Source organism: Manis javanica, chromosome 13, assembly GCF_040802235.1.
Source record: "Manis javanica isolate MJ-LG chromosome 13, MJ_LKY, whole genome shotgun sequence".
NCBI lineage: Eukaryota > Metazoa > Chordata > Mammalia > Pholidota > Manidae > Manis > Manis javanica.
Window position 1 is genome coordinate 93527731 of NC_133168.1, and position 115854 is coordinate 93643584.

Below are 115854 nucleotides of genomic sequence, written 5' to 3' on the forward strand. Positions count from 1 at the left end.
CAAGTCAAACCATCACTATTTGCGGATGACATGATATTGTATATAAAAAACCCTAAAGACTCCACTCCAAAACTACTAGAACTGATATGTGAATTCAGCGTAGTTGCAGGATACAAAATTAATACACAGAAATCTGTTGCTTTCCTAGACACTAATGATGAACTAGCAGAAAGAGAAATCAGGAAAATAATTCCATCACAATTGCATCAACAAGAATAAAATACCTAGGAATAAACCTAACCAAGGAAGTGAAAGACCTACTGTACCCTGAAAAGTACAAGACACTCTTAAGAGAAATTAAAGAGGGCACTGACAAATGGAAACTCATCATATGCTCTTGTCCAGGAAGAATTAATATTGTCAAAATGGCCATCCTGCCTGAAGCAATCTATAGATTCAATGCAATCCCTATCAAAATATAAACAGCGTTCTTTGGCGAACTGGAACAAATAGTTTAAAATTCATAATGGAACCACAAAAATCCCCAAATAGACAAAGTAATCCTGAGAAGGAAGAACAAACTCGCTCCCCAACTTCAAGCTCTACTACAAAGCCACAGTAATCAAGACAATTTGGTACTGGCAGAAAAACAGACCCACAGAACAGTGGAACACAATAGGTCCAGGTATTAACCCAAACATATGTGGTCAATTAATATACAATAAAGGAGCTATGGACACACAACGGGAAAATGACAGCCTCTTGAACAGCTAGTGTTGGCAAAAGTGAAGAGCTACATGTAGGAGAATGAAACTGGATGATTGTCTGAGCCCATGCACAAAAGTGAATTTGAAATGGATCAAACACCTGAATATAAGTCATGAAACCATAAAACTTTTAGGAAAAAATATAGGCAAAAATCTCTTGGACGTAAATATGAGTAACTTCTTCATGAACCTATCTTCCCGGGCAAGGGACACAAAAGCTAAAATGAACAAGTGGGACCATATCAAGGTGAAAAGGACAGCCAAGGACACCACCAATAGAACAAAAAGGCATCCTACAGTGTGGGAGAATATATTCATAAGTGACAGATCCTATAAAGGGTTGACATCCAAAATATATAAAGAGCTCATGCACCTCAACAAACAAAAAGCAAATAATCCAATTAAAAAATGGGAAGAGGAGCTGAACAGACACTTCTCCAAAGAAGAAATTCAGATGGCCAGCAGGCACATGAAAAGATGCTCCACATCGCTTGTCTTCAGAGATATGCAACTTAAAACCACAATGAGATATCACCTCACATTAGGTAAGGATCGCCACCATCCAAAAGACAAACAACAAATGTTGCCAGGTTGTGGAGAAAGGGAAACCCTCCTACACTGCTGGTGGGAATGTAAATTAGTTCAACCATTGTGGAAAGCAGTATGGAGGTTCCTCAAAATGCTTAAAATAGAAATATCATTTGACCCAGGAACTCCACTTCTAGGAATTTACCCTAAGAATACAGCAGCCCAGTTTGAAAAAGACAGATACACCCCTATGTTGATCGCAGCACTATTTACAATAGCCACGAAGTGGAAGCAACCTAAGTGTCCATCAGTACATGAATGGAAAAAGATGTGATACATATACACAATGGAATACTATTCAGCCATAAGAAGAAAACAAATCCTACCATTTGCAACAACATGGATGGAGCTAGAGGGTATTATGCTCAGTGAAATAAGCCAGGAGAAAGATAAGTACCAAATGATATCACTCATCTGTGGAGTTTAACAACAAAGCAAAAACTGAAGGAACAAAACAGCAGCCCAATCACAGAAGCCAAGAATGGACTAACAATTACCAAAGGGAAAGGGACTGGGTGATGTGTGGGAAGGGAGGGATAAGGGGAAAAGGGGGGCATTATTATTAGCAGACATGATGTAGGGGAGATATGGGGAGGGCTGTACAACACAGAGAAGACAAGTAGTTATTCGATAGCATCTTACCACGCTGATAGACACTGACTGTAATGGGGTATGGGGGGGACTTGTTGATGGGGGAAGTCTAGTAAACACAATTTGCTCATGTAATTGTAGATTAATCATACAAAAATAATAATAATATCCCAGAAATGGGCTGCTTTAATCTGTCTGATTTTTCTCAGACTGGTCAAGTACAGTTGGACAATATCCATCATATCATAGACAAATTATCACAAATGCCTAGGGTACCTAAATGGTTTTCTTGGCTTCACTGGAGATGGATGGTAATTATAGATTTGCTTTGTTTATGTCACCGTATTCCTATTATGTTAATATGTGTGTGCGCAAATTAGTAGTTTAAAACCTATACATACTTAAGGTACTCTACAAGAAGATATGTCAAAGAAATAATCAATCCTCCCATGTTTCCTTCCATATGCTACCTCTATAGCTTTTCTTCTTCCTTCCTAATTACAACCCTTAAATAGAATTCGTACCTCATATCGAATTTACCGAGTATCATAATTCCTCCAGGTGGTAAAGATACCTCGAGACAAGTGCTGGGCATAGAAGCCACAGGGCATAAATCTGCAAAGAAGTAAAAAGCTAACCTTTTCAAACAATATGGCCTCTCTCTCACTTACCAACTTTACAATTCCCTGTATGGCCCCGGAAGATGACTGGTTAGCCAGAGACGGGTAAGATTCCTCAAGGGAGGAACAACATAAGACAGGCACAGTCGCAGGGGGGCCATCAGGTGAGAATCTGGGGATCAACAGAGGTGAGGCTCAGATCCTCACCCCCCCTGCTTTGAGAGAAATCTTCTGCATCCGTGGATGTCTTGCTGCCCTTGTCTAGCCTGGATTAATACTTAGTCCATAGGCACACACCTGATCATCTGATCATCTACATTTGCCCTCTTACAGCACTAAACTATGTTTTCTACCTTTATCTTGCATCTACCTACCACTTCAGCATTTTATTAAAAATAAAAATAATAATAATAATAAAGGGAGAAATGTGGGATCAACATATAAATCAAGTACAAAAATCAAACGAATATTCATATTTGACCTGATTGTTTATAGGTCATAATGCGTGATCAAAACTGAAAGTTTCTGTGATGAATGCCCTTGTACTGTTCACCATGTAAGAATTTATTCACTATGTAAGAATTCGTTCACCATGTAAGAACTTGTTCGTTATGCTTCAGAAGATTGGAGACTGATGAGAATTAGGCTTGAGATGGATTAATGATTGTACATTGAGCATTGACCCCCCCTATACTGAATTTTATTGTTAACAACCATTTGATCAATAAATATGAGAGATGCCCTCTCAAAAAAAAAAAAAAGAGAGAGAAAAAAAAAAGAAGATGGAGAGAGACCCTATAAATTAGAGGAGGACTCAAGAGACATCAAGCAGTTGCAGAGCATGGGCTTTATTGGATCCGTTTTCAAGGAAACAACAAAATGAAGACACAAGTGGGCATATTTGAATGCTGATGAATGCCTACAGGATATTAGATGATTCTGAAACTGAGTATTGCATACACAGGTATTCATAATGCTATCTCTTTTTGTAAGAATTTGAAAAATTTCCATAATAAAATTGTAATGCAGCTGCAAAAAAAAAAATAATAATAAATTTTAAAAAAAGATTATCATTTAAATTTGAAGGAGGGATTACCCAATTTCCAGTTAAGCAAAAGCTGAGAGAATTTAGCTCCCACCAACCATCTCTACAGCATATTTTACAGGGAGTGCTATAGATGGAATGTTTCTAAGGTTAAATAGCTGTCACCAGAGGTAACAACAATGGATAGACAAAGAGTACAGAATATGATACCTAATATATAAATAATGAGGAGGAAAAAAAAACAACCTTTAGATTGTGCTCATAATAGCATACTTAAGTGAGGTAAGTTAGCTTCTTAGATAGTAAGGAAGGGACCCTTTAACCTTTGGTAACCATGAATCTAAAGCCTGCAATGGCAATAAGTACATACCTATAGATAATCACCCAAAATGTAAATGGTCTGAACGCACCAATCAAAAGACATAGACTCACTGAATGGATAAAAAAAAAACAAGACCCATCTAGATGTTGCCTACAAGAGACTCACTTCAAACCCAAACACATATGCAGAGTAAAAGTGAAGGGATGGAAAAAGATATTTCACGCAACTAACGGAAAAAAAGCAGGGGTTGCAGTACTTGTATTGGACAAAATAGACTTTAAAACAAAGAAAGTCACAGGCGACAAAGACGGACATTACATAATGATAAAGGGGTCAATCCAAAAAGAGGATATAACCATTATAAACATCTATGCACCCAACACAGGAGCACCTACATATGTGAAACAAATAGAAACAGAATTAAAAGGGGAAATAGAATGTAATGCGTTCCTTTAGGAGACCTCAACACTCCACTCACTCCAAAGAACAGATGCACCAGAGAGAAAATAAGGAGACAGAGGCAGTGAACAACACATTAGAAAAGATGGACCTTACAGACATCTACAGAACTCTCCACTCAAAAGCAGGAAGATACTCATTGTTCTCAAGTGCACACGGAACATTTTCAAAAATAGATCATATACTAGGGCACAAAAAGAGCCTCAGTAAATTCAAAAAGACTGAAATTATACCAACCAACATCTCAGATAACAAGGGTATGAAACTAGAAATAAATTACACAAAGATGACGAAAAAGCCTACAATCACATGGAGGCTTAACAACATGCTCCTAAATAACCAATGGATCAATGACCAAATAAAGAGAGATCAAGCAATCTATGGAAACAAATGACAACAATAATCCAACAACGCAAAATCTGTGGGACGCAGCAAAGGCGGTGTTAAGAGGGAAGTATATTGCAACACAGGTCTACCTAAGGAAAGAAAAATTCCGTATGAATAGTCTAAACTCACAATTAACTAAACTAGAAAAAGAAGAACAAATGAGGCCTAAAGTCAGTAGAAGGAGCGACATAATAAAGTTTAGAGCAAAAATAAAATTGAGGAAAATAAAACAACAGAATCAATGAAAACAGGAGCTGGTTCTTGGAGAAAAGAAACAAAATAGATAAACCCCTAGCCAGACTTATCAAGAAAAAAAGTCTACGCACATGAACAGAATCAGAAATGAGAAAGGAAAAATCACTACTGACACCACTGAAATATGAAGAATAGAGAATACTATGAAAAGTTATATAGTAACAAACAGGACAACCTAGAAGAAATGATCAACTTTTCAGGAAAATGCAACCTTCCAAGGGTGACCCAGGAAGAAACAGAAAATCTAAACAGACCAATGACCAGCAAGGAAACGGAACCGGTAATCCCAAATGACAAGGACGACAGGAGCCTCAGGAAACAGTTGTTAATCCCGGAGGGGCGGCCTCCGGCGGCCTCACCCGCCGCCCCGCCGCAGGTCCCACCCGACCATCGGCTTGCCCGGCCCTCGCCCCCGAGGCCGCCGACGGAAAACGGCGCACAGGGCAAGACGCCCGTCGGACTCCCCGTCTGCGCGGCCCGGCCCGGCCCCTCCGCCTGCGGACCCGGCCTGGGCGTCGGTGGCAGGTCGGCGGCGCGGCCTCAGGACGGACCCCGCGAGCCCCCCACCCGCGTCTGCCGTCCTACGGCCCAGCGGGCCACGCGCGTCTCGCCGAACCCCTCGCACGGCCACCCCCTCACCGGTCCGCCGCGCCCGCAGGCGGAGGCAGGGGTCCACGCGCCCCCTCCGGGCCCCGCGGTCACGTACCTTCCGGCCCGCAGAGCCGTCGCTGTCGCCTTCACCCCTGAAGCGGGGCCCGCTCTGGACGCTCCGCAGCAGGTACGACGGTGCAAGCCTGGAGGCGGCAGAGCTGGACGAGCGCAGGTCCGGCCGGGGCAGCGGCTCCAAGTACGGGCCGATCGCCGCCCTCCGCCCGGCGAGAGAGAGCCGCGAAGCCGAGTGCGGCGCCGGGGCCCAGCCGGCGCGAGGCGGCGATCCGAGGCGGGGGGCGAGGTCGGTGCCGCCGGGGCATTCGCGCCGGGAGGAAGGCGCAGCCGAGCACAGCGCGGGTCCACCATCTGGGCTCCTCCGGGCTTGCTGCGCGGACGGCACGGATGGCCGGCCGGAGGCGCCCGGTCACGGACGGCGGACCGGAGCACGTAATGAACCGCGGGAGCACCTCCTCACGGAGTTCGAGAACCTACTGACTCTTCAATGTGGAGGCTGCGGCGCCTGCAGCTACTACGCAGGCGCCGGAGCTGCGTTTTCTACGTGCACGCCCAATGGCTACCTGCTCCTCTGAACAGCTCCCTCATTGGTCTGGAGTGCCGTCTGTCGGGGGAGGGCCTGAGCCGGACGACCCACGCCCATTGGCCACTCCCACCTTCATAAGGGGGCGGGTTTACGAGGGACGCTGCACGCTCAGTGGCCGGGAGGGCTGTCAGGCGGAGACTTTCCTTTTGTTCAACGTACTTCCTAATTTTTCATGAGATGACCCACGTGTTATTTTTATTTATTTATTTACTTATTTTATTGTGGTGTCATTAATACATAGTCCCATGAGCAACAACGTGGTTACTAGATTCCCCCTATTATCAAGCCTCCGCACAAACCCCATTACAGTCACTGTCCGTCAGCGTAGTGAGACGCTGTAGAGTCACTACATGTCGTCCCCGAGTTGTATCCGCCCCCCCCCCCTACCCCCCTGCATTATGTGTGCTGATCCCGATGCCCCTCATTCCCCTTCTCCCTCCCCACCCACACTCCCCAGTCCCTTTCCCTTTGGTAACCGTCAGTCCATTCTTGGGTTCTGAGTCCGTTGTTGTTTTGTTCCTTCAGTTTTTGCTTTGATCTTATGCTCCACAGATGAGTGAAATCATTTTTTGGTACTTGTCTTTCTCCTCCTGGCTTATTTCCCTGAGCATAATACCCTCTAGCTCCGTCCATGTTGTTGCAAATTGTAGGATTCGTTTTCTTCCTATGGCTGAATAATATTCTTTGTGTATATGCACCATCTCTTCTTTATCCATTCATCTACTGATGGACACTTGGGTTGCTTCCATTTCTTGGCTATTGTAAATAACTCACGTGTTATTAAGTTACTTAATTTTCTAGTGACTGGAGATTTTCTAGATATCTTGCTAAAGGAACAAAACAGCAGTAGACTCAAAGAACCCAAGAATAGACTGACAGTTACCAAACGGAAAGGGACTGTGGAGGTGGGTGGGAAGGGAGGGATAAGGGGGAAAGGGGGCATTACGATTAGCACACATAATGTACCGGGAGAACACGAGAAAGGCAGTAAACACAGAGAAGACAAGGAATAACTCTAGCATCTCACTACGCTGATGGACAGTGAGTGTAATGGGGTGTGTGGGGAGACTCGATAATGGGGAGAATCTAGTAACCACATTGTAGCTCATGTGATTGTGTGTTGATGACACCACAATCAATAAATAAGTAAATAAAAATAACACGTGGGTCATCTCAAGAAAAATTATAAAGTACATTGAACAAAATGATAGTCCCCGCCTGACAGCCCTCGCGGCGAGTGAGCGTGCAGCGTCCCGCGCAGTCCCGCGTCCGTCAGAAGGCCTTCCCGCCCAATGAGCGTGGGACGACAGGCTCAGGCCCTCCCCCGACTTACGGAACTCGAGGTCAACGAGGGAGCGGCTCCGCGGAGCAGGTAGCCATTGGGCGCGCTCGTAGGAAACGTACCTCCAGCGGCTACGTACGCCGCAGCCTCCATATTGAAGAGTCAGTAGGTTCGCGAGCGCTGCCAGGAGGAGCTGCTCCCGCGGCTAATCCCGTGCTCCAGTCCGCTGTCCTTGTCCGGGCGCCTCCGGCCCTCCGTCCCGTCCGCGCAGCGAGCCCGGCGGCGCCTAGATTGTGGACCCGCGCTGTGCTCCGCTGCGCCTTCCTCCCGGAGAGGAGGCGCCGGCGGCACCGACCTCGCCCGCTGGGACCCCGGCGCCGCACTCGCCGCTTCGCGGCTCTCCCGCGGCGGACGGAGGGCGGCGATCGACCCTGACTTAGAGCCGTCGACCAGGCCGGACCTGCGCCCGTCCAGCCCTGCCGCCTTCAGCCTGGCGCCGTCTTGCGGGCGCGACCAAGAACTACGATGTGGCCGCGGGCCTGGCTTGGGTCTCAGCAGCCGCCGCGGGACAACCGCGCAGGAGCTGCTCATCGGCCGCAGCACGTGGGGCCGCCTGTCCCCCGCCGACGGCTTCGCCAGGGCCTCCGAGATCCCGGCCGGGAAGCGGCTCCCGCCGCCGCGGACGTGCGACGGAGCGTCCAGAGCGGGCCCCGCTTCAGGGGTGAAGGCGACAGCGACGGCACTGTGGGCCGGAAGGTACGTGGCCGCGGGGACCCCTGCCTCCGCCTGTGGGCGCGGTGGAGCCGGTGGGGGGGCGCTCGTGCGAGGGCTCGGCGGGCGGCGCGGGTCCCGCGGGGCCGCGGGGTCGTGGGGCGGCCGGCGCGGGTGCTGGGTCCTCCCTGAGCCCGGCTCGGGGTCGCTCCGCCGCCCTGCCGCCGCCGCCCGGGACGGGGCCGCAGGCGGAGGGTCCGGAGGCCGCGCAGGCGGGGAGGCCGGCGGGCGTCTTGCCGCGTGTGGAGGTTTTCGGCGGCGGCCTCGAGGGCGAGGGCCGGGCGAGCAGAGGGTCAGGCGGGACCCGCGACGTGGCGGCGGGGACAGGTCCCCGTACGCGCCGTCAGAATGAAAAGTGTTTTCCTGAGATGCCTGTCGTCCCTGTCATTTGGGATTACCGATTCAGTTTCCTTGCTGGTCGTTGGTCTGTTCAGATTTTGTTTCTTCCTGGGTCAGCCGTGGAAAGTTGCATTTTTCTGGAAAGCTGACCATCTTCTAGGTTCTCCACTTTGTTTACGTATAATTTTTCATAGTATTCTCTCATAATTCTTCATATTTCTGTGGTGTCAGTGATTTTTCCTTTGTGATTTCTGATTCTGTTCATGTCCGTAGACTCTTTTTCTTGTTAAGTCTGGCTGGGTTTTATCTATTTTGTTTCTTTTCTCGAAGAACCAGCTCCTGCTTTCATTGATTCTCTCTATTGTTTTATTCTTCTGTATTTTATTTATTTCTGCTCTAATCATTATTATGTCCCTCTTTCTCCTGACTTTGGGCCTCACTTTTTCTTCTTTGTCTAGTTTGGTTAATTGTGAGTTTAGACTGTTCATATGGGATTGTTGTTCTTTCCTGAGGTAGGCCTGTGGTGCGATATACTTCCTTCTTGCCACTGCCTTTTGAGTCCCACAGATTTTGCGTTGTTGAGTTATTGTTGTTATTTCTTTCCATATATTGCTTGATCTCTGTTTTTATTTGGTCATTGATCTACTGGTTATTTAGGAGCATGTTCTTAAGCCTCCGTGTGATTGTAGGCCATTTCGTCGTCTTTGTGTAATTTATTTCTAGTTTCATACTGTTGTGGTCTGAGAAGCTGGTTGGTACAATTTCAATCTTTTCGAATTTTCTGAGACTCTTTTTGTGGCCTAGTATATGATCTATTCTTGAAAATGTTCCGTGTGCACTTGAGAAGAATGTGTACCTGCTGCTTTTGAGTAGAGAGTTCTGTAGATGTCTAACGTCCATGTGTTCTACTGTGTTGTTCAATGCCTCTGTCTCCTTACTTATTTTCTGTCTGGTTGATCTGTTCTTTGGAGTGAGTGGAGTGTTGAAGTCTCCTAAAATGAATGCATTGCATTCTATTTCCCCTTTCAATTCTGTTAGTATTTGCTTCACATATGTAGGTGCTCCTGTGTTGGGTGCATAGATATTTATAATGGTTATATCCTCTTGTTGGATTGACCCCTATATCATTATGTAATGTCCGTCTTTGTCTCTTGTGACTTTGTTTGTTTTAAAGTCTATTTTGTTCAATACAAGTACTGCAACACCTACTTTTTTTCTCCCTATTAGTTGCATGAAGTATCTTTTTCCATCCCTTCCCTCTTAGTCTGTGTATGTCTTTGGGTTTCAAGCGTATCTCCTGTAAACAGTATATACATCGGTCTTGTTTTTTTATACATTCAGTGACTCTGTGTATTTTGATTGGTGCATTCAGACCATTTACATTTAGGGTGATTATTGATAGGTATGTTCTTACCGCCATTGCAGGCTTTAGGATCGTGGTTACCAAAAGGTAAAGGGTACCTTCCTTAGTACCTAAGAATCTAAGTTAACTCACTTAAGTATGCTATTACAAACACAATCTAAAGGTTTTTTTTTTCCCCTCCTCATTCTTCATATATTAGGTATGGTATTCTATACTCTTTGCCTGTCCCTTTTTATTACCTCTAATGACAGCTATTTAACCTTAGGAACACTTCCATCTATAGAACTACCTCCAAAATACACTGTAGAGACGGGTGGTGCAAGCTAAATTCTCTCAGCTTTTGCTTATCTGGAAATTGTTTAATCCCTCCTTCAAATTTAAAAGATGATCTTTTTTATTTTTATTTATTATTCAGTTGTTATAATTTTTTGTATGATTAATCTACAATTACATGAGTGACATTATGTTTACTACACCTCCCCCATCATCAAGTCTCCCCCACATACCCTTTACAGTCAGTGTCCATCAGCATAGTAAGATGCTATAGAATCACTAGTTGTCTTCTCTGTGTTGCACAACCCTCCCCAAGCCCCCCCCCCATTATACATGCTAATCGTAATGCCCCCTTTCTTTTTCCCCCTTATCCCTCCCTTCCCACCCATCCTCCCCAGTCCATTTTCCTTTGGTAACTATTAGTCCATTTTTGGGTTCTGTGATTCTGCTGCTTTCTTGTTCCTTCAGTATTTCTTTGTTCTTATACTGCATATATGAGTGAAATCATTTGGTACTTGTGTTTCTCTGCCTGGCTTATTTCACTGAGCATAATACCCTCTAGCTCCATCCATGTTGTTACAAATGGTAGGATTTGTTTTCTTCTTGTGGCTGAATAATATCCATTGTGTATATGTACCACATGTTCTTTATCCATTCATCTACTGATGGACACTTAGGTTGCTTCCATTTCTTGGCTATTTTAAATAGTGCTGCGATAGACATAGGGGTGCATCTGTCTTTTTCAAACTGGGCTGGTGCATTCTTAGGGTAAATTCCTAGAGGTGGATTGTTGAGTATTTATGCATGTATGTTTGTCAGCGATATTGTTCTGTAACTTTCTTTTTTTGTGGTGTCTTTGCCTGGTTTTGGTATTAAGGTGATGCTGGCCTCATAGAATGAGTTTGGAAGTATTGCTGGTTCTTCTACTTTTTGGAAAAGTTTAAGGACGATGACTATTAGATCTTCAGTACATGTTTGATTAAAGTCAGCAGTGCAGTCATCTGGTTCAGGTGTTTTCTTCTTAGGTAGTTTTTTGATTACCAGTTCAATTTTGTTCCTAGTCTTTGGTCTGTTCAGATTTTCTGTTCTTTCTGGGTTAGCCTTGGAGGGTTGCATTTTTCTAGAAAGTTGTCCATTTCTTGTAGGTTATCCAGTGTGTTGGCATATAATTTTTCATGGTATTCTCTCCTAATTCTTTGTGTTTCTGTAGTGATTTTTCCTTTCTCATTTCTGATTCTGTTTGTGTGTGCAGGCTCTCTTTTTTTCTTGATTAGTCTGGCTAGGGGTTTATCAATTTTGTATATTTTCTCGAAGAATCAGCTTCTGCTTTCATCGATTCTTTGTATTGTTTCATTCTCCTCAGTTTTATTTATTTCTGGTCCAATCTTTATTGTGTTCCTCCACCTGCTGACTATGGGCCCCATTTGCTCTTCTTTTTCTTGTTGTGATAGTTTTCAGTTTAGACTGTTCATATGGGATTGTTCTTCTCTCCTGAGGGAGACCTGTATTGCAATATACTTCCCTCTTAGCACCGCCTTGTCTGTGTCCCAGCAATTTTACGTAGTTCAATTTTTATTGTTGTCATTTGTCTCCATATATTGCTTGATCTCTGTTTTTATTCGGTCTTTGATCCATTGGTTGTTTAGGAGCATGTTGTGAATCCGCCATGCGGTGGTGGGCTTTTTCATTTTATTTGCGTGATTTATTTCTAGTTCCATACCCTTGTGGTGTGAGAAGCTGCATCGTTTTTGGGGGCTCGTCCGGGATAACTTCGGAGGTGAGTATAGGCATCCGAGCCTGCCTTTTCTTTCACTGTCCTTATAGAAGGAAGCCGTCTATGGACCACAACATCGGGCGCTCGTCAGCCACTTAAGTGGGACTAGCCCGGCTGCCGATCTCAAAGTCTCGAGCGCCAGGTTCCCCTGCGTCTCCCTCAGTGGATCCCCCGTCTCCCTTGGGAGCCGGGAAAGTCACCTGAGTGGAGGCCAGGATTCCCCTTCGGAGGCATCTCCCTGGATGCGAGGGACTGAGGAAGGCCGTGGGCACCTGCGAGAGTCTAGGCTGAGGATGCGCTTCAGCGGCTTCTCAAAGGCCCGCGTGTCTGGAATCAGACCCCGACAGCCCGACTGGGTATCCACAAGGAGTGTCTCTCTTTCTGTCTGCCTGACTTCCAGCCTGCTTCTCCGGGCCGCCCCAGCCTCTGGGTGAGGCAAGGGTGCTGTTTACTTCCTTTACTCGCTCGATGTGTGCCTCTAACTTCGTCAGTGCCACGGACCCCGATGCTCAGCACCGCAAGGTAGGAGATCCATGCTTCACTTTTATTCCTGACGAAATGCTGCACTTTCTTATCTCATAAACGGGTGTCCTGTTTGTTGAACAATGCTGGTGGTATTTTGATGGGGATTGCATTGAATCTATAGATTGGTTTAGGCAGGATGGCCATTTTGATAATATTAATTCCTCCTAGCCTGGAGCATGGGATGAGTTTCCATTTGCTAGAGTCCTCCTTAACTTCTGTTAAGAGTGTCTTGCAGTTTTCAGGGTATGGTAGGTCTTTCAGTTCCTTGGTTAGGTTTATTCCTAGGTATTTTATTCTTGTTGATGCAGTTGTGAATGGAATTGTTTTCCTGATTTCTGTTTCTGCTAGTTCATCATTAGTGTATAGGAAAGCAACAGGTTTCTGTGTATTAATTGTGTATCCTGCAACTCCTCTGAATTCAGATATCAGTTCCAGTAGTTTTGGAGTGGAGTCTTTAGGGTTTTTTTATGCACAATATTATGTCATCTGCAAATACTGACGGTTTGACTTGTTCTTTACCAATCTGGATGCCTTGGATTTCTTTGTTTTGTGTGATTGCCTGTGGCTAGGACCTCCAGTACTATGTTGAATAACAGTGGGGACAGTGGGCATCCCTGTCTTGTTCCCGATGTCAGAGGAATGCTTTCAGCTTCTCGCCGTTAAGTATGTTTTCTGTGGGCTTGTCATATATGGCCTTTATTATGTGGAGGTACTTGCCCTGTATACCCTTTTTGTTGAGAGTTTTTATCATGAATGGATGTTGAATTTTGTCAAATGTTTTTTCAGCATCTGTGGGCGTGATCTTGTGGTTTTTTTCCTCCTTTTTGCTGAGTTGGTGAATGATGTTCATGGATTTTCTAATACTGTACCATCCTTGCATCCCTGGAATAAATCCTACTTGATCATGATGGATGATCTTTTTGATGTATTTTTGTATTTGGTGTGCTAATATTTCGTTGATTATTTTTGCATGTATGTCAGTCAGCGATATTGGTCTGTAATTTTCTTTTTTTGTGGTGTCCTTGCCTCGTATTGGTATTGAGGTGATGCTGGCCTCGTAGAATGAGTTTGGAAGTTTTCCTTCCTCTTCTACTTTTTGGAAAAGTTTAAGGAGGATGAGTATTAGATCTTCACTAAATGTTTGATTAAAGTCAGCGGTGAATCCGTCTGGTTCAGGTGTTTTGTCCTGTGCAGTAGTCAGGCTGAAAGCTGAGTCCAACATGTAAATGGTTCTATGGTATTGACCTCCCTTCCTTAGAGGCAGCCATCCCGGGGCTGTGTCATTTCCCTACCTGTAGCCCCAGGGAAGCGAAACAGGCTTGTGACTCTGACCGAGGCTCTGGCAGCAAGAGGGCACACACTCCCCACACCTATCGGACAGGAAGGTCCGATATTCTCAAGGAATGATCCCGAGTGTACTATTGCTAAAGCTTGTGCAGAGACAACTAGGATCTAGATGAAACTCCCAAAAGGCATAAAGTAGAGGCACACTGGTAAGGTACCGCTGAATCCAGAGCTCTGAGGCGACTCTTGCTTAGTGGGAAGGCAAGAGGGAAATCAAGGCAAGGTGCAGGCCGTGGTGGTAAGGAGTGGTGAAATCCAGTATGCCTGGCAGAGGAGGTGATTGACCACTGTCACCCAGGAATAGAAGTGCCCATCTTCTGAGGCCCTCTCACTGACCACTGATGGAGACCTACCTGCACCCTTTACTGCACCCCCTTCTCAGCACGAAGCAGCCAGAGCCGTCATCGCCCCCCATCCCTTGCAGCAGTAGGGTCTCTATCTGTAGAGGTGGGGAATGAGACAGGGTCCACGGGTGTAGTCAGAGTAGAGTGAGGGCCTCTGGATAAAGCCCCCTACCAGAGCTCTGTATTAAACAATTAAGCAACGTCAGAGTCACATTAATTCTCTAAAATATCAAACTAGGAATATAAGCATTCTTCAGTGAAGATTAGTTAAAACTAAAAAGCAAGGAGTAACTTGGCCTGGAATGTTTGAATATCCCCCAGATAAGAAAATACCTCCACATAGCCCGTGTCTTCATTGTGTCAATTAAATGCGGCTGTTGTAAAGTTTACTTTAGCCTGCTACAAGGCCCGGCTTATCTTTAACTTTGCCCAGATGCTGCTTTTCCTCCTTCATCCCGTAATCAAGTAATGTATAACCTGGGCAACGAACATGGCAAGTAATCCCAGTCACAGAGAACATCGTAAAAGGCAGGAAGGATCCCATATTATAGATAAGATTGCGTTTTAACCCCCAGGAAGTTAAGAAGTAAGATTCTTAACTTACCCTTTAGCCAACAGACAATAACTCAGCCCACCTTGGGTTCTGGGCAGGCGGCCTTGTTTGTTATGCTCCCAGACCAAGATGCCAGTGTATCAGGGAGAAATCAGAGCAGTAAGTTTCTTTTGTGAAGTTAATTTCAAATATTCAGGGACCACTTAAGTCCACACCCCGAGGCGTGTATCCGGTTACCAAAAAACCCTCAATTGCCTATAAAACCCCTAGACAATGCACAACTCCGGGCTCCCTTGTCCCCTCCCGGCGTGAGCCAACAGCTCTGTCCTCTCACTGTATCTCTCAGTGAAAGCCTCTCCCTGGCTTTCCTACCTTGGGTGTTTGCTAAGTTCATTGTTCGACTCTGCCAACAAGAACCCCGCCATCAGTTCCACGGGAGGGTAGGGATCGTGTCTGCTCTCTTGTTGCACAGTCCTTTTTGATTTAAAGAATGTTAGCCTGACTTCTGGTTAGTTACTCAAGTTACCTTGAAACCTTTTTCATAGTTGAGTAAAAATTTCAGTGTCTGTGTTTGTGGGCGGTAGCATGAGAAAAGGGAATGATTTAAGATGGGTGAGGGGGTTATGCAGCCAAGGGTAGTATCTTATTTGCTAAAGGCTGAAAGGCGTGTGGGACTGATGTGACCCTGTCTTAGGAGATGTTTTGTTTGGAAATTACAACATAGATGCCTTAATTGGAACTCATAACATTATTTTACGTATGGTTTTGTGGCCAATGCTTTGTCAGCTGTAGCAGGACAGGTGGATGCTGTTTTTTGGATGATACTTATTTTTTTTGCAGCTGACATTTAAAGAACTAAACAATTGAACACTGGAAAGGAGACCTTTAAAATGTTTGTATTGACAAAGATTAAAGTTCAATTACTGAAAGGCTATCTCGTTGGCAGTAGACACAAATATCGCTAGCTATCATGCACTCTATGGGGCATCTTTCAGTAGGGATGAGGGGTAAAACACAGAGTGGTAAGTTAGAATCCCTAATAGGCCAGAAGCCGTCTTCCTGTCTTTGTGCTCTAACGTCTTCATCCAAGTTCTTCAAGTGCAATTCAGCATTGCTTTCTGACAGAACAAATGTCATATTTGCTTGGAATTTCTTTGGGGAGCCTGAATTATTTGCATTTTTCTGGGAACAGTCTGCCCTTGAAAACTACCAAGTGCCCTGGCATGATGGGAATTTACTCGGCCAGTTTTTTTTGCCTATGTGTGTGGTAATTTGGGGTCTTTGTGGAATCCTCTTGGAAAGGCAGTATGAACCTCGGGTGATTGGAGAGAGGCCAGGATTTTGTAGTTGTCCTCGGGACCACGGAGTGAACACAGAAGAGGTTTCAGCTCTCTGCAGCTGAAGAGTTCCTTGGCCTTTATGGTAACGGCTTGCAGAGACTTGCCCAACCCCCCCGGGACCTCCCTTGGGACAGATAACCACGTTTTTCTTGGTTCCTACAAAAATTCCAAAGTTGCTGTGGTTGTTCCTGGGCTGGGAAACAGTAGACCAGACGAACTTTAAAAAGTGTTTGTTTTGGTGTCTTAAGGGGCAAAGGCTTGTACCCCCGAGGGTGTGCCTATGCAGATGTACTGAATGTGGGAGAATTCTCCCCGTTTGCTGATTCCTGATGTGAACCAACAGAGCTCAAGTCAGTGAGCGGCACAGAAAGTCTTGCAGAAAATGACTGCTTGCTATTTGTGATCGTCTAAGGAACATGTGAAACATGAAAATGACTTCTTGTACCTCCGTGATTTCGTATGATTCAACCTTTCTCCCACTGGCATCCCATGTAACTTCACTCCGTCTGCCTTTTCATTGACCTGTGGGCTGAGCGCTGCCCATACTGGGTCTGGGGTGGAGTCATTCGGGCCACTTGGAGGACATTTGGGCGGCCACCTTGTTTCTTTCTTTTTTGAAACAATTTATTTTTATAAAGCTTTGTTGATATAAGCTTAAAAAAAGAAAACTAGTTTTGATATTAATGCCAATAAAGTTAGAAAGCTGTATATGTAACCACTTCCCTGTTTATTATTTAGTGAAGTTTAACCTTAATGCATTACTTAAATAAGGACATAAATCCACCAGGTGCCCTTCTTTCAGGCTACGGTATTCTTTACCGAAAAAAAATAAAATGAGATGGGGCCTGCCTGGTACAGCCCCACTTCTGGTGTTTGATGGCTGCTGAAGTGGCACTCTTTGTGGTCACTGAGTCACGGACACTGGCAAGGGGGTGTCTGAAGAATCCGCTTTCTCCATTTTCCATTGTCCTCTCCTTTGGCAGAAATCCTTTCTCAGCTCGGACTCTGTTACGTGGCACTATCCTGATGACCCTGTTCTGGCTTCCACTCCCTTTTGGTTTAAGGTAATTTGAGCTCCTTCTCCGTGGTAAGGGTACCTCAGGACTGGTTGGTCTTTTTCTCTGGCCCTTTCCTAGGTAACTGACTCTATTGGCCTATGTCTCCGTTTATCTCAAGGCCATAAAGGTCCCACTTTCACCTCAAGGTCACCGTGTTTAGACCCAGTCCTGCTCTCCGGGAAGCTCCCCATTTTTCCTCCCTGACTTGGGTGATGGTTAATTCGCTCCGCTCCCTAGCCGACAAACCTGGTTTAGCCTCCCCAAGTCTGCTAACTCTTCTTTGCCGAGTCCCTTGAGACCATGAGATGCTCACTCCCCAGACTCTTCCCAGTCCCACATGTCCCCAGGACTTGGAGCACCTGCACCTCTCCTGGAAATCGCACAAACTTAGCCTAGTCTTGAAAGGTCCAGGTCACCAACTTCCGGTCTCAGCTCGCGCCCAAAGTCATGTTTGCCTTTCCTGAGGGAAGGTCTGGTCATCTCTTAATTCAAGAGCTGTGAATCATTGTAACATCTTAGACTGCAAATACTTGGTTGGCCCATTTTTTCCTCGGAATACAGACAGGTCTTTTCTGTTTCAGTTTCCTATGTATTGCAGATGATAGCTGTCCGTATTATGTGAGAACAATTTTATTAGTAAAATAAACAGTGACTATTTTTTTTTCCATAAGTATTTTTTTTGTCATGTGTTGAATGGTCGTTGTGTACAAGATGATGTAATAGATGGAATTGAATGAGAGAAAAATGATTCAAACGTGAATCCTGCCGGGCGATGAGTTGTGCACACATAAACAACTGATAGGTCGTAGGAAGGGTTAAATGCCTTGGAGAAAAATGCGGTCCTGTGGTGGCTGGTAAGGTGGGCCTTGCAAATGGGCGGTTGTTCTCCCAAGGTTTCATCATAACATTTTCAAATGCTCAGTGAAATCGGCAGGATTCCACATGGAACACTCCAACGCCTACCACCTAGTTTCTGCTACTTCATATTGTTATTATACCTGATTGATCATCTGTCCATCGGCACATCCATCTTTCTATCTCTCAGTCTGTGTTATTTTTAAAATTTGGAATGATGGGCTGGCATTCATAAAGGTGTGAAAATAGGGCAAGCATCAGTTTCTCAGAGTGATGTGTAAGTCAAAGTACAGGTAGGGAAGTATGTATGAAATACTGAATGATAGATGTAGGAAATACACACAGAGTCGAAGCATAGGTGGGGACGTTATTGTCACAGTGAACTTGGACTTTACACATATTAGGGAAATAATAGTGTATTAGAGACCGAATTTTTCAGTGAAATTGTATCTTTGTGTTTGTGATAAAAGAAATGGATTACAAACTAACATACAGAATTTGGTAATATATGGAACAGGCTACATAATTGGCATGAATATGAATTGATATGAATAGTAGGCATTTACAAAATATTTAGCTTTTTGCTTGGCCTGTTTAAAACTTAACTTTCATGACCAGCATCCTAGGAATAGAGTGATTTAAACAAAGATTGTTATTGATCATAATTCTCCTGTTTTTGGAAAATGAGGAATTCTGAAGTTGAAGTTAGCAACCTTAAAATATATTCAGGGCAGTTTTGATGGAAAGTTATGTTGGCTCTAAAAGACGGTTTAAAATTTCCGTGTCGGGTCTAAGGTTGCATAGCTAAATACTCGATACGCTTGATAGCTTTCTACATTGTAATACATCTTTACGGACTAAGCCCGGTATGGGAATGAAGATTATAAGGGGATGTTTCAGCAGACGCAGAGGACGTTGGATTTGTATAGATTAAACCCGAAGTTGATACCAAGCAGACAGACATCACTGAATGTTTTCAAAATACTGGGAGTGTTTCTGACGAGGAGCTCGTGGTGTCCTGAAGGGCTAAGGCAGGTAGAGCTATTGTGGGGTATCAAAAGGCACAGTCATTGATGTATTCACACTTAGTCCTTTCAGAAATAACAAGTGTTGAAGAAATGTAAAAAGCTGTTTGACTAGTATGTTTATAGCTATAAAATTTTAGTTATAAGACACCCTGCTGGGAGGTGTGGGAAATGGGTAAGTTACTACCTTCCATGGGGACAAAATAGATAGAAAGTAAAATGGAGAAAATGTTACATCGATAGGGATGATGCCGCCTTAACGCTGAATGCTTTTTTCCCCTTACACCGCGGGAGGGTGCCTGTTGGCAGTCAGTCAGCTTCAGAATTCCTTAACTTTAGCTTGCATGCTTTCTAAGTTGCAGTTTTAAGGAAAAGATCTGAGACGTATGGTTATTGTGCCGTGTGATTCCCCTGAATAGTGGACATGTTCTTGGGTTCTGTCAGATGCTGACTGTATTCATCCAAAAATCCTACTGACTTCTTGTGATAAAATTATGGAGATACTTTACGCAAAGACAAGCCCCTGCTGGCTTTGGTTCTTAGGCCAGCCATGACTTGCGCCTGTGTGTATGTAAAAGCAGAAGAGAAAAAGGAAAACACACAGCCTCAGAAACCAGGAGCTGAGATGGATTCTTGTGCAATTGGCCACTCAGAGCCCCCAGTTAGGCCTCGTTAACACTGCCCGCCCCCATTTGTGTTTCAAATAAGCATTCGCAGAGGTCTGGGAGGAGGAGTAATGAAATCTGAGAGAGAAAATGAAGTGTGACAGTATTTCAGAATCTAAGGAAATGCACCCGCAGGTTCCTGCCCTGAGTTCTTTGTGCCCCTTAACTGTGTGAATGCACCCTGGGATTGGAAATGGGGACACCACCACACCCCCGCCCACACCCCTGGGTCACGGGCCCTAACTAAGCTTGTTTCTGGGTGGCTTCCTGGGACTTTCAGGGACTCACTTTAAAAAATGACATTGAATTTTATGAAGCATACTTTCACGTCTGTGACCTGCCTTTTGCCCAGAGGCTCCCCTCTCCCGGTGTGGTGTCCCTGTTCCCGCGGGCTGGTATTCTGTTACTCTGGCCTGAAGCGAGTTAGCAGCCAGCTGAGCTGCACCAGTTACATCGCCTGGCCGCTGACAGGAGCATAGTGACGTGTTGGAGCATGTTTATTGTGCATACGAACTGGAATGGCACTAGGACCGTGTGCCTGTGTTGGCTTAAACACTGGAATTTTATGCCCCTTCCGCCTTCCATCAGCTGGTAGCTGTTGGATTTTACAGTTATGCATTCGGGCTACAAATAGAGTAATAGTATTTTTGTTTGGCCAGATGTGGGGTGTGACCTTTGACATGGTGCTTGGCTGTGCCTGGGGATTTGATTCCTTCAGTTTAGGTGAAATTCCCTGCTTTGCTTCCTCTGATAGGGGAATACGCACTTTGGCTCTTTCCACTAGAGGTGGAGGAAGACAGGAAGAGTACAACTGGAACACACAGAGGGTATTCATTATTTTACTGGGTGTGATTCAGTTGGCGGGCTTTTCGTGGGAGTGTGAGCCTCCTGCGGCCGTTAGTTCTGCATACTGAGAAAGCGCTGTAATCACACTCAGTTTTCTTTGCTCTGTATCTAATTTTTGACCAGTCTGGGAGGACGAGTCCCTGCCTTTTCGTGGTGCCTTTGGTGCCGGGGTTCTTGTTCATCGAGCCAAAGAATGAACTTCGCAGACACTCAAGGTAGGAGAACAAGGTTAAAGGCTTTAATTTAGAATCAAGGTGAGAGGACAGAGCTCCTAGCTCACGCCAGCAGGGGACCTGAGAGTCCGTGGTTGGCTCGTTGTCTAGGGGATGTACGCGCAGTTGAGGATTTTCAGGAATGGGGGTAAAGGGCTACAGGTGCAGACTTGTTAAGTGGTCCCAGAATGCTCATTTTTGATGAGTAACAGAAGAAATTTGCTGCTGTGATTCTTTCTCAGGATAGCAGTGTCCCTCTGCGAGCATGTCAATTAAGACCGCCTGGCCTGCCCCCAAGGTGGGCTGGGTGGTTGCCTGTTTGCTAAAGTGTGTTAAGAATCTTACTTCTTAACTTTTTGAGATGTTTATAGCGCTTGTTTACTAAATGAATCTTTTGCTCAGGTTGCGGATTACTTGGTTAGGATCAGAGAAATAAACACAGCATATAGGTACAGTGACAAATAAGCTGGGCCTTTTGGCAAGCTAAGGTAAATTTTAGTGCCATGATCTAACTGATACAGAGAAGTCCCAGGTTATGCTGAGAGACTCTTCATCTGCAGAACACGCAGACGTTCCAGGCCGAGTCGCTCCTGGCCTTTTGAGCTTGAACTGATTTCACGGAAGAATGTCTATATTCTACTCTGGTATCTTCACCCTGGAGAGTTAGTGTGACTGACTGCGTAATGCTTATCACAGAGTTTCGCTAGGGACTCCTTCGCACATTGTTACGTTGTTCTGACTGTAATGATCTTGCTCTGCTTTTTCTCTGGAGGCCCTCACCCTACTCTGCCTAAACCCACGGTCCCTTGTCTCACCAACACCAAATTCAGAAAGGTGCTCTTACCTCTAAGTAACTCTTGTTATTTTCCAGAGGCCCCCTGGAACATGCCAGAGGAATTTTTTCTCCTCATTAGGGAAAATTTGGCTAATTTGGCTTACATTTATCTCAGCTGTATTTACCTGGAAAGCACTGTCAAAGGAATAATGCTAAACTTTATTCAGTATTTTACATTACAGATATTTCCAAATATCCTTATATCCACTGTCTTATTGTAGATCCACTTCTCCTCAGCTCTTTAACCATTGTAAATGGCAAGTCTTTTGTTATTTATAGTTTATTACTCCTAAACTGGCAAAGAACTAGATGCCAGCAGCGGTGCGTATCTGGGGGCGAGGTCGTGTCTGTTACAGGTCCTCGCTGGCTCCCCACACAGCTGGTCAGACGTCATCATACAGCGGTCAGCTCCCAAAATGAGGGTGAAAACCCCCCTTCAGAAGTCTGCCTCCCTCAGCACCCAACATCACCTACAACTTCAGTTAAAGAGAGAAGGGTACAGCTCCCAGCTATGCCCAGTGTTTTGCCCTGAGGATTTTCCAATCTTACCACCTTTCTTCCTGTTTGCTGGTTCTGTGATCTTTCTCCTTCCTTCTCAAACCAAATTTTTTCTGAAACTTCTCTACAGTGTTGTTTCGGAAGAAATATCTTACGTTATAAAAAATGGCCTGAGTTCCTCAAAATATATTACCTGAGCTGGGACCGTGCCGGCTGGCAAGGGATCCCTAAAGCAGGTACTGGGCACGGAGGCCGCGGAGGCATAAGCAGCCAAGGAGACAGAAAACCGATGTCGCCTCTCACCGACATGCCTCACTTTGCCCTGATTGGCCCCGGAGGATGGCTGGCTAGCCAGAGACGGGTAAGATTCCTCAAGGGAGGAACAACCTAAGACAGGCACAGTCGCAGAGGGGCCATCAGGAGAGAACTTGGGGGCCAACAGAGGTGAGGTGCAGATCCTCACCCCCCCCCCCCCGACTCTGCAGAGGCCTGAATCTTCACCATCTCCGAGCAAAGTCTCCTCCTCCCATGGCTGCATCGCTGCCCAGGCTCAGCTTGAGACAGGGACCCTGGGCTTAGACACAATAGGGTGGGGGCATCTGGAAAAAGCAAGGCAGGGTAATTACAGTCAGAGCAGTGTGACTACGTGCAAGGAAAGCCCCTATCAGAACTCTGTATTAAGCATTATACACAGTGAGATCAGTAATATTCCCCAGGTGAAGGAAAGTAGTCCGTGTTTTTATTGTGCTAATTGTTTGTAATCATGTGTAAGATTTACTTGAGCCTCCTAAAAGGCCCAGCTGATTTTTTTTAACTTTACCTATATGCGGTTTTTCCTCCTTCATCCCCTAATCAAGTAATTTGCAGACTGGACAGTTCACTTAGCAAGCTAGCCCAGCCATAAACTGCATGGTAAAGACAGGAAAGATTCTATCTTAAAGCTAAGATTGCATTTTAAAACCCAGGAAGTTAAGAAGTAAGATTTGTAATGTCCTGCCAGAGGGTTTCAACCCTGGGCAAGTTCAGTACGGATTCAATGTGACCAATGAAATGATAGTAAAACGTTCTTGGGGTGAAAGGGTTATACCCAACTTTATTTCCACAGTGGCAGGTCGATCACTAACATCCCACCCAATCAGAGCGAGTCTGCATACAGTAAGCCCGTGTCTGCCTCTGGGCCTCCCTGCCTACACAGCCATCCCACACAGCCATCCTCTGGGCCTCTGACCTCAGCGCTGCCACCACTCCAGCCTCTGCTCTGTTCTCCTACAGCCTCGCAGCCGTGTCACCGTGTCACCCAGAGCACTGGGTGGGAGCTCTTTCTATAGAGTCAATAGCAACATATTGCCCACATGAGTGGTGAGCTAGCCTACTAGGCCCAGGTGAGAATCCTGGCCACAGGAACTTTCATTTTATCCACACTTAACACAGTCTTTAGCGAACATACAGTAACAGCCCACCTTGGAGGCGGGGAGGGCAGTCTTAACTGATATGCTGCCCAGCCAGGAAGCTGCTCTCCTGGAGGGAATCCGAGCAGAGGGAGGACTGATAAAAAACTTCATGTCTCATCTTGAGACCACTTCACAGGTCCACACCCCTAGCCCTTTGTCACATTCCTGAGAAATCCTTCCAAGGGGGGACCCCCACCCTTTCAGTGCACCTCCCTCTCTGAGGTAGCCCACACTCCCCTCTCTCTGAGTGTGCACTTTCTCTCTGTAAATAAAACCTTTACTTGACTGCTGTGTCTCTGCCCCTCAGTTCTTTGCTGCTGCGGGGACAAGAACCGAGGAGAATGCACAACGCCCTCCTAACAGGAGTCCCAGCCCAGGGGAGGGGTGGGGGAAGGAGAAGGCTGGGAGGGCGGGGGGAGAGGGGTGCGAGCATGGGATCAGAGAGCTTGGGGAGTGTGGAAGGGAAGCCTGGAGGAGGAACTAGGAGGGAATGGCAGCTGGGGAGGGAAGCCGTGGAGCCTCGGTGCTGGTGAGGCAGGGACCGTGGGTGCAGACAGAGCAGGGCGAGGGCCTCCGGAATAAAACCCCTACTGAAACTCCATATTAGACAAGTAAGCAAAGTCAGTCACATTCATTCTCTAAAGTAATATAAGCATTCTTGCGTGAGATTAATTAAAACTAAAAATCCAGGAGTAACTTGGCCTGAAATATTTGAATATCCCCCACATAAGAAAAGACCGCAGCATAGCCCATGTCTTCATTGTGTCAATTAAATGAGGTCATTGTAAAATGTACCTTAGCTTGATAAAAGTCCCGACTTATTTTCTTTAACTTTACCCAGATGCTGGTTTTCTTCCTCTAGCCCTAATCAAATGATATGCAATGTAGACAAGTAATAATGGCAAGTAAGGAAAATAATCTGGAAGACTGATAAGAAACTTAGTGTCTCTTCAATGATAAGCATTTGGGGACCATTTAGCAGGTCTGCATCCCTGGCCCTTTGTCTCTCACCTGCCTATAAATTCCCTGTGCATCACCCCGGGGCTATCTTGTCCCCTCTGGGCAGGGGCAAGCCAGGAGCTGTGTCCTCTGCTTTATCTCTAAATAAAGACCTCGCACATGCTCTCCTACCTTGAGTGTTTGCAAAGTTCATTCTGTGAGCCTGTGAACAAGAACTCCATCATCAGCTTCTCTGAAGGGACCGAAGACTGGGAGCCCCTAGAGCCTGTGCCTGGGTGCACAGTAGCACACCACGGGCCAGAGGGCCCTGCCAACTCCCCAGAACACGCCGGGTGGGGAAGGTGCGCTGCAGCCCACAGCCATGTGAGCCTGGTGTCCCAGCACCAGCAGCCCAGGCTGTGTTGCGCTTGCGGCCCCTGCACACACCGGGGGAGGATGGACCGCTGGTCCAGTGACCACCCAGCAGGCCCAGGGCTGCTGCTTTGTTTTAGGGCCCAGAAGCTCTTCTGTGTCAGCTTGAGACTGGTGGGCCGTGCAGGATGACAGGTCTGACCTGTGCCACAGCCCTGCCAGGTACCCGCCTGCCCTTCTCCTGCCCAAACCTACCTCCCTATGTGGCTGGGGAGCCTGAGGTCATCCCTGGGACCACCATGTAGGCAGATGGCTCTGAGGGTGCTGTGCGCAGGGCCAGGGGAAGGAGGTAGGGGTGGCCTGCGTGTCCAGATTTTACCTCCTGTCACCTGGTCACCTGAGGCTGTCAGGAGGGCCCACGTCTGCTTCCCCAGTCCCAATCTGGGGCTCCACCTGCAGCATAAGGCCTGGAGAGTCTCTCCCTCCTGGAACCCCCCAAGGGGGTGTTTGTGCTGATCCTGGAGCTCTCCTCCAGGCCAGGCCTCCCCTCCTGGGAGGGTGAACACATCCTGAGAGTCCTGGGGGAGCGTGTGGGGAGATTCAGAGCCAAGTGCCTCGGCTCAGCCTCCCCAGCCATTTGTCACAGACATCAGGCCACTCAGCCAGGACCCAGGAGGAGGACACCAGGGGACTCAGACCAGCCTGGTTTGGGGATGGGAGGCTGAGGGGCACTATGGGGGAGGACTGGGAACCCGGGAGCTTTGGGGGGTGCTCTGAGGTGTAAAGCATGGAGAAAGTGGGCTCAGACAAAGCCCCCCCAGTGGAAGGCATGCACCTCTTGGAGGTGCTTTGAGAGACCAAGTTCAAAGTTTTTCGCAAAGGAATTTTCTGGAATGTGTGGAGCAGCTGTGCCTCATTAAATGGGACAGTGCTAGACTGGCGCACTGCAGCCCTGGGATCTACTTGGGTACATCTGCAGTGGTGTTCAAGATGTGAAGAGACACCCTGGGGTTTCTAATGAACAAGATTTGGTGTCTGATCATAATCTACAGGTGACAGGAAATAAGGTTCAGTTTCTGTTTGAACAGCCCTCCCCCGTGTTGCTGAGTTGTGCCAGCCTGGGGCTTGGAGCGCCCTGTTCTTCCTCAGCACCTTATGGGGGGAGGACAGAGCATGGAGGACAACCTGGCAGAGGTCAGGGCCCCCATGCGTCAGAGAGTTTGAGGCTGGGGTGGGGTGGGCTGGGGCACAGGATGTCCGCAGGAGGGGCAGAGCTTTCAGAAGAAAGAGCAGTGTGGTGGCAATCCGTTCAGCATTTATTATATTCTGCACAGGGATGACCCCAACCCCCAGGAACCATAAACCTCAGAGACAACACCCAGAGCACACTGCACCTGGGGAGGCTATTTCTCAGGGATGAGGGGAGGAAGTTGTACAGGGAGCTCCCCTGTAAGCAAGTCCCGGTACCCTGTGACAGTCGGCCACCCCTGCATCCTCGGATGCCTCCGCTGGGCATCAGGAGGCCATGGTCCCTCGCAGCACTGCGCTGAGTCTATTTCCATCCTGGGAAAGGCCGGGCCTCGTGAGAACAACACCCACCTGTTCCTGGAACCCTGTGGCTATGACTCAGTGGCTGACGGCGCCCAGGGACAAGTTGGTGTCATGGCGGGAGGCCACCTGTACGAAGGGGAACATCCTCCACACGGTGGGGCGGCTCACCTCTGTCCAACGGGCCAGAAGCAGAGGGGACGACACAGCACGAAGGTGGCCAGGTGCGCCGCAGCTACATACGGGTCCTTGAGGATGCAGCGGCAGCCTGGGGAGCTGCCCGAGTCTGCCGACGGAGGAGGTGCCAGAGCAGCTGCCCCGGCAGAGGCTCGGGATGAGCAGCGGGAGGAGGAGGAGCAGCAGGCAGGCTGGGGTCCTGGGGCGCCAGGTGCCGCCTGCCCGAAGGGGAAGAAGGTCTCCTCCACATGCAGCCAGGACACCAGCAGGGCCGAGGGCCCGATGACAGCAGCTACAGGGCCACGCGGGTGAGCAGAAGAGACAGGTTATCCCGGGTTCCCCCCATTATCCTGCTTCCACCCCGTCCCCACTGCCCTCTGGGCTCCAGGCCCTGTGCAGAGGGTCCTGTCAATCACCAGCACCCAGGGAGTCCCTGTTACGGGAAGGCTTCTGAGCGTCACCTACTCACAGAGGAGGAAACTGGGTCCCAGAGGGGGCCGGGAACCACCCTTCAGTCTGGCACAACCGATCGGCAGTGGAGCGGGATTGCAGCCGCACCGGTCTTTAGGACGCCCCCACACCGTGCATGGCCCAAAGCTTCCCTGAGGCTGGGGAACAGCCCACCCCCTGCTGATTGCCCCAGCCCAGAAACTCACCTGGCCCTGGCCCATAAGTTTAAATCCTGAGGGACCTGAAGCACTTAAACAGTCCTTTTCTGCCTGCCCTCTGACCTGGGGGCTCCAGCTGGCAGGACAGGCCGTAGCTGCAGGACAGAGGGACACCTGTGAGCCCCTGGAGCCCCATGGCAGGGGACCCTTCCCCCAGAGCCTGCCGGCAGATACAGCCCACACCCCACTCCTGGCAGCCTCACCTCTGGTCCTCATGCAGGAGCTTCACTCTCCGGAAAAAGGACAGGAAGTGCTCCTTGGGCTCCAGGTCATACTGCCTGGCCAGGAACTTGTATGTGAGGAGCTCCACTACAAAGTCAGTGACCTGGGGCAGAGGAAGGACAGGATGCAGACGAGGAGGGGGGTGAGGAGTGGGGCACTGGGATGATCCCAAATCTATGCTCACAGAAACCTGCCTTCCTTCCAATGCCATCCAGCCTTGCCTGTTCCCACTGTTGGGTCTCCAGCTCCTCCTCCAGGAAGGTGGCCTTGATGCCTCCCAATCCCCCACCTTACAAAGCCTTTAGTCTCCTGAGCTCTCCGTGTCTTAACTCTCAACACACGTTAGACCCAGGGGATGGCCCAGACAAGGTCCTGTCCAGGGGGTCTTGACTACATCCCTCACCTTTCATGACTGGGCACTCAACTCTCTATTTTATACCATCACCCTGGAAGGCAGCAAGGTGGCAAAAGTACATTGAAACAGCCCCCTGAGCCCAGAATGAGGCCGGTACGTCCCCACCCTTTCTCAAGGTGGAGGACCGCCAGGGCTCTCCAAGGGGCAGGCCTGCCCAGAAACAGCACCCGGGCCTGGCCTGGGCTCGGGGCTACCGAGAAGCGGGAACTGCATTGGGGAGCTGAGGCCTCAGGCGGGAAGGCACTGCCAGCCCCCGATGTGCTTCCTGCTCTGAAGGAGCAGCATCCCTCCCCCTGGGCAGGGCCTGACGGGGAGACCAGTCCTGCCCACAGGCTTCCCCCTGGAGCCCTCAGCCCCGCCTGCCCTGGGGCCAGGACCGGGGCTTAGGTGGGCCCTTCTGGCAGTCCTCTCCAAGAAGCCCAGGTCCTGGGGTAGAGGGGGGACTCAGGAGGGGGTGACTGGTGCGGAGAGGTTCGGGCTCACTGGGGGCTCTCTCCTCGCTAAACCCCACCATCCTGCCCCCCTGAGCCCTGCCGGGTCACTCACATCCACATGATGTTCCTGTTGTTTCTCTAAGGCATCGTACAGGATCAGTGCGAGCGGCGGGATCATGCCCTGTGCGACCGGGGTGGGGAGGTGATGAGTCCCCACCTGCCTCAGGGGCGCCCACAGAGCCTCCCCTGAACCCCACACCCGCAGCCCCCAGCTCCCTTGGACCACCCTGTGCGGCCTCCCCCCTTCCCTTCGCCCTGCTCTCCCCTCCCGGGCCCTCCCAGGGCTGGCTTTTGGCCATTCCCAGGACCTGTGGGCCCGGCACCTGTCCTCCAACTTCCCCCTGTACCCAGCTGCTCTCGCCCCCCTTCTGGTCACACCAGAGCTGGCAGTTCAGAGCTGGTGGGACCAGGAGCAGGTGCAAGGTCACCCCACCGCCCTGACCCTGGCCACCCCACTCTCACCTGCTTCTTCATATCCTGGGATGCCCTGGGGGACTGGTGCCATTTCCTCACTATGGCCCTCGCGTCCTGCAAGGTGCACGACACTCAGGTGCTCATGCTCCCCTCCCACGTGCCTCCCACAGCCAGACCGTGGTGGATGGATGCCTTGCCCGAGCCCCCTGGCACCTACGCTATCCCCACCTCCAGCAGGCTCTCAGCCCAGAGCAACCCCACCTCCGGCACACACTCATACTCATGCGGGTCCTTGGGCCATGGACACCGCCATGAGAGGGTCAGGGGAGGCCCCTCTGCCTCCCAGGGTGCCCTGAGCACTCACTGTCACCCGGCAATCAGCACGGCTCCCCTCACATGACCAGGGGGGTGCACAAAGCTGAAGCACTTCTTGTGGTCTCTGAACCCTTGCTCACCTGGGAGGCCCGCCCGCCAGGCTGACGGCAACCCTCCATGTACACATGGGGAGCCTGAGGCCACAGAGGGGTCATGACAGGCTCAGGGGACCCAGGGGAGAAGCCGACCTTGCTCAGCCACAGGCCCCAACCCTGCTGCCGACGCCACACCAGCCCCAGCCCTGACCGGGGGACTGTCCCCTGGGTCCTCAGTGGATGTCAGGCCCGCAGTCAAGTAGAACAAGGGAGGGAGACAGACGAGGCCCTCATGGGCCTGGGGGACCCTACTTTCCCTATCAACTTCCCCTGCACACCCCGCACTCCTCGAGTCTTTCCCAAAGCTGTGCCGCAGCGCAGCAGAGGATTTGCCCCAAGAACCCCTCCCTTCCAGACATCCAGCCCCCATTTACCTCGAGGAGCTGCTTCCCTTTAAGCCCCTTGTTCCTCTTTTTAAGTTTTCTGTAGATCCAGGAGCTCTTCCTACGGGGAGGGGAGAGGAGGAGGGACACATGCGGCCAGCAGGCGGAGAGTCTCGGGGCCGACCCCTTTTCCCAGGGATCCTAGAAGGCCCACTAGCCCACAGGAGGCTTCCCACCACGGCCCTGAGCCCTGGAAATCTGTGGCCTGCAGAGGGGGCTTCATGTTTCCACCCAGGGCCTCCATTCCCTGTTCTCCCGGGGGCGAATCTGCTTTGGGCCAGGTCGCTGTCCTTGGGGCAGAGACCTCCTGCTGCAGAGCACAAGCTCCAGATCTCCAATGGGCTTCACCCCACACCTGACATTGGAGGAAACTGATTCCTGCACGGGTACCCCTGGCCTAACCCACAGGGAGCCAGAAGAGCCCGCCATCCCCGCCCCTATGCTCTGCCACCTCCCAGGAAGTCTCAGCACACTGAGGGACACCGCAAGATGTAGGCGTGTCCCTGTCCACTCAGGTGCCCCGGTCCCAGGGACAGGACTACCCACCAGGAAACATGTCCCCAGGTGTTCTCCAGGCGACGTACATGAGGGTGCTGCAGGGCGACGATGATGGCACGGAAGGACCCGAAATTTCTGAGAGCCAGACACTCCTGGGAGGGAAGACAGAGCTGAGAGCGTGGCCTGCTTCTCTGCTCTATCCCCCTATGAACTCCTGTCCTTAGGAAGATAGACACCCAGGGAGCCCAGCACACCTGGTACCTGCTGAGCAGCCCTCCTGGGTGGAGGACTGTGGCTCAACCCAAGGAAGGGTCCAGGGATGGCTGTCCCACCCCCGGGGCCTGCTAGTCCAGGTCCACAGGCACCCATCCTGAGAGCTGGCAAAGGAGGGGACCCCGGGGGCCGTCCCATGACAGACCTTGGCCACCTGGATCCAGAACTCCACCACTCGGGCCCTGTCCTGGGCTGTCGTGCTCGGGCCCCCGAGGCAGGAGGAGATGACAAAATGAAACGTGGTACCAAAGTGCTTGATGACGTTAAGGATGTTGGGGTTCAGGAGTACAATGGATTCCCTCAGTGGATGTCTCTCTACATAGACCTTGCATTCACCACGTTCAACCCTACTGTACAGCTCCTGGGGATGACAAGAGGTGTCATCCAGCTGTGCCCCTGGTGCCCCTGTTCCCAGGCTGGGTCACTGGTCAGAGCTGGGGCACAGGCAGCTGGGGATGTGCTGTGAGCCTTGTGGCCATCCAGACTTCAGACCCCGTCCACTGAGGCGCCCAGGACCAGATGCACAGGACCCCAGAGTGATGGGACACAGAGGGGCTTTGCTCACAGGCACCCTCACTCACGTCTTCCCTGAGGCACAAGGCAGCTCACCCTGCCATCCTGGGGCATCTGCCTCTCATGCTGCCACCCCGTGGATCCCGATCCCCACTCAGGTGCAGTTTCCCCTGAAACAACTCCACCCAGGGCCTTTGTTGGTGTCTGTGTCTCCCACGCAGTCAGGTCCATGGCAGGGGCCTCTGAAGTGCGGAGGCCATAGGAGCCTGCCAGGCCAATGGCCCGAGGACCTAAGGCCCTGGCAGCACCTCCCTGAGCACCCCTCCCCTGCCCTGCCCCTCCCAGCCCAGCCAGGCTCTGCACACCTTCCCTCCGCTCCTTCTCATTGGTCTGTAAGGATCCCTAAGGGCCAGCCATACTGTCCCCATGTGGTCAGTAAGGGCATAGGGGTGAGGAGAGTCTCCCAGGGCACATGCTGAATCCGTGGGGAAGCTGGGACATGTGCCCAGATCACAGGAGTCCACGTCGGAATGGCAGGTCTGGGGCAGCCCGTGACACAGGGAAAGCCCACCCCCGACCCTGAGATCCTGCTCCGCTCACCGCACACATCAGGGTCAGCTGCTCGGCCACCAGGCGTGGGGCAAATGCCAGGATGGTCTGCTCCTCCTCCTTCGGCAAATCCCGGGTGCTCACGGTACAGGGGCTGGTGGGCTCCAGGACCACCTGTGGCTCTGCCCGGCCCTGTGCCATTCCTGCAGGTGCCATGGGCCCCGTGCCCGAGGACTCATGGGGCTCCAGTTCGGGGCCTGAGACCACTCCTGTAATATCCCAGGGGCTCGCAGCACTGGGGCTGGTGGGCTCTGGATCTGGAACTGGCTCTGCCACGCCTGGTGCCATTCTAGCGAGTGCCCTGGGCCCCAGGCCCGAAGGCTCATGGGGCTCCAGTTCAGGGCCTGGCCCCTGGGCTGAGGCCTCTGCTGGGACATCCTCCGGCTCTGCAGGGGCTGAAGCAGGTGACACTGGCCGTCGCTCCAGCACAGGGGTCTCAGGGAGCTCCTGGACGGGCTCTAGCCATGAAGTCGGCCCTCCCCGTGTCTCTGGAGCCAGGTGCATCTGCCGTAGGTCTGGACGAGGACACAGAGAAAGGGTCACCCCGGGGCTGATTCCCCGCGCCTTATAATCACAGAAGAGCCCACACTGCCTTGAAGGGAACCCCAGTCCGGGAAGCCCACCCTACATGGTCCTCTGGCCGCAGCCCCTCACCTTCCAACTCTGCCACCGTGGGCCCCAAGTGCTCCTCCTGGACCAAGTGGTGGAGGACTCGGCCCACCAGGGTGGATGAAAGCTGGCTGGCATCGATGGCGCAGGGCACATGCTCGGGCTCCCAGGCAAGGCGCCTAGCCCATCCAATCCTGGGGCTGGGGTAAGGCCGGGGGGTGGCAGAGTGAGAAGCCTGGTCCTTCCAGCCACACTGCCCTCCGGGTCCACCCTTGTGTGGGCCTGGCAACTGTGCCCTCCCCTGCCTGTCCAGGCACCTGCCCGTCCTCCTTCCTGACCCTGCGTGTTTGTCCTGGGACCCCATCCTCTCCCATCCTCCCGAATAGGAAGTCCCCAGTTGTCAGGCCGCCCATGGGATTCCAAAGATGACTGACCTGCTAGGCTCTGCTGTGGGCTCCTGGGGCTCCAGCTCAGGGCCTGCCAGGGGGGCCTAAGGCCACTGCTGGGACATCCTCTGGCTCTGCAGGGGCTGATGCAGGTGACACCGGCTGTCGCTCCAGCACAGGGGTCTCAGGGAGCTCCTGGACGGGCTCTAGCCACCATGCCGGCCCTCCCCGTGTCTGTGGAGCCAGCTGCATCTGCCGTGGGTCTGAAGCAGGACACAGAGAAAGGGTCACCCTGGGCCTGATTCCTCGCGCCTTACAATGACAGAAGATCCCTCACTGCCTTGAAGGGAACCCCAGTCCGGAAAGCCCACCCTACATGGTCCTCTGGCCGCAGCCCCTCACCTTCCAGCTCTGCCACCGTGGGTCCCAGGTGCTCCTCCTGGACCAAGTGGTGGAGGACTCGGCCCACCAGGGTGGATGAAAGCTGGCTGGCATCGATGGCGCAGGGCACATGCTCGGGCTCCCAGGCAAGGCGCCTAGCCCATCCAATCCTGGGGCTGGGGTAAGGCCGGGGGGTGGCAGAGTGAGAAGCCTGGTCCTTCCAGCCACACTGCCCTCCGGGTCCGCCCTTGCGTGGGCCTGGCCGCTGTGCACTCCCCTGCCTGTCCAGGCACCTGCCCCTCCCCCTTCCTGACCCTGCGCGTCTGTCCTGGGACCCCATCCTCTCCCATCCTCCCGAATAGGAAGTCCCCAGTCGTCAGCCCGCCCATGGGATCCCGAAGATGAGTGACCTGCTGGGCTCTGCTGTGCACCCCCTGCCCCAAGGCCTACACGCCTCCTCCACCCACTTTGTGCACACAGGCAGTGCCCCCTCCTGGCCCAGTGAACGCTCACTTTCTCAGATCCTCCTCTGGCCCCTTGTCATGCCCCCCATTACATGAGGAGGCGGTGAGGGTATCGCCCGTGATGCTTCCCGGCTGTGACCTGCGGATGACGCCTGAAGTGACTGCCCGACTCCACACGGGACGGGGGTCCCAGTACTGTGTCTGCTTCCTTCACTCAGTTATGCTAAGTGTCCCCAAAGGGTCTGCACAAAGTGGGTGCTTCATACCTATTGTGGCTGAAGGAAGTCCTACCCGAACCTTCCGAGGTACCCCTCTGCTGTCCCCAGAGGTCCCTCGTGTGGCCATGATGAGGACAAGGACCAGGCACAGCCACAGGGAATCGTGATCCTCCATTCCAAAAGGCTGCTTCCCTTGTGCTTTTCCAAATGAGCCAGGCTCCAAGCCACTGATGGGTGAGGCCAAAGGCTTCTCATCGGGTAAAGAGAAGTAAGCCCCAAAGTGGCCCGGCTTCGCCGGCAGTTCTTTCTGCACTGCCAGGCACCAGGGAGCCCCTCTAAGCTCCTCTCGTGTTACCCATGGGCACCGTAACAGGCTGATCGCCAACCACCCTGCCTGTCAGAGGAGCACGCTGAGGCTCAGACACATGTGGGGACACTCAAGACACACCGCGGGCTGTGGGCAGAGGCCCGACTGTGAGGAGGAGGGGGTGGGTGCTCACCAGGGGAGCCGCTGGCCCGTGGTCAGCTGGTCAGCGTCCTCGGGAGGGAGTGTGGCCTTGGGTGCGCTCCAGCTGGTGTTTGGAGCTAGTTCCACTCGTCCCGTGAGCTTTCTCCCCTTCCTCCTCATTCCTGTCCGGGGCACCCTGCGCTTGGGGACATCAGTCCCATGGACAGATGGCTCAGGTTCACGCTGAGGGGGGGCAACAGGGAGATAGTCAGTGGGAAACCCAGGAACCACTAGGACAAAGGAGGTTTGCACCTCACCCGAGAGCCCCCAGCCCCCTGAGGTGCGAGCAAGGAGCGGCACGGGGTGCCCCCCGGGATCGAGGTTCCAGGCTCTCTGGAGTGGGTCTGTTGACCAATCTCGTGGGGCAGCCCTGGGAGGGCCCTGGCCGGTTACCAGGCTTGTAGTGGGGTCCTGGAGTGTAGGCAGCCTGCCCCAGGTGCAGGGGAAATGGAGTAGGTAAATCCATCAGTCAGGTCCTCCTCGCTCCCCAGGGTGGAGCTCTGCAAAGCCAGAGCCTGGTAACGAGGGTAGGAGGCAACCGGGGCTGCGTGGACCTCCCCGCAGGGAGCAGTGTGGAACCCAAACCCTGCCCCTGAGACCAGGCACAGAGGGCCATCTGCCTAGACATCCAGTCCCTGGGGGAAGAAGAGGTCACCCCCCGGGCTCAGGATTAACATGTGAGTGGAAGTACCTGGTCCCAACACTCACCTCCATGTCCTGAATGATGAGACCAGCGCTGTGACACTGACTGCCCCCCTGCTCCCCAGCCTTCAGTCCCCGCATGCCCCACGCCCACTGCACACACACAAGGAGCCGGGGGGAAAGGTCAGCCCGGGATGGGTCACACAGTGGCCTGGTCCTGGAGGTGGCCCGCTCTAGGCTGCCCTGTGTTACCTCGGGGCTCCTCGGGAGACACGGACAGAGGCGTTGGAAGTGTTCTCTCAGCCAACGCCCACAGCGAGCAGGAAGACTCTCCCTCTCAGCTTCCCTGACTCCCATGCCTTCAGAAGGCTCCGCACAACAAGACCGCATGTTGCTCTGTCGAGCGCCTCCGGTCAAGTGAGCAGGACTGGGGTCTGCGACCAGGAGCTGGGGTCCGTCCGGGTCACAATTCACGTTCTACTGGGCGTGTCTTGGGTGTGATCACCTCTTCACGGGTCCACTTCCAGGGCCCCTACCTGCATTCAGACATGCCCACACGCCCCCTCTGGGCTGCTGACTGCCCACCCTCCTGGCCCTTGCCATGCTTGAGTACACAGATCTCCACCAGATCCCTCCCCTTGCTCTTTGGCAATGACACCAGGGTCCCAGCTCTGAGGAGACAAGAGCTGAGCTCAGGCCGCTCTTTGTCACCAGTTCCCTGTCCTGCTGAAGCCATAGTACCTCCCAGGAGCTGCCCAATGTCCCAGCCTGCACAGGGAGGGTCATGCCAGACATTCCTCCCTAGGGACATCCCCAGGGATACATGGATGACCCCTCCAGCTCTTGGGGGCTGGTGTCACGTGTGTGTGACTCACAGACTCAGAGATGGAGGAATCCCAACCAGGCTTGGCACGGAGCGTGGAACAGCACGCAAGTCAGGCTGGGGTCCGGGCCTTGTGATCTTGGCAGGTCCGTTCCCCGCTAGGCCATTTTCAGGTGTGCACCTGGAAGGGGGTAGCAATGAGAGGGGTTCCAGGTGTTGCCATCTCCTGCCTTCCACCTTCCAAAGGTCCAGGCTGCTCTCAGACTAGGTGCTTTTCAGACCAATCAGTAAATGGGTCAGAGTAGCACACTGGAAATGAGGTCTATGCTGCCTCTGAAATCCGAGGTGGTCCACCAGAATGCTATGCTTTTTTATTTTTGGTGTGAAGAGGGGTCAGATACAGCAGCTTATTCATCACCTTAGAAGGGAGTGCTTGGCATGCTCACACGATAGACTTCTAGAAACTTCTCTAAGGTGAAAGACCCCTGAATTTTTGTTGGATTTATTTCCCACCTTTCGACACGTGACTGATCTTTCAATATGCTTAGACTAGTTGTACTTCCCGATCACTGGGTCCAATCGGTATAGTACCATCAATGGGATGGGCCAGTGGGACGTCTTCTGGAAGGAAAAGGAGAATGAAGATTCCTTCTGTCCAAATGACAACCTAAGTCTGGAGGACTGATATGCCTCTCAGATAGATTTCTCTCCTTGTCCGCTGAAAGCTAACTGCCCTGCTGGTCTTTACTCACAGGAAGAGAACAAAGAGCATTTTCCTGACCAATACTTACACACTGGGTGCTTGGGGACCAAGTGATGAAGCCCCATGTGCAGCAGTAACTGCAATCTGAGACAGTCTGATTACGTTGACAATCATGCACTGGCATCTACAAGATTCATCTCTTTTCGGAGTAGGCCAAGTGAGTGACTTCAACAAGGGTATGTGGAATCACCACTCCGACATCTTCCAAATCCTTGGTGGTGACACCGGTTTCTGTACTCTCTCCTGGAAGGCGTTACTGCTTTCAATGTGTACTTTAGAGGGAATCCTAGAGGCTTCTGCTCGAGCTACCGCACAGCACGAATTCCTTGCCGGCACAGTCCCCTGTGGCTAGCGAGGAGGAAGGCAGGAGCTCTGCGTTCCTCCAGGACAGCTCGGCCTTGGGCTCTGACACCGAGGGAGCGGCACTGTGGGCACTTGGTCGGGGGGCCGCTCCTGATACGGAAAACCGGTCCTCGTCCCTTAAGCCAAATCACAAAAGACAGTGACACGGTTTTGAGGAAAGGAAAGAATAGTTTATTGACTTGCTAGCAAACGAGGGAGTGGCAGGCTCCTGCCTTAGAGAACCACCGTCCTCCTGACACACAAGCGGTCAGGGCTTTTCAAGGGGAAATGGTAGGAGAGAGGCTGGGGTGCAGACACATGAAGTAGCAGCTTGCAGGGGTCCAAGCACACATTCCTGCACCACTTCACTAGCTTTTACTTTTTCTTTTCTGCTCCTCCTCAGTCCCCTGGGACAGGATGCTTTTCGAGTCCCTTTTTTAGTGAACTTTACTGACCTTAATTCCCTCTCATCCTGCTCCTATCTATTTTTCTGCCTAACACTCCCAAGACTGACCAGCCTCTCGGTAAACATCTCATAGACATGCAAACACGCACTTCAGGTCTACAATGGGTGACACCCAGGCAAGGATCCTGGCTGTAATTTCCATTTTCTCCACACCATTCTGGTTCTTTTAACAAAAAGAGAGAGGTCCTGGTTCAGCCCTTAGTAAACATAGCTACTTGACTGGTGGTGGGAGGAAGAATTTCTTCTGTCCCTCGAGGTTCCCTTACCTGGTCTAAGAAACAAATTGACATGAATCAGATTAACAGGAGAAAAAGTAACAAAATTTAATTGAGTACATACAGGGAGGCCATAGACACGTGTTCCACAGACAGGGTGTGGGTAAAATTGTAGTATTTCCAGAATCTCTTGGCCTGGCTATAGTGCATCTCCGTATCAACAGGTGTTTCCAAGGGGTGGAGAGAAGTTGTCCGTCTTCACGTCAGTGGGTAATCACGTAGGCGAACGAGGGCTTATCTGCCCCAGAGAGTTTGGTGGGAGTATTTGGTCTCTTCTACTGCATCAGGAGAGAGACGCAGGGCGACTGCTTCTAGGCAATAAATGGCTTTTAAACATTATTTGTCCCTTTGCCTGATTTCGCTTTGAAAGGTATTTTTGCCCTGGGATCTGCCCTCCCTGGATTTACACAGGGAGAACCCCTCACCCCGTGGGGTCCCTGCCCCTCACCCCAGGGCCCCCATCCCTCATCACAGGGCCCATCACCCCTCACCCTCAGGCCCCCCACCCGTCACCCCAGGGCCCATCATCCCTCACCCCCCAGGGCCCCCCCCCTCACCTCAGGGCCCATCACCCCTCACCCCCCATGTCTCCCCGCCTCACCCCCAGGGGCCCCACACCTCACCCCAGCACCCATCATCCCTCACCCCCAGGCCCCCACGCCTCACCCCTAGGGCCCCACTCCTCACCCCAGAGCCCATCCCTCCCTCACTCTGGGACCCACACCTCTCACCCCAGGCCGACGAGATGCTTTTGTTCCTTTAGAAAGATATCTAGAAAATCTACGGTCACTTGAAAATTAAGTAACTTAATAACACGTGAGTTATTTACAATAGCTAAGAAATGGAAGCAACCTAAGTAAGTGTCCATCAGTTGATAAATAGATAAAGAAGAGATGGTGCACATACACAATGGAATATTATTCAGCCATAGGAATAAAACGAATCCTACCATTTGCAACAACATGGACGGAGCTAGAGGGTATTATGCTCAGGGAAATAAGCCAGGAGAAAAAAGACAAGTACCAAAAAATGATTTCACTCACCTGTGGAGCTTTAAGATCAAAGCAAAAACTGAAGGAACAAAACAACAACGGACTCAACCCAAGAATGGACTGACAGTTACCAAAGGGAAAGGGACTGGGAAGTGTGGGTGGGAGGGAGAAGGGGAATGAGGGGCATCGGGATCAGCACATGTAATGCAGGGGGTGCGCGGGGAGGGCGGTACAACACGGAGACGACCTGTAGTGACTCTACAGCGTCTCCCTACGCTGATGGACAGTGACTGTAATGGGGTGTGTGGGGAGACTTGATAATAGGGGGAATCTAGTAACCACATCGTTGCTCATGTGACTGTATTAATGACACCACAATAAAATAAATAAATAAATAAATAAAAACACGTGGGTCATCTCGAAATATTAGAATGTACATTGAACAAAATAAAAGTCCCCGTCTGACAGCTCTCGCGGCCAATGAGCGTGCAGCGTCCCTCGAAGGCCCGCCCCCGAATGAAGGCCGTCGCCACCAATGAGCTTGGGGAGTCAGGCTCAGGCCCTCCCCCGACTGACCGCACCCGAGGCCAGTGAGGGAGCGGTTCCGCCGAGCAGGCACCCATTGGGCGCGCTCGTAGGAAACATATCTCCGGCGGCGGCGTAGTAGCTGTAGGCGCCGCAGCCGTCACATTGAAGAGTCAGTAGGTTCGCGAGCGCCGCGAGGAGGAGCGGCTCCCGCAGCTCAGTCCGTGCTCTGGTCCGCCCGTCCGTATCCGGGTGCCTCCGGCCTGCGTCCCGCCCGCGCAGCGAGCCCGGCGGAGCCTTGATGGTGGACCGGCGCTGTGCTCGGCTGCGCCTTCCTCCCGGCGCGCAGGCCCCGGCGGCACCGGCGATCGGCTCGGACTTGGAGCCGCCACCCCGTCCGGACCTGCGCTCGTCCAGCTCTGCCGCCTCCAGCCGTGCACCGTCGGACCTGCTGCGGAGCGTCCAGAGCGGGCCCCACTTCAGGGGTGAAGGCGACAGCGACGGCTCTGTGGGGCCGCAAGGTACGTGGCGGCGGGGCCCAGACGGGGGCGCGTGGACCCCTGCCTCCGCCTGGGGGTCTCGGTGGTGCCGGTGAGGGGGCTATCGTGCGAGTGCTCGGTTGGCGGCTCGGAGCCTGCGGGGTCGTGGGGCGGCCGACGCGGGTGCTGGGTCCTCGCTGGCCCCGTACCGGGGCCGCTCCGCCGACCTTCCGCCGCCGGCGGGGGACGGGGCCACAGGCGGAGGGGCCGGGGCCGCGCAGGCAGGGAGGCCCGCGGGCGTCTTACCGCGTGTGGAGGTTCTCGGCGGCGGCCTCGAGGGCGAGGGCCGAGCGAGCAGAGGGTCAGGCGGGACCCGCGGCGGGGCGGCGGGGGAGAGGCCTCCGGAGGCCGCGCCTTCAGAATTAAAAGTGTTTTCCCGAGGTGCCTGTGGTCCTTGCCGTTGGGGATTCCCGATTCAGTTTCCTTGCCGGTCATTGGTCTGTTCAGGTTTTTGTTTCTTCCTGGGTCAAGCCGTGGACGGTTGCATTTTCCTAGAAAGCTGACCATCTTCTAGGTTCTCCACTTCGTTACCATATAATTTTTCATAGAATTCTCTCATAATTCTTCATATTTCTGTGGTGTCCGCAGTGATTTTTCCTTTCTCATTTCTGATACTGTTCATGTGTGTAGACTCTCTTTTTTTCTTGGTAAGTCTGGCTAGGGGTTTACTATTTTGTTTATTTTCTCGAAGAACCAGCTCCTGCTTTCATTGATTCTCTCTATTGTTTTATTCTTCTCTATTTTACTTATTTCTGCTCTAATCATCATTATGTCCCTCCTCCTGACTTTGGGCCTCACTTTTTCTTCTTTGTCTAGTTTGGTTAATTGTGAGTTTAGAGTGTTCATATGGGATTGTCCTTCCCTGAGGTAGGCCTGTGGTGCAATATGCTTCCTTCTTACCACCGCCTTCGCTGAGTCCCACAGATTTTGCCTTGTTGAATTATTGTTGTTATTTGTTTCCGTCTATTGCTTGATCTCTGTTTTTATTTGGTCATTGAGCCACTGGTTATTTAGGGAGCATGTTGTTAAGCCTCCATGTGATTGTAGGCCATTTCATCGTCTTTGTGTAATTAATTTCTAGTTTTATACCCTTGTGGTCTGAGAAGCTGGTTGGTACAAAAGGCTCTTTTTGTGGCCTAGTATATGATCTGTTCTTGAAACTGTTCCGTGTGCACTTGAGAAGAATGTGTATCCTGCTGCTTTTGAGTGGAGAGTTCTGTACATGTGTAAGGTTCATCTGTTCTAATGTGTTGTTCAGTGCCTCTGTCTCCTTACTTATTTTCTGTCTGGTTGATCTGTTCTTTGGAGTGAGTGGAGTGTTGAAGTCTCCTAAAACGAATGCATTGCATTCTATTTTCCCTTTCAATTCTGTTAGTATTTGTTTCACATATGTAGGTGCTCCTGTGTTGGGTGCCTATATATTTATAATGGTTATATCCTCTTGTTGGATTGACCCCTTTATCATTACGTAATGTCCGTCCTTCTCTCTTGTGACATTCTTTGTTTTAAAGTCTATTTTGTTCAATACAAGTACTGCAACACCTGCTTTTTTCCCCCTATTGGTTGCATGAAATATCTTTTTCCATCCCTTCAGTCTTCGTCTGTGTATGTCTTTGGGTTTGAAGCGAGTCTCTTGTAGACAGTATATACATGGGTCTTGTTTTTTTATCCATTCAGTGACTCTGTGTGTTTTGATTGTTGCATTCAGACCATTTACATTTAGGGTGATTATCGATAGGTATGTACTTACTGCCATTGCAGGCTTTAGGTTCGTGGTTACCAAAAGGTGAAGGGGGTACCTTCCTTACTACCTAAGAATCTAACTTACCTCACTTAAGTATGCTATTACAAACACAATCTAAAGGTTGTTTTTTTTTCCCCCTCCTCATTCCTTGTATATTAGGTATGGTATTCTCTACTCTTTGTCTGTCCCTTTTTATTACTTCTGGTGACAGCTATTTAACCTTAGGAACACTTCCATCTATAGCAGTCCCGCGAAAATACCCTGTAGAGATGGTTGGTGGGAGCTAAATTCTCTCAGCTTTTGCTTATCTGGAAATTGTTTAATCCCTCCTTCAAATTTAAATGATAAATTTTATTTTTATTTTTTATTCAGTTGTTATAATTTTTTGTATGATTAATCTACAGTTACATGAGCAACATTATGTTTACTAGACTCCCCCCATCATCAAGTCCCCCCCACATACTCTTTGCAGTCAGTGTCCATCAGTGTAGTACGATGCTGTAGAATCACTGCTTGTCCTCTCTGTGTCGTACAGAAGCCCTCCTCGTGCCCCCCCCCTACATTATGCTGCTAATAGTAGCTCCCTGGTGATATCCATGTTGCTGGTCTGCAGACTACACTGGTCATGGTGAGGTTGCAATAGAGGCTGGATAGGTAGGCAGGTCCAGATCACGGGGGTCTGGTGGGCCGTGTGAAGGGCCTACAGTGGATTTTGAGGCTAGAAGGGATGTTGGATTTGAGTTTTACGAAGCCGACTCTAGCTGCTGGGTGGGGAAGGATGGTAGAGGCAAGATGAGAAACCCGTCCGAAAACCATAGCAATAGTTAGATGATAGATAGTGGTGGCCTGGGCTAGGGTGTGTTGACAGAAGTTTATGTATCTCGAAGTCTAGATATGAAGCTGAGCCCTGGTTTCGAGCTGGGGGAGGGGGAATAAGGTTCCACAGTTTAGTGAAGAGGCTGGATGTAAACATAAAGGGTCAATTCCTACACTCTTCAGTGCAGCAGAGGACAGTGTGTGGATCTTTGAGCATGTGGTGGTGGAGGCGTTTGCCAAACTAGTCTGAGAGGTTAGGGAATCTTCACTGGGAGGCTGACAGTCAAGTTGCAGTCTGAAGCTTTAGTAGGAGTTACACAGACAGAAGTGGTACCTGTAGAAGTGATGATGGAGTGGAGAGAAAGTCAAGGTGATTCCTACTGGGTGGAGCCCCATCCGGGGGTGCTGCCTCTTCCTCAGATGGGGAAGGCTCAGGGGAGATGATTTTGGGAAGTCAAGGGTTGTGTGTTGGCCACGGTAAGTTAGAGACAAGCAAGGGGAGGTATGGAACAGGCCATTGGAAGTGGAATCTGGAGCTCAGGAGAAAAATCAGGATGCTATTTTGAGAGTCATTTGCATATGGAGGTTTCTTGAAGCTTTGGGGCCAGAGAAGGTCACCTGGTTTCAGAAATGAGGGACAAAGCCGCCCAGGACCAGCAAGAGGCAGGTTAAACCAGTGATATGGGAAAAGGAAGAGATGGGTGTCCTCTCCTGGAAGCCTCAAGAGGAAGGCATTCTGAGATGGGGTGAGTTTGAAAAAGATGTGGGAAGAGAATTGACTGTTGACTTTGGCAAGTGTTTGACCTCTGGTGACCTTGGTAAGAGCTGTTTCATTAGGGTTCAGGAAAATGTAGTAAGATTATTTCAAATAGGCCTATCTTTAAGATGTCCGACAGGGGGAAGTGTTACTCTTGGTATGGCCTCTTGTGTCCCCTCGGTGCTGGTACAAATTTGTACACCTTACCTTGCAACTTGGCTATTTCCATTTAATGGTCAATACACATACAGGGCACTTTTGTTCTGACCAGCTACACAATTCACAGGGAAACTCTGTCGTAGTACATGTGAACAATCCTATATTTACTTGTGATTTCTAGGTTTCCTCCTCTTTATTTTTCTCCTTCCCGCTTCGTTGAGATAAAATTGACAGACCATAAATTTCACATAAGCTGTGAAATCTCCCGTCATGGCATAATGTGTACACCCATGAAACTGTCACCACAATCGAGATAGTGAGTTTCCTCAGAGAGTTTCCTCATGTCTGTTTGTAGGCAATGCTTTGCCCTGCCCTCAGCCCCTGGCAACAACTGATGTGATTTTAGTTCCAGTAGCTCTGTATGTTTCAGAGAGTCATATACACAGAATCAGCAATATGTATAGTCTTTGCTACACTGGCTTCTTTTAACTCAGCTTCCTATACTGGCAACTCATCCATATTGTTCCCGTTTGTCTCTGAGGTGTGTTCCATTATATGGAAGGACCACATTTTGTGTTGCCTTCCATTTATTGGTGGGCATTTGGGTTGTTTCCTGTTTGGGGTGGCTTGCAATAGGGCTACTAGGAACCATCTCATTCAGATCTTTATGAGGATGTTCGTTTTCATCCTCTACTGTGTTTTTATTTCTCCACCAAAATTTGGGATCCCTGTGGAACTCATTTTTGTGTGTGGTCTGAAGTAGGGTTCAGGCTTTGTCTTCTGGGCCCTTCAACAAGGGAAGTAACACCTTCCGGTGAAACTGCAGTGCCCCCTTCGGGCTCCGTCATGTTCTCCTGTGTTCTTGAACTCGTTTCTGGATTCCCACTGGCCGTGCTCCCCAAGCCACTGGCGTACTGTCTGCAGGACAGTGCCTTTTGCTGAGTCATAAGGTAGGTGTCTCACCACCTTCTTCATGATTCTTGGCCTTGGAAGCTGTTGAGGTGGGTGTGGGCTGACTCTCAGTGACACCCTGCTGGCTGCAGAAGAATGCTGGCGCCTGTCCCCGTGCCGCCCGCATGAGGAGTGGAGTGGGAGACGGTAATATCCCTGCGGTTGAAGCCGACACAGTTGCGGAGGGAGGGTGAGAGGAGGCTGCTATTAGCCTTGAGGAACCCTGCCATCTCTTCCTGGAAGCTTGAAGGCATCTCTCTAACAATGGCTGGGTGCTAGTCGGCACTGTCCCAGCTAGTTGGACGGAAGCCCTCTGAGGGCATGTGTCCACCTTGCCTTATTCCTTTCCATGCTTTTTGGGACCCTGGGTGCCTGGCGCAGGGCTTGGGGCTTCGTAGCACTTGGGTGGTGTGGAAGAGAGGGCTGGGGACAGTCCCCCTCCCTGCCACCCACTCCCCATGTCAGCTTAGATGTGTCACTTCTCCTTTCCACGCTCTGGCCCCTGTGAACAGGGGTATTGGGCTGGTTCCACGCTCTGGACCCTGCGAACAGGGATATTGGGCTGGCCTCTGATTCGGTTCCCTGTCTGCCTGGAGCCTCTGAGTCAGTGGGAAGAGGCAGGGTAGCTGCCAGCTGCCTTGTCTGTCACGGTGAAGGTTGAGGGTCTGCACTTCCTGAGCATGACCTTGGGCACAACACTTGGTCTGCCAACTTTCTGTGATGTCCCCTGAGAAGCGCGCCTGATTCTGGCCCCTGCCTCATCGGGTCAGGGTTAGAAGCAATGGTGGTTTTTGGCGTAGAGCGTGGCTGTTAGCAGTGCCAGCCAGGTAGATGACAGCTGGAAGGACCTCTGGGCGGGCCTTTTCGGTAAGCTGGCTCTGCTTGATTTTAACAGTAGCCCATGCACCTTGTAACAAACGGTATCAGTCCTGCAGAGTGGCAAATGGCAGACGCCGTTTCTACCAGCTTCCTGTCCATAAGGGAGCTCAGTCACGTGGTGTCCAGGTTGCCGCTTCATTGCATTCCCTGAGTGGCAGCTGGAGCCGAGCAGTGGGGTCCCTGCTCCGTAGCAGCTGAAGTGGCAGATGAGCGGGGGCCCCGGGAACACTTGTCACTACTTGCCTTGCACCGGATGGCTCAGGCTGTCCCTGGGCCGGGTTACTCAGCTCCCCCTCAGAGGGGCCCTGGGCTTCTCTGCAGCTTTCAGCTTCCAGCATAAGAAATAGGCCCGGAAATAATTCTGCTGCTGGAATTATTCCTCCACACATGGGTGCAGAGGTGTCCACTGCGATTGTGTTGATAAGAGGGACAGATTGGGAAGGATTTCAACAGGCCCCAGCAAAGAGCCAGTGACATAAGGGGGCAGCTCCGTGGCTGTCAAAGAGAACGGCGGTCCTGCTTTTGGGAATATATGCTGGTTACCCTACAGACGTGACTGTACCTGTACAGATAAGTAGGAAGTGAATGTTTAGGGTCATGTATTGCTGCACGGTTTGAGGTTAGCAAAATGACTGGAAGCAATCCAGGCAGCCCTCATTAGATGGCTGGTTAGACAGACAGTGGGTCAGGCACACATTGGGGCCCCTGCAGCTGCAGAGACAGCCAGAAGTTCCCTGGGGGCCGATGCGCAGATCTCCCGGCCTAACAGCCAGAAACAGCAAAGTGCATAGATAGCCTTTGGGGGTGTGGGAAATGCTTATATCTTGATTGTGGTGGTGGGTTTATTGGTTGTGCCTTTGCCAAAATGTACTGAACCGCGTGCTTCAGATGCATCAGTTACACCCCGTAAAGTCGGTTAGGATTGAGGGGGGAAGCAAGGAACAAATCAGTGGGAAAGGAGAAGAAAAAAATCATTCACAATTGCTCTCATTTGCATAGAGACCCCCTGAAGGAACCACGAAGCATGTATAAAAAAGGGACTTCCTTTTAGGAAAAGTGGGTGGAGGGACAGGGAGGGAGGGAGCTGTTTCCTCTTTCTGTAAACTAGGTTTTTGAGCCAAATGACTATCACCAACTCCACATTGAAAGGGACAAACATGAGTGTTCAGTTTTGAACAGTCGCGTTGTGGTTGAGCCGCAAGAACACGTGCAGAGCTGTGTATCGTGTCTCTCTGTGTGAAAAGGGGGCGATATTTTGATTATAGTGGCATTAGCTGTGGCAGGAAAGACGATGGTGGCTGCCTCTAGGGAGGTGGGCAGGGGGGAGCGAGGCTTGCCCCGTGTTGTACCCTCCTTTCTGTTTGGTCTTTGTTGAGATCACATCCACGTGTGAGGCCACTTGGTTATGGATGAGGTTGAGAGCAGCAAGTGGGGAGCCCCGACTCTGATACCTGGGGAGGTAACTCACCAGTGCGGTGAGGAAGGGGTGTTCACAGCACACATTCAATTTTTGCAACTATTATTTTATTGAATATTTGTAAGTGACAGACGAATGCTTGATTCAGGAGAAAGCTTTCCCTCCCTACCGCCTCACTGCCCCCACGCAGGCTGGGGAGCCTGGCCGTGGGGCGTGGTACTGCGGCCGGTGCCCATGTGCACGCTGCTTTTACATGCATGGGCATCCCTGTCACTAGGGCCACATGGCACATTTCCTCATCTGCGGTTCTCCTTCCTGCTCTGCTATGGGTGAGAACACCTGCCCATGGGGTGGGGGTCCCAGGAGGGCCCCTCCCGCCCGCTGGCAGGGAGGCCCCTCTGCCTCAGGCCTCAGACTGAAGTCCTTTTGTGTGCTTAGGCCTGGCTCGCCTTGGCAGCCTGGTCTTGAAGAGGGACTTGCCGGAGGCCTCGATGTAAGTGACACTCATCTCTTTGGGTCTGATCTCCACATAAGCGAAGCCACCCAGCGAGTCCTCAGCCCCGTAGTGGAAGCGCAGGTAGCCTTTGGGGACCTTGCGTAAGTGCTTCCTCGAGGGCTCCATGAAGTTCCCAGCCCCGCTCAGCACATAGCCCACGCCGTTCTTGTCCTGCAGGTACTGTGCACAGAGGGTGCCGGTCAGTGGAGCCCCCAGCTCCTCAAGGAGGTCGACCCCAGGCTCTGTGCCCCCCTGTTTGAGTCCAGGGTCAGGTCTGTCCCTGACCACAGAGTCCCCTTGGGCGAGACACAAAAAACCCCCCTGGGCCTCAGTTTCCCCACCTGTAGTAGCGCATAGCTTCTATTTACAGCTAGACAACTGATTAAGCAATTAGCAATTGGCAGCCAGGATGATGGCTTCTAGGGAATTTGGAGTGGTTTTGCTGGCTAGAGAGCTTGGAGCCTGACGGAGAGTGACATTTGAGGGATCCCCAAACAGCAGGAGGATTCCAATGTGCTATGTGGCACATTGGCCAGACAGGCGCCCCCCCTTGCCTGGTCCCCTCCCCCCTGCAGACCCCCTCACCTGCAGGTTGTGGTCATGGCCGCACAGGTAGGCAGTGACCCCATTCTTGGACAGCAGCGGCACCAGTTGCTTGACCATTTAGTGGGTGGGCCCGTGCTCAGCAATGGACCACACTGGGTAGTGCCCAGCCACCAGCACGTAGTCCTCCTTGGCTGCCGCCAGCTGCTTCTTGAGCCAGGACAGCTGCATGCGGGCCAGCTCCAGGTCTTGCGGCTTCTCGGGCTGCTGGCTGAGGAAGTCATCCGAGTTGCCACACAGTGTCACTGTGTCCAGTATGAAGATGGCCACGGACACGTTGAACTGGGGGATCTGGAAGCGCAGGTAGTAGAAAGGTCTAGGGAAGTTCCTGTGGAGGGCACAGAGGTGGTGGATGCATGTCTTGAGCAGAGAAGCCCTGGGTCCAGCTCCAGGCAGTGGGCCTCTTTGTCCACCTTAGCGTGACTCACCATCGCTTGGAGATGCTGGAGTAGGCGATCTGTGCTGAGGCGTTCCCCAGATGGTCATGGTTGCCAGCCAGCACGTACCAGGGCACATTGCGGAGGGCCGGGGCAGAGAATACATTCTCAAAGGTCTCCTGCAGCAGACATAAAGGGTGCCCCGCGGACCTGGGGTCAGGCAGCTCCCCACAACTCCCTGATACTCCCACCAAGTCAGGGACCAGGGACAAGGGAGCGCTCTAGGTGTGCACACACGTCAGCGTCCCTCCGCCTCGCGAGTCAGAGGTTCAAGTGGCTTCTCCACATGTTCTGCCCCAACTCCCATCCACTCCAGGGTCACACACCTGGAACCTCTTGTCATTAGCATCCTGCACACCAGGGAAGTAGAAGTTGTCCCCCAGAGACAAAATGAAGTCTGCGCCTAGGATCTGCACGGTCCTGGCAATCTCCTTGGCATTGGCCATTTCCCGGGCTGTGTAGAATGGCGCATTGGGGACCCCTCCCCAGTCCCCCACAGCCACAAAGCGCAGAACGGGGTTTGCGCCGCCATCAGCCAAGGGAAGCGCCAGCGAGATTTGCAGGCTGAGCAGCACGATCTACACGTCCATCTGGGAGGGGAGAGAGAGGCATCTGGGGGCCCAGGGCTGAGGCATGGGCATCAGGCCCCTGGAAGCTCAACTTGCCCTGCCCTGAGTTGGGGGGGACAGCTCCCTGCAGGGCTGACCCGGCATGAGCCCCTCGGTGGTGCCCTAGTTCCCAGGACTTCAGGACAAGACCTGGCTGGGAGGGACAGTGAGCTGACGGGCTCCAGCCAGGGCCCAGGAAGAGTGGTCCTGCAGGGCCGTCCTGCCCTCCCTCCTCCCAGGCCCTGCACTCACCCTGGGGGAAGCACAAGCCGGTCAGCCGGAGGCTCAGGGAAGCAGGTGAGCTCCTGGGTCAAACCAACAGTCCCTGAGACTTTATTTCCTGGGGCGGAAATGGGTCATTAGTGAGGATGATGCAGTTTCTCCGTGGGCTGTTCCAGAAGCCCTCCCCTTGGGTCATGTGAGCCGTGGAGTTCCCCAGCACTGGACACGGGATCCAGGGTGGGGGTCTGGCAGCCAGTACAGCCAGGCCTCCCCTCCCAGCCTCTGTGACTGTCCACTTGAGCTTGTTTGTGCCATGGGCCTGAGGTGCCCCGCTCTCTGTGAGTGTGTCATGCATACTTCTGAACCGGTGTGCTCCAGCCACATCATCTTGTGTCGTGCTCTCCCAGGTCCTGTTTGGCTGCCTGTGTGGAGATGTCTGTTGCCTGTGTGTAGCGAAGTGTGCCTGCCTGGGTCACAGGTCTGCTGCGTGCCAGGGAGTCCTTTGTGCCTGCAGATGTGGATGTGTGCGCTGCGCCTGCAAGGCCTGGGCGGTGTGTCTGTGACGTGTGCCTGAGTTCTCAAGCGCAACTGTGGTGGATGATGATGGTCTGTGTGTGTCTGTTTTGTGTGTGAGTTGCACTGTGTCTGTTGTGTCTCTCACGTGAGTTGTGTCTGCTGTGGATTGTGTGTTTTGACAAGCTCTGGATGTGTGTCCCCCTCCCCCATGTGTCAGGGTCCCCCTTTTCCAGGAAGTCCAGCCCACACCTTCCCCTCCTCGCTAACCCCCATCCCTGCAGGAGGAACCCAGACAGGAGGCAGCTGGTGACCCACCAACGTGACCACTGAGTTTGGACCCTCACTTCCTCAGCAGCTGTAGGCAGGCCCTCCGAGTGACCACAGCCCCTGAGGACAGGCAGGCAGGAGCTTGGGGAGTGGGGACCCTGCCCTTGTGGCCTGTCTGACCTGCCCCTCAACTTCACTGCCCACCCACCATAGGTCCCTGCAGTCCCTTGCCAGGGTGGATGGGGGCGCCGGCCCCTACTTCAACTCTGAGATCACAGGATCAGCGAGGACGGATGGCCCGCCCTGTGTGCCTCCCACCCTCGCGGCCCAAACAAACGGGGAAGTGGGTCACCAGGGCAGGCAGAGAGCCCTCCCCAGGGGCATCTCACCTGCCGGTGGGCCACGGCCCCAGGAGCTGCCAAAGCGCCGGTCGCTCACCGTCGCGGGCGCCCAGCTTTAAGGAGGCAGCAGCCCAGCCTCCCAGTCCCCCGGCCGGCCGTGCCCCAGAATCCTTCTCGGCCACCCGCGTCACCACGCCTCCAGTGCGGGTACCACTTCTGTAAAATGGGAGCACACCCCAGAGTGCCACCCCGACCTGCCGATTGGGCTGCAGCTTAGTGGGGCAGGGGGCTGGGGACCCGATTTCCTCCCCCTGACCCCCAACTGGCCACCTGCCTTCACACGTGGGCGCCCTCAGCCCCGGAGGCCCCTCTGGACGGGGCCTCTCTGTGGGTCTCTAACATGAGCCTGGGAGCAGAGGCTAATCTTCCTTAGAAAGAATGCCAAATAGTCTAAGTTGAAACCAGCCCCCTCCCCCCCAGACCCCCAGTAGCTGGAACTCAGCCCTTCCTGCTTCCTTTTGAGTGTGAAGTGGAGTCAAAGGCGTTAATGGCTCTCACCCAAAGAATAAAATATGGAAAAGCGAAGCTTAGGAACCTGACAGGGAGACACAGGCAGATGCCACCTTCACCCAGCGACCCAGGCTAACGTCACAGTGATAAATCTGATACCAGGTGGCTCTGATGTGATGTCATGAGAAGGGGCACCTCACCACGGTGAGTTTCTTCCCAACAATTAACCACAGGCTAATGATGAGAAAAACAGCAAACTGAGGGAATATTCTGCACAATAGCTAACCAGTACTCTGCAGAAATGTCCCAGTCACGATGCAGCTGAGACGGGGGGAGATGCAGGCACCAAATGAAGTGTGGGACCTTGGGCCAGAAAATGGTTATTTGTAGAAAAATTAAGGACATCCAAATAAAGCCTGGAGTTTTATGAACAGTAACACAACTAAGAAACATAATTTCTTTGTAATTACAGGCGTGTTGATGCCGGGGTTCTTGTTTGTGAAGTTGAAGAATGAACTTCGCAAACACTGAAGGTAGGAGAGCCAGGGAGAGGCTTTTATTTAGAGATAAAGTGAGAAGACAGAGCTCCTGGCAAGAGAGCCAGGGGTGCTGCGTTGTCTAGGGGATGTATAGGCGGTTGAGAGACAAAGGGCTAGGGATGCACACCTGCCAGATGGTCCCAAAATGTTTATTTTTGAAGAGATACTAAGTTTCTTATCAGTGGGTTATTCTTCAAAGTTAGCTTAACACAAGAAATTTACTGCTTTGATTCTCTTCCAGGATATTAGCTTCTGTCTGGAAACATATTAATCAAGACTGTCTGCCTTGCCTTCAATGTGGGCTGAGCCACTGTCCATTTGATTAAAATGTAATTTTAGCTTTAAGATAGAATTTTTCCTGAGTAAGCTGGGCCTTTGAGAAGGTGCTAAAGTAAATCTTACAATGGTACGTTCTAACTGGTACAGTGAAAATACAGGCTATGGCGAGATAGTTTTCTTTATCTGGGGAGTCATCGCACTTCTAGGTCAACCTACTCCTGGCCTATTAACTAACCTCCCTGAAGAATGCTTATGTTCCTAGTTTGATATTTTTACTTTAGAGAATCAGTGTGACTTTGGCTTTGCTTAATTGTTTCACATGGAGTTCCGGCAGGGGTCATTTTCCGGAGGCCCTCACCCTGCTCTGTCTAAGCCTACGGTCCCTGTCTCAGTGTCACGGTCACAGACGTTAGCAGTAGGGGGCGCGGAGTGAGGAGTGTACCAGAGTGCCTTGGACAAGTTCTTTGCGACTTTTCTGTAACTCTAAATTTATTCCCAAATAAAAGAAAAAGTTTACTTTGAAAATAGGCATGAGCCGAGAAACTTAAAAATGCTTTCAACATGTGTTGAGCACCCACTGTATGCCCAGTACAGGTTGACACAACAGAAAAAGACAGGGGGAACTGGCTGGGCTGACAGGCTACAGAAATGTGTGTATACTCCAGCCATTGGTTACTTTCCTTTCTTCGGGGGTGGGCGGAGGCCTTCCCTTCCCCTTTGATACCTTAGGCAAAAGCCCTGTTCCTTATTTTGCTAGCAGAAAAAATGCAAACGTCCTTCTAATGTCTCTGTAGTCAAATGTAAACACAGGAAACAGACACCTCACCCCAAATTCAGGGCATTGGTTGTTTTCTGGCTTGCAAACAAGAGGGGATCAGGAAAGGGGCTTCAGCTACACACACACACACACACACACACACACACGACAAAATTATCGGAAGCAATTTAGGACCAACTGTTAACATCAGCTTTATCCCTACTGTTTTCTTTCACACACACACACACACACACACACACACACACACACACACACACACACACACACACACACACACACACACACACACACACACACACACACACACACACACACACACACACACACACACACACACACACACGACAAAATTATCGGAAGCAATTTAGGACCAACTGTTAACATCTGCTTCTTCCTGTGGCAGGTACAGGGGTGTTTTAGGGATTGTCTTTCTGCATTTTTTTGATGCTCACACAAAACTCTAATATTCAGTATCTTATTTTAATACATGGTCTTGTAGGAAATTTGGAAAATGCTGAAAAGCACAAAGAAACCGATTACACTCTTAATACCCCTGCCAGGAGAGTCCCTGTCCATTCTTTTTTTCCCTTAATTTCTCTATGCCTATATATTTGTCATCAGAGAAATAGGATACTAGTGATGCCATTTTATAACTTTTTCAAGTGTTAACATTTTCTATATTTTTTAAGCCAAAGAGTATGAAAGCAGGCGCACATGATTAAATCAGGCTTTGAGCAGCGCATTTAGTGAAACTTAGGGATTCTTGGCTGCATCTCCCTGGTCACCTCTGGGATGCTGAATCAGCCCTTTTCCTCTCATTCGCCCTGTTCTGCTGCCTTTCTGTGGAGGTGGGTCAGGGTTTGGCTCAGAGCCTCCTGTCCTCTTCCCTCCGGTCTTGCTTCCCAACACCAACGTCAATCCCGTGGTTGAGTTCCTGCCTTGGCATTGCGAGAGCCCTACCCCACCTCCTCCTCCCTCCCGCCACTCCAGCCTTCCTGTCCTTCCAGGAATAGCTACCCACTCTGACTGCAGGGCCCTGGCACTTGCTGTTGGCCTCCTAGAAGGCTCTTCCTTCTCCAGATGCCCCTGTGGCTCCCTTCTCATTGTATTCAAGTTCCTTTAACTTATCTAAAGTGCACCCATCCCCATCCCCACCCGGGCCATCCTGACGCCCTCTCATCATGCTGCAGTTTTCTCTACAACCCTTATCACTGCCTGACAAACCGCATGGCTCTTTATCTCATTTTCAGTCTCTCTCCCGGCCAGAATGAGCTCCAGGGGGTAAAGAACTTTCTCCATCTTGTCTGCTGCTGTATCTTTGAGAATCTGAGGTACAAAAGGGTGGTTGCTCAGGGATTATTTGGGGAATGCTGGAATGATGGGGTGCCCCTCCAGGGCACATTCTTTCTTCCAGTCTGAATGTGCAGCCTCCCCACCCCCCCATCTCCTTCCTGGCGTCTTCCCTTGAGTGGATTCCACCAACTCCTTTACAGCTGGCTGCAATTCTGACATCGTTTGTGTAGTCGTTGGTAATCTGCCCAGAATGCAACTCTTAGAGATATTTCCATGACACCTGAGTAGGTCCTGCCCCTCTCTCACATCCGGGGCACTTTCCCCCATCTCCTTGTCATTGAGTACGTGGCTTACGTGCCACCTCTTCAGACTCTCCTGACTGCCTGACTGAAGTCAACTGTCCCCCACTCCCCAGTCTCTACTGCTGTGTACTGTCTCCGACAGGAGTTCCCAGGAAATCTGGTATGAGTGGACAACCAGTGGCCACTCAGTGGGAGTGTGTGGGGGCAGAGGGTCAACGTCACTTCTGACAAGGACAGGTCCATGAAGGCAGGAATGCACCTGACTGGTTGGTGTGAGGAGAGCCCAGGTGGGAGGCAGGTGACGGGAGGTAGGGATCAGGGGCTCATGGGCCCACGGCAACAATGGCCTGCAGCTACTGAGGGTGGACTCCAGCTGGAGGGTGACAGGTTTGGAGGATGGAGTCCAAGCTGTGATTTTACAGGATCAGTCTGGAAAAAAGCAAGTCAAAGACAGAGATCTGTATCATCTATATCTATTTATATTTATCTGTATATCTATCCTTTTATATCTACCTAGAGCCATCTCTATATCTATAGGTTTATGTGTCTCTCTCTCTGACTATATATCTGCTTATCTTTCTCTTTATCCGCCAACCAATCACACAGTATCTTGATACAAAACTATAAGTGCTCAGTTCCTACATGACAAGAAGAAATCCTGGTGCCAACAGGAACCAAGATAAGAATATCTGGGGGAGGGTTGTTAAGGGCAGCTATTACTCTTGTTAAAAAACAAGATTAATCAAATGCATTTGAAGATCTGATTGGTTTCATGAAGCGATTCATGATTGGGGCAGCATCCCTTCTAGCAGCCGAGCAGTGCTTGGACTCGGAGTCGGTTCGTGTAGACTGGAGGGTGGGGCAAAATTGATCAGGAAAAGGAGACCAAGGACCGTTTCAAGGAAGGTCACCCTCCCTCAGGAGGAGCGGGGTCTCCCGCTCCTGAGAGAAGCTGAACCCGCAGTCTGGTTAGGCATTATGTGCCAGTTTGGTGACCCGGCTAGGAGAGGTGACCCCATTTTGGGTCTGCGTTTTTCTTCTTAATGCTCTCGACTTTATTGATTTCTTTATGGAATTCATCTGTAAAAATTATAAGCAAGTAATATTTTTGTAATCAGGAAACAATACTTAGGTAGTAATCATTCTGATGAAAGCCTAGATGATAGTTGATTGAGGGCGGGCCTATGGGGAGGGGGCCCCCCAGGGACGTGGTGGGGTCCAGTCAGCACTCCAGGATGGCTGTTCAAAGGTGATCGAGCTGGGGGGGCTCTACAGCCCTCTGCCTGGGTTCTGATTCCAGCTCTTCCGCTTTTATTTAGCTGTGTGACTGTGGGCTAGGGACTCTACCTCTCTGTGCCTTATTTCTTCATCTTGAACATGGATGATGTTGGGGTGGTGTTACAGTTGTTCAATACAAGGGTCGTGTCAATCAAAAGACCTGCCACAGATGGAACATTCGGGACAGTACTTTGCACATGGCAAGCACTCACTATAAGCCGCCCCCCCGTTCATCATCATCGCCATCACTCTAAGGTAGGTATCGCGATAGACTAAGGTAGTGGCGATCTGGAGAAGCCGGACATGCTTCAGAAGCAGAAATGCTAGGCTGGGGGAGGCAACTCATCGCAATTTGCCCAGGACTTTCCTGATTTTAACATAAAAGTCCGATTTCCCAGGAAGACTGTCAGCCTCAGGTGAACCAGGAGGACAGCTGGTCACCTTAAATCAATCTTGGACTCAATGATGAGCAGGAGACTCTCTGGCAACTCCCAGCTTCCAGGCCTGGTGAATGAGAATCCTCTCACCCCCCAATGAAGAGACGTGGGGAGAGGAACCATTCTTGGGGATGTACACAGACCCTAGTGCGGATACAGTGAGTCTGAGGGGCCTCCTGCCTGTCCAGAGAAGACAGGTTTTCCTGCAGGGAGCTCAGGACAGAGGTCCCCACATTTTATTCTAGAATATTTCAAACATACGGCAAAACTGAAAGAATTGTACAGTGAACACCCGCATACTCACTTCTAGATACTGCAGTTAATACTGGACTATATTTGCTTTAATCTCTATCCTTTCCCCCTTCTTTCTTTTTACCCATTTTAATGTCACAGACACCTGCCCCTGTCCTTCCCAGTAACTTTGGTGCCCAGGCCAGTAACTGCCGTCTACATGTGTTTACAGTTCTTGTGTATGATGTAAAATTTACCTGCAATGATGCACACAGCTCTTAAGTGTACACTGGCTGATTTCTGATAACCCCCACTATGGCCACTGAAGAAATAAATGACTCACCCCCCCACCCCACCCCCGGCCCCCTGGGAAATTCAAGACAAAAAGTCAAAGTGACGGAGGTGGGGGTGGGGGTGGGGGGTGCGACTCAGGCTCTGCCACCGGCAAAGCTCCGGGAGTGGGAGCGACTGTCCTACCCGCTCTGGGCCTCAGCTTCTCATCTCTAAAATGGTAATAGCACGGGCACCTACCTGAGGGCCGAGGTGGTGGGTGTGGGTGTGAAACTAGGTAATTATTGTAGAAGCACCGGGAAGTGCCTGGCACCGAGGGAGAACCGTCAGAACACTCACTGTTAATATTACTCAGTAGGGAGAGTCATGAGAATCATGGTTGGTGGAGGGAGAAATCGTGGATAAATGTGTTGCTGAAAATTTTTCAGACAAGCAACAGAGGAAGTTAAGTGTGAGATCCATGCCGCTGTGGGGGCAGGTGGGGGGAGGGAGAGGGGCCGAAATCCTGATCCCCCCAGACCCCCCCAGATGAGGGCTCCATTCACCTGGGGGCGCATCGCAAACAAAGCATTCAGAGCCCTGAGACCAGACAGGGAAGCTAAGGCTCCACAGGCGCTTGCCATTGGTTACATGGTCCACAGAGGGTCTTATTTATTTTGATCATGTGCACATGCTTCTGTATTTTAAACTTACACTTAACTGGAAAAGCACAAGATATTGACCCATGCTACAGCATGGATGGACCTCAGGGACATTAGGCCGAGTGAAATAAGCCAGACCCAAAGGTCCACATGCTTCCATTTCTGGGAGGTCCCTAGAGTCACCAAATTCATAGAGAGAGAGAATGGTGAGGGCCGGGGGTTGGGGGAGGTGGGAATGGGGACTTCATGTTTAGTGGGGACACAGGTTCAGTTTTGCAAGAAGACAATCATTCTGGAGATGGATGGTGGAGACGGCTGCACAACAATATGAATGTGCTTAATGCCACTGAACTGGACCCTTAAAAATGGTTAACATGGTAACTTTCATGTTATATGTATTTTGCTAAAAACTAAAAAAAAAAGCACGAGAAATAATCCCTGAAACACCTGTCACCTGTGTACCACCACAGGAAGAAGCAAATGTTATCATTTAGCTGCAACTGCCTCAGATATACATGTTCTTTATTATGATTGAAAGAAAACAGATATACATGTTCTTTTTTATGAATGAAGGGATAAAGTTGCAGCCATCTCTGCTTTGTAATTTCAATTCAAAAAATCGCAAATAGATTACAGGGAGAGGCCTCCTTCCCATTCTGATCCCCTTGGGACAGGGACCGCGGGCTTAGACAGAGTAGGGTGAGGGCCTCCGGGGAAAAACAAAGCAAGAGAATCCCTTGGAGGATTTGCCTTGGCCTGCTGGGGTCCCGCTGAACCCTGGGCAGTGTAGCAAGCAAGCCCAAAACAGCTAGTAAAAACAGGAAGGATTCCATCTTGAAGATAAGATTGCAGTAAAATAGTTTTATTAAGGTATTATTGATATACACTCTTATGAAGCTTTCACATGAAAAAAAACAATGTGGTTACTACATTTACTCATATTATCAAGTCCCCACCCAGACCCCAATGCAGTCACTGTCTATCAGTGTAGTAAGATGCCACAGATCCACTATGTGCCTTCTCTGTTCTCTCCCTGACCCCCTCCACACCATGTAACTAAACATAATACCCCACAATCCCCTTCTCCCTCCCTCCCTCACCCCTCCCCTGTGGTAACCACTACTTCCTTCTTGGAGTCTCTGAGTCTGCTGTTATTTTGTTCCTTCAGTTTTGCTTTGCTGTTATACTCCACAAATGAGGGAAATCATTTGGCACTTGTCTTTCTCCACCTGGCTTATTTCACTGAGCATAATGTCCTCCAACTCCATCCATGTTGTTGCAAATGGTAGGATTTGTTTCTTTCTTATGGCTGAATAGAATTCCACTGTGTATATGTACCACCTCTTCTTTATCCATTCATCTACCGATGGACACTTTGGTTGCTTCCATATCTTGGCTATTGTAAAAAGTGCTGCGATAAACATAAGGGTGCATATGTCTTTTTGAATCTGAGAAGTTGTATTCTTTGGGTAAATTCCAAGGAGTGGGATTCCCAGGTTAAATGGTATTTCTATTTTTAGTTTCTTGAGGAACCTCCATATTGCTTTCCACAATGGTTGAACTAGCTTACATTCCCACCAGCAGTGTAGGAGGGTTGCCCTTTCTCTGCATCCTTGCCAGCATTTGCTGTTCTTAGTCTTTTCGATGCTGGCCATCCTTACTGGTGTGAGGTGATGTCTCCTTGTGGTTTTAATTTGCATTTCCCTGATGATTAGCGATGTGGAGCATCTTTTCATGTGACTATTGGCCACCTGAATTTCTTCTTTGGAGAACTGTCTCTTCATATCCTCTGCCCATTTGTTAATCGGGTTATTTGCTTTTTGGGTGTTGAGGCGTGGAAGTTCTTTATATATTTTGGATGTTAACCCCTTGTCAGTTATGTCATTTACAAATACATTCCCCCATACTGTAGGATGCCTTTTTGTTCTGTTGATGGTGTCCTTTGCCGTACAGAAACTTTTTAGTTTGATGTAGTCCCAAGGGTTCATTTTTGCTTTTGTTTCCCTTGCCCGAGGAGATGCGTTCAGGAAGAAGCTGCTCATGCTTATATTCAGGAGATGTTTGCCTATGTTGTCTTCTAAGAGTTTCATGACTTACATTCAGGTCTTTGATCCATTTTGAGTTTACTTTTGTGTATGTGGTTAAACAGTGATCCAGTTTCATTCTCTTGCACCAGCATGAGTTTTATTATAGTTTTAAGTATGTTTATCAAGCCTCTTTCTGAATGTACATCATTGAAATGTGGAATTGCACTAATTGTTTTCAGAAATGAATATTGAGTTGAAATAATTCTGCAAGTTGCCTTTGAGGAATAATACAGAAGATTAATACATAGTGGCTTTCCTTTAATTAAAATATCTTCTTTTTCTGTTTTGAAATTTGTTGTATCCATGGGTAAACTGAAGTGCATTCCTAATATACTTTTAGGTTTAATTTTTTATACTGTTTCATTTTACTGTGAAAAGACCACTGAAATATCACAGATTGCAAAACAGCAGTAGAGTTATAAACAATGAGAAGTGACTGATGGTTACCGTGGGGGAGGGGTTGGGGTGGGTGCATGTAATAGGTGAAGAGGATAAAGCGGCACAAAATATTAATCATAATGAAAATTAGTCATGGGGGTGAAAGTACAACATAAGTAATATAGCCAATAATTCTATAACATCTTTCTATATTGACAGTAACCACACTAGTTGGGGAGAGCACTTAATAGTGTATATTACTGTCAAATCACTATTTTGTATACATTAGGGCAATGTAATACTGTATATCAACTATTCTTCAATTTAAAAATAATCACAGGTTGGTATGTGCTGGTATTTTTCTTCTAACCTGTCCTGGTTGCTGGATATCCTTGGGCCATTAGATATAGTTGGTGCTTGAATAACTCCAGTTTAAATTGTGTGGGATCCACTTCTATGCAGATTTTTTTCAATAAGTATATTAAATTTTTTTTTGAAATTTGAAACAATTTGAAAAAAGTTCATAGGCTTATTGTAAGAATACAGTATAAAATGTATCAAAAAAAAGTATGTTTTACTCAACTGTCAGTAAAACTTCAAGCCAAGCCTACTGCAAAATAGTCTTTTAATTCTTAAATTTTAGGCAGTCAGAGGTGTACATGGATTTTTGACTGTGCAGGAATCAGTGCCTCTAACTCCTACGTACTTTGCAGGTGAACTGCGTGTTCCTTACTAACAGGCCACTGTTTTGGGGTGATGGTAGAAGAGCCTTAACATTTTAGACACCAGTAATAAGCAGAATAAAATTTTATACATTACGAGTTTACTAGAAGCTACAGTTTCATGTGAATTACTACTTTCACATTTATGTCTTTGCTCTCTGGTATTTAATGAATAGAATTTGACTTAGGAAAAGAGCCCTGTGATAGGACAAGTAGCATCGAGTTGAAGGAATCCATCCATAGGTGATGTTAGGAACTAGATCTTTCAGAATCCATCCTCCTGGCTCCATGTTAGAGATCTACCAAAGCCTCATTTGAATGACATTTTGAAGGCTGAAGGGAAGGCCTTATTCTTATTTTTGGAACAACGAGAAAAGAAGAAGGAAATGTAGAAGTTTCAAGGACACTTTCTAGACTCTGCCCCTCCTCATCAAGAGTATCCTTAAAACCAACGCCCACTGGTTGATTTCCATTTTCTTGAGATGTAAGTCTCTGCTGACATCCTCACTGGATCCACATCAAAGAAAAAGTGGAGTTTGCATTCTGTTCAAGGCCTCTTAGGTTCCCCAAGATACCAATTCAGACTTTTGTGCTTGGGAGTGTTCTCTGATTCCCCTGTTCCCTAGATGATATCTTTGTAATGTGCAGTTTGCACACCCACACTGTTGTGTACTACACTGACTTTTCCTGGTTTCACTATGACGTCCACAGTGGCACATTCCAGAGGGATGACATGGGATTTTGATTCTCTACTGCAGTGGGTACTGACGCCATCCTTCCATAGGAGAGTAGGCACCTGCCTGCTGTTTGGAAGACTGGGGGTGTTCCCTGTTTCTCAGGGCTGCACCCTTACCTGGTCGCCCTCAGGGAACTGCACACCCATTGCCAGGGCGGTCTCTGCAGGCAGGGCCTGCTCGAGAGCAGTCACGCATCACACCAATCACATCCTCCGCTGAGGACATTGAAAACCTGAAAATACTGATAAAAAGAGCCCATGAAAATGGGCCAGGCCATTGTCATGATGTGAACATGAATCCCTTGCACGTTGCTTAAATTCCTGTACCGTGCGCCCTCTATGACTTGATGAAGAAATAATCATGTCAAGTCTGCAAGCCCCTCCAAAGCTTTCTAGGTGTATTCTGAAACCTGCGCTGCTACTCAAGAGGACAGGCAGAGACCAAAGAAGAGGGAGGCCACTCCAGACCAGCAGGTGGACAGTTAAATCAGCAGAGGGTCATCCCCAGACAAGGCTATCTGCACCTGCCCTTCAAATCTTAAAATATTTAATAGAATCTTTCACTGGGTCCAGTCACTTAAACAGTGCAAATGGCCCTAGAACCACATTACAATCCCAAGGCTGTGTCCTTGAGGCTGCCTCATGGAAGGTGGGCAGCAGGCAGAACCCATATTCCAAGCACTGGGGAAGGGATGAGGAGCTTTGGATTGCCCAGGTCCAGCTACAGGTCAACGGCAGGCACATATTTATGACTACAAACTAGTGCCCCTCTCAGCACATGTAGCATTGTCTAGACTCTTATTAGTCAACATCTTCCTTGTCTACAAGCTTTGCTTGAGCTCATTTGTACTGTTACTTGCAAATTGGCCCACCCTGAACAGGCACCCTAACAATAAAACATAAGCTCTGGGCTTTGGTTAAACTGCCATAGGGCAACCCCTCCTGGTCAGGCCTCAGGCACTGCTTCATTGTAGAGGCTGCGGGGACGACTCACGCCCCCTGGAGTTAACATGGTGGCCTTAACATTGTGCATACGTTTTTGGGGCAAGAACCTGCTCTACGCCCCAGACTCGTGAGCTACAGTGCCCTCACCTTACAGAGCTATCCTAACAATAGACAGTCCCAGGTGGGTGGCTCCATATCCAGGAGCCATTATGCTGTGGTGCCTACAAATGACCCTGAAGAGCCCAGTGCAGTTACTAAGGACCCTTGATAAAAGACGTAAATCTTCATCCTCTAGCATATCCCCTGTGCAGGCCTCCCCCTCTTCTCAGTCCCTTGTCAGGTACCGTAATACTGAGGGAGGTCCCCCTTTCTCCTTGGGTTGGGACTGTTAGACATGAGCAGCTGGGGAAGGGGAAGATAAGGTTCAAATAGAAAACTGCCCAAACTCTGCCCAGGGAGGAGATCCCAAGTGAAGACAACAAAGGCTTTGCGGGGAGATAATTTCCTGCCTGTTGGGACCAGGCCAAACCATTCCCAACCAGATCCCAGTGTGGACACCATCAAACAAAACTAAGAACTGCCCAAACTACACTTCATCTTGGGAAAGGACATGCGCACCGAGAGGGTGGGCTATATAGATAACCCCACCTTGTCAAAGAGGCATCTCCAAGCCAGAGTGCAATAATAGGCCTTCTGCCAATGGATTTGTCTACTTTAACTGTGGCCCATTCCTCCCTTGCAGTGTATTCAAATAAAAGTTTTGCTTTGCCTTGCTGTTGTGTCTTTGCCTTTCAATTCTTTGTTATGGCGGTGGGGACAAGAACTGAGGGGAACAGACTCAGCCTGATAACGTTACTGGCTGAGATGCTGTTTTTCCCGGGACCGTGTCTTGGAGGCGATGAAGAATGAAGCCAACAGACAAGTATGGAGCAACCAGCAAAACTTTTAATGAGGAGTAAAAAGAAAAGGGATCCTGCTAATCAGCAGGGCCTCCAAGGGAGGATACTGTTAGGGCTGCAGTGGCTAGGGTTTACAAGCACATTGAGGAGAAGGCCCCCTGGTTACCTAGGACCTGTTCCTAGGGCCAGGCTGGGAAGTTGCCTGGACTTGTTGCTAGGGCCCGACTGGGGAATCAGAAAACCCCCTCGTTTCTCAGGCTGACCATTCTTGGGAGTGGTTTCTTATGCGTCCCGCTTGGCTGGCTGACCACAGTGCCTCGTGTCAGCATCCCACTTGGCCGATACCTACCAAGTCAGCATGTCTTGTTCTACCTGCCCCACGGGAAAGGTCTGTTACAGGAGCAGAGCCTGTCTTGACAAGACCCTGAGTTTTTATTAACGGAGCCTGTGGAATTAATAAGGGGCCTGTAGTTAGTCTGAACCTGTGATCTGAACTCTTGGTGGTCCCTGCTCCGGAAGTCACTGGGGGCAGAGAGCCCAATTGTATAGTTACACTTATTCCTGGGGAGGGATCCTATGGGCTGGCCGTAAGTCTGCATTTCTCTATGGATGCAGAGGGGGGCTTGATGTACCAAGGTGATTATGGATAATTGTCCCCATACTGGGGTATGTCCTGTCTAATTGTCTACTTTAGTAAGATTAGTGATATGTTCCTGCCAGGCAGCTTGAAGGTGTGCATTGGCAAAAGGGCCAGGGGGACTGCTGTTGGCTTGGGGATAGGGGAACAACTCTTCAGTGGTTTACCGTGACTCCAGAGCCAGAATGGCCGGATACTGGTTTGGGTTCAGGTTTGAACATAGCCAGCAATTGCTGGCCAGGTCTGGATGAGTTTTACTGAGAACTTGGTAGGATAGCTCAATGATCTTTAACAGGTGTCTAGTGTATGATACTGAGCCTGCAGCTCCTAACCAACCTAAGAGCCACAAGGGGTGTACTGCTTCCAAGAGGGAAGCCAGTAAGGTGGGGGTCAATAATAGTAATAATGGCAGGTTTAAGGCCACTGCTTGTACTTTAAACCCAGTAGGGGCAGAAATACTGTTGGCCAATGGGCGGGGGATCACAATAACCCAGGACAGTAAGGAGAATGGCAAGGCCCACTCCAACACTGCCCAGAAAGACCTAGATCTCTGGAGGCATGGAGTACTTATCTTAGGTGTCTGTTGTTAAAAAGATACTTCAGGTCGTCTACGGGTTCACAGGAATAGTGAGGCAGAGGGTCCTCCTTGTCCAGAGCGGGGCTTGCTTTTTCAGACATCCAGTGCTGCAGTGGGTGGAGCGTGATGGATCCCAAGGCTCTTGACCTTTGCCGTGGTGGGAGTGGAAAGAATTACAGTGTGTGGTCCCTCCCAAATAGGTGATAGGGAAGGGGAAGTAGGAGACACTGTCCTGATCAGGACCAATATTCCTGGGTCAAATAGAGGCTTTCTTTCCCTTCTCTGTTGAGCTTCTTCCAGTTTCTAAAGGGTTCATTGGAATTGGGCCAGGGACGGTGTGGGGAAGTTGGGGTTCCTATGACCAGGATCCTCACTGAACTTAAACCACCTGATGATGTAACTGGCCTGTTGCTAGGCTACCGTTTCCACACCTTTAGGCAATAAGCTATTTATTGCGCCGCCGTATAGAGAGCTCGGCCCAGTGCTGTGGGTGGAGGCAGAGACGCTAGTGCTTGAGAAAACAAGCTGGCTAATAAACCTTTCACCCCAAAGGTCATTTTCTTTGGACAGTCTGAATCCATAGCGAACTTGCCCAGGTCTGAAACCCATTGGCAAGATAGAGGGGACCTGCTTCTCTTGTGCAGCTGTCTCTGTGTCAAGGAGGAAGTCATTGGTCAAGAAAGGCCCATCACACAGCCACTCAAGGAGCCTAAGGCCTGCTCGCTATGGGGTATTTCTGACCCATAGGCGCACAGTGGGAAGAAGGGCAACCCAAGAGAGCCCCATTTCCTGAGTCAGTTTCTTTAGGTGTCATTTTGTGATTCCATTTGCTCTTTCTACTTTACCTGAGGATTGGGGCCTCCAAGAACATTGAAAGTCATACTGTACTCCCAGAGCTGAGGAGACTCCCTGGGTCACTGTAGCTTCAAAGGCTGGCCCATTATCACTCTGCAGGCTCCTGGGCAACCCAAACCAGGAAATGGTCTCATTTACCGTGGTCCCGGCAACCTTTGTTGCTTTTGCAGCCCTGCAGGGGAAGGCCTCTATCCACCCGCGGGATGTGTCCACCCGTACAAGTAGATACTGAACTCCCTTAACCTTGGATGTATGGGTGAAATCAATTTGCCCATCCTCCCCTGGGAATGTTCCAGTCCTTTGGACACCTGTCCAGGCTACTCGACGGCTGAGAAGATTGTTCTGATGTACTTCACAGGTGCCGGTTATTTGTCTTCTAGTATCCTGAAATCCTGTCCCCAGGAAAAATCTATTGACCAGCTGGGTGGCCCCATCCCTCCCTAGATGCAAGGACTGATGGAGAGTCTTTAACAGCTTCCACCTGTTGGCTGATGGTAAAAGAAGCTTCCTTTCTTCATTTTGAAACCACCCCCAAGGGCTGCAAGATTAACCCCTCTTGGAGGGCCATATCCGCCTCTTCTTCGGAATACTGGGGCTTGATTTGATTTAGGGAAGGCTCCCCAAACAGGGGGGCTATCGTGATGGTAGACTGACTTGCTCAGGCTGCCTCCTGGGCTGCACAGTCGGCCCATGGGTTCCCTTCTGATACCGTGTCTGCTCCTTTCTCATGCCCTTGGCAATGCATAGCAGCCACTTCCTTGGGGAGGAAGACAGTGCAGGGTAGCCAGTCACTTTCATGATGATATTTAATAGGGATCCATTTTCAGTGAGGTCATTTTCTTTCTTTCCAAAACGGCATGAGCATGGGGACTAGGAAGGCATATTTCGAGTCAGTGTATAGGTTAACCCTCCGTCCCTTTACTCACTTCCAGAGCCCTAGTTAGAGCTGTGAATTCTGCCAACTGGACACTGGTTCCTGGAGGAAGGGGAGAACTCCCAACAGTCTCAGTGAGAGATACCACTGCATAGCCTGCCCTCCGGGTTCCCAATTCCACAAATGAACTTCCATGTGTAAAAAGAATCAGATTTGGGTTTTCTAGAAGAGTCTCCCTCAGATCCTCCCGTGCTGCATAAGTGTGAAGAATTACCTATTCACCATCATGTTCTACTTCCCCTTGTTCACGGGCGAGGAAAGCAGCTGGATTGAGGGGAGGTATCCCTCTAATAATATAGCCTGAAAAAAAAAAAACATAGCCTGGTATTTTAGGAGGCAGCTGTTGGATAGCCAAAGGCTTCCCTTGGATGACAGTCGTCCTATCACATTATGAGGAGAGAGCACGGTCATTCCCCAAAGTCAGCTTCAGGGCCTTGGGGATTAAGAGGGCTACCACGGCAGTGGCCCACAAACAAGCTGGCCACCTGTTAGCCAGCACGTCCAGTTCCTTAAGTACACAGCAGGTTGTCGGGCCGGACCTTGAGTCTGAGGCAGGAGCGCCAGGGCTGTCCCCTTCCATTCTGTCACATACAGGTTGAAACTCTTTCCTGTTGGGAGGCAGGGGCCTGGAATAGAGCCTTCTTCAGCTTCTCAGATGCTTATCCGGCCTCTGGATCCCATGTTAAAACTTGTGTATTACTGGCCTTTGTGTCCTTGACCAGCTGATATAAGGGATAATATAAGCTATGTCTCCAAATCCAGGAATGCACAATTTGTGGAATCCAGTGTTGCCTAGGAGACCAGGAGACCCTAGGACTTCAGGTTAGTGATAATGTCCCCCAAACCCTTACAAGCCTCAAGCTTTTGGTTGGGGAAGGTAGCTGAGTCTTTCAATCTAATTTCTACTAGCTGAGCAGTTGGAGCTCAGCCTGTCTGCCCCTGGTGGCCCACACACTGGGGTCTGTCTCCGTTTTCACAAAGGGTAGGAGGAGGGCCTGCCCAGGAGCTACTAGTACAGTGGTTCTCAGTTTGGATAGGATGTCTTGACCTACAAATGGGGTAGAGCTTTCAGGGCCTCTGAGAAAGGTGTCAGAAAACAATAGGATCCCCCAGCTACAACTTAAAGGCTGTGAGAAATGTCGAGTCAGGTCTTTCCCAGCGACTCGTTACGGTTGTACTCACGGGAGACAGAAGGCCAGGACTGAACCGGAGGACCGAAAGGGAGGCCCCTGTATCTAGGAGACAATCAATCTCCTTTCCGTCCACCATGAGGATCACCCGGGACTCCTGGAGGGTGATGGCTCATGTGACATGAGCCACGTGGGGAGACCCCAGGCCCCTTCAATCCTGCTGGACCATAAACGTAGGTCATCCTGCCCCCCAGGACATTCACTCCTGGGAACACACAGTCCACCGTCCAATGTCCTTCTTGGCAAATAGGACAGGGCCCAGGAGGAGGCCCTCTGGCCTTACTGGGACACTCCCTCTTGAAGTGTCCTGCACACCCACATCTGTAGCATCGGCCCGATGGAGCCATAAAGGAGTCTTCCAGGGGTTGGTTCAGGCTGCAGCCACCTACAGGGCTGCCTTCTTTCTCCCCAGTTCCTTTCCTTAGCCTCCTCCTGGTCCTGATTGTAAAAGACCACTGTAGCCACCTTTAGGAGGTGGTCTAGAGTGCTCTCGGGCCCCAAGGCTAGCTTCTGTAGCTTTCTTCTAATATCTGAGGCAGGCTGAGTTATAAATTTATCCTTGAGAATCAGATTCCCTTCTGCTGAATCTGGGGACAGATAAGTGTGCTTGGCCAGGGCTCCCCTCAACCTCCCCAGGAACGCCGAGGGATTCTCCTCTGCCCCCTGAATGATCGAGGAAATCTTAGAGTAATTTAGAGGCTTGACTCTGCTCCTCCAAAGCCCTGCTAAGAGACATACCTGGAAACGCCTACACCACCAGGTCACCCACAGGTCGCTTGGGTCCCACTCTGGTCGTCCCAAGGGACTGCTTGGTGGCCCGTGGGGCATATGTCTCCCTCTCTTGGGCCTGCATTGGAATTTTGATAGGAAGGGAACATTTCATCTCTGAATTTTTCAGCTCACTCTAGGGAAGCTCTAACTTCATTACCTGTCAATGTCTGGTTCAGAATCAACATTAGATCCTTCCAAGACACATCAAAGACATGGGTCAGATTTTGAAAGAGTTCTTCTGGGTCATCTGAGATCCTTCTTAGTCCACTTTAATCTGCCTGAGATGTTGTAATGAAAAGGGGACCTGCACCTTAGTAGGGCCAAATTATCCTCCTGGCATGTCTTGCAAGGGGCCCATCAGTGGGGGTGGCACCCGGGGAAGAGGGGAATGGGGTAGGGGGAAGTTTTGGGGGAAGGCAACAGGGCCAGAGATGGTGGGGTAGTCGGTATAAGACTGGGTAGTGGCTGTTCAGGGGGACAATGGGGAGTCTTCCCCTCCTCCTGGAGGGACTCGTCTCTGTTCAGGAATGGCCTCAAAGTTGACTTGTTCTCAGTGGGGGAATCAGGCTTGGTGGTAATCATGACTAGGACTCTTGGGTCTATTGGACATTTTTGACACAATTCCAGCTTATTCCTCAGGGCAAAGAAGACTTGCACAGGGGATTTCTGATCACTTCCCTTCCCTCCTACAGAAGAGGTCAGTTGTAAATAGTATCGTAATTAATACTTCCCTCAGGTGGCCATTTTTCCTTACCTCCCAGCTGATAGTTGGGCCAGGCGTGGGTGCAAAAAAAGATCATATGCTTCTTCCTCAGGGTTTGGGGGTCAAAGGTATTCCAATTTTTAAGGATGCGTCCCAAAGGGGTAGTAACCAGGGTGGTCTTAGATTCCCAGTTGCCCATCTGAAAGGGAAGAGAAGGGCATCCCCTTTTCTATTTCTGGCATCCCTTGGCCTGCTCCTTCCCTTTTGTATGGAAGCCTGTAAGACTATGCCCCCTCCCACACTCATGACAGCAGCAGGAGAGGGTCAGTTCCTGCACCTGCTGGCATAGTTGCACTGTGGTGCTGGTGAGCTGTTGCAGTCGGGGACTGTGAAAATGAGAAACCAAGTCAGAATGAGGTATAGTCCAGAGGGCTTAGACTTCCTTGGAGACTACGCAGTGAGCTTGAGTGTCCCTGTGTCTTTAATAGGTTACAGCAAGCAGTAAAACAATCATTATTTAATAATTATTGAATGTGCTTTCTCAATGAATCAACCAACTGCGAACTAGATATGTTTTTTGTATTCCTATTGTGTCAAGTCATCTGGTTCGTGAGTTTCACAGCACGTTCCTTGTCCGGGTTTGCTGCAGAAGGATCATAGGAACCGTTGGCAGCTCCTGTTGCGCACTGTTCGTGACTCACACCAGACTCCAGGAATTAACACTTTGTTCTTTCCATTAGATTGGTTTCGGCTATGAATCAAACTTAGGCAGTACACATATTGTACTTTTCTCTTAGATTAGTCTTGGTTATAAATCAAGCTTTAAGCAGAAACTAAACTACAGCAGAGTTAATTGCTGGGGTGTCTACAGCGAGCTGCCTGGGGACAGAATCTGGGCCCTCTCAGTATGATCTGCATTGTTTCAAATCTCAGCCTAAAATATAGAGTCCAGTGAACCTCCCATGCCAAATGAAACCACCCCTATAGGAGGTGAATCAAGGTGTCTTCTACTAGGGAGGGACACCTGACCTACCAGGTGCGGAGACCCCATTTAACCCTGCAGGTGGGATGGAGAAAGTCTTTCAGCTTGAACAGGCAGAGGGATCCTCTGTAACCTCTCTGGCTTCCTCAGAAGTCACAGCCAGGAGGTCATGATGATCGGATTGTACTCAAACACAACCCAGTCTTCCGCTCCTGCACCCCACTAACACCTCAGTTGGTGGTGACATAAGAAAGTCATTCCTTTCCCATAGCCTAGAGGATGAACCTGTCTACCCACTTGGTGCCTTATGGCCAGGACTGGGATCCAGGGAATAATTTGCTTTTTCTTGAGAGGGGCCATCCAAGGAAAATCAACACCTTTTCCTATATCTTTTGAAGGACACCAAGGACAAGTAGGAAGAATCATTGTGCAAAAACTCAACTAAATTGATAGGTGCCTGATTCTCCTAAATCCTGAGCAAGGAGAGCCTGGAATAAAGAGGGGCTAGAGAAGTCCATTTTGCAATAGAGGGTAAAGAAAGAATCGCTCAATCCACATAAGGGGCTTTCACGGGGATGAGAAGATAGAGACCCCAGAAATGCTCAATCCACACAGGGGCAGCTTTTCACAGGGGGCCGGAGGGGGTCGCCCCAGTCACTCTCTGAAGAGAGGATACCTAGGGAGGCCTCCTTGCAACTTCCCCCACACCTCCGAGGAGAGCAAGACCGAAAAGGGGAGGCAACTCCTATGGATACCCAATTGGGCAATCGGGGTCTGAGTTTCAAAAGGAGGCCTTAGAGAGCCCACCAGGGACTGGCCACAGCTGGGACCTCGCAGTTGTCTGTCTGTTTTCCTCAGTCCCTCACATCCAAGGAGAGCCTCAAAAAAGAATTCTGACCCTCATGCAGCTGACATCCCCGAATCCTGAGGGAGACAGGGATCAACTGAGGAGAAATCACAGGACCCTCTCACCTGAGTCTTAAGATTGGCAGCCAGGCTAATCCCTCTTGGATGGCTGATGGGTGCCTGAGCCTGTGCACAGCAGTTGGCATGGTTTCTTAAAAGGAAAGTAAAAGAAAGGTGCTATTTATAACCAGTACTCCTCCTTTGAAGTCAAATCCTGGAGGAGCCCCCAAAAGATGTTACTGGCCAAGATGCTGTTTTTCCCAGGATTGTGTCTGGGAGGCAATGAAGAATGAAGCCAACAGGCAAGAGTACAGAGCAACTAGCAAAGCTTCTAATGAGGAGTGAGAAGAAAAGGGATCCTGCTAATCAGGAGGGGCTCCAAGAGAGAATGCAGTCAGGGCTGCAGTGGCTAGGGTTTATGAGCCCATCAGGGAGGAAGTCCTCCTTGTTGCCTAGGACCTGTTGCTAGGGCCAGGCTGGGAAGTCCACATGGTTGCCTAGGACCTGTTGCTAGGGCCGGGCTGGGAAGTAGGGCCCACATGGTTGCCTAGGACCTGTTGCTAGGGCCGGGCTGGGAAGTCCACATGGTTGCCTAGGACCTGTTGCTAGGGCCGGGCTGGGAAGTCCACATGGTTGCCTAGGACCTGTTGCTAGGGCCGGGCTGGGGTCCACATGGTCCACATGGGTGCCTAGGACCTGTTGCTAGGGCCAGGCTGGGGGATCAGAAAACCCCCTTGTTTCTCAGGCTGCCCATTCTAGGGAGTGGCTTCTTACATGTCCCGCTTGGCCGGTTAACCACAATGCCTGGTGTCAGTGTCCCACCTAGCCAATCTCTACCGAGGCAACATGTCCAGGTCTACCTACCTCACCAACTACCTCCTGCCTCAGTAACACTAGTATCACCCAAATGGAATACAAGGAGACCTTCACAGACTGGAGGGATGACATCATAACATCCCTACGTCACGGCACTAGGGCAGAGCTGCTGCTTTTCATCCCTTAACCGGGACATCCTGATATGGGCTGGGACTGCAAGGTCCACACAGCTGACCAGATATCAGGCCATCATCTTAGTGCTGACCCTCAATGGCCCCATCAGCTGTGCTACAGACACTTAAATGGTTGTCTTACAGTTGCCCTCTTTGTGGCTGTGTTCCACATCTACTCCTTTCAGGTTCCCGGACCTGATTCCAGTGTGTGTGTGTGTGTATGTGGGAAGTGTTCTCCCCACACACGACACCAAGCAGTCCTCAAATTTCATGTCTGAAAACCCAACTCAATTCTGAGTTTTATCTGCCTGGAAACAGCACCAGATTTCCCAAGGTGAAGAGTTCTGTCCCACAAGGCTGCCCTCCACTCCCCACTCCAGAGGCCATCATGAGTCCCAGGCTGTTCCTTCTGCTTCTGACCAACTGGGTGCAGATTGGAAGTTCCTACGACCTCCCTCTTAGGTTCCATTAATTTGCTAGAGTGGCTCAGAACTCAGGAAAACAGTTATCATTTACCAGTTTAATAAAGGATGTAAGTTAACAGCCAAATGAAGAGATACACAGGGTGAGGTTACCAAATAAAGGTGCTTCTGTCCTCGGGAGCTTGGATGTGGCTAGTGGCAAGTGGAAGCTTTCTGGTTTCCCAAGCACTCTCAGGACAAAGAAACAGGATAAAATAGATAAATGCCCTTCTCAGAGGTTTTTGTGAGGGCTTCATTGTACAGTCATGATTAACTCAATCACTGGCCATTGGCTGATTCAACCTCTAGCTCCTCTGCCCTCTCTCCTCCCCTGGTTTGGTGGCTGGGGACAGAGAGTTCCCATCCTCTAGTCACAGCGTTGGTTCCCCTGGGAGCCAGCCCTTAACCTTGGGTGGGGTCCAAAATCCTCTCCATTAATATAACAAGGCACCCGTTTCCCCATTAAGGCTCTGAAGCATTTTCAGGAACCACAGATGAAGACCAGTTATATCGGAGAGCTGGATGACCAAATATATATTTCTTATAATTCATTATATTATAGTGGCAAAGTATTTCTAGGACTCTCTTGCCTTGCAGGCATCCACAGTAGAAATTAACTAACACTTGTCGCTACATAGAGTAAGGCCACAGATCCAGGCCTCGCCAAGATGCTCATTTTCCAGTCACTACTGATAGAAACCAAGACAGTCGGTTCGCTTCTATGAACATGCAGTGCTGAGTTCGAGGAGGCATTCAGTGGGAACTTCTCTTTTCGAAGGAGAAGGCCTCATAGGTGCCATAATGGCTTATTGCAATAAATTCAGTTTAACAAAATGAATGATGGTGTGCTACAGTTATCAATCGTCAGGAATGAATATAAATGCTGCTGTGTTACCTCATCTTTTTCTTAATAGACTACTTTTTACAGCAGTTTTAGGTCTAAAGAAAAATTAATCACAAAGTACAGGGGTTCACATATTCCCTGTGCCTCCAGAGTTTGTTCTATTGATTACATTATGTATTACTTGGCTCATGTCTTACACTTCATCAAGAAATATTGATGCATTAAAGTCCACACTTTCTGTTTGTGTTGACTTTTGGGTTATGCAGTCCTTGGGCATTGAAAATGTAAAATGACTTGGGTCTGTCATTTCTGTATCATGGATACTTTCGCTGCTGTAAATGTCCCTTGTGCTCCATACAAATTACTACTCAGTGTTGTGAAGCCAAAATGCAATGATACACCAACTCTCTGGAAATGAGTGGTTTTTTTAGGTAAAATGATAGACATCAGCAGCCAGGGAGGGGGAAGATGAAGTTCAAGGAAAAAAAACCACCCAGTTAGAGCGTCCCACTTAAAGACAACACAGCCTTTGCAGGGAGATTACTTCCTCCCAAACCAGTCCCAACCAGGTCCCAACACAGGCACAGTCAAAACTGAGAACTGCTCAAACCACCCTCATCATAATCTCATTAAAATAAAATTATGGTTTTGCCCCCTCCCCCATAGATTTTTCTGTGTGCATTCTGGGGAGAGATAATGCACACCAAGAGGAGTGGGTGTGTAATTAGCACTGTCAATCAAATGACCTCCCTGTCAATCAAAGAGGCACCTTCCAGCTAGGACATGATAATGAGACTCTCCCCTAAAAGTCTGGGGCCTTTGTCTACCTTAACTCTGGCCCTCTCCTCCCTTGGAATATATTAAAATAAAACTTTAGCTCTGCTCTGTTGTTGTGTATCTGCCTTTGAATTCTTTGTTTAGCGGGGACAAGACCCAAGAACAAACTCAACCTGCAGCATATTCAGTGCCTGACTTGGAATTGCTACTCCCACCATTCAGGTGTGCTAAATAAAAGCCTCCTGAGGCTTTAACTTGCTATTCTTTTTTCAAAAAGACAAGATCTGAGCCATTCCACAATCAACCTCCTGGTAATCATTTTAACTCATTTCTCAAAATACAAAACACTAGACTACTGAAAAAAGTATTAAATAGTCCTGGTATCCTCTCACATTTTCAGGCTACCATCGGCACAGGGTGGCCTAATAGTTTAAGAGGCCACACCTTGCTTTGTTTTTACTAGGTCTCTGCGCTCTTGGAGGCATAGCTTCAATCCCCAGTCTTAGGTTCTGTTACTCTGTTCTCATCAGACTTACTGGCACCTTAGGGTACAGCCTTTCTACACTAGACCTTTCTGTTGCAATGGTCACTTCTTCGGGCCTTTGCTTTGTTGGGATAATGACCGTGGCACCACTCTGATCCCCCCATCCTGGGTCTCCTTCCTAACATCACCTATAGTCTGTGTGTGTCAGTATTTCATTTTGGATGCCATTCAAAACCCCTCCAGCCCCTCCAACACATTTTCTCACCAGTTTCTCTCACATGCTAATCGTTTTGGAGCACTGCTGCTGACCTAGACGCACATGATGTCACTCAACAAACACACCATCAATGTCACATGTGATGTTATCTAACAAACGCATCATTAATGTCAACCAGGAAATGTCCCAAACACTCAAAATACATGTTGCAGACAGCTGATGTTTGATATATTTTCTATGAAGACAACTCCCTGGCACACATGGTGACTGATGTCCATCTGTCTCTGGAGTATTATGAGCCCATGGTAGAGATCTGTTTCCCTTGAATGAGAAATTCAAGGTCTGTAGTGACCACATTTGAATGATGATGTGATTTGAATCCACTCTTATCCATCTGTGCCTGGATTTTGGCTTTCTGATATTCTATCAAGGGGACTAACCAGTTCCTGTAACTATATTTAGTGCTTTAAAGGCAACAAAATTATTTTTCATAACTGAAGGAAAAACTGAATACAGAATTACCATGTGATCCAGGAATACTACTCCTGGATATATACCCAAAAGAACTGAATGCAGGGACTCAAATAGATATTTCTACACCTATTTCATAGGCGTATTACCTATGAGCCCAAAAGATGGAAGCAACTGATGTAATGGATCAACAAAATTTAGTATAGACATACAAGAAAATATTCAGATTTAGAATTCTAGGAAGGAAATTCTGACCCTGCTACAACGTAGATAAACGTTGAGGATGTTATGTTAAGTGAAATAAGCCAGACACAAAAGGACAGACACTGTATGAAGACACTTGTATGAGGTACCTAGTATAATGAAATTCATAGACACAGAAATAGAACGGTGGTTGCCAGAGCCTGGGGGTAGGGGAAGGAGGGAGATACTATTAATGTGTATGATTTTCAGTTTTGGAAGATGAAAACAGTTCTTATATGGGTGTCCCGATGTCAATGTACTTCTTGCAACTGAATTATATATTTTCAGATGTAAATTTTATATTATGTGTATATTACCACAATTAAAAGTAACAATTTTAAAGCAAGAGACTGAAACCACAACCCACAGAAATATCATCCACAGGAAATTTTAACAAAATTTTGTAAATCACATATCTGAGAATGGAGTTATATCAAAATAAATATAAAGAACTCTAACAAGTCAATAATGAAAAGTCAAATAACCCAGTTTTAAAATGTCAATGAATGTAAATCGACGTTTTTTCCAAAGAAGATGTACAAATGGGCAAGAGCACTTGAAAAGATGCTGAACATCATTAGTCATCAAGGAAATGCAGATCAAAACCCCAATGTGATACAACTTCACAGCCACTAGAATGGCTAGAATGAAAAGTTTTGTCAGGGATATGGAGAAATTGGAACCCTCATCCACTGCTGGAGAGATATGAAATGGTCCAGCCACTTGGGAAAACAGTCTGATTGTTCCTCAAAAAATAAGCCTAGAATTGTCATAAGACCCAGTTCATTCCTAGGTATATGCCCAAGGGAAATGAAAATGTCCACTCAAAATATTTATGGAATGTTTATCGCAATGTGATTCTTAATAGTCCAAAAGTGGAAACAAACCAAATGTCTATTAACAGATGAACAGATATTACAAAATAGGTTTTATCCATACAATGGAATATAGTTCAGCCATAAAAATGAATGAAGTATCCATACATGCTAGAACATGGACGTTCCTTGAAAAACTTAAGCTAAGTGACTGAAGTCAGTTACAAAGACAGCATATTCTATGAATCCGTTTATATGCAAATCCAAAATAGGGAAATATAGATCAGAGGTCGCCTAGGACTGTGGTTTGGAGGAGGAAGCTGGAAAGATGGGGAAGTGATAGCTAAAGGGTACCGTGGTTTCTTTCTGAGGCCACAGGAAATGTTCAGAAATTGTGGTGATATTTGCATGTATCTGTGAATATACTGAAAACCATTGAATTGTAAACATTAAAGGGATGCATTGGATGGTAGATGTATTATTTCTCAGTAAAACTATTCAAATAAATGCATTAAGAGTCTTGAGCCATAGTAACTATATTGAGTTTTCAAGTACAACATGTATTTACACTACCTTTTATTGTTTTTTCTTATATTGGTGAAAATAGGAATTAAGTTGCCTTAGGAATATCATGACCTTTAACGTTTCAAAATCTATAAGAACACACAAAAAAATTGTTGTAAAATGTACTCCTGAGAGTTTTTATTGACCAGCATTCTTATGGTGGGGCAGAAGGGTCCGTGCGCTGGGGATCGGGCTGCTGGGTTCAAACTTCCCATTGGAACCAAGTGCTTGGGAGGCCTTGGAATTCTTTAGCTGAAGCACCACGTGTATGGAGGTGGAGAAGGGGTGGGTGGAAGCCTCAAACTGTCAAAGATCTAAAAAGGCAGATTATGACATTACTGACGTCATTTCAAGTGTATCAAGGGTCACAGCACCGTGTGTGGCCTCGCAGCCTGGTATCAGCCCCTGACCCGCAGAGGATCTGACAACCTCTTGTCTAACCTGGCCTGGCCCGGGCGCCCCATTTGCTCAGAACAAGGGCGTCGCTCCACCGGGGAGCTGATTCTAGCATTCCCGGCGCGCACCTGCGTCCCCGCGTTCAGAAGGAGCTGCAGGAAGACACCACTGCTGCTCCGGATGGGAGGTTTCCTGTAAAGGCAAACCTCCCTGGAGGCGACAGGGCCCCGCCCAGCGCCGGGGAAAACGGGCTCAGCTGCGCCAAGTGACCTCCTGCCCCGCTGTCAGTCAGGGAAAAGGGGAGGGGTCCTTGAGAGCTGTCCAATCAGGGGCGCAGCCTGGCAGGTGGGCGGGGCGACGCTGCTCCGCCGCGCGGACTCTTCCACGCGCGCGGTCGCGTCTCACCCGCGCTGAACGGTGCAGGTACCTCAGTTGCTGCGTCAGCCGCTCTGTGAGCTGCACCTTCCGGGAGCCGCAGGGACGACGCCGGGGTCCCAGCAGCCGGCCAGCGGTGGGTGTGCGGGCCCGGTGTCCCGGGACCGGGCGGAGAGGCCAATAGGATCCGGCCGTGGCTGGACCCGGCCTTCCCGCGGCCTTCTCTGGGGTTCGGACCCGAGTCCTCCGGGGGCGCCGCTCGGACTTCGGGCCCCTGCGGTCCTCGGCATGGGGGCTGGGCAGGCAGCCGGGCCTGGGCTTCCTGTCCGGTTACAGCGCGCGGCCCCGGAACCTCTCTGGGCGGCTCTGCGCCCGCAGCCCGGCGTCTCCCCAGGTTGTGTGGTGACGAAGGGAAGGGCCTCAGGGACAGTCTTGACTCGGCCTCCGGGCCTCATGCGTGGGAGGAGCTGCGCTCTGTGGGGTCCCCGTCCATTTTTTCTCCACTGGGGGAACCGTTTTCTCCTGAGTTTCCTGAATGTTTGGGGAGCAGGGTCTCAAATCCACGACCCGGCCCCACCCGCCCCCCATCCTCTTACAGGACTGGTAGTAAATCCCAAACCCACATCCCTCCAGCCTTCTGAAATGCCAGCCTCTCGTCTCCGATTCGCAGCAAAGTTACCAGCTATTTGTGCTCCGGGGTGCATTTGAAGCAGATGCAGTATTTTAATTAGTTTCCCACAGTCAAGGGATGGCTGCTTTTAAAATGCTTTCTGTGTGTATGTATGTTTTACGTAAGAGGGAAGCAGAGAATAACCACCTGGAACTATGTTGCTTGAAATCTTTGGGCCTCTTCCGCCAGATGTGTCCTGTGCACAGACATCCTATGAGAAGTCCTGTGGGTGGAGGTTCCTCTTTGGAACCTTTCCTGGGTGATCAATCCTGTTAGCACAGTCCTTACCTGGATTTGTCGCCTTGAAAAGATTTATTCACTTATTTATGTCTCTTTTTCAACAAATGTAAAATATATTTTATTAATAGATCTGGAAATAGTATAAAGCATTTCCCAAGAGGCAAGAGAGAAGTGAATCTCAGAAAAATCCAGTATTAGGTTTACATTGTTAAAATTTCTTTTTTCTTATTTTTCCTCCCCTGAGCAGATGTATAATATTCTGAGGTCTGGTTCTTTTTGGGTCTGGAAGGGGTGACTTCTAATGGAATTTCACACCAGAAGTGTTCAAGTACTATTGTTTATAGAATAATTACTGCTGTGGAAATATTCTGAAAATGATCAATAGTTGTGGATTTTCCAACTAGAATAATGCCTTCCAATTGTCTTCCCCTCTTTACACATAAACATTGGGGTTTGTGTAGTTTTGCGTGATTCTTCAAACACTGGCGTTGTGCCACTTAAACTATCAGTGTGATCCTAACAGTGTGACTGGGAGCAGAAACCTGTGGGCGGCTACCCCAAGCTAAGCTTCTGCCTCCTCACTTGAGCCTGCAAAGGAAAGTCCTTGATGGCGCAGTTGTGTTGCTCTTGCCCTGAAGTCGGCGTGATTCAAACTAACATAGCTGTGCCAGCTTTGTTTAGTGTTGGCATGCCATGGTATTTTTCTCTGTTCTTAACTTTTAATCTGTGTCTATTTGTGATTCTTCACAACATACAACTGCCGTCTTATCTGCTGCGCCAGCTTTTGTCTTCCCCTTTTTGTATTTAGAACACTGATGTTTAAAGTCATTATTGATAGAGTTGGATTAGTATCTGCAATATCTTTTTCTGTTTTCTAGTTCTTTGTGCGTCTTCTCTATTCTACCTTCTTTCTGCCTTCTCTGTCTTTTATTGAGCATTTTACCTGATTCCATCTGTTCTCTTACCATATAATTAAACATTTTTTTTTGGTAGTTGGGCTGAGTGTGCACTGTACATTTACAATTCATCTAAGCCTTCTCTGAAGTAACACTATACCATTCACTGTCCAATCACGATACTACTACACCATAGTGAAACAATACTATGTGCAGGTACCTCATAACAGAGGTATGTTGTGGGTAAAATTGTAATATTTCCAGAATATCTCGCCAGGCTTTGGTACATTTGCATATCCTCAGGGGTGGAGAGAAGTTCATCTCCATATCAAGGGGTAATTACTTGGGCAACCGAGGGCGTGTCTGAACCTGAGAGGTTAGCGGGAGGGGCTGGCTTGCTGCTTCAAGAGGCAGAGAGACAGCGCTGGACTGCAGTTTGTAAGCAATAAATGGGTTTTAAACTTTATTTCTCCCTTTGCCTGATTTCGGTTATAACAGAGAAATCTCAATTCCTCCCTCCCTGTCCCTTGCACATTTCTGTCATTCCTTTCATCATCTGTAAGCTATAATTCCTGAAAACATTGTTGCTCTTATGGTTTTGAACAAAGTGTTATCTGTGAGATGAAATAATAATGACAAAAAATATATATATCTTACCTTCATTTATTCCTTCCCTGGCACTTCATTATTACCTCTTTCCTTCCTGATGAATTTCTTTTAACAGTTCTTATGAAGCAAGTTTTACTGGTGACAGATTCTCTCAATTTTTCTCCCAGAAAGTCTTCATTTCTCTCTCACTTTTGAAGGATAATTTCGTTGGCACAGGATTGTAGTTAGGGTGTTTTCCCTTTCAACACATGGTTGATTTCACAAAACTCGGTTCCGGTTTGCATAGTTTCTGAAAAGAAGTCTGATTTAATTCTTATCTTTGTATCTCTATAGCTAAGGTTCTCTCCCCGTAGCTTGTTTCAAGATTTTTCTTTCTCTTTTCTCAAATTTAAATATGGTATTTCTAAGTGTGCATTTTTAGGTTATCTTGTTTGGTGATCTCTGGGCTTCTTGGACCTGTAGTTTGGTGTCTACCATTAATTTTGGAATATCTCAGTCTCCATTGTTTCATTTGTTTCTTCTGTTACTTTGTCATTTTCTTCTTGTATTTCCATCTGTATATATTACACCTTTTTTATTGTCCCAAAGTTCTTAATTTCTGCTTTTTTGTTCTCTTTACATTTCAGTTTTGGGAGGTTTTACTGACATTTTATTAACATTTTCTAAAGCTCACTGATTCTCCTCACACATTTCCACTGTACCAATGACCCCCCCACAAAGGAATTCTTTGTTTCCCTTCTTGCTTTGTTATTTCTTGTATTTTTTCTTTTGTATCAATTTCTACATCTGCTTACGTTATGCACCTGATTTTGCATGTTATCCACTATTTGCATCAGAGCCCTTAGTATTATTAATCATGGTGACTTTACATTTCTGGTCTGATGATTGCAGCCTGTCTGACACATCTGAATCAGGTTCTTTTGCTTGTCCTGTCTCTTCAGACTGTGGTTTTAAGCCTTTTAGCAGCCTTTTGGTCTTCTGCTGAATGCTGGGCATGATGTATTGTGAAAAGCGAACTGAGGGAAGTGGGCCATTAGTATCTGAGGCTCTGTGTTTATCTGCCCAGGGTTGTGCTGTGTTTACTATTCGCGGCAGCTGTCAGAGGCTACAGATCCTCAGGGGTCCTTGCTTTTGTCACCCACTTCGTCTCTAGGGTTCTCACAGAGGCGTCTCAATAAGCTCTGAAACGTGCATTTCTTTGAGTATATTGCACTGTTACTAAGGAGCAGTCTCCCTGATATAATGGTGTGGTGTGGGTGGAGAGGACATGTTCTATAGTCCTAGGATTTGGTCTCAGATTTAATGAGCCATGTCCCTGGGCTCTGACCTTCTTTGGTGTAAGAAAAATGTTTGGTCTTTGTCCATGGTTCCCAGCAAGGGCCTCATAAAGCCCTTGGACTTTTCTAAGTGATAAGGTGGTTTTTAAACATCTTATGTTCTAAGCAGGCCACTGTTTGCTGGCACCTAGATGGCTTCAAGATAGGGATTGGTCACCGGGGAGACTATGATTTAAGGTTTATAACTTTCAGCCTAGTCCCCAACCTGTGGGAAGGGGAAGGAGCTGGAGATTGAGGTGATCATCAATCACCAATGATTTAGTCAACCATGAAGAAAACTTCATCAAAACCCACAGTATCCATAGAAATTTCAAGATGATGAACACATTGGTGTATTGGGAGAATGTCGTGTCTGGAGAGAGCATGGAAGCTTTCTGCTCCCACCTCCCTCTTTGCCCTCTGCGTCCTCTCCATTTGGGTGTTCTTGAATTATATCCTTTACAATAAACTGATGATAAGTCAAGCTTTCAATTCTAATAATCATTCTAAAAAATTAGAAAACCTGAGGGGTTGTCCAGGGAACCTCTAAATTTGCAGCCAGCCATGCAAAACCATGCAGAAATGTATGTGGCCTGGGCCTGCATTTTGTGGCTGTCACATGACATGGGAGAATCTTGTGGGCCTTTAACTCTGGTTGGTTAGGGTTGGAACTGAATTGTTGGCCACCCAGTTAGTGTCAGAGAGTTGGGGAAGTGGTTTTGGAAAACATATCACACGTTTGCTTTGGGGAAAAGTTGTTTCTAATTCTCCACCCACCACCCACCCTCAACTTAGGTCCGAGGGACTCAAATTAGCTATTTCCCTCCCAACTAGTCAATTAGGCTCTGATGAAACAGTCTTTTGAGAACAGGCCTTGTTAGGAACAGTACATTGTGGGTCTATTTCCAAATAGCTGTTCTGTCTCTCTTTCCAATTTTGGAGATAGTAGCTTGCCCTGGAACCTCAATTCTTTGATAGATGTAGGAAGAGTGATTTTTTTTTTTTTTGGTATCATTACTCTACATTTACAGGAGGAACATTATGTTTACTAGACTCCCCCCATCACCAAGTTCCCCCCACATTCCCCATTGCAGTCACTGTCCATCAGCATAGTAAGATGTTGTAGAATCACTACTTGTCTTCTCTGTGTTGTACAGCCCTCCCTGTGCCCCCCCCACATTATACATGCTAATCATAATGCCCCCTTTCTTCCCCCACCCTTATCCCTCCCTTCCCACCCATCCACCCCAGTCCCTTTCCCTTTGGTAACCGTTAGTCCATTCTTGGGTTCTGTGAGTCTTCTGGTGTTTTGCTCCTTCAGTTTTTCCTTAGAGTGATTGGTTTTAAGTTTGCTTTTTTCTGGTGAAAATGGGAATATTACTTTTTAAGCTCCTCACATGCCAGACCAGAAAGCAGAAGTCTCTGACTCCACTTTTAAATGTTTACTGATGTGTTGGCAAAGCCCAGATTTCTTCCTGAGTAGAGCAAATCAAATTTTTCCCTCTGATGTGTCTCCTTTACCCAGAACACTTCACTTCTGATACTTCTGGTTCTCAAATACGTTTGTCCACACAACAAGCAATTTTCCAGCCAGGTGTCCTACAATTTAACTCAGTCTACATGGAGTTAGTGTCAGATCCCATGGGTTAAGGACTCAGTCGCACAAGACTGTACCCCCCTCACTTATGATGCCAGTCTCAAGGAGTAGGTCCCCAGGTGACCCACAAATTCTGTCTGACTTGCTACCAATCAGAGAGTCCCACAGCCTTTCCCTTGGGTTAGGACTCAGCTTCGCTAGAGCAGCTTACAGAACTCAGGGAAACACGCTTATGCTTACCATTTGCCGGACAAAGGTGAATCTGGGAGGGTCCCATGGAGTTGGGGTACATGTCCCTCCTGGAATGTGGATGTGTTCACCAACCTGGAAAAGTCTTCATATTAATGGGGTTTTGTGGTGGTGTCCTCATGTAGGCACGATCAGGTATGAACTCCGTCTCCAGCCCCTCGAGGATAGGTAGTTGAGCTGATTCCAAGCTCCTAGTCATGGCTTGGGCTTTCTAGTGACCAGCTCCATTCCAGGAAAGATCCAGGAGCCTACCCAGCGTCACCTCTTAGAACCAAAGAAGCTCCTAGAGATTTTGTCACTCAGGAATTTACATGGTTTCAGGACCCTTGTGTCAGGGACAGGGTCAAAGATCATATACTAGAACAAGACTTGCTCCTAGTGTTCTTATCCCTCAGGAATTTACAAGGTTTTGGAACTTGGTACCAGCAACTGGGGCAGAGATCAATATATATATTTTCTAGTATCTGATAGCTGACAACTTTTTAAAGTCTTATACCTCCATCTTTCCCCTTTGTCCCTCATCTGTACAAGGTGATAAGAAAGCCTGGCTGCTCACTGCTTTGGCGCTGGCAAGAGATTCAGTTCCAGAGCTGCTGCCCTTGATCACAAACTCTCATCCAAGCCCAGCCCCTAACCTCAGTAAAGTAACCGGGCCAGACTCCATTCCTTCTCTCTCAAGGCATCTCCCACCTGCCCTGCCCTCCCTGGATGCTTCATAATGAAAGTCATAATCCCTTTCATAGGTTCCTGGCAGATATGTTTTCGTTACACTACTCAACCAAACCTTGTGTTGGGGTTGGAACCACCTCAGGTCATTTCTATAGGTCATGAAGCAGGTAACACAGTATGTATATTGCAATACAAGGAGCTTATTTGGTCCACTGGTAAATCCTACAGATCTTTTCACGTCAGTACTTTTATTTTAAAAAGTACATATGATGATGAGTTTATGTAATCCGTTCTCTCTAAATAGATAGGTCACTTGTTACCAATTTTTGCTGCCAAAACCGAGAATGAAACTCAGATTGCCACAGGACAAACGCATACAAATTGTGTTCGTTTCCAATCTTAATTACTTCATAAAATTTTTATCATCAAATATATTTAGAAAAGAATGTACAAAACGTTCTATGCTAAGATTTAGTTAGAACATAAACATCCTTGGAACCATCATCGAGATTCATCCATCTGTGGGCAGTGGTGGCAGTGCCCTGACGTTCCCCTCCATGACTCCTGCCCCTTAAGGAGACTGCTGCCCAGACCCTCATTAGTCTTAATACCTTTGCCATCTATTTTTCACTAAGCAGTGTTCTGAAAACTAAGCAGTTTTTCCTCCTCTGAGCTTTAAACAGATGAGTGTTCATGGAATTGCGCTGAAAAGGTTTTCTGATGGCTTCTTTGCTTCAATGTGTTTCATACACGTGAGGATCCGAGGCATCAGGCCTGCTCAAAGGTGTGGGGTTCCGATCCACCATCAGAGCCAAGCGTTCAGGGGTGCTACAGGATTCTGTAAAGCCCCGAGGGGGCGGGGGCGGGGGCGGGGCGGACAGGGTAGTCATCACTCTCGCCACAACTGGTCAAAGAACAAGTGGAGCCAGACCCATTACGTGCGGTGAGATGACAGGTGTCTGCGTTTGTGCCGGAGGGTCACAGTCCCGTGGCCTGGCGGCGTTACGGTTCCGTGTGGCGTCCCTGATCGGGAGCAGGTTCCCGCGCTGCCCAGGCAAGGTCGGCTCAAAGTCGCGACCTCCGGCCTGCTGCCACTCAGGCACAAGGGGGCGGGGCCTTGCAGCCTGTCCAATCATGGGAGTCGCCGCTCCCGTGCGTGTGGCGCTGCCGCCCTGTGACGCCGTGGGCGGCGTGGGCTGCGGGCTGCAGGGTTGTCGCTCCTGGTTCTTTCTGGCCCAGATCGTCTCTCAGTGTCCAGAAAAGCTTCAGGTAGCCACACCAAGGCCTGTGTCACAGTGACCGGCATTAGCGCGGCAGTCGTCGGGTGAACAAACCCGGTGCCACAGAACCCAAAAAATGGTGAGTGTGCAGGGCCATGTGTCGGGAATGGGGCCGCGGGGAGCAGCTAGACTCGATCGTGGCGGGACCTGGCGCCCCGTGGGCAGCTCTGGAACCGGTGGACCTGAGTCCGCCTGCAGCACCGCTCAGACCTAGGTACCCTCTGGCACGCGGCATGGTCTCAGGCAGCAGTAGGGACCCGGGTGTCCAGTCCCATCACTGTATGGGGCTGGGTCATCCCCACGTTTTGCAGTGACCACGGAGAGTGTCCTCAGGAGACAGTCCTGACTCGGCCTCAGGGGTTCGTGCATGGGACGAGTTGTGATTTGTGGGGTCCCCAACCCCTTCTCTCTTCCCAGGGAAAGTCGTATTCTCTGAAGTTTTCCAAATGTTTGGGGAACAGGTTCTCAAATCCACGACCCTGCCCCCCAGCCTAGGTCTTCCTAGGACTGGCAGTAAATCCCAGATTTCCAGATCATTCCCTGCATTCTGAAACGCCATTTTCCCTTCTCCAATTTCCAGCATCATTATTAACTCTTTGTCCTCCATGGTGCATTTCAAACTGTGCGGTATTTTAATTTTTTTTAATAATTTCTCCACAGAATTCTTTTTAGAGATTAATTTTTGTCTGTGGTTATTTTACCGAGAGAGAAGCAGAGAAAAACCACTCGGAATTACACTGCATGAAATCCCTGTGCCTCTCCCTCCAGGAAGTGTCCCCAGCACAGGCATCCTATGGGAAGTCCTGTGGGTGGAGGTTCCTCTTTGGAGACTTTTCTGGGTGACCTATTCTGTTAGCACTGCCCCTGAGATTGTGACTTTATTCACTTTCTTTAAGTCTCCACTTTTCAACAAATGTAAAATGTATTTAATCAATAGATCTTGAAAGAGAGGTTAAAAAAAAGTGAATTTTGTGCCAAATGATTTCCCTCATTTGTGGAGTATAACAACGAAGCAAAACTGAAGGAACAAAATAGCAGCAGACTCAGAGATTCCAAGAATGAACTAGTGGTTTCCAAAGAGGTGGGGTATGGGGGGGCAGGTGGGGAGGGAGGGAGAAGGGGATTCAGGGGTATTATGTTTAGTATACAAGGTGTGGGGGGTCACGGGAAAACAGTGTAGTACAGAGAAGGCACACAGTGAATCTGTGGCATCTTGCTGCACTGATGGACAGGGACTGCATTGGGTTATCGGTGGGAACTTGATAATATGGGTAAATGGTAGTAACCACATTGTTTTTTTCATGTGAAACCTTTATAAGAGTATATATCAATAATACCTTAATAAAAAACAAAACATTAAAAAAAAGTGAACTTCAGAAAAAGTAAATATTCTATTATTTCATTCCATGTAGTAAAATATTTGTTTCCTTTTTTTCTTCCCAGGAGTGGGTGTAGTAACATTTCTGTAGCCATCCTTTCTATTTGGATGTTTTCAAATGCAGTCTCAGAACTTAAGACTTGTAAGACCTAGAGGTGTGTTCAATTGTGATTGTTTCCCAAACGATTTTTTACCACAGAAATAATAAACTGGCCATACTTGTTTTCTGAAAGGAATAGGTATTTTGTGTTTTCTTGTTGAACTAGAAAAAAATGCCTTATGGTTTTCTTCCATCCTTTACACATAAACTCTGGATTTGAGTGATTTTGCTGGATGTTCAAACACTGGGTTAATCACTTTTAAAATACCAGTGGTGGTTCAGAGGACCTGGGTGGGGAATAGAAGTCTGAGGACAATGGCTCTAACCCTAGGGCCCCTTGAGCCTTCTAAGGGAAGTACTTAAAGGCCCAGTTGATTTTTCCCTGGGGAGCCTCCCCCTGGGTGTCTTAGCTACTCCCACCCACCAGGGAAGGAGCTTTTCTACTGAAAGAAGCTGCAGAGCCCTGGAAAGGGGCAGAGGCCTGTGAACGTGGAGCGGGGGAAGATGAGGCGGTTTTGTCCTTCCGGAGGTTTGTAACTGGTTTCTTTGGCCCTGTTCCTAGACAGAGCTTTCAGCCTTGCATCCACCGTATTGATGCACTCGGAGCAATCTGCATGTTATGGAAGTCTGGAAGATCAGGTGTTCTGTTTTGTGGACAAAAGGATTTTTGAATTTCGGAGTTCTTTTGGGTCAGAACCTTACATTGACTTTGGATGAGGATGGAAGGCTGAAGGAAGCAGTGTTTACATTATATCCTGAGAGCAGGGTCTGTGGAGCTCCCAGAGTCCTTTCCTGTGGCTGCTCAGCTGTCCCCCCACCCACCAAGGGACTGACTCCAAGGATTGTATCCCATCAGGGGGAGTCTACCGCAAGCTTGGGCAAGTGGGTTTTCCTTCTGAACTGCGGGGAAGCAGGCTGCTGATTCACCCAGCTCCAGTGTTTGCATTTCTTTCCTCGTGTGTTTACACACTGCATGTTGGAGTTATTTGCTCTATGTAGTTTCCCTTAGACTTTGGTGTTATTTCCTGTTTGAGCATATGAGAGTTTTAGTTTTTGGGTTTTGAAAATGTAAGTTGATTGAAAGATAAAGTGGGAGTAAGGCAAGAAATTCCGGAACCAACCAGAGTATTTTTTCCTTTTAGGCAAGAGAGCGTCCAGATATGAGATGGGTTATTTGTGCTTCCAGGTAGATTTTACGTTTCAGGTCAGTTTTTGTATGTGCATGTTCTTAAGAGCATTTTCAAAATTTAAATGGTATAGTATTGGTAAGGCATAAGGCAAATGAATTCCTATTTTAATTGTTAGTGGGAAAACTATTCAAAATATATATAAATCTTTGAAAATCCTTAATACAGTGAATGGGTTAGACCCAAACCCTAATGCATTGCAATATGTTACTTATTCCTGTAATAACCCTCCAGCAAGTCAGAGCACCCCACAGGTGGCAGTCATGACTGCACATGCTGCTCACGGTGTCACCTGTGGTCACCTGCAGAGGTGTGGCTCCCCACCAAGACTGGTAACATTGTGGTGTGTGTGTACACACAAAAATACACACATAGATCCCAACACAGAAGGTAGGAAATGGTTTAGGACTCACACAGCGGATCTCAGGAGAGGGAAGGCCAGCTTCCCCCAGCAAGGAGATACAAGGAGACTCTATGATGCCTCTTGTTATTTTAGAAAGTTGTAATTTTTCATATTGTATGGCTTAAACTTTTATAAGCATTAGTGTTCAAAAGGTTGAATCTTAGAATGGTTTCATATAAAAAAGTAAAAATTAAATTTGAAAGAGGAAAATAAAGGATATTAAAAATAAAAATGTGGTTTATATAACTAAAATATGTGTAAGATAAGGTCTAAAGCAGTGCACTGCCAGAAGATTTTGGTTCCCTCCAGTGCTCTTGCTTCAGGCACCCCCAAAAACCCAGTGTTGATCATTTCCTGAGCCTTGTGTTAGCGTTTCTTTATATAAAATCAAGCAGTTAGGGATGCACATTTTTCTTACCCTGTTTATCCTTATAATGAGCAGTGAGACCCCACAGTTTTTGATGTCTGCTAGCTCACTGCTTGAACTTCCCCTCCTCCTTGTGCCCCAAACCTAGCCTAGCTGGTGAGGAAGTCTGAATGTTTTCCCTTCTGGAGATAGCAGATCAAATCACAAAAGCCCCTGCCCTTGGGCAAGAATTCTCACCTCAGCTCAGCCCCCTGCCACAATGAGCAGCCAGCCCAGCTCTGTCCCTGCTCTCCGAACCCAGGTCAGAGCTGCGGGGGAAGCTGGCCTTCCCTCTCCTGAGATCCGCTGTGTGAGTCCTAAACCATTTCCTACCTTCTGTGTTGGGATCTATGTGTGTATCTTTGTGTGGACACACACACCACATTGTTACCAGTCTCGGCGGGGAGCCACACCTCTGCAGGTGACCATAGCAGGTGACACCGTGAGCAGCATGTGCCGTCGTGACCGCCACCTGTGGGGTGCTCTGACCTGCTCTGACTGGCTCACCTGCTGTGCTGCCTGATGGTGGCATGGACTGTGGGCTTCTGGGTGCTGGGGGGCTTGTGCTGTGACCTGTGCTGCCCTGTGTCATGCTGGTGACCCTATGAAGCCTCAAGTCTACATGTTAAGCCCTTGTTCAGGAGGAGTGTGGAATTGGGGCCCTCCCCAAGTTAGTTCTGGCACATTGTTTCAATCCCTAAAAATGCTTTGGGAATCTGGGTCCTGCTCCCTCTTGACACAGTGAGAAAATAACTATTGTCCCTCTCAGGACCCACAACCTTTGCTAGACTAATGCTCTTCTGGAGGCAACATACTCCTTGTTTACAAGTTCACTTGAGCCCACCTGTGCTGTTACTTGCCAACTGGCCCACCTTGAGAAGGATCCCTGACAGCAAAACATACAGGCTCTGGACTTGGTCAAATCGCTGTCCAACCGGCCTTCCTGTTCTGGCCTCAGGCACTGCTTCATAGTAGAGGCTGCAGTGACCTCCTCTCATGTCCCCTGGAGTTACCATGATGGCCTTACATTGTCTAGGTGCTTCTGATGCAAGAATCTGCCCTAGACCCCAAAGTGTTAGCTGTGAGAGCTGCAGTGGGCTTCGCTCACACAGCTGTCCTAACAATAGACAGTCCTCAGCAGGCAGCTCTATATCCAGCAGCCATTATGCTGTGGTACCTGGAAACGGTGCCCCAAGAGCTCAGTGCAGCTGTGGAGACCCCTTGAGGCAAGACACAGGTAAACCGTGGCTCTCTGGCATATCCTCTGTGCAGGACGGGTGGCCTCCCCTCTTAGTCCATTGCCAGGAGCCATAGTGCTGGAAGAGGCCCCGCTTTCCCAGACCCCAGCTCCGTGGGGAGCTTCTGGTATTACCTGAGTGAAAAGCAGTGGGAGTTCGTGGACGGGAGGGACGACATCGTGCACATCCCGGCATCCCGGCGCTCAGGCAGAGTTGCTGCTTTTCATCCCTTACCCGGGACATCCTGGTATGGGATGGGACTCCAAGGTCCACACATCCAAGCAGACATCAGGCCGTCATCTCAGTGCTGACCAGCAGTGGCCCCATCAGTTGTGCTACTTGGAGGATTTACCCTTTGTGGTAAAACAATTCTGTGACTCCTGTGCCCCAGTGACCCACAGTAGAGATCATGTTAACGCCTGTTACTACAGAGAGTAAGCCTGCAATGTGAGAGCTCGGCAGAAAACACCTTATCCACATGGAGTTCCACTCTCTGCTGATAGGAACCTAGACACCCATTTCACCTCTCAGAATAGACAGTGCTGGGATCTTCACAAGCATTCAGTGGAAGATTGTCCTCTCTCCCCAGAGTTGGCGTAGGCAATATAGAGCACCCTCACAGCTTATTGAACTAAGTTCAGTTTACTGAAATGGAAGATGCTCTGTGTCTATCATCAGTCAGTCACCGGGTGTGACTATTAATGTGTCTGTCTTTACTGTCTTTTTTTGTTCCTGTGGATTTTTCTTTACAGCAGTTTTAGGGTCACAGAAAACTTTAGTTCCCACTAACCTCTTTGTCTCCACATCATTGGCCCTATTTTGTATTACTCTGGTGCATTTATGACATTTGACGAACCAGTATATACGCATTTAAGTCCACAGATGACATTAGTGTTGACACTATGGGTTGTGCAGACCCTGGGCTTTGGTTATGAAAAACGACTTCTGTCATTTCTGTAATGTGAAGAACACTTTCACTGCTCTAAACATATCGTGTGCTCCACCTGTTCATTCATTGCTCCTTCCCACCCGCAAACCCCTGGCACCAAATATTTTTTGCTATCTCATAGTTTTGTCATTTCCAGACCTTGGCTTCCCAGAACTCTGCTTGGAATCATACCATGTGCAGCCTAGTCATATTGGGTGTTTTCACTTAGCAATATGATTTTAAGAGTTCTCTTTCTGGCTTGACTCCTCTTTTCTTTTTACCACTGGACAATATTTCATCATATGGATACTATAATTATTTTTCTATTCACCTATCTGGATATCTTGGTTACCTGTAAGTCTTGGCAATCATGAGTAAGGCTCAAATGCAGGGGTTTTTTTTTTGTGGAGGAAGTTTTCAACTCAGTTGGGGAAATCTGAAGGGTTGTGATTGCTGGGTAGTATGATAAGAATAGCTTTAGTGTTTTAAGAAACTGCCATCTTCCAAAGTAGGCACACGGTGGAATTTTCCGTTCCCACCAGCTGTGAATGAGGGTTCCTGTTACTACACATCTTTGCCACCATTTGGTGTTCTCAGTGTTTTGAATTTTAATCATTCATTGTATTAAGTGTCTAGTCATAGGTCCTTTTATTTGCGATTTCTAGTAGCACATGGTGTTGAGCATCTTTTCATATGTTTATTTACCATCAGTACAACTTCATTGGTGAGGCGTGTTCAGATCTTCTAATTTTTAATTGTGTTGCTGTCTTTTTATTGTTGAGTTTTAAGAGTTCTTTGGACATTTAGAATACCAGTTCTTTATCAGATTAGTGTTTTGCAAAGATTTTCTCCCAGTCTGTGGTTTGTGTTTTCATTCTCAACATTGTCTTTCACAGAGCAAGTTTTTGTTTTAATGGCATCAAACATATTTTTCTTTTATGGATCTTGATTTTGCTGATATATCTAAAAAAAAATAATCACCAAACCCCAAGGTAATCTAGATTTGCTCATATGTTACCCTCTAAGAGTTTTGTAGTTTTGCATTTTACGTACAATCTATGATCCGTTTTGTGTTAATTTCTGTGAAAGGTGTAAGATGTGTTTAGATTCTTTTTTTCCAACGTGGATGTCTACTTTTCTTGTCACTGTTTGTTGAAAACACTTATGTTTTCTCCATTGAATTGCTTCTGGTCTTTTGTCAAAGGTGAATTGACAGTATCTGGATCTATAGGGAAGCATTATCTTTTGTATATTAACCATTTATCCTTTAACCTTACTTTACTCATATTAATTCAAGGAGTTTTCTTTGTTACTGTGGATTCCTTGAGATTTGCTTCATTGATAATCATGTCATAGGCAACAAAAGCAGTTTTATATTTTACTTCCCATTCTGTATACCTTTTATTTCCTTTTCTTCTCTTATTGTATTAGCCTTGACTGCCAGTTCTGTGTTGACTAAGACTGGTTAGCAGGCTTATCGTTGCTTTCTTTTTAATCTTACTGGGAATGCATCTGGTTTCTCAACATTAAGTTGATGTTAGTTGCAGGTTTCTTGTAGATGGTTCTTTCTCCAGAAAAAGGAATTCTATATTCCTAGTTTGCTATCATCAATGGATTTTGTCAAAGGCTTTTACATTTTCATTTTTTCCTTTTTAATTCCTGATATAACTAATTTCTGCCTTTTCTTTTTTCTTACCTTGTAAAGTTTCTCAACTCTATTTTTTTTTCCAAAGAACCATCTTTTGATTTGTTTTTTTTTCCAATTGATTTCCCATAATTTTGTTTATTTCTTCCCTAATTATTATTATTTCTCTTCTTGTGCCTACTTTGGGTTTAATTTACTCTTCTGGTTTTGTAAGATAGGGGCTTAGTTCGCTGATTACTGATCAAGTTTTTCAAGTGTTTGCCTTCAGTGCTGTAAATTTCCCTCTGGAAACTGTTTTTGAAGGATCCCACAGATTTCAGTAACTTGTATTTTCATTTTCATTTAGTTAAAAGTAATTTTTAATTATCTTGAGACTTCTTTGATCCATGAGTTATTTAGAAGTGTGCTGTTTAATCTCCAAGTATCTCACAGTTTTTCCAATATGTTTCTGTTACTAATTTCTACATTAATGCTCTGTGCTCTGAGAGTATATTTTCTGTGATTTCTATTCCTTCAAATTTGTTAAAGTGTGTTTTATGTCCCAGAATGTGTTCTAGCTTTAAGTTATATTCCTGGACCCTATCTCAATGTGTGTGGGGGGATCCACAAACCTCCAACAATTCTCAGATACCAGCTGGGTATCCTCTGACACTGTCTGTCTTACAAGACTGACCCCTCCCCCACATCGGACTCCAGTCACAAGCCCAGAGGGTCATCAGGCTATACTTCTTACCTACTGGTGATAAATCAGAGAGAGTGGGTTTAATAACAACTCAGGGGTTAGGACACTGCTTAGGGTCCTGGACCCAATTCAAATTGTGTGTTTTGGAGGGGTCCCTCATGCAACAACACAAAGCAATTTTCAGATACCACCAGGATGTTTGAGAATTCAACTCAATCCTGACACTGTCTGCCCAGCATCTGATCCCACAGATTAAGGGCTCAGTCCCACAGCACTGCCCTCCACCCCTCCCACTCCAGACACCAGTCTCAAGCCCTGGTGTTTCTGACTGAGTGGCTACAGGTTGGAGATTGCAATGACCTCCTGAAGTTTAATTTGCTAGAGTGGCTCACAGAACTCAGGGAAGCACTTACTTTACCAGCTTAATAAAGGATAGAAGTCAATAGCCAGATGAAGAGAGACATAGGGCAAGGTCCTGAATAAAGGAACTTCTGTCCTCATGGAGCTTGGGGGCCTCGTTCGGTGGCATGTTAGCATCCTCGTTCCCCAAGTGTGCATGCTCCCAGGACAGAGAGACAGGATTAAAAAGGGGTAAATACCCTTGGGTTTTTGTCAGGGCTCCGTTGCATAGTCATGATTGATTTAGTCATTGGCCGTTGGCTGACTCAACCTCCAGCTCCTCTGCCTTCTCCCCTCCCTCGAGGTTGGAGATGGGAGCTGACAGTTTCCACCCTCTAATCACAAGGTTGGCCCTCCTGACAACCAGCCCTTGCCAAAAAAACAGCCATTTACAAAACAAGACACCCATTTCTCTTTTATGGCTCTGAAGACACACCAAATATATCTGAAGAGTATATTTTGGTAAGTGAATGACCAAATATATATTCCATATAAATCATCACATCACAGGTGCTGACAGTGTGCAGTCAAAAATTGTCATATAACTTCGACTCCCTAACAGCTTAGTTAATAGCCAGCTGTTTGACCGGAAGCCTTACTGATAATGTAAACTCAACAAATATTTTGTATGTTAGATGTATTCTGTATTCTTATAATAAAGTAAGGTACCGAAAGGTTTTCTCAAGTTGTCACAAATCTCCAAAGTATTTTCCTATATATGTCTTAAAAAAAAATCTCTGTACAAGTGGACCTGTGCAGTTCAAACCTGTGTTGTGTGAGTCAACCGTGATTTGCTAAAGGGATCACAGAACTCAGAGAAAAACTTGTAGATTATCCATCTATCTATCTATCTATCTATCTATCTATCTATCTATCTATCTATCTATCTTTTATTAAGTTAGCATTGACATACACTCTTATGAAGGTTTCACATGAAAAATAATGTGGTTACTACATTCACCTATATTATCGAGTACCCCCCCATACCCCATTGTAGTCACTGGCCATCAGTGTAGTAAGATGCCACATATTCACTGTTTGCCTTCTCTGTACTACATTGTCTTCCCCATGATACCCCCACATCATGTGTACTAATCATAATACCCCTCAATCCCCTTCTCCCTCCCTCCCTCCTCCCCACCTGCCCTTCCCCACCCCTCCCTTGATAACCGATAATCCCTTCTTGGAATTTGTGAGTCTCCTGTTGGTTTGTTCATTCAGTTTTGCTTCATTGTTATACTCCACAAATGAGGGAAATCATTTGGTATTTGTCTTTCTCTGCCTGACTTATTTCACTGAGCATAACACCCCCTAGCTCCATCCATGTTGTTGCAAATGGTAGGATTTGTTTCTTTCTTATGGCTGAATAGTATTCCATTGTGTATATGTACCATATCTTTATTCATTTATCTACTGATAGACACTTAGGTTGCTTCCAGATCTTGGCTATTGTAAATAGTGCTTCAGTAAAGATAGGAGTGCATATGTCTTTTTGAATCTGATAACTTGTTTTCATTGGGTAAATTCTAGGAGTGGAATTCCCAGGTCAAATGGTATTTCTATTTTTAGTTTTTTGAGGAACCTCCATATTGCTTTCCACGATGGTTGAACTAGTTTACATTCCCACCATCAGTGTAGGAGGGTGCCCCTTTCTCCGCAGCCTTGCCAGCGTTTGTTGTTTCTAGCCTTTGCAATGTTGGCCATTCTAACCGATGTGAGATGATATCTCATTGTGGTTTTAATTTGCATTTCACTGATAGTTAATGATGTGGAGCATCTTTTCATGTGTCTGTTGGTCATCTGAATTTCTTCTTTGGAGAATTGCCTGTTTATATCCTCCGCCCATTTTTTAATAAGGTTATTTGTTTTTTGGGTGTTTAGGTGTGTGAGTTCTTTATATATTTTGGATGTTTATCCCTTGTTGATATGTCATTTACAAATATATTCTCCCATATTGTAGGATGCCTTTTTGTTCTGCTGATGGTGTCCTTTGCTGTACAGAAGCTTTTCAGTTTGATGTAGTCCCATTTGTTCATTTATGCTTTTGTTTCTCTTGCCCGAGGAGATGCATTCTGCAAGAAGTTGCTCATGTTTATATTCAAGAGATTTTTGCCTATGTTTTCTTCTAAGACCTTTATGCTTTCATGACTTACATTCAGGTCTTTGATCCATTTTGAGTTTACTTTTGTGTATGGGGTTAGACAGTAATCCAGTTTCATTCTCCTACATGTAGCTGTCCAGTTTTGCCAACACCAGCTGTTGAAGAGGCTGTCATTTCTCCATTGTATGCCCGTGGCTCCTTTATTGTATATTAATTGACCATATATGCTTGGGTTTATATCTGGGCTCTCTAGTCTGTTCCATTGGTGTATGGGTCTGTTCTTGTGCCAGTACCAAATTGTTTTGAATACTGTAGCTTTGAGGTAGAGCTTGAAGTTTGGGAGAGTAATCCCCCCAGCTTTATTCTCCTTCTCAGTATTGCTTTGGCTATTCAGGGTCTTTTGTGGTTCCATATGAATTTTAGAACTGTTTTCTCTAGTCCATTGAAGAATGCTATTGGTATTTTGATAGGGATTGCATTGAATCTGTAGATTGCTTTGGGCAGGATGGCCATTTTGACAATATTAATTCTCCTATCCCTGAGCACAGGCTTATTTCCATTTATTGGTATCTTTAATTTCTCTCATGAGTGTCTTATAGTTTTCAGAGTATAGATCTTTCACTTCCTTCATTAGGTTTATTCCTAGGTATTTTATTCTTTTTGATGCAATTTTGAATGGAATTGCTTTCCTGATTTCTCTTTCTGCTAGTTCATTGTTAGTATATAGGATAGGAATGCAACAGATTTCTGTGTATTAATTTTGTATCCTGCAACTTTGCTGAATTCAGATATTAGATCTTGTAGTTTTGGAGTGGATTCTTTAGGTTTTTTTATGTACAATATCATGTCATCTGCAAACAGTGACAGTTTAACTTCTTCCTTACCAATCTGGATGCCTTTTATTTCTTTGTGTTGTCTGATTGCCATTCCTAGGACCTCCAGAACTATGTTGAATAAAAGTGGGAAGAGAGGACGTCCTTGTCTTGTTCCCGATCTTAAAGGAAAAGCTTTCAGCTTCTCACTGTTATGTATGTTGTTGGCTGTGGGTTTGTCATGTATGGCCTTGATTATGTTGAGGTACTTGCCCTCTATACCCATTTTGTTGAGAGTTTTTATCATGAATCGATGTTGAATTTCGTCAAATGCTTTTTCAGCATTTATGGAGATGATCGTGTGGTTTTTGTTCTTTTTGTTGATGTGCTGGATGATGATGATGGATGTTTGAATGTTGTACCATCCTTGCATCCCTGGGATGAATCCCACTTGGTCATGATGGATGATCTTTTGATGTATTTTTGAATTCAGTTTGCTAATACTTTGTTGAGTATTTTTGGATCTATGTTCATCAGGGATATTGGTCTGTAATTTTCTTTTTTTGTGGTGTCTTTGCCTGGTTTTGGTATTAGAGTGATGCTGGCCTCATAGAATAACTTTGGAAGTATTTCCTTCTATTCTACTTTTTGGAAAACTTCAAAGAGAATGGGTATTAGGTCTTCACTAAATGTTTGATAAAATTCATTGGTGAAGCCATGTGGTCCAGAAGTTTTGTTCTTAGGTAGTTTTTGATTACCAGTTCAATTTCGTGCTGGTAATTGGTCTGTTCAGATTTTCTGTTTCTTTCTGGGTCGGCCTTGGAAGGTTGCATTTTTCTAGAAAGTTGTCCATTTCTTCTAGGTTCTCTAGTTTGTTAGCATATAATTTTTCGTAGTATTCTCTAATAATTCTTTGTATTTCTGTTGTGTCCATAGTGATTTTTCCATTCTCATTTCTGATTCTTTATTCTGTTTATGTGTGTAGATTATCTTTTTTTCTTGATAAGTCTGGCTGGGCGGTTATCTTTTTTGTTTATTTTCTCAAAGAACCAGCTTCTGCTTTCATTGATTCTTTGTATTGTTTTGTTCTTCTCGATTTTATTTATTTATGCTCTGATCTTTATTATGTCCCTCATTTTACTGACTTTGGGCTTCATTTGTTCTTTTTCTAGTTTTATTAATTGTGAGTTTAGACTGTTCATATGGGATTGTTCTTCTTTCCTGAGGTAGGCCTATATTGCAGTATACTTTCCTCTTAGCACGGCCTTCGCTGCGTCCCACAGATTTTTGTGGTGTTGAATTATTGTTGTCATTTGTCTCCATATATTGCTTAATCTCTGTTTTTATTTGGTCATTGATCCATTGGTTATTTAGGAGCATGTTGTTAAGTCTCCATGTGTTTGTAGGCTTTTCCATTTTCTTTTCATAATTTACTTCTAGTTTCATACCCTTGTGGTCTGAGAAGTTGGTTGGTAGAATTTCAATCTTTTTGAATTTACTGAGACTCTTTTTGTGGCCTAGTATATGATCTATTCTTTAAAATGTTCCATGTGCACTTGAGAAGAATGTGTATCCTGCTGCTTTTGGGTAGAGAGTTCTGTAGATGTCCATTAGGTCCATCTGTTCTAATGTGTTGTTCAATGCCTCTGTCTCTTTATTTTCTGTCTGGTTGATCTGTCCTTTGGAGTGAGTGGAGTGTTGAAGTCTCCTAGAATGAATGCATTGCATTCTATTTCCCTTTTTAATTCTGTTAGTATTTGTCTCACATATGTAAGTGCTCCTGTGTTGAGTGCATACATATTTATAATGGTTATATCCTCTTGTTGGACTGAGCCCTTTATCATTATGTAATGCCCATCCTTGTCTCTTATGACTTTCTTTGTTTTGAAGTCTATTTTGCTCAATACAAGTACTGCAACACCTGCTTTTTTCTCCCTATTAATTGCATGAAATATCTTTTTCCAGCCCTTCACTTTTAGTCTTGTGTATATGTCTTTGGGTTTGAAGTGAGTCTCTTGTAGGCAGCATATAGATGGGTCTTGTTTTTTTATTCAGGTGACTCTATGTCTTTTGATTGGTACATTGAGACCGTTACATTTAGGGTGATTATCGGTAGGTATGTACTTATTGCTATTGCAGGCTTTTAGATTCCTGGTTACCAAAGGTTCAAGGGTAACGTCCTTACTATCTAATAGTCGAATTTAACTCACTTAGTATGCTATTGCAAACACAATCTAAAGGTTCTTGATTTTTTTCCTCCTCCATTCTTTATATATTAGGTATCGTATTCTGTACTCTTTGTCTGTCCCTTGACTGACTTTGGGGCTAGTTGATTTGATTTTGCATCTGCTTAGTAATTAATTATTCTACTTTCTTTACTATGGTTTTATTTCCTCTGGTGACAGTTATTTAGCCTTAGGAACACTTCCATCTAGAGCAGTCCCTCCAAAATACAGTGTAGAGACAGTTTGTGTGAGGTAAATTCTCTTAGCTTTAGCTAATCTGGAAATTGTTTAATCCCTCCTTCAAATTTACATGATAATCTTGCCAGATAGAATATTCTTGTTTCAGGCCCTTCTGCTTCATTGCATTAAATATATCATGCCATTCCCTTCTGTTCTGTAATGTTTCTGTTGAGAAGTCTGATGATAGCCTGATGGGTTTTCCTTTGTATACGATCTTTTTTCTCCCTCTGGCTGCTTTTAATAGTCTGTCTTTATCCTTGATCTTTGGCATTTTAATGATTATATGTCTTGGTGTTGCCTTCCTTCAGTCCCTTGTGTTGGGAGATCTGTGCACCTCCATGGCCTCAGAGACTATCTCTTTCCCCAGATTGGGGACGTTTTCACCAATTACCTCCTCCAAGACACTTTCTATCCCTTTGTCTCTCTTCTTCTGGTACTCCTATAATGTCAATATTGTTCCATTTGGATTGGTCACACAGGTCTCTTAATATTCTTTAATTCTTAGAGATCGTTTTTTCTCTCTGTGCCTCAGCTTCTCTAATTTCTGTTCCATTTACTGTCTCCTCTACTACATCTAATCTGCTTTTAAATCCCTCCATTGTATGTTTCATTTCAGGTACTGAATTCCTTAATGATTGAATCTCAGTCCTGAATTCGTCCCTGAGTTCTTGAATATTTTTATGAACCTCCAGGAGCATATTTATGAATTTTATTTTGAAATCTCTTTCAGGAAGATTGGTGAGTTCAGTTTCACTTGTCCATTTTTCTGGTGTTTGTGGGATTTTGGTTTGAACCAGGTTCCTTTGATGTTTCATACTTGTATGTGGTGCCCTGTAGTGCCCAGAAGCTCTACTCTCTGGAGCTGCTCAGCCCCTGGAGCAATGTCTGGGGTCACAGAGGAGCGGCGCTTGTGCCTGGGGGTAGAAAAGAGCTGTTTTCTGCTTCCTGGCTGCTGTGCCTGTCTCCACTGCCAGAACCAGTGGGCTGAGCACGCAGGTGTATGCCTCTATGCTTTGCATTTGTAGCTTATGCAGGGCTTCCCTCTGGCTGGCCTAATGCCAGAGCAGTGGCTGCGGGTTTGTGAGCCAGGTACAGGCTAGCCAGGAGGAAGACACAGCAGGCTGCATATCACAGTGGGGTCCTTGGAGCTGCACAGCCATCCAGGGGGATGGAGCACCTGAAGCTCCTGAAAGCTCCCAACATGCTGGGCACAGTGTGCCTAGACAATTCTGTCCACCTGTCCCTCACTCCTGAGCAGCAAGCTCTGTGCTGTATCTGCCCCTTTAGCAGCCCTCTTGCTGTTAGGAAGTCTCTCAGACTGCCTGCCTTTCTTTTGTCCCAGAGCACCCGGATGTGGATCTCTTGTTTTCCACAAGGGGCTGGAATCTCAGTTTCTCCAAGTATTCTGCTTGTCTTAGCTTTCCAACCCCACTAATCTCCAGTGCACCACGCAATGGAGGTTTGTGCTCCCAGATCAGATCTCCAGGGCTGGGTGTTCTGCAGTCCTGGACCTCCATCCCCTCCCCGCTGTGTTTATCCTCCTCCTGCTGGTGAGCTGGGGTCGGGGAAGGACTTGGGTTCTGTCAGATCATGGCTTTGGTATGTTGCCCTGTTCCTGAGGTCTGTTCTTTCCTCTGGGTGTATGCAGTCTGGTGCAGCCTTCCTTCCTATTGTTCTTTCACAATTAGTTGTATTAACTATATTTTTGTATTATATGTGGTTTTCAGAGGAGGCCTCTGTCTCACATCTCACATCATCTTTCCATAATATACTTTTAAGGTCTAGATTATCTGTTTACTATGAAAGAATATAATTCAGTAACAGGCTGATGAAAGAAATGTGATACGACAAGATATGTCCTCTCCAGGCAGGCCAATTCCCACCTCTCCCTGTGCACTGACCCGGAAGCTCTCTGAACCCTGTCCTTTTGGTTCTTTATAGAGACTTCATTACACAGGCATGACTGATTAAATCCTTGGCCATTGGTGACTGACTCAGCCTCCAGCCCCTCTCCCCTCCCCTTAAGGTCAGTGGGTGGACTGCAAGCCCCCACCCTCAGGTGCCTTCCAGAAGTCACCTCAGTAACACAACTAGTGACACTTTTATCACTCCCAACACTTACGAAATTCCAAGGATTTGGGGAGCTTGTGAGCTAGAAACTATGGGAGAAGACCAAATATGTATGTGAAATATATTAATAGTCAAATGCTTTCCTGAGTTCTCAGAATTGTTCTAGCAAATTGCCAAAACAGGGAGGTGTCAAGGGAATCCATGGATTTGTAGATGGCTGGGTGGAAATGTTGGTAGCCAAGGCACCCCATTTATAGCTGGCATCTGAAGTGGGGGCAGTCTTGCTGGAGTGAGTGCTTAATCTGTGACTCTGATTCTAAGCCCAGGTAATACTGTATTGAACTGAATTATTAAGACACATAATTGGTGACATGGAGTTGAGGCAGTGGTGTTAGAGGAAAGCCACGTATTTGATGTCAGGAGGGAAAAAAAAAACTACCAATGTCACAAGTGCTGCTCCACCCCTCCCCTGCCTTTGGTGAGCCGGGAGGCTAGATGAGACTCAACTTGGGGATTTCTACCCGCTCAGGTCACTTAGGCTCCAGGAAAATCCAAGTCACTTGTGCTCTTGTAAAATTGATAATTTTGAGGACAGGCCTTGTTAAGAACAGAATATTCAGCATATATTTTTAAATGGCTATTTTTTGTCTGATTTTGGGGACAGCAGTTTCCCTGTGACCTCAGTTCTGTGATGGATCTAAGAAGGGTTCTTGATTTTGAGTCAGGTTTTTTCCTTGTGAGGACAGGAATTTTTCTTTGTGCTGACACTTAGGGTCCCTACCTGCCAGACAAGCTCTGTTTTTTGATGTTTGATGTTTGTCTTGGCAAACAGCCCCTGCCCTTGGGTGGGGTTAGGAGCCTACTCCTGTAACAAAACAAGATGCTCATTTAAACTTTCATCCCTTCTCATTCCCCCTTGTGCCTGGTGGTGATAAGGCCTTGTTGCTCACTCCTTTGGCTCTGGAAGAGATTCCTTCCGCAGAGTCCCCCACCCGTGTGCACAGACTCTAACCCAAGCCCACCCCCAACCTCAGGAAAAACCTAGGCAGGCTCCTTTCCTTGACTTTGCCAAGCATTTCCAGGGCTCAAGAGGCTGCCTTGCCTTCCCCAGCACTTCTGTTATGGAAGTCAGACCCTTTGATGCCCTGTGGGCATGGATGTAGTGTCACCAGCTTAGACTTTTTGAACCATATTTCAGGTGGGGTCCCCCTCTGCAGGTGACTATAGGAGTTATAGAAAGGTAGCACGGTGTGTTATTATAATTGCTTAATTATTCTATTGATGATCTTCCACATCTTTCCACATGAGGACATGTCACCCATTTTTTAAAAGTAAATATGGTAAGATTATGCAGCCAGTTTTGTTTTGTTTTAGCTCTTTTCAGTTTACTGTATGAAGGAGTTACATTAGTCCAAGTTAAAAGCAGACCCCCAATGGTTACATTATGCAAGCTGTAATGTTTTTAAACTTGCGGCAAGGGATATTTCCATCGCAAGGAAATCCTCACTAAAGTTTCAGGGAGCCCAAAGCACTGAAAACCCATGAAGTTTGAGCTGGTGGTCCTTAGCCAGTCCAGTATCCACCAGAAACTGGCATATGTTCTTGCACTGGTCACTGGTAGCTGAATTACTTCTCCATATTCTGGCTGCTCAATTACAGTACCGTCGCAGGCAAGTTTCTTAAATGCCTTCACTAGTTTCTTTTTATTGTAACCATTAGCGATCCTCTGGACAGTAGTAAGAGTCTCCCTGACATTTCTCTTTTGAATTCTTACGTAGATATAATGCTTAGTGCCAGCAAGAAGCAGATCATCACATTTACTTCCATCAGCAAAGAGGTGGAAAGAGTGGAGCTTCTGGACAGCAGACACACAGTGCAATTCCTTTTCCTCAGTGGGAACGGTCTTGGAAGGCCGTGGCAGGAGAAGGGAGGAGCATCGGGAAGTGAGGGGGCTAAAGGGAAAGGCTGCTGAGTCCTCGACAGTGGCTCAGCCACTGGGGCCTGTGGACAATTCTTTTAAAATAGAAACTTCTTAGCAGTTTTTGCAGCCAAAGTCTGTGAATTAAAACTCAAAAGATTGCCACATTGTGGGACAAACAGTAAAATTGCCTTCTCTACACTTAACTAATTAAATGTTTATCAAGTAAATACATTCAGGAAACAATGTACAACAGGTTTTGCTGGAAATTTAATAATAATAGTAATGCAAACATCTTTGTAATCAAGCTTTGTAAATGGATCTTGAGTGGTAGGTAGATTCTTCTGATCTTCCCACCCAACTCATCTCCCTTATGCACCGTATGTGTCCTCGGTCTTGATTCTTTAGTTACTCTCCATGCTTTGATTTAGGGCTTATTGTTTTTCTTATATGAGAAAATTCTCCCTATTTTTGGTTCATGAAGCATTTACCTGTGACTCCTAAAAGTGTCCTAGTTTTATCTTTAGCAATGAATTGGCTGTTATGGATGGAATAGAGGGGATACAAAGCATTTCCCAGATAACAGTTTGTCCCTGCCCATGTATTAGTGTTCATGATACCCGCCGCTGCTCTATAATGCCTGGTCTACCTGTGACTAACTTTCCGTATTAAATGTTGGTCCGTGGAAGACATTTTTGCCTTGGTCTGTTTGTTTTTCCATTAAGACTATATTTTCTGAAATACTATAGTTTGAAAATCCTTGACATACAGAGGCAATCCTCCACTTCTTTGGAAGACTTTGACCATTTTTTGACATTCTTTCCTACTATAAGGTTTTTCTTAACTCCTAAAAAGTCTGCTTTGTGACTTAATAGAATTTCATAAAGATAAACCCTGGGAGAGGACAAAGATACATGTTGGGAGAGGAAACATGAACACTGAACAAGACCATGTGCCAGTTTTCACTTAACTTCATTCTCCTTTGGTGTTATTCGGTTAAACTTTTAAATTTTTTCCATTAGGATCATTAAATATCATTCATTAGTCCTGTTTCATATCTGAATTTGTCTTGCAAGCTTCCAGATGTTCTTTCCTAGTGTACATTACATCAGGTGGACTCAATTCCCTAAGCACAAAGTTGTGACAACACATGTAAATTTTTATCTTCTCAGGAAGCTCATTGGAGACACAGTGCCCAGAGTGATTTGGGGGGACAGAGCACATGCTCAGACTCTCAGAACAAAAACAAGAGTTCAGGATATGTAACTTTTTTACATAAAGTCACTCTTATCAGTTAGGTTAGAGGGCGCCCACCCTCATAAATCCTGGTTCCTAGATACCAACGGGGGACAAACATTGTGAGCAAGCTAGGCCTGCTAATGTTAACGTTCTTCTTCACGGTAGATGATAGGACATTGTTATGAGCAGGCACTACAGATCCACTTTAGAAAGAGTAAGTAGAGCTCATTTTACCCCTTGGGCCCACCAAGAAGTGATTTCCTACTCTGTTCCTTAACCAAATGTGTAAATTCTACCACTAGAATTATGATGTGGGAGCCCTTTCTCTGTCTCTTGCACATAGCACATTAATAATCTTTTTCAGACACCAATGTGTAAGGGGATTATATGGCTAAGAGATTTCAATGCCTAGAGGTTGGGCTGTCATGTTCCTGTGACCCACGTGAGGGCACAGAAATGAGGGAAGTGAGAGAACAGCCTCTAGAAGTGATTCTCCACTACCTCCTGAAATTGAAGAAAGGAAGTTTTTTGTGCTGTTTTAGAGTAATTCACTACTGAACACTTCATGTGTGTTATACACATTCACTTCTGTCGTGGCTTTCAAAGAACTCCCTTGCAAATTGTTACATTGTTTGGTTCTTCAAGCTCAGCAAGGCCAAGGGTTCACTGTATGGTTCTGTCAGAAAGAGCTCTTCTAGAATCTTATCTCAGTAAATGTGTGTATATGTGCTAAAAACTGGTGAGAAGCAGCTCTGAGGCTCATAAGCATAAGGATTTTGTGGAGGTCTAACTTGTCTTTCTTCTGAGCTCTAGCTTCTGAGCTCTAATGTCCCATTAAATGGGACAGATAGAAAGGAATAACCAAGTATCTGACAAGTATTTTTAAAGACAAGTCAAAATTAATACTTCTCCACCAGAACATTTTCATTCCACCTGCGTCTAACTATTTCTGAGGGTCTGGAGTACTTCAGGACAATATGCCCAGCTTCCTAGTCACAAGTCAGATTTCCACAGGCCTCCTGGCCTCTCCTGTTTGGGAATGAAAATGTTTCTTTCATAGGTAATGGAAAGTCTTAAAATGGAAGTATATCTTTCATTTGTATAGCATTTCTCTCATTTTTTTGGACCCTACAGAGAATAGTAAGACTTGAAGTGAACATAGTAAAAATGTACAAGTAATTTTATGTGTTCATGATGCTGTTAAAATTATGAGGACGTGATTATGTATAGAAAGAATTCTGATAACCAAGTCATAGAATATTTTGCAATCACAGAGCCATACATGAACTTACTATGAATTGACTATAGATTCCTAGTATCTGTTTCACCCATCTTCTTGTATGCATATGTGGATGTTTTAGGATTCAATGAGTTTTGAAGATGTAGCTATAAACTTCAGCCTGGAGGAGTGGGCACTGCTGGATCCTTCTCAGAAGAAACTTTACAGAGATGTGATGCGGGAAACATTGAGGAACCTGGCCTCAGTAGGTAAGGATGCTATTACTTCACTTAATTAGATTGTGTTTCTTGCCTGATATGTTTTATAATTTGAAATGGGGAAAGGGATTTCTTTGGGGAAAAATTCAGGCATGGTCAGAGCTCATCATGGACCTTTAACGTAATAATTCTATAATTTAGTGATTTTTCTGGGTCTACATTTTAGGGAAAAAATGGGAAGACTGTAACATTGAAGATCAGTACAAAGAGCAGGGAAGAAATCTAAGGTGAGTTGCACTCACAGCAGAAAGAAGTATCTTACAAGGGTAGCTTTCTATGTCATAAAAATTTTTAAATCAAGAAGACAAAAGGCATCCCAGCTTCAGCTTCAAATGTTTTTTTTTCCAGAAAATCTTCATCAAAAATGTTTTCTTAAATGTGACATGTTCATCATTTGCCAAATAGTTCACTTAGAAATAGTATTCAGAAATTAATATATAAATATCAATGCCTTGATAATAGCTTATGGTTGTGCCCCTCTTGCAGAACATTCAGTATCTTCATTTTCAAACAACTCAGGGCAAAAAACCTATACTTTGCCTGTTATGGTAAGAATGTAATTTTAGTTTTTACTAAGAAATATAAAGCTATTAAATAAAAAATGTGCTGCTGATTTTATTTTTTACAGAAGTCGTATAGTAGAGAGACTCTGTGAAAATAAAGAAAGTAGTCAACATGGAGAAAACTTCAGCCAGATTCCAAATCATAATTTAAACAAGAAAACTTCTGAAGTAGTAAAACCATGGGAGTGCAATATGTGTGGAAAAGCCTTCATGCGGCATTCATCCCTTAATAGGCACAAAAGATCTCACACTCTGCCCAAACCATACAAGTATCAGGAATATGGAAAGAAGCCTTATAAATGTAAGGAATGTGGAAAAGCCTTCAGTTATCTCCAGCCTTTTCAAAAACATGAAAGAAATCACAGTATAGAGAAATCCTACAAATGTAAGGAATGTGGGAAATCTTTTAGGTATCGCCAATCTGTTAGAAAACATGAAAGGACTCACACTGGAGAGAAACCCTATCAGTGTAAACAATGTGGAAAAGCCTTTAGATATCATCAAACTTTTCAAACACATGAAAGAACTCACACAGGAGAGAAGCCCTATGAGTGTAAGCTCTGTGGTAAAGCCCTCAGTTGTCCCAGTTCCTTTCGAAGTCATGAAAGAACTCACACTGGAGAAAAACCGTACGAGTGTAAAAAGTGCAGTAAAGCCTTCAGTTGCCCCAGTTCTCTTCGAAAACATGAAAGAACTCATACTGGAGAGAAACCCTATGACTGTAAAGAATGTGGGAAAGCCTTCATTTCTCTCGGAAGTTTTCAAAGACATATGATAACGCACACTGGAGTTGGACCTTATAAATGTAAGGAATGTGGGAAAGCATTCAATTGTCCCAGTTCATATCGAATACATGAAAGATCTCACACTGGAGAAAAACCCTATGAATGTAAGCAATGTGGTAGAGCCTTCAGTTGTTCCAGTTCCTTTCGAACACATGAAAGAACTCACACTGGAGAAAAACCCTACCAATGTAAGGAATGTGGAAAAGCCTTCCATTGGCTCACTACTTTTCAAGTCCATGTGCGAACTCACACTGGAGAGAAACCCTATATATGCAAGCAGTGTGGTAAAGCCCTCAGTTGTCCCACTTCTTTTCGAAGACATGAAAGAACTCACACTGCTGAGAAACCCTATGAATGTAAACAGTGTGGGAAAACCTTCAGTTCTCCCCTAGGTTTGCAAATACATGGAAGAACTCATACTGGAGAGAAACCCTACAAATGTGAGGAATGTGGGAAAGCATTCGTTTCTCTCACCAGTTTCCGAAGACACATGATGACACACACTGGATATGGACCTTATAAATGTAAGGAATGTGGGAAAGCATTTAATTGTCCCAGTGCATTTCGAATACATGAAAGAACTCATACAGGGGAGAAACCCTATGAATGTAAAATATGTGGTAAAGCCTTCAGTTGTTCCAGTTATGTTCAAGTACATGAAAGAACTCATACTGGGGAGAAACCCTATGAATGTAAGGAGTGTGGGAAAGCCTTCATTTATCGCACAACCTTTCGAGGACACATGAGAATGCACACTGGAGAGAAGCCCTATAAATGTAAAGATTGTGGGAAAGCCTTTAGTCGACCCAGTTCATTTAGAAGCCATGAAAGAATTCACACTGGAGAGAAACTTCTTGAATGTAAGCATTGTGGAAAAGCCTTCAATTGGCCCACATCCTTACATAAACATGTGATGAGAATGCACCCTCGATAGACAAATTATAACTCAGAAATACAGGGAAATTGTCAGTCTTAGCAAATATAGTCATGTGAAAACACAACTAGAGAGAAGTGCTATAAATGTAAGTAATACAGGAAAATCTGATGCAAACCAATTCACATGTAGTATTCCAGAAAATTCTCATGAAATAAATGTATTAAAAAGTTAAAAACATACTGTCTTAGTCGGTGGTTGGTTCTGAAACTTAATCACTGGACCGTGGGTTCTGCTTGCTACTTTTCAAATGAACATTGAGTTGAGACAATTCTGTAAGTACTCTTTAGGCAGCTGTATTTAACCTTAGTAGATAGCATTTTTCCTTAAATCAGCTTACAAAATTGTCTGTTAAGATCTGTGGGTAAATTGAAGTCTATTTCTAATATGCAAGTAGGATTGATTTTTATACAGCTTTTTAATTGTCCTGTAAGTTAATGGGCCATAGAATATTGACAATTTGGTATTTGTTGGGATTTTCCTATTGGCCTCATGTGGCAGGTACTGGATATTCCTTACCCATTTATATATATTCTTCCTTTCTTGTAAGAAAAAGTTTTTCTTTTATCAGAAGAATTTTATTCCACTTTCCTTGCTAATAAATAGTTCTCATAAATTTGTAACTACAAAATGTTTATCACAGAATATAATCTCATTTGAATTGTTATTTACATCTTTTCCCTTCACTCTTTGTCATTCCCTCTGACTGTGATTTAGATAATAAGACTTTAACAGAAGAGACCTGTAATCAGACAAAAAAAAAAAAAAGAAAAGAAAAATTGGAGATGGCTGTCCTGGAATGCGTTACGTCAGTATGGGTAATGTGACCAACATTTTCTAGAGCCTATTCTCTTTATAGTTCCATTTTCAAACTCACCAGGAGCCTCACCTGCATGAGTTTGGCAGGCAAAAGCAAAGAAGGCCTTAATTTTTGGAAGCATGGTACAGAGATAAATGCACAGGAGTTTCACATATATCCTTCTTCCAGCCCATTTTCCTGATTCTTTGCCCTGCCAGTCAAGAATATCATCAGTACCACTACCAACTACTTGACTTCCACTTTCTCAAGAGTTGTAAGTTTCCACAGATACCTCCTCAAGTCCCACAGCAAAGATGCAACACAGTTTGGATTTTCCTGCAGGCCATCATGTGTCCATCAGGCAACACATATGACTGCTAATGTTCTCTGAAGCGGTGAACCCCACATCTCTAGGTTGTATTCATATAAGATGTAATTTGTGTAGTAAATACCTTGTTCTGTTAATATTGCTAGTGAGTGTGTTCCTGACCCCACCAGCATAGCTACAATGCTGCAGTCAAAAGGAACCATGGTGTAGCTTGTTCCTCTTCTTTGCTGTGACGTCTGTGACCCAGGCTTCCATGTGAGAATAAGCACCTTCTTCATATCAAGCAGATTGTGGGTATTTATGATTTCATCAAAGCTAAAAATTCCTCAGTACACTTTCAATTATGTTGTATGTGATTAAAAAGTTCATATTTTTGTCAAATGCTTATGTAGATGTTGCTAGATATGTTTTATTAGCTGTTCCAGATACTGTATACTAACAAATGTTAATTTTTGCATTTCCTGATAAGGTATATTAAAATATCACATTGTAATTGTGGATTTTCAGATCAACTTATGATTTTATCACATCAGTCAATATAAATTCTGAGTTAATAATCACCTGTGCATACAAGTTCAAATTTTTTTTCCACAAACTTTAATCTTTTATTCTGTTAATACAGTGTTTGTCACGAAAGTAACTTTTTACCATTACCAAAAACTTATATCATGGTTTTGTCAGTGTCTTTTTGCCAGAGACTACCAGGTTGACGTCTGTAGTAGAGGGATGTGATGAACTGTAGTAATGAGGATGACCCCAAACCATAAATGACAGTGTACCAGTCTGTTCAGAAGGTCTTCCTTTTCAGAATTTGAACTTGTAAGAGTAATAGACGTTTATTCTCTTTTATACATTTTAAAACAGCCATGTATACAGGGAAATTGGAAACAAGCACACCCACAGACCCAGAGAAGACCCACACCCTGAAGAAGCCTAAGGAAACCTTAAGGCTTCCCGCCAGGCTCATAGTGTAGGTCTTCCCATGCATGGAGCCATCTGCAAAGAGTAGCATGGAGCCATCTGCAAAGAGTAGGGGATATGCCTGTTTTTTCAAATGCCCAGTTTTCAGCAACAGATCACAAAGCATACAAAGAAAATGGGAAACTTAAGGAAACAAAATGGTCCACTTAAAGGAATAAAATAAATTCTAAATCTCCAGAAAACATCTCTAAAGAAACAAGCTTAAAAGTGGACTTTGTCTATTAATTCTGAAAGCCATTTCTTTAGGGAGCTCCTCAAGACTTATTTTAAAGACTTAAACAGTAGTCTTAAAGAGCTGAAGAGTAAAACAGAACTAAAGTAAGCCAGGAAAACAACATATGAACAAGGAATTATGAAGGAAATTATTTTTAAAATAACCAGATTCTGGAGCTGAGACATACAAGAACTGAATTGAGAAATTCACTGGAGGGATCAATAGTAGACTTGAACAGGCAGGAAAAAAAAATCAGTGGACTTGAAAACAGGTCATTTGAAATAAGTCTGAAGAGCAGAAAAAATAAAGGAAAGTGAACAGATCAAGGAATTTAGGGGACAACCGTTAAGCCAAACAATATGCACATTTTGCGAGTCCCAGAAGGAGAATAGGGAAAGGAGCAGAGAATTTATTTGAAGAAATAATAGGTTTTTTTTCTGTTCTTTTGTCTGTTCCTGCTGGTACTCTGATTAGACATTTGTTAACGTACTTAGTGTTCCACATTTTCCAAAGGCTCCTTTCATTTTCCTTCATTGCTTTGCCTGTTTTCCGATTGCATAATCTCTACTCATCTGTATCTTCTCTTTGTTGATATTCTTGGCATGACATTACCATCATGCTTCTTTAAACATGGTTTCCCTTAGTTCTTTGAGCATTTTGATAATGGCTGCTTTGAAATCTTTGTCAAATCCATTGTCTAGATGCTCTCACAGGCAGTTTCTGTTTGCTTTTTTTTGTTTTTAGGTCACTCCTTTCTGTGTCTTTGCATGTGTCATAAAGTTTCAGTTGAAAGTTTGACACTCTAGATCATCTACTTTCCAGAGCTGCTGGTTCGTTCGGTGACTGACAGTGATGTCTGTTTTACCCACGTGCGGACCTCTGATCTTCCAGGGCGCAGCCGTGGGTGTGCTTCCCGTCACACTGGATGGCCGTTTCTGACAGTCTGTCATCAGCTGGTCAGACTGTTACTGCAGGCTGATTGCACTGTTGTTTGGTTTTGTTTTTTTTTATTAAGACATCTTTTTTTTTTCATCACTTATGCCTTTGTTCTCTTGTTTAAGAAATCATTGCTTAACCCACCATCACAAAGATTTTCTCCTAGGTTCCTAACAGTTTCTCATATTTAGTCTATAATCTGTATCAAAGTATTTTTTTCTATGGTTTGAGGTAGTGTCGATGTTCTTTTTTTTTTTTTTGTATCATTAATGTACAATTACATGAGCAACATTATGGTTACTAGATTCCCCCCACTGTCAAGTCCCCACCACATACCCCGTTACAGCCACTGTCCATCAGCGTAGTAAAATGCTATAGAGTCACTACTTGTCTTCTCTGTGCACCCCCCGCTACATTATACGTGCTATTCATAATGCCCCTTTTTCCCCTTCTCCCCCTCTTCCCCCCCCCCCCCCCCTCCACCAGTCCCTTTCCCTTTGGCAACTGTCAGTCCATTCTTGGGTTCTGTGATTCTGCTGCTGTTTTGTTCCTTCAGTTTTGCTTTGTTCTTATGCTCCACAGATGAGTGAAATCATGTGATACTTGTCTTTCTCCACCTGGCTTATTTCACTGAGCATAATACCTTCTAGCTCCATCCATGTTGTTGCAAATGGTGGGATTTTTTTCCTTCTTATGGCTGAATAATACTCCACTGTATTGCACTGCTGTTTTTTGTTGTTTTTTTTTAGGAGAGCAAGGAACAGGCTTTTATTTAGTAATAAGGTGAGAGGAAAGAGCTCCTGACTCACACCAGGAGGGGACAAGAAAGCCCTGCACTGTTGATTTTGACAGTGCTCTAGGACATAAATTGCTCCAGAGTCTGACCCAGTTGAATTCCTGCTCCTTTGTAGACATAGTTTTCGAGCACAGGGTTTGAGGTTTGTTCTGATCCCAGCATGGCTTTCCTTCTCTCTCCCTGGTTGGTAGACCGGCTGGCCTACTTGTTTTGTTTGCTCTCATGCAGCCGCGAGCCTTCTCTTCATAGCTTAACCAAAACCTCCATTGTTTCTGAGAGTTCCCTTAGTCTTGAATTTCCACACATTTGTTTCAAACAAAGTCAGCTCCTTTGTAGAAAGTTTTGGAGCGGTCTGTTCTTAGAGACTGCGATTGCTTTTGCCTCTAAGCAAAATATTTGAGCCACAGCTCTTTGGCTGTGGGTGGAGACATTGGCCTGCTTCTTCGTAACCCCTGCTTTGAAAGGACACCAGGTGTGGGTGGAAGCCTCTGGTCTTGTTGGCTTGACTCTCATGGTGTAGAACTTAACACCCTATCAGTGAGCTTCGGCAAGGGTACCTGGGGCTCTGGTATTCCTGCTGTGCCATGCCTGAGGTGGGGTCTCCACCCTGTTGATGACAAGCCACTGGAGAAAATGAGTCCCTGAATTCCTCGCTTTGATCACCTGGAGTGAGCTTCTGTAATAAGGTAGCTGGGAGGGGATAAGAAATGCTAGTGTCTGCTTTTTCTAGAAAACAGCCTTGACAGAACCACGGGGTGGAGGAATTCTTAGGTTCTTGGCTGCCCCTTCCTGGGTGGCGTTTCTATCACACTCATCTGGAGGGCCAAAGCGAATTGTGGTTCAAATGCCAGAGACTCAACTGTTCTTATTGAGTAGATATTATTGAATGGCTCTTCATTTGCTATATGTCCTAAGGGCTTTCCAGAGCCTTTAAATAATTAGATTTAAAATTTTTTATTTTTTTCATTATGCTGCGAGAGGGTCCACAGAACTTTAATTCCAAAATGGTGTTTTTCTTTTGATGCTGGGGTGAATAGTTTTCTTAATTTCAGTTTCAGGTTTTTCATTGCTAGTATATAACAATATAGCTAGTTCTTATATATTGATCTTGTATCTTCTGATCTTGCTATTAGTTCTAGTAGTTTTTTTCCCTTACACTTTTTAAGAATTTCTACAAACAAGACCATAGTATACATAAATACAGGTATCCTCTTTCTCTGTAATCTTTGTTCCTTTAACTTTATTTCTGGCTTTGCACCTGTTAGGTATTCCAGGACAGTTTGGCATAGCAGTACTGGAAGGGCACGCCCTTATTTCCCTTCCTCAGGAGAATGCATTCAGTCTTCTTATACCGCAAAGTTGGATATTACCTATAGGCTTTGAAATTGTTTCCTTCTCGATTTAATTTAATGAGAAATACCAAGAACGCATGTTGGATTTCCCTCACATTTTGTTTTCTATCTGGTGATCATTCTGTGGTCCTTTAGCCTTTTAATATGTCTTAACATTGATTTTCAAATGTTACATCCTCTCCTGCCTCCTTGGACAAGTTCCAGGTCCTTGTAGTGTACAGACTACACTTCTTATGCATTGCTGTATCACCGATCAATGTTTTTTAAGATTTTATGTCTGTGAGGGTCATTCATTTGTTGGTTGTTGGTTTGCTTGTTTTTTCCCTCATAGTCCACCCAAACCTGCTTCTCCAGGGTTTTTTCTTTACAGTTTTTTTGAAGTGTAAGATAGTTAAAGTGTACATCACTGCATCTTGACACAAGTATACAATGTGAACGTTTTCACACCATATTTTTTCATGATGTCTTTGTCTAACCTTGGTGAAGTTATTTGTAATGTAGTTCCTCCTCTCATTGGTGTCACTGCTTCTTTAAGTATATGTTACAATTCCAGCAGTGAAGCTGTCTGAGCCGATGACTCTTCTTATGGGAGTATTTTTACTGCTTCAATTTCTTTACTTGATAGAGGCCTATTCAGATTTTCTCTTTGTTTCTTCTTGAGTCTAGCTTGGCAGGTGTGTATTGCTAGGAGTTTTCCGTTTCAGATAAATTATTTAATCTGTTGGCATAAGTAGTTGATACGATTCCCTTGTAGCTTTTCAAATCTCAGGTATGTTTGTAGTCCTTTTGGGGGAAGGGTCTGTTTGGGTTTTTGGTTGGTTTGTTTTTTTCTCTTGTTAATTTCTGTCTTCATTTTTTCTTAGTCCTACTTTGGTTTTATCAACTTTCTTGATCTTGTCAAAGAACCAGCATTTGGTTCTGTTTATTTTCTCTTTGGTTTTCTCATTTTTTATTTCATTGATTTCTGCTTCCAATTTTTTTTTAATGTTTGATTTGGATACACTTTTCTCTTTCTAGTTTTTTGAAGTTGAAACTTAGATTATTGGTTTTAGATCATTTTTCCTTTGTATTTAAAACGATAAATTTAAAACTATAAACCTTATATCTAAAACTATTTAAAACTATAAATCTCATATTTCAAAAACTAGTCCACACATACACAAGTTAGAACTTAAAAATTCAGGAGATGTGCAGAATACAGAATCAACATACAGAAATCAGTTGTGTTTCCATAGATCAACAATGAACAATTCAAAAGGGAAGTTGAAACTATTTCATTTATGATGGCACAAGAAAGGTAAAATACTTAGAAATAAACCTAAGCAAGTTGGCAAGAGATTGTACACTGCAGTTACAAATGTTACTGAAAGAAATGGAAGAAGTTGAACCATTAAATGGAAAGACATCCTACGTTTGTGAATTGGGAGACAAGATGTCAGTACTACCCAAATCTACAGATTCAGTGTGGTCCAACAATGTTTTTAATGCAGAAATAGGCAAAACACATTCTGAAATTCACATGGAATTTCCAGGTACCTCAAATAGCCAAAACAGTGTTTAAACAGAAAAGGTTGGAGGTCTCACACTTCTTGATGTCAAAACTTACTCAAAACTCCAGTAATCAAAACAGTGTGGTGTTGGCATTCAGACAGACATGTAGAGGAAGGGGCTGAGATAAATCTGCAGGCACACCCAGTGGCCAGAGAGTTTGGGGGAGGGTGCTGTGACCTCAGCCATAGTCTCATGTAGGGCCTGGCAGTTAGAAACACCAGGAGAGTTAGAAACATGTGGCAGGGGGTGAAGGGGGGTGCCTTCTACAGCTGAGCCCCAGTCAGTACCACATCCGGTCTGGGGTGCCCTCCTTGGGCCTCCCACTCGGCCTGGACTAGTCCACCCCTTAGGAGAGAAACTCCTTTGGGGAAGGCACATCCTAAATGTGGAGCCATCAAGATGTAGGGTTGGAGAGGGTTAACAAGCCTCCCTGTCTGGCCCAAGCCAGTCTCAACTTCTGGCAGATGAAAATTTACAGGTGGCACTTCCATTGCTTGGAACCTGTTTTGGGTTGAGTTGTATCACCCCTAAAATTTACATACTGAAGTTCTAACGGTCAGTATCTGAGAACATGATCTTATTTGGAAATAGGGGCACGGCAGATGTAATTAGTTAATGAAGTCATTGGAGTCAGCCCTCATCCATCATGATTGATGGTGGTGTAAAATGGGGAAATTTGGGCACAGACTCAACACAAGGAGAATGCCATATAAAGAAGGCAAAAGTCAGGGTGATGTTTCTATAAGTCAGGACACACCCAAGATTGCCAGCAAGCCACCAGAAGCCTCAGAAGAGAGACATGGGACAGATTCTCCCTGAAAGACCCAGAAAAAAAAACAAACCCTGCTCACCCCATGAGCTCGGACTTCTAAACTCCAGAACCATAAGACAGATTTCTGTTTGGGTGGCCCAGCTTGGAGTATTCTGTCACAGCGGCCCGAGCAAACTAATAGAGAACTCACAGGACTGCGTCCTGGCTCCAGATGCCCTCCACAGGGTATTTAGAAAATATTTTGCAAGATGCTTCAAACGAATGTTAACTCATGTGGGACGAAGACCCCATCTAGGGCATCCTCCCAGGCCTTCCTGGCCAGACTTGGCCTGTGCCCCAGCCACAAAGGCAATTTAGAAAAGTTTTCAGGAAGCTCCTCAGATGACCAAGCTTCATGCAGGATAGCAGCTTGGCCCAGTGAGTTCTCCCAGGGTATCCCCAGCAGGCCCAGGCTGCTGAAGGGGACTTAGAAAAATTTGAAACATCCTAAAAGTGGGCCCCACGTGGGACCGCACATGGGTTGGGGTCCACATCGTGGGCTTCCCTGTCCAACCCGGGACAGTTACAGCCTCCAAAAGAGGGACTCAGAATACTTTTGGGAGGCACTCTCTGTGACCCTCCTGACCCATGGTGGACTGAGGCCTGGCCCAGGGTGCCCTCTGCAAGCCTAGCAGACTGACCAGGAATTGGAAATGTCTTTATGAGCTGAATCAGGTGACTAGGGCCAACACAGACCAACATCCCCACTGATGGGGATTTGCAGACATTTGAGGGGCACCTCCAATAAGCCCTTAATCACAGCCATGTCTGGGGTGCCCTCACAATGTGTCCCCAATTGGCCCAGGGCAGTGCCTCCCTCCCTGGAGGGAGGTTTGGAAACATGTCTGGGAGGTGCATGTGCTACCATTGGAACACCTACGTAACCCACTGGAACACGATGGCCAAACCCGTGTGCCTCCCCGTCATCACTGGTATCCGACAAGCTGGTTCTCTGTGACCATGAAGGCTGGGGGACTCGGGGCTCCCCCTTCCAGAGGAACACTTGGCAAAACTTCCGGAAAGCACACCCACATTTTGGTTGGGGTGCCTTTCTTCAGTCTATTTCTGACTGGCTGGTCCCTACATCCCCGGAAGGATACTGGCGAGGTGCATTCATCCAATAGGCTGCACCTGTGACGACAGCCGGAGGTGGCCCTCACAAGCCCACACTACTAAGCCCTTCTTGAGGGGAACCTGGAAACATTTTCAAGGGATGACTATAACAACCAGAACCACATATCACAACTGCAGTAGGATCATTCTCACCAGTCTCAGGGCCAGCCAGACCCTGGGTTAGTCGTAGCCTGTATAGAGGGACTTGGAAATGTCTTTGGGGGGTGTTTTCAACTACGAGGCCCAATCCAGGCTGTGGCAGGGCCAGGGGACCCTCCCACAGCAGTTGGGAGGCCTCTGGCTGGCTTGTTGCTACAGAGACTTAGAAAATTTTTCAGGAGGCACACCCAGCGAACAGGTCCCACATGGGACAGCAACCCTTCTGGTGTAGGGAGCGAGGGAGCGGACGTGGGGCCTTCCTCCCTCAGGAAGTATTTTTA

General features: G+C 47.2%; 2 protein-coding genes and 2 pseudogenes across 13 annotated transcripts; 1 reads left to right on the top strand and 3 right to left on the bottom strand.

Annotated features, from left to right (window-relative positions):
- The first annotated feature begins 7540 nt into the window (after positions 1 to 7540).
- On the top strand, positions 7541 to 108220 carry LOC108395889 (uncharacterized). Of its 12 annotated transcripts, none has more exons than XM_073220331.1 (6): positions 8188 to 8264; positions 11967 to 12031; positions 104116 to 104242; positions 104418 to 104478; positions 104880 to 106459; positions 107251 to 108220. In XM_073220331.1, the coding sequence occupies exons 3-6, from the start codon at positions 104122 to 104124 to the stop codon at positions 107358 to 107360; spliced, it is 1872 nt and encodes a 623-aa protein (XP_073076432.1). In that variant the 5' UTR covers positions 8188 to 8264; positions 11967 to 12031; positions 104116 to 104121; the 3' UTR covers positions 107361 to 108220. The 12 variants fall into 12 exon arrangements, with proteins under 12 accessions (XP_073076436.1, XP_073076437.1, XP_073076435.1 ...); XM_073220328.1 differs by lacking the exons at positions 8188 to 8264; positions 11967 to 12031 and adding exons at positions 76277 to 76393; positions 98144 to 98265; XM_037003796.2 differs by lacking the exons at positions 8188 to 8264; positions 11967 to 12031 and adding exons at positions 83392 to 83862; positions 98144 to 98265.
- LOC140845773 (uncharacterized) lies at positions 26168 to 39942 on the bottom strand. Its single transcript, XM_073220762.1, has 17 exons — positions 39494 to 39942; positions 39025 to 39419; positions 36678 to 36821; positions 34398 to 34510; positions 34133 to 34323; positions 33039 to 33126; positions 32618 to 32673; positions 32229 to 32383; positions 31566 to 32089; positions 30598 to 30813; positions 30228 to 30331; positions 29673 to 29742; positions 28877 to 28942; positions 28467 to 28535; positions 27487 to 27608; positions 27272 to 27378; positions 26168 to 26907 (listed from the first exon to the last, which is right to left on the bottom strand). Exons 1-16 carry the CDS (start codon positions 39940 to 39942, stop codon positions 27291 to 27293), a joined length of 2850 nt encoding a protein of 949 aa, XP_073076863.1. The 3' UTR covers positions 26168 to 26907; positions 27272 to 27290.
- LOC140845651 (tartrate-resistant acid phosphatase type 5-like) lies at positions 45835 to 48356 on the bottom strand (annotated as a pseudogene).
- On the bottom strand, positions 101112 to 101934 carry LOC140845774 (eukaryotic translation initiation factor 1 pseudogene; annotated as a pseudogene).
- Positions 108221 to 115854: the final 7634 nt, after the last annotated feature.

Excerpts from the sequence above, each read along its gene's own strand:
- LOC140845773 (XM_073220762.1), bottom strand. The coding sequence starts at position 39,942 with ATGACCGGCAAGGAAACTGAATCGGGAATCCCCAACGGCAAGGACCAC. Across the intron at positions 36,822-39,024 it reads CGCTCCCTCACTGGCCTCGG|GAGCGGCCCCCCGACCAAGT; the intron begins GTGCGGTCAGTC and ends TTTCCGTATCAG. Across the intron at positions 33,127-34,132 it reads ACGGGCCAGCGGCTCCCCTG|CCCCAGGATTGGATGGGCTA; the intron begins GTGAGCACCCAC and ends GCCTTACCCCAG.
- LOC108395889 (XM_073220326.1), top strand. The coding sequence starts at position 8,034 with ATGTGGCCGCGGGCCTGGCTTGGGTCTCAGCAGCCGCCGCGGGACAAC. Across the intron at positions 8,265-104,115 it reads ACGGCACTGTGGGCCGGAAG|GATTCAATGAGTTTTGAAGA; the intron begins GTACGTGGCCGC and ends TGGATGTTTTAG. Across the intron at positions 104,479-104,879 it reads GAGCAGGGAAGAAATCTAAG|AAGTCGTATAGTAGAGAGAC; the intron begins GTGAGTTGCACT and ends TATTTTTTACAG.